The sequence below is a fragment of the Amia ocellicauda genome, chromosome 2, assembly GCF_036373705.1.
Source record: "Amia ocellicauda isolate fAmiCal2 chromosome 2, fAmiCal2.hap1, whole genome shotgun sequence".
Taxonomy (NCBI): Eukaryota; Metazoa; Chordata; class Actinopteri; order Amiiformes; family Amiidae; genus Amia; species Amia ocellicauda.
This window is the reverse complement of record NC_089851.1, coordinates 59,567,496-59,711,674: the sequence shown is the minus strand read 5'-3', so window position 1 is coordinate 59,711,674 and position 144,179 is coordinate 59,567,496. Positions and strand designations below refer to the sequence as shown.

General features: G+C 43.4%; 1 long non-coding RNA gene, 20 other non-coding genes and 1 pseudogene across 23 annotated transcripts; 16 read left to right on the top strand and 6 right to left on the bottom strand.

Moving 5' to 3' along the window:
• Positions 1 to 27,467: 27,467 nt before the first annotated feature.
• On the bottom strand, positions 27,468 to 38,274 carry LOC136713259 (ADP-ribosylation factor-like protein 13B pseudogene; annotated as a pseudogene).
• A 30,041-nt stretch (positions 38,275 to 68,315) lies between these two features.
• Positions 68,316 to 71,485, bottom strand: LOC136711576 (uncharacterized). Of its 3 annotated transcripts, XR_010804751.1 has the most exons (4): positions 70,919 to 71,485; positions 70,426 to 70,488; positions 69,087 to 69,181; positions 68,316 to 68,646 (listed from the first exon to the last, which is right to left on the bottom strand). It is a non-coding gene; the product is annotated as an uncharacterized LOC136711576 (long non-coding RNA). The 3 variants fall into 3 exon arrangements; XR_010804752.1 differs by lacking the exon at positions 70,426 to 70,488; XR_010804750.1 differs by lacking the exon at positions 70,919 to 71,485 and having other exon boundaries at positions 70,426 to 70,752.
• Positions 71,486 to 76,261: 4,776 nt separating this feature from the next.
• Positions 76,262 to 76,343, top strand: trnaa-agc (transfer RNA alanine (anticodon AGC)). Its single transcript has one exon. It is a non-coding gene; the product is annotated as a tRNA-Ala (tRNA).
• Positions 76,344 to 76,956: 613 nt separating this feature from the next.
• Positions 76,957 to 77,039, top strand: trnal-cag (transfer RNA leucine (anticodon CAG)). The gene has a single exon. It is a non-coding gene; the product is annotated as a tRNA-Leu (tRNA).
• A 54-nt stretch (positions 77,040 to 77,093) lies between these two features.
• Positions 77,094 to 77,167, top strand: trnat-agu (transfer RNA threonine (anticodon AGU)). Its single transcript has one exon. It is a non-coding gene; the product is annotated as a tRNA-Thr (tRNA).
• A 429-nt stretch (positions 77,168 to 77,596) lies between these two features.
• On the top strand, positions 77,597 to 77,670 carry trnat-ugu (transfer RNA threonine (anticodon UGU)). The gene has a single exon. It is a non-coding gene; the product is annotated as a tRNA-Thr (tRNA).
• Positions 77,671 to 77,834: 164 nt separating this feature from the next.
• trnan-guu (transfer RNA asparagine (anticodon GUU)) lies at positions 77,835 to 77,908 on the bottom strand. Its single transcript has one exon. It is a non-coding gene; the product is annotated as a tRNA-Asn (tRNA).
• Positions 77,909 to 96,880: 18,972 nt separating this feature from the next.
• Positions 96,881 to 96,954, top strand: trnat-agu (transfer RNA threonine (anticodon AGU)). The gene has a single exon. It is a non-coding gene; the product is annotated as a tRNA-Thr (tRNA).
• Positions 96,955 to 97,409: 455 nt separating this feature from the next.
• On the top strand, positions 97,410 to 97,483 carry trnat-ugu (transfer RNA threonine (anticodon UGU)). The gene has a single exon. It is a non-coding gene; the product is annotated as a tRNA-Thr (tRNA).
• A 4,690-nt stretch (positions 97,484 to 102,173) lies between these two features.
• Positions 102,174 to 102,247, top strand: trnat-cgu (transfer RNA threonine (anticodon CGU)). The gene has a single exon. It is a non-coding gene; the product is annotated as a tRNA-Thr (tRNA).
• Positions 102,248 to 103,444: 1,197 nt separating this feature from the next.
• Positions 103,445 to 103,518, top strand: trnat-cgu (transfer RNA threonine (anticodon CGU)). The gene has a single exon. It is a non-coding gene; the product is annotated as a tRNA-Thr (tRNA).
• A 2,683-nt stretch (positions 103,519 to 106,201) lies between these two features.
• trnat-cgu (transfer RNA threonine (anticodon CGU)) lies at positions 106,202 to 106,275 on the top strand. Its single transcript has one exon. It is a non-coding gene; the product is annotated as a tRNA-Thr (tRNA).
• Positions 106,276 to 117,863: 11,588 nt separating this feature from the next.
• On the top strand, positions 117,864 to 117,937 carry trnat-agu (transfer RNA threonine (anticodon AGU)). Its single transcript has one exon. It is a non-coding gene; the product is annotated as a tRNA-Thr (tRNA).
• A 424-nt stretch (positions 117,938 to 118,361) lies between these two features.
• Positions 118,362 to 118,435, top strand: trnat-ugu (transfer RNA threonine (anticodon UGU)). Its single transcript has one exon. It is a non-coding gene; the product is annotated as a tRNA-Thr (tRNA).
• A 164-nt stretch (positions 118,436 to 118,599) lies between these two features.
• On the bottom strand, positions 118,600 to 118,673 carry trnan-guu (transfer RNA asparagine (anticodon GUU)). Its single transcript has one exon. It is a non-coding gene; the product is annotated as a tRNA-Asn (tRNA).
• Positions 118,674 to 122,818: 4,145 nt separating this feature from the next.
• Positions 122,819 to 122,892, top strand: trnat-agu (transfer RNA threonine (anticodon AGU)). Its single transcript has one exon. It is a non-coding gene; the product is annotated as a tRNA-Thr (tRNA).
• Positions 122,893 to 123,321: 429 nt separating this feature from the next.
• Positions 123,322 to 123,395, top strand: trnat-ugu (transfer RNA threonine (anticodon UGU)). The gene has a single exon. It is a non-coding gene; the product is annotated as a tRNA-Thr (tRNA).
• A 164-nt stretch (positions 123,396 to 123,559) lies between these two features.
• Positions 123,560 to 123,633, bottom strand: trnan-guu (transfer RNA asparagine (anticodon GUU)). Its single transcript has one exon. It is a non-coding gene; the product is annotated as a tRNA-Asn (tRNA).
• Positions 123,634 to 127,928: 4,295 nt separating this feature from the next.
• On the top strand, positions 127,929 to 128,002 carry trnat-agu (transfer RNA threonine (anticodon AGU)). The gene has a single exon. It is a non-coding gene; the product is annotated as a tRNA-Thr (tRNA).
• Positions 128,003 to 128,401: 399 nt separating this feature from the next.
• trnat-ugu (transfer RNA threonine (anticodon UGU)) lies at positions 128,402 to 128,475 on the top strand. Its single transcript has one exon. It is a non-coding gene; the product is annotated as a tRNA-Thr (tRNA).
• A 164-nt stretch (positions 128,476 to 128,639) lies between these two features.
• Positions 128,640 to 128,713, bottom strand: trnan-guu (transfer RNA asparagine (anticodon GUU)). Its single transcript has one exon. It is a non-coding gene; the product is annotated as a tRNA-Asn (tRNA).
• Positions 128,714 to 135,163: 6,450 nt separating this feature from the next.
• On the top strand, positions 135,164 to 135,237 carry trnat-cgu (transfer RNA threonine (anticodon CGU)). Its single transcript has one exon. It is a non-coding gene; the product is annotated as a tRNA-Thr (tRNA).
• The last annotated feature ends 8,942 nt before the right edge of the window (positions 135,238 to 144,179 follow it).

Genomic DNA, 144,179 nt, shown 5'->3' with positions numbered 1-144,179 from the left:
TCTTCAAACACTTTGATTTCATCACGGACGGGTGTTAGGGTTGGCCGTCATGGACGTTTGGAAAAGAGATCCTGCAGAGCTGTATTTTAACGAGCAGAAAACAGAAAGCCCCACAGCTCTTCAAGCACTAAATTAAAAAAACTTTATTTAACTTTATATATCTTTAAGATTTAATTTTGAGCCTTACAATGCTCCATACATTATGCCCTGATGAAGGCTTCCTATCCAAATCATTGGTGGATTTCTTTTTCTCTTTGCCCAATAAAATGTTTTGCTTTAATTTAGTGTGATTGTGATTGTGTAGCAGGGCTTTTGTGCTGGTGAGGAGGGACAATTTGTTTTGAGAATATTTCACAGAGTCTGTTTTGACCTGTGACAGCTACTTTAAAGTCTCATAAGTGCTGCATTATTAATGTACAAAAAACATATGCAATAGAGTTCTGTAACCCCACCCCCCCCCACACACACACACACCTTTGTCTCAATGTATACATTTATTTTAAACTAATTCCAATACTTCAGTCATATAGATCAGGGGTTCCCAGCCCTGCTTCTGGGGGAGCTCTCAATTACTTAATTGAACCCTTAATTCAACTAATAATTTCCTTTTAAATAATTTAAACATTAGGGCTTTTCAGTTTACAATTGTATAAGGAACTTATTTTCCTAAGGAACCAGCTTTTTATCTGTTACACAATTTAGAAAGTCAATTAGTTCAATTAAGGGTTCAATTAACCAGCAGGGTTGGAGCTCCTGCAGGACCGGGGCTGGGAACCCCTGATATAGATGACACCTAATCAGGACAGTTGGCTGCGTTAGTAGGCCACTTAAAACCACTTCACATTTCATGCGTATGTGCTGGTTTAGTGGTTTAGTGCTTCCACACAGGAAGGAAGATTGACAAGCATCAAAAAAGTCTGTTTCTCAAATAAAATGGAACGATCACGTGGCAAAATGAATTAAATATGTAATAGTAATAATGAATTAAGGAATTAATAATAAACCTCATTCATTTTGGACCTTTAGTTTGTGTTATGCCCGATTTGTATTTTTGCTCTTTTGATTCACTCCCCCGGATAAGGGTGTCTGTTAAGAAGTAAATAATTACAATAATAATAATAATAATAAGAACGATGCATTTTATTCAATCTCATCTCTCTCATGTTTTATGAAGAATACTAGTATTGACCCTGCCTTGCCCTCAGGAAATAGATACAGAAACAGGGAGTCTGTGGTGAAATCAGTGCAGGTTGATTTATAGTGCCAAACAAATGAGAGAAAACCCAAAACAGAAGCCCAGCTCCTCTCTGAGCCGATCCACACTGTGAAAACAGGTCTCTGCCTTCATGATCAGCGGGACGTTTCTGCCGCACAACCGGACCTCTGCGCGGACGACCACACGTCTGTTTGAGCGCTGGATGAGCCAGTCGGTCATGGAGGAGATCAGCAGAGGTGTGAGGGCTGTGGGTCGGTTGAAGTCAGAAGGGAGACTTTCCACAAGCGGAAGGAGACAAACATCGCTAGTGATGAAATGTGATCCATTTATTCCAGTTTCATGAGATACTTCAAATATATGAGCTCTGCGTATATTGGATATAGGTGTCTGCTAATAAAATGTGAAAAAGGTCTGCAATAATAAACTGCGTGATTCACCATTTAAAAATAACACTTTTATAATTCAATCGTTTGATCACAATCAACACACATCGATATGACCAGTGATTCACGCCTGATGATGGCAGGATTTGAGATGTAATTCAACCTGAATCACAAACAAAAGGTATTAATAACAATTTAAAATAAAACAAAACAATAATAATGACATTACAAAGTGACAAGGGGAACTCATGCAATCCTTCAAACAACAGCTTTGGAATGACAAGGAAAACAGCCGTCAAACAAGGCAGACAGGGGAACCAATCACCTGTCCGTGTCTAGAGCTCGGAGGTGGGACTACAATGCTGCCCCGAGGGTTTAGTTGAGGGCAATAATTAAAGAAGAACCCCCTGCCCACTCTCATGTGCACGGCGTGGATGTGGCATTTTTTGTAGACCCACACCAGATCAAACATAAAACAATCTATAAGCTTTCAAACCCAATCGCAGCACTTCTGGAACCAACATATGTACCACACAGTGGGGTATCTTTGTCCAAATCTGCCCCAGAGGGATTACACAGCAGATTGACTCTCATGCTACTGGGATCTCCCCCCAGTTGCACTGCAAGGCCCATTACAGGACGATAAGAGAAGCAGAGTTTACGGACCTCAATGCAGAACCATATTTGAAGTCCTTAGCACCTGTAGCTCAGGGGTCGGGAACCTCGTTACCTAGAAGAGTCAAACAAACCAAACACAGTATAACTATTAACTGCAGCAAGATCTTTCAAATCAAAACTTAGCTGGAAGGGGCTTCCACTCTTGTTCTGCTGACTTACAGCCCAGTGGTTCTGACCCTGAGCTGATATTTCTATTAGAAGAGCGATTTAATGCACAACCGTTTATGTGGAAGTGCTTTCTGTTAAAAACACAGGGATGACCAGGTCACTGAGAGGTCACACAGAATCACTACAACGCTGCAGTAAGAGACAGAGACGCTGGGTGTGAAGGAGACACAACCAAATGAAGATAAACTGAAGAGCTCCACTTGTTTCAAAGACTGCGTTGATCAGTCGAGACCCAGGTTTAAGTCTTGTAAGATGAGTGAGAAACTCATTACATTTTGTAAACACGTTTCTCCAAATCCCACAATGCGTAGTTGCCACCCAAGGCCGACGCCGACTCCCAGAGTCTGGAGGAAATTATCCGACTCCTCTGCCTTCCCAGTGACTCAGCCACCCAGACCAGCTGGGCTCACAGAGAGTAGAGTGGTAATGTGATCATACGCACACACACTGCAAAGTGCTACAGATTACACAGCAAGTACCGTTGGGCTGAATTACTGGACAAGCCGCCCTGGTTTGTCACCTCCAGCGCTCTGTGGAACCGGGTGGAGCTCAAGACCAGTAACGTGGAAACAACACAATCTCTCCTGCAAGCTTTTAACTCTCAGTCAGATCAAACACGACTCGACCAGGAGGCTGTTTCTGACCAGAGCACTGCGTAAACACAGACGCTGCCTCTGACTTCTGGGCAGGACTCATTGTTTCATTGCATTAAAGCCCATCAAATACTCCCAGAACGGGGCATTTTACAAAAGCAGTGGTCCTAACATAGGGAGCTAACATACTGTCTTCCTAATTAAGGAGGGAATTAAACTTCCTTGAATTAACGGTGAAATTTAAACACTGGGTGGATAAATGTGCCTTTGGCTGAATCGTGCTTTCCGGCGTCTCGTTTACTTCCAGGACAGTCAGTCTGTGTGTTTGTGTTGCTGTGAAGTTCAGATGCTCTGGCCTCTCAGGCCTCCGACACTGTCCCCCCACTCTCTCCATGCACTTCATAGTTATGCAGCTGATCCCACACCTGTTCTACAGATATTGTACAAATCTAAAAACCGCTGTCAATGTTCAATATTTGCATTAAAACGTTTTTTCGCTGCTCTTTTTCTCTGTACTGCTCAACACGACCTGTCTGCACTATCAGTGTTTACCTTTACTTCTGAATATCAGCCAGATGTGCAACATAATCATCATCATTATTTAATTGGGCCCCCCCTTCACCCTCTCGTTATTACTGTCAGGGCACAAGGGGTTAACAGCTGTGCAGAAAGTCGTTCACTTACAGGTGGAGGAGTCAGCGAAGAAAACACGCAGATTCACCTATCTAACAACATCATCCACACACTCTCTCACCAGGAATATAAAAATCTAGTCACTCTGACGTTAAGTGATCAGTGCTGTAATTCCACAGCAGTCCGCAGATCACCATGTCTTTGCGGTGAACAGTTCGTCCTCGAGCCCAGCAGAAACCACCAGCAGCACGGGCTCCGGCAGGTCCACACAGCCGCTGTTACCGGACATGGGACAGGGACGGAGATGGGCTACGGGCACGAGGCACACACCATGCGACTGCCTGCTCTCACCTTCCCCAGCGGAGTCCTCAGGGAGAGAGGGGGCAACACGCTCTCCGTAGGGGCCCGAGCCAAAGACAGAGCCCCGGCCCCATCTACAGCCCCAGCCAGAGTCATAGCCACAGACACACTCAGCCCTACCTGAGGCCGGGCGGCTGCAACAGAGACACTGGGAAGCTGTCCTCAATTATTCATGGGAAACTGATCACTGGGCATCCCTTTCGACTCACACAGCAGGGATCCTCATTAGAGCCGCTTCCAATTCAGCAGGAGACACAGGGAAGGAAGGGAGCCATTTTTTTGCAGAATGAGGATGAGGTGGAGGTTTGTTTGCCCATGGGCTCAAATCCCGGGTGGGGCAGTGCTGTTGTACCCTTGAGCAAGATACTTAACTTAGATTGCTCCAGTAAAATGCCCAGCTGTATAAATGGGTACAAATGTAAGTTGCCCTGGATAAGAGTGTCAGCTAAATGATAATAATAATAATAATTTATGTAGTTTAATATCTCAATATACTCTGAAATTGCAGCACAGAATGATAAGTTGGGAATCTTTGTAGGATCCTGATCAAAAACGTCACTATCGAATTTGCCCTTGGCCCCTGCGTGCGTCACTCAGAACAGGTCCCTTCCCACTTCCTGTTCTATTGAGCGTGACGTCTGTCGCAGGTTCATCCTTGCAACCCTTGGGCAGTGCTTCCTTTTTCAGAAAACCGGGGTTGCATTTGCAACCGTTTGTTATCTTTAACGTCAGAAGCACTGCCCAAGGGGGAGGGGTTACTGTCAAACAAAACCGTTGCAAGGGAGGAGGCAGTGAGCTGATAAGGGAGCCTGCCCCGAGGTGAACCGCTAGGGGACCTTGACAACACAACTCCAGACAGTAATCCCAGGGGCCGCGCAAGGCCACACCTAGGCCGCCCAAAAGCAAGGACGGCAGTCACGCTCTTACCGGGAACTGTATGCAATCAGCAGAGCTCAACTCTTACACCCTCTGCTTAGAATAGCAAGGACGGCTGCTCTACTAGTGCAGCTAGGAGCAAGTGTGGTATGCTGAATAATTCTCCTTACATTGGATAATTCTCAATATAATTATAACAGTTTCTTATTCCTTGATAGATTTTATTCCTTTATATTTTTCTCCCCATGATATGTTGCATGATTATTAGCACTGTCACAGTTTTCGTATTTCTGTGTTTTCATGTGTGATTGGTTATACGTGCATGTGCACGTCGTTGTGTACATTTGTAGAGGGAGTTCTCGCCATACGCTTAATTCATGATAAAGCATCGGTGAAGAAGCATCACTTTAACGTGTATTCATTTAATATCATCCTTAACAGGTATAAAATGTACAAAATGCACACCATCATTGTTCTAATCGCTTTATAAGAAAGACTGTTTTCTATATTGATTGTTTTACGAGATGTGTATGAGTGTTATGTCTGTAACCTCTGTTTAATGTTAACGATCGGTGCTGAACACATGGTTAGCAGATGTGCCGCAATTAGCGTGCATGCTGGTGAATGAGATGACTGAATTACAGACGGTATATATGTAGTGTCATTGTATGTGTTTCATGTTTTCCTTCATTCATTAATTCTGTGTTGTGAGTTTATTTCGTGCTGATTCACTGATAGTGTGAGTATGTATATGGCGTAGGCTATGTAGTCTAGTGAACTTATTTACATACATGGCATGAATGAAATTGTGAAAGTGTTAACATTAACAGCATGTAATTCAAAGTTGTGTTGAGACTATGCACATGTGTTAATGTACATAATTTGTATTCATTTATGTTGAGATTAGCAACATCATCCCCTTATTAGTGATCCAGAGGAGCAGAAGTGTGAGACATTCAGGGCAAGTAGTGGGAAAGACTGAGTGAGCAGTGCCTGTGCTGGAGGTTCAGTTTGTTACCAGCGGCAGCAAGGTCAAGTCAGTAAGGTAAACGCCACTCTCAACGGTGTGTCTACATGGCAGCTAAAAATGGATGAGCTTAAACCGCTTCAGGATGAAATTGGTGAGAAATTATGCACACTATTACGCAAAAAGCTGGCAGAACTCAGTGTCTTTCTTCACCTAACACGAGAGGATGAGACACATGTGACTCATTTGTCTCTGTTGAGCCACCTTAGTAACCATCTTCTGAGAAATGAGCTAGATGAGTTAGAAGATGGCGGCATGGCTGAACTCTTAATGATTAATGATAAACTGAGTCAGCTCATGGGAATCACAATTAATACATCTGAACCAGGGACAGAAAGAGAGGAAAATAAACCTGGAGATGTTAACACAGTCCAGAGAACGATGTCAGAGAGTAAAAGAAATGCAGCTGAACTGTTTTCTGCCATGCACATTAGTCCAGCCGCACCACAGCATGCAGGAAATGGACAGACATATGTAGACCATGGCCCAGTTTATTCTCCACCCATATTAAAGAGACCAGTTACCTCAGCATGCTAGAAAGAATTTCTGGTCTAATAGGAGACTGAGGACAAAAGGATCGGCTCTCATTCTCCAGTCTGGCATGGCAGATAGAAAGTGGACTCCATAAGGGCTATCTAAAACAGGAATTAATAGATTCTGTCATCAGAGCTATCACACCAGTGCTTCAGCTGCGGAGCTATCTTGAGGGAAAGGCAGGGCTGACACTCCCAATGCTGAGATGGATACTTTGCTCTCATTATCAGGAGAAAAATGCTACTGAACTATATAAGCAGCTCACCACAGAAGCTCAGTGCCCTAGAGAAACTCCACAAAGCTTCCTACGAGCCCTTAATCTTAGACAGAAAATTCAGGAGGATGACTCAGGGTTAAAATATGATCATGCTCTGGTCCACAAAATGTTCTTGCACACAGTTTTGACCGGATTGCAAAACGACCACATCCAAAGTGACCTTTAACCATACCTGTCAGATCCCACCGTGTTGCTGGAAAAATTCGTGGCTTGTTCCAATGAATCTGAAACACAGAACAAACGAAAATATGATAAGAGTGGTAGTGTTCATGCTGTGCAGCTAAACAAGCCTGCCCCTGAACAACAATTCCAGGCCAAACAGTCTCGATTTAAAATTTAAAAAGTTCGATTTAATGTCACAACTGAAAAGCCTGAGTGATGATATCATGCAGATTAAAAAGACAATCCAACAACCCTTATCTGTTCCTCAGCAGTGTTTCGCAGTCTATAACAAAGAACCAGCAGCAGCAGTGTCCCCACAGCATCAGATCTCATCTCTGGGTTCCCGACAGACATCAAGATGGACCCAAGCCCAAGAGCATCAGACCTGGAAACCAGATACAGCTACATATCAACAGCAGGCAGGTCCGTACATGTCTCCACACCAGTTCTCACAAAGCCAACAACAGGTGAAGGACCAGAAAATACCTCTTCCACCAGCAAACCTAGTTCAGTTGTCAACTGTTCCACAAGAACATTCTACTCACCATGGACGGCCGTTTGTATATCCTTCCCCTCAGCAGCATCCCATGTCCATCAATTATGCAACTCAGCCTTCAAGTTTTGCAGCACCACAGTATTATCCCCAGCAGTATATGGTGCCACCACAACAGCACCTTTATCAGTTTCGCCAACCCCGTCCTTGGCGAGCCAGACAATGTTTCCATTGCCAGCAGCGTAAAGCAGAGGAACCTTGCACCCATTGTTACCACTGTGGTAGCAGTGAACACTTCTCAGCTGGCTGTAGGAGTAAAGGCCCCAGGCCTCAGCCAGGAGCTGCGTTAAACCGGAGCGGGTTGCCCCCAAGGGACAGGGCGTGAGCCGACCAGTAGAGAAGGCCTAAAAACATGATAGCATGAGCAATCAGAAACAGCTTGAGTTCCAGTCACTTAATAGTATTTTAACTGCCACTTGTCAAGTTAACCAGCATTCTGCCATCACGTCTTTAGTGGGTAAACAATGCAAAAGACAGAAGCATTATGGGACACAGGCTCCCAAGTATGCAGTATTGATGAGCAGTGGAAAGCCAAATACGCACCTGAGGTGACACTGAGAAACATTTCAGAGGCAACAGAAGCACCAGACAGTGTGCGTCTGTTGGCAGCCAATGGAACAAACATGCCATACACAGGATGGTTGGAGATGACCTTCAAGCTGGCATCCCCTGTAACCAATGAGAAAGAGTTAATCATTCCTGTGCTCATTAACAGAAACAATTTCTGCCTATCTTGAGAAACGATTAAGTCATAAACAAATTCTCAGCAGACATCTGTAGGCTATTTCAGCACTGTGTAATCTTTCATTACTGACAGGAGTTTCTAACAAATCGACCTTGTTGACCCTTTACTTGTCCTGCTAAATCTAATCTGCTCAGTCTGTATACAAAACTATTTCTAATGCTAGTATTAATATAAAACATTATATAATTATCACAAAACACTTTCTTCAACATCCTATACAGAGTCTTCAAGTCCCTAAACCGTTATACCAGGAAATTAAGGACTATTTACATGACCTGATTGCTCAAGGATGGGTGGCCAAGTCTCATTCCCCTTACTTTTCCCCAATTGTCTGCGTCTGTAAAAAGGATGGCAGTCTCAGGCTGTGCATAGGGGCCTGAACAGCAAAACAATCCCCGATCGCCAGCCAATACCCAGGGTGCAGGATATTCTCAATGGCCTGGGGGGCAATGTGTGGCTCTCTCTGCTGGACCAGAGAAAGGCATACCACCAAGGCTTCATGTCCCCAGACTGCATTCACAACACCGTGGGGCCTCTACGAATGGATTCGTATCCCTTTCAGCCTTATGAATGCTTGTGCCGCGTTCCATCGGTTTATGGAGGAATGCCTAGAAGGATTGAGGGATAAAATTTGCATACCCTATTTAAATGACATCCTGGTCTTCACGGAGTCCTTAAACGAACAGGTGGAAGCAGTAAGGCGAGTGCTGCAAAGATTGCAATCCCATGGAGTCAAGTTAAAACCAAGAAAATGTGAGCTCTTTAAGAGGGAGGTGCGCTATCTGGGCAGAATTGTCTCAGCTGAAGGCAGTCGTGTTGATCCCGTGGACACAGCCGCTGTAACGGCGCTTAAGGAACAGACACCAAGCACGGTGGGAGAGCTACACAAGATTCTGGGCCTGCTCAGCTATTATCGGCAATATATCAAAGACTTCTCCCGTATTACCAGTCCCCTCTACGATCTGCTAAAATGTAACACTGGCGGTGATGAGCCACAGAGAAAAGAAAACCACAAAGTAAGAAACAACAAACGGAATCAAGTGGTGCCATCAAGTAAATCAATTTAGTGGACAGAACACCATCAGCAGATACTTGAGAAGTTGATTAACTGCTTGGTTCAGCCTCCAATCTTAGGATTTCCAGACTTCTCCCAACCGTTCATCCTCCATACAGATGCATCCAACCAAGGGTTGGGAGCCATTCTATACCAGAATCAGAATGGCAAGCTGAGAGTAATTACCTATGGTTCACGAACTTTGACAAAGGCAGAGAAAAATTACCACCTGCACAGTGGGAAGTTGGAATTTTTAGCTTTGAAATGGGCTGTAACTGAAAAATTCAGAGACTATCTCTATTACGCACCAACCTTTACAGTGTTCAGCGACAATAACCCATTGACCTATGTTCTGACCTCTGCAAAGTTGAACACCACCTGGTGTACATGGGTGTCAGAGCTCGCAGACTTCCACTTTACCATCCGCTACTGTCCAGGTAAAGAAAACATAGATGCAGACTCACTCTCCAGGATGCCAGCGGATCTGGAAATGACAATGAGAGAATGTACTGAGGAGTTCTCATCTGACTGTGTGGGAGCTGTAGTGCAAGCATTGGAGATCCAGAATAATCCAGATGTGTCCCTGGCTGTAGCCTGTCCGAGTGTATCAGCATGTGTGGAGGAAAATGAGGGACTCCTCAAACCCCTGTCAAAAGAAGAAATTAGACAACCACAAAAGAATGACAAGGACATTAGAGTAATCGTTGAGCACTTACAAACAGGATCTAGGCCCCCTCAGCAGTGGCGCTCTGTCAACTCTCTATCCAAAGTTCTTCTGAGAGAATGAGATCAGCTGAAACTGGATGAACATGGCATTCTGTTACACCACACATCTCAAAGGACACAGCTGCTATTACCAACTCAATTCAAAAGAACTGTTCTAAGGGAACTGCATAATGAGATGGGTCATGAGGGCCTCGACCGCACCACGAGCCTCCTTAGGGATCGGTTCTTCTGGCCCTACATGCAGAAAGACATTGAAAACTATGCCCTGAGAACATGCTCCTGCATCAAACAAAAAAAAACATGCCGTGACACAAGAGCGCCCTTTAAAAGCATCAAAACGACCCACCCATTCAAATTAGTGTACATTGACTTTCTTCATCTGGACAAATGCAAGGGGGACTACGAGTACATTTTGGTAATCGTTGACCACTTCACCCGGTTTGCACAGGCCTATGCCACAACCTCAAAATCAGCAAAAACAGTGGCTGACCGGTTATTCAATGATTTCGCCCTCAAGTTTGGGTTTCCATCCAGAATTCACCACGACCAAGGGGGAGAATTCGAAAATCATCTGCTTACCCAACTTGAAAAGTACAGTGGCGTCAAGGACCACCCCCTACCACCCCCAAGGGAATGGGCAGGTGGAAAGATTTAACCGGACATTACTGCAGATGCTGAAAACCCTGACTGAAAGACAAAAATCTGATTGGAAGAATGCACTCAACAAATTAATATTTGCATACAACTGTACTAGATGTGACGTGACTGGCTTTTCACCTTTCCATCTGCTGTTCAGCCGCTCACCAAAGCTGCCCATCGATGCTCTCTTTGGGCAAAACTCAGAAAACAACTCTCAGAGTTATAGTGAGTACATGGAACGATGGACGAAAGGGATGCAAGAAGCTTGTGAGATAGCGAGAGAACAGGCAACCAAGTCTGCTGAATGGAACAAAAGGAATTACGACCAAAAAGTGATGTGCACTGACCTATTCCTGGGAAGCAGGGTCCTCGTGAAAAATCTGACTCCAAGAGGTGGGCCCGGGAAACTGCAGAATTACTGGGAGGATGAAGTTCACGTTGTCACACGCCAGGTGGCAGATGATGGACCAATCTACGAAGTAAAACCTGAGCAGAGTAAAGAGTTTTACATCGCAATCTTCTCCATCCATGTGACCATTTACCTCTTAACACCACATCAACTCAAAGTACCAAACCAAAGCAAGAACATCAACCAAGAAACAGCAGAACTCGGCCCAACAGGGGGAGAGAATGTGAGCCAGAGTGTGATAGTGCAAGCGAAGAGGATGAGCACTACTTTCAAGTGGAGCCTTATCAGAGAAGATCACTAGAAAGCAGTGATCTCCTAGGAAAAAGGGATATGTTACCACCACAGTTAGTACCTTGTGGGCCTCGATCTAGCTCGACAGTGTCGGAACCAAGGCCACAGTCACCTTCAGCCGAGTCAGAGATGGATCTTCTAGAACCTGCCCATACAACGGCCATAAGACAAGAACTTCATGAAAATGAACCAACTACTGACCCAATGGAACGATACTTGCCTGTTAATGAAACAACTGAAGCGCTTGGGTCCAGGAACAGGACCTCAGAGGAGGAAAACGGGTACCAGTTCATCAGGAGGAAGCGACGGCCACCAAATAAGTTTACATATGACAATCTTGGGACCCCATCATGGTACAATGTGCAGATGGTGGGTGATAACCACTACCCACACTTTGCATCTAAAGTTGTACAAGGAAAATGTTGATGACAGTGCTGTAATATCAGATGTTGTAGACAACAACTGCTGGGTAAAGTTCAAAGACTTGAAATACTGTAAAGTGAGTATTACTGTTACTGACTAAGCAATTTGATGTTGGGACGACATCTTATTTTGAGGGGGAGAGTGTGGTATGCTGAATAATTCTCCTTACACTGGATAATTCTCATTATAATTATAAGTTTCTTATTGCTTGATAGATTTTATTCCTTTATATTTTTCTCTCCGTGATATGTTGCATGATTATTAGCACTGTCACAGTTTTATTATGTATTTCTGTGTTTTAATGTGTTTCTGCTTAAGCCGGCTTGGCTTCTTCCCATAGTGCATTCTGGTGCCATGTGTTCTCCAGGTAAGCGACGCACACGCACCTGGCCATCCACATGATGTAAAAAAAAACGTGATTCATCAGACTAGGCCACCTTCTTCCATTGCTCCGTGGTCCAGTTCTGATGCTCACGTGCCCATTGTAGGTGCTTTTTGGCAGTGAACAGGGGTCAGCATGGGCACCCTGACTGGTCTGCGGCTATGTGGCTATGTTTGAGCTACAGTAGCTCGTCTCTTGGATTGGACCACACGAGCCAGCCTTCACTCCCCATGTGCATCAATGAGCCATGGCCGCCCATGACCCTGTCGCCGGTTCACCGTTTTTCCTTCCTTGGACCACTTTTGTTAGGTACTGACCATTGCAGACTGGGATCACCCCACAAGGGCTGCATTTTTGGAGATGCTCTGACCCAGTTGTCTAGCCATCACAATTTGGCCCTTGTCAAAGTCGCTCAGATCATTACACTTGCCCATTTTTCCTACTTCTAACACATCAACTTTGAGGACAAAATGTTCACTTGCTGCGTAATATATCCCACCCACTGACAGGTGCCATGATAACAAGATTATCAGTTTTATTAATTCACCTGTCAGTGGTCATAGTGTTATGGCTGATCGGTGTATACTGCAGTGATGTTAGAAGCTTGCACTGCTGGTCTGAAGAAAGATGGTGAGCTGAGGTGGAATGCAATCATTTTCTGGTGTCTCGTTGCTAGGGTCTTTAATATGTTCTTAACATTTTGAGAATTTCAAGAACAACTTTTTTGAAAAATGTATGTTTTCCTTCAAAGCGCATTGTCCTAGTAGTAGTGAGGGTAGTGTTCAATATAGTGGTGCTTTGGACGTAATCTAAAGTCAGGAAAGACTTATTTCAGCAGTTGTTTGTGATCAGAGATTTTGCATTCCAAGTACTGGATAGTTTCATCCGTGAACCTAGGCGATGATGCAAGTTCAACTATCTCTTTTAGATCCATTAGAATTTCCCAAGATTTATCAACTTCTGGAACTTCTCCTCCAATAATTAACGGAAGTAGTCTTAGCAAGGAACAATTCTCATGACCATTTCCTCCTATTGTTCCTTTGGATGCAAACATCTTGGAAATCAGTTGTGGGTGGTTATCTTTGTCTGAATGTTTGTATGGGAATGAAGCAATTCCCTTGTTACAAGACTGTAATGAAAACTATTTACTGGAAATCATGTATTTTAAGCAAAGTGCAACTTCAATAGGCAGCTTCTAACATTGGTTGTCACATGGTTTCTGGGCACATGACACTCACATTTAAGCTGTAGGCCTAACAATTACAAAGGTTTAATGTTACAGTACTGTTTAATTTGTAATTTTATTCACATAAAGGGATAGAGTTACTTTTGAAAAAGTGAAAGTTACATTCAATTGCAAAACATTTGTAACCTTGTGTCGTTGGACACCCAATGATCCTCAGTCTGCTGGGGGTTGCTTATTGTATGTCGTACTGGTTCTTATTACTGCACTTTGTACTTTGTGAAATGTTTGTGTAAACTGTAGGTCACTCTGGATGATGGTGTCTGCTGATACATTAATAAATATTAGAGAAAATCGGGGGCGGGCGAGATTGTTTGCCCACATGTTGACTGTCGACTCCACTGTAAGCACTTCTAATTAGTTTGCCATCACATATAAACTGGCTATTCCTTTCCCCCGATTCTAGAACTCCACCGGTTATGGAAATAGCTAAAGGGGCGTTGGCAGTGACGCACACGCAGAACATCTGGAATGACATCATGTTCATTGGAAATCAGCAGTTTCTCGGGACTTTGTCAGGGAACCAATCAGGAAGAGTGCATGCATTGACTTGATCTTTTCAAATGACCAAGATAGAGTCAGAGGGACACTAGTTAGAGAACCAATGGCAAACTGTGATCACAATATGGTTAGCTTTGAGGCATTCTTTCAAAAATCAAGGACCAAGTCTAAAACAATGGTCTACAATTTTAGAAAAGCAAATCTTGAAGGCATGAGGCAGCACTTAGAACAGTTAGACTGGAGCACACTGGATACAGATTCAGTTGAAAATTGATGGGTATATTTTAAGATTATACTACTTGAGGCTCAGGAGAAATTTGTACCAAAACATAGCAAATTGAGGACCAACAAACATTGCCCAAAATGGTTTAATAGAAGAATGCAAAAAATATCAAGAGAATGAAAATGTTGTATAGCGCATACAAAAGGGATGGAGACAAAACAAAATACATAGAATATGTTGAGCTGCAAAGAGACCTTAAGAAAGAGATCAGGAAAGCAAAGAGGGAAATAGAAAGAAACATAGCTCTTTTAGGAGCTAAAACTAATGCAAAGAGCTTTTTTCAATATTACAACAGCAAGAGGACAATAAAGGAGGAAGTGAAACAGATAAAGGGCACAAATGGAAGTATCATGGAAAACGAACAAGATGTGTCAAAAGTTCTAAATGAGTATTTCACAGAGGTTTTCACAAAAGAAAAAATTGATAACATGCCACAGGTTAACAATCAGTCCAGTGAAACCTGGATAAATGAGGAGGAGGTACTAAAGGGACTAGCAGAATTAAAAACAAACAAATCACCTGGGCCAGATGGGATAATTCCAATGGTACTTAAAGAAATTAGGGAAATAATTTATAGGCCGCTAACTCAAATATTCCAAATGACACTTAGAACAGGGGATGTGCCAACTGACTGGAAGACAGCAAATCTCATACCAATCCACAAGAAAGGGGACAAAACTGAGCCAAGAAATTACAGACCAATCAGTCTCACCTGCATCACCTGTAAAATGTTGGAAAAAAATATTAGACAGAAAAAAGAGGAGCATCTTGATGAAAACCATATTATTGGAGATAGTCAACATGGGTTTAGACGAGGCAGATCATGTCTTACTAATTTATTAGAATTATTTGAACATGCAACTGCAGCTGTAGATCATGTGAAAGCATATGATATGATATACTTAGATTTTCAGGAAGCTTTAATAAGGTTCCACACCAAAGACTGATCCTCAAATTGGAAGCTGTAGGCATTCAGGGTAATGTAAGTAGATGGATTATGAACTGGTTGATGTATAGGAAACAGAGGGTGTCGATTAGAGGAGTTGCTTCTAACTGGAGTTAGGTTGTTAGTGGAGTTCCACAGGGATCAGTACTAGGGCCTTTGCTTTTTTAATCTATATTAATGATCTGGACTCTGGGATAGTTAGCAAACTTGTCAAATTTGCAGATGATGCTAAAATAGGTGGCTCAGCAGATATAATCTCGGCAGCACAGGCTATTCAAAGGGATTTAGATAATATTCAGTTGTGGGCTGACACCTGGCAGATGAAATTCAATGTGGACAAATACACTATGGGAGGAATAGAACTAGATGAAGTATCGCATGAGAAAGACCTAGGAGTCTATGTGGACTCCTCACTTTCTCCATCCAAACAATGTGGGGAAGCAATAAAAAAGGCAGAGTGTTAGGGTATATTGTCAAAAGTGTAGAATAGAGAACAAGGGCAGTAATGTTCAGACTGTGCAATGCACTAGTTAGAGCTCATCTGGATACTGTGGACAGTTCTGGGGTCCACACTTCAAGAAAGATATCGCTGCTCTAGAGGCAGTTCAGAGGAGAGCAACCAGACTTATTCCAGGTCTGAAGGGAATGTCCTACTGAGAGACTGAGGAACTGAACCTTTTCACCCTGGAACAGATGAGACTATATGGGGACTTGATTCAAGTCTTCAAAATCATGAAAGGCATCGACCACATCAAACCAGAGGAGCTTTTCCAGATTAGCAGGGACACACGGACCCGGGGACACAAATGGAAATTGGGCTTCAAGGCATTAAAGATGGAAAACAGGAGACATTTCTTCACACAGAGAGTTGTCACAATCTGGAACAAACTCCCCAGCGATGTGGTAGAAGCTGAAAATTTGGGAACATTTAAAAATAGACTGGATAGTTTCCTTGGATCACTCAGGTATTAATGGACACTAAACCAGCACGATGGGTCGAATGGCCTCCTCTCGTTTGTTAACTTTCTTATGTTCTAACTGACATCAATATAGTTGCTTAGCAACCAAATGAGTAATCTTCTATATTATATTAATTAGAAAAACTTTAGACGAGGTTTCCTGACTGGCCATCTCTGGAGCAATTTATTATAGTTGAATAAACTATAAGCTTTATTATTTTTCTAATTAAATTGGGCCCTGAGTGTTCCTTGACTATCTGTTGAGGGAGTCGATTTCTCCCTTTCAACTGTGCCGTAATCCAACAGTGATGTTCTTTCGAAAAGACGTCAATTGGAACAACGTGCATGGAGGACCAACTGTCTATATTTATTATTATACCAGTTCATCAAAAAATAATTAAGCCAGTTGCTTTGTTTAGAAAGTCATCTGAATAGAAAAAAATCTATGTTTCGCTGCTGCTCACACCTTCGTCAGGACTTCTTTATAGCTGGAAGTTGGAAGTTGGAAGGGTAAAATAAACCGCAAATGTCCACACAGAACACATTGGCATTGATTGTAACTATTATCTTGCTGGTGTGTAAACGATAGAAGAGTATCTTAACTTAATTCAACTTAAATTACATTTCTGTCATAATTTCAAAATTCAAAAAGATTCTAGAAACTGCCAATTCAAAAACAAATAAATCATAATAATAATAATGAATTCCCCCTTCAGCATATTTAAAGTGATTTTTCTGAAAGAAAGAACATCATCCTATTTCAAGCCCACCTCTTTCTGGTTACCTGCCACTCCTGAAATTCCTGAAAATTGAAATCTAAATAGCACTGCACAATATACACACTGGAGTCAAACTGACACCCCTCCTACTAAAACAACTGTGTCCCTCTGCTGCTGTGCACAGGGTGGAGTCTTGTTTCAAATGGGAAGCCTTTTGTAAAAGTGCTGACACACGGACTCAAAAAAAACACTGCAACTTAATTCAAGACCAATTTAAGAGACTGATCATTGTATATCTCTTAATAAGGAGTACAATTTTTGTATACTTAATATGTTACTCACTTTTTATGTGGTGCTGTTTTTAAATTGTGCAGCACCCTGAGACGTATATGGGGCACTACAATACACTGAAATTGATTGATTGATTGATTGTAGAGTAGACCTAGAAGTAGAAGTGTATGGTTCTACTCCTTGCCACAATAATGAAACTACCATTAAAGCTTTCCCTGCAAAAAATATTTACAAAAAATGTAAAAAGCTAATACAGTTTTCACATTTTGTTCTGTATGTATGTACTTCTACTTTATGAATCTATCCCATGGATAATAATCATTGGGTAATCCATTTTCTGGGAACCACACAGATGTATGTTTTTATTCTTCCTTTGCTCATTTTTTACATTTTGAATATTACATGCACTGCTTGTGTCAGCATTCATCACATCACATTTGTTTTAACTGGCTCCCTTAAGGCAAAGAGTTGAAGTTTTAACTAAGCCCAGATAGAATAATATTATTTATATTTATTAATATGCGAAGGGAAGTAAGCATGATGTGTCTTTCATCTACTGCAGTAAGTTTTCTTGGCTGACTACTGCATCTACAGTCCTCAACGTTGCCCAATTCTTTTTGCTTCTTCATCTGAAAACCCCCATCTGCCTTGAAGTTTCTGCCGGGAGAGACCTTGCAGATGCAGTATAACTACCTTGTGTCTTGCTGCTGTGCTCAGCCTTGCCATGGTGTATGACTTATCTTCAGCAACCTCACCTTGTTAGCTGAGTTTGGCTGTTCCGCACCCAGTTTTATTCCTCCTACACAGCTGTTACTGTTTCAGTTAATGATTGTGTTTCAATCTACATATTGAATTGATGATCATTAGCACCTCCATCCATTTTCAAAACCGCTTATCCTGGTAAGGGTCACAGGGACACCAGAGCCAATCCCGGCAGGCATAGGGCACAAGGCAGGAATACACCCAGGACGGGATACCAGGCCATCGCTGGGCAACACACATACCTACTGGGGAATTTAGAGTGGCCAATTAACCTAACCTGCTTATCTTTGGACAGTGGGAGGAAACCCACACAGACACAGGGAGAACATGCAAACTCCACACAGACAGGCACCCTGAGCCAAGACTCAAACCCAGGACCCCTAGAGCTGTGAGGGAGCAGCGCTAACCACCACACCACCATGCTGCCCATCATTAACACCTGTTTGGTATAATTGTTTAATCATACACCTGACTATATACCTACAAAATCCCTGACTTTTGTGAAAGTGTATTTAAAAGAATTTATGTTGTTTTGAAGGCAAAGTGTAGTCACACCAAGTATGGATTTGATTTAGATTTTTCTCCTGTTCACTCACTTCGCATTTAGTTAATTGATAAAAATAATCTACAGACATGCTCAAATTTGTTGGTACCCCTTGAGCCAGTATTAATGTTTTATATTAATGTTTGAAAAACCAATATATCAACAGAGCCAGTTGCTATGATGACCACAGGACCGGACCTCTCCCAGTATATCCAAGAGAGACTCCGCTCATGTGGAGAGCTTCCATGTCAGGGCCTTTCAGGCCAGGCATGTTAAATAAATACTTTATCCTCTGTACATCAAGAGTGGGTTCTTCACCCCTCCACAATCAAACAAAGAATGCACAATTTCCTCTGAAATAACTTGAAACTGACAAAAGTAATTGGCATCCACCAGTGTTTATTCCATATTTAATAGAAATCAGACTGCTTTTGATTTAGTTTTTCAACATAATATTGTAAATAAAACAAATGAAAATGGCATGGACAAAAATGATGGGACCCTCAACCTAATATTTTGTTGCACAACCTTTAGAGGCAAATCACTGCAATCAAACATTTTCTGTAGCTCTCAATGAGACTTCTGCACCTGTTAACAGGTAGTTTGGCCCAATCTTCCTGAGCAAACTGCTCCAGCTCTCAGGTTTGATGGGTGCCATTTGCACTATCCTTCTGTTCAATCTGGGGTCGATGTTCCTCTTGCGGCCGTGCCCTGGGAGGTTGGCTCAGTTCCATGGACCTTGAACTTCTGAATAATATTTGCAACTGTTGTCACAGGAATATGAAGCTGCTTGGAGATGGTCTTGTAGCCTGTACCTTTACCATGCTTGTCTGTTATTTTCTTTCTGATCTCCTCAGACAACTCTCTCCTTTGCTTTCTCTAGTCCATATTCAGTGTGGTGCACACAATGATACCAAACGGCACAGTGACTACTTTCCTCCATTTAACTAGACTGAATGACTGATTACAAGATTGGAGACATGTGTGATACTAATTAAAAAAATGAATTAGTTTGGAATATCACTATAATCCAATTATTTATGATCTTTTCTAAGGGGTACCAACAAATGTGTCCAGGCCATTTTAGAATATCTTTGTAGAATGAGCAATAATTTATCTCTTTTCACAGCTTCTTTGCTTTATTCTATGACATACCAAAGACATGCAAGCATACATAATGCAATAGCTTTTAATTTCATCACTTTTCAGGAGGAATTATTAGCATTATTTCAATGAGCTGTAAGGGTACCAACAAATTTGAGCACGTCTGTATTAACATGTCTTTTTTTGAAAGCATTCTTACTTTACAGCATTTTTTCAGAGCTGCCTAAAACTTTTGCACAGTACTGCATGTGTGCAATATATATGACAAATAGTTGCAAATTATGTGGGGGGGGCTGTAATGACATTCTGTAGCCGATGCATTGGGTCACATTCTAGCTTATATCTAGGTGTAACTTGAATGTGTTTATCATAAATCTTTGTATGTTGATTGAGATGTTATCATAGGAAGTATACAATTGTGTATATACATAACATACTGAATTATAAAACACAAAAAAGGTTTCAGTTTCATAGTGTTAAGTGTGTACCCACCTCTCCTCTCTTTGCTCTTGGTCTTCCTTAGTAGACCCTAGTTCGAGGATATGAAAAGTTGCTGTTACTAAGACGCTTTGGAGGTGGAATGTGTTTGTACTACCTTCTGTGTAAGCTGTATTTAGTTTTTTTAACCTAAGAAGTGGAGCTTACCTTTACTACTTTATATCTGTGTACAGTTGACTGTTGGACTTTTGTCAGCTTGGCCATTTACATGTGTTTTGTTTATTGTATTTATCTTGCATTCTTCGAATTTTCTGTTTGTTTCATGAGCAATTTTTATTGCTGAGAAAGTTTTCATTTGAGAGGATTATTATTTTTTATTACAGTAATTAAAGTAATTGTTGCATTGTTTAGAGCTGTCACATTATAGTATAGTAATACAGGGATGTAACTGATCTGGATAATAACAGCATAAAAACTGTTTTCTAATAATTGAGAGGTATTTTCTAATATCACAGAATGTAATGCTTTGCTGAATTAATAATAAGATTGATTTAACTGGATTGAAAGTTTATGAATTGAACTATAGTTCAAAGGAGCAGTGAAATGCATGGGTCTTACATATAACATATCCTAGAGCTGTCAATGTTGACCCAGAGCATACAATTATGTATTTATACTCCAACAACAACATCAGCATTTGCCTTTATAAAATACAAGTCTAATCCTACCTAGAGATGCACAGAGAAGAAGTCATATTGATCTTTTTGCTTTGTGTTTGCTCAAGAGTGTTGATCATCCATGACCACTGCCCTTCGCTGGGTCTCAGTTATTTGCAGATTGAAGTTTAATGTGTGATTCATCTCATCTCCATTTTCCTTGGGTTTTTATACTGCATTTATTTCCATTACATACAGTGAGGGAAAAAAGTATTTGATGCCCTGCTGATTTTGTACGTTTGCCCACTGACAAAGAAATGATCAGTCTATAATTTTAATGGTAGGTGTATTTTAACAGTGAGAGACAGAATAACAACAAAAAAATCCAGAAAAACGCATTTCAAATAAGTTATAAATTGACTTGCATGTTAATGAGGGAAATAAGTATTTGATCCCCAATCAATCAGCAAGAATTCTGGCTCCCAGGTGTCTTTTATACAGGTAACGAGCTGAGATTAGGAGCACACTCTTAAAGGGAGTGCTCCTAATCTCAGCTCGTTACCTGTATAAAAGACACCTGTCCACAGAAGCAATCAATCAATCAGATTCCAAACTCTCCACCATGGCCAAGACCAAAGAGCTGTCCAAGGATGTCAGGGACAAGATTGTAGACCTACACAAGGCTGGAATGGGCTACAAGACCATCGCCAAGCAGCTTGGTGAGAAGGTGACAACAGTTGGTGCGATTATTCGCAAATGGAAGAAACACAAAATAACTGTCAGTCTCCCTCGGTCTGGGGCTCCATGCAAGATCTCACCTCGTGGAGTTTCAATGATCATGAGAACGGTGAGGAATCAGCCCAGAAGTACACGGGAGGATCTTGTTAATGATCTCAAGGCAGCTGGGACCATAGTCCCCAAGAAAACAATTGGTAACACATTACGCCGTGAAGGACTGAAATCCTGCAGTGCTCGCAAGGTCCCCCTGCTCAAGAAAGCACATGTACAGGCCTGTCTGAAGTTTGCCAATGAACATCTGAATGTTGTGGTCAGATGAGACCAAAATCGAGCTCTTTGGCATCAACTCAACTCGCCGTGTTTGGAGGAGGAGGAATGACCCCAAGAACACCATCCCCACCGTCAAACATGGAGGTGGAAACATTATGCTTTGGGGGTGTTTTTCTGCTAAGGGGACAGGACAACTGCACCGCATCAAAGGGACGATGGACGGGGCCATGTACCGTCAAATCGTGGGTGAGAAGCTCCTTCCCTCAGCCAGGGCATTGAAAATGGGTCGTGGATGGGTATTCCAGCATGACAATGACCCAAAATACACAGCCAAGGCAACAAAGGAGTGGCTCAAGAAGAAGCACATTAAGGTCCTGGAGTGGCCTAGCCAGTCTCCAGACCTTAATCCCATAGAAAATCTGTGGAGGGAGCTGAAGGTTCGAGTTGCCAAACGTCAGCCTCGAAACCTTAATGACTTGGAGAGGATCTGCAAAGAGGAGTGGGACAAAATCCCTCCTGAGATGTGTGCAAATCTGGTGGCCAACTACAAGAAACATTTGACCTCTGTGATTGCCAACAAGGGTTTTGCCACCAAGTACAAGTACAAGTCGAAGGGGTCAAATACTTATTTCCCTCATTAACATGCAAATCAATTTATAACTTTTTTGAAATGCGTTTTTCTGGATTTTTTTTTGTTATTCTGTCTCTCACTGTTAAAATACACCTACCATTAAAATTATAGACTGATCATTTCTTTGTCAGTGGGCAAACGTACAAAATCAGCAGGGGATCAAATACTTTTTTCCCCCACTGTAGCCTGTTCAATCTCTGCTGTATGCGTCCCTGATCAATATGTATCTCTTGTTATTTTTAACTTGGTTACTAATGGCATTGGAAGCAAGTTATTACAGTCCAGTGTCACGACGCCCATTAGTATGCACTACATTACTCTCTTTCTTATCATTAAGGTTTTGCGAGATACTTTTCAGGGGCACGTTTGACTTGGGAGAAATGTCACTTAAAATAGCCTTAAAATAAACTACCAGAGAGGTTCACATGGAGAACAACGAAATACACACAATGCAACATATGTTTTCTCCTGAAAAATGTAATGGGGGATTTTTTTGTTTTGTTTTTCATGGTCCATTATTTACTGTTACCACCAAAGGGAAAGCCTGTGGAAGGGGGGTGCAGGGCTGCTGAAATTCACAGCTCTATGCCTTGGTATTACACAACAGGGTTTTTCAGATTTCCGTGACTTATTCAAGAGGAAATGTCTCTGGTAAAGGAGTCACTTCTGCATGTTTGTTCCCACTGCATTGCTTGGAGGGCCTTGAAACAGACCTAAATATTGCAACTGGAAATGCTGATGTGGGCTGGCTAGCTGCAGCTGATCTCAGTGTTGGCAGTGTGCTAAAACACATCTCTCCCTAATCAGAGAACACAGGGGCAGGGAAAGCACAAACGACACACAACTACCAACACCAACTATCCTGAAAGAAGGGTTCCTTCTGAAATGCACAATTGTCCCTCTTACATGACCACCAAGGACACAGCAGAAGTGACACTAGGCATTTTACAAGTCATTATTAATTCAAACTTACTACAATGCTTGACTGTTGTTCTCTAGACAGATTCTTGTACGTATTCCTGAACATTGCAACACAAAACACACCTTTGTGCAAGGGCAAAATGAGGTATAATAAGGGAGACTTATGGGTAATTTAATAAAACCATTCTGCGTGATTCATGCCCATCAAATATGATCAACATGGAAAATGGATTAGGAACACACTGGCCTATATGTGTGAGTATTCATGAAAGTGTACATGTAATACTCAACTTACAAATTGAGTGTCTTGTACACAAGAAGAAATTATTGTCCTGATTTTCTTCCACCCTGAAGGATCAACTGATATAATTTACTGTATGTTTTCCCTCAAATTCACATAGAATATACCAGAATTCCAACACAAACTTTAATACAGGATACTATAACATTCAATAATATGTATTGTTACAGTTATTTAAGGAACATGACAGCGTTTGTGACCTATTTCCTGCCAATTCCATTCTACTAAGTGTTTTCCAAATACAGTACAAACATTTCTGTGGACCACCCAGGTCCCCACACCTGGAGACAAAATGTATTTGTTTATTTCTAAATAGCTGTAATACAAAATACAAATCATACCAGAACATAAAAACAGTTTTGTTATTTTAAATGCAGGTATATGCTATAAGGGCATTTCGATATTATCCCATAATTTAACATTTAACCCTAAAACTGCCACTGTAACTCATTCTTTCCCATTAGCCATCCCAATGGGATGAGTGGTGCTGCCCTGCAACAGGTGATATCTAACAGCCAGTAAAAAATTAAATATTGTTTTTTAATATAATCAGGGTACATTGCCTAACTAATTGCCTAAGTGGAATATTAATTCATATTAATATTAAAACAAAAGGTATTAGCAATGTCATAATTTTGGGATCAACCATACCTGACATCAGAGCTGTAAAAGCTTTAAAGTAAAATTCAATAACTACAGAATTTTTTATTCATTTCAATGATACAGCCTCATCAGATCCATGAGTCCCTTTCAGGGTCTGTTGAGCATATTTGCATTTTACATTAGACACATCACTTATGTGTTTTATTAGGGTCTAATTCATAATTATCTACATATCAGTTTTGACTGAGGGGCCAGATTGATATCTTCAAGTCTTGTACTGAGAGCCAAGTAATTTGTATGTACATGAACTTCTGTGTGTAGAGCCACACATGACTGTAGGTCTTAGAAAGGAATCTGTCCAACTGAGGGGAAAGACTGAAAGGAAACAAACACGTTGTAAATGTTCAGAACAGTTCTTTTTTAGTTCTTGTTCTGTCTGTATCTCGGTATTTGTTATTGTGTATCATTTATTTGTTTGTCTTAGGCAGTGTTCTAGCTGCATTTATATTTAGAAACACCGGTTGGTCTTTTCTGATGGGTTTGGGGGAATTCAGGCTGACACTCGGCCACCCGGGCAGCCGGTTCAATGAGCAGTGGCGCTCTGGAGGCCACATGGTGTCCCGACTGACCAGCTGGAAGGAGGAGAACGACTGAGACCCAGCTTCCTATTGCACATCCAGAGAAGCCTGGGATAACACAGGGCTCTTTCATACTATTGTCCTGGGTTCACCCTGTGTGATTACCTCACTACAACTTGCCTACCATATAGGTGTTTTTAATTGCCCTGAATGAAAAACATATTGGGTATTTATGTGGGAGAGGACTTGTCCTGTCAGCATCAATATGGGAACTTAACTTCAAAGCATTACTTTTCCAGAAATGTGAACAAACAGATACACAACAATTATTAATCAAACACAATTTGGAGTAGGATGGCAAAGATTAGCCATGCTGGTAGTAGCCTCAGCCATGCCAGATCCTATTGGGTAGTAACAATACTGTTTCCTGTCCGTTATAATGAGGCATTCTGATACTCTCCAACTAGGTTTTTGTAGGAAACAGCTGGCTTTTGGTCTTTACACAATACTGGATAAGGGCATCGGCCAAGAAATAAATAAGACAAAATAAATAATAATACTAGGCCTGAGCAATATCTGCCCCAACACACATTACAATGATGAAATAAAAGTATTACATTGAAAACAGTAGGAGATAAATAAGGCCTTTAACACATTTTCAGCTCCAAACGTGTTATGTCTTTGTTTCAGAATAAGATTACTTAATAATATAAGTGACAGACAAGAAGGTAGGACTTTATAATAAGTGGCTGTGTGTGTTAAATTACCATTGAATAAATAAATAGATATAATGCGCATCCTAAGAAAAAGGAAATTATCATGTGGAAATTGCTGGTTGAACAGGATTTTGCATTGACAATGGGGACATCAGCATCAGTGCCAGAGCAGCCTGCGCTATTTTTCTCTCCGCTCTTCATGGGAAGACCAGTAATCGTGATATGATGGGGATTTGTTTAATGCCCATGAGGATTTGAATGGCCATGAAAACCTTAATCTCTTCATCAGAAACAGGGTGGAAAGGTTTTCAATTTAAAACAATATATACAGCTAACAGAATTAAGATTAAAAAAAGAAAGTGGTGCAGCTCCCCAATAAAATTGTACGCTTGGTTACCTGCAATATATATGACCAAATGGATAAATGTGTACTACTTATTATTATTTAAAATGTCTAAGACATGCTTTCATTAACTCCATCTTCTCGTCATGCTGCCTTTGCAACACTGCCAGCAGCCATTCAAATTTCTCATCCTCCTTCCTTTGCCTTTCCTCTTCCCTCTGTCTGCTCTCTTCACTATACAGCTGGAGCAGCACGACCACATCTGCAAGCTCCCACGACTCAGCTGTAACCTCTGTGCCGGAGGTCGCTGTCGTTCCACTGCCACGAGATTGTGCAGTAGACTGAGCCCGAGATGCTTGAGCAGAGATTCGGCAATCTGCTGATGGGGAGGCGGAGGAGGGGCTGCCTGGGGCCACTGATATAATGGTGCTCTATCCGGGGATTGTATGTCCAGATTGGCTACCTACTTTTCACAGAACAAAAACAAAACACACAATGTACAGAAGTTAGATGTATTGGTCGGTGGTAGAAAGACTAGACTGTATGCAGCAATTAACCCGGGCATGTCAAAAACAATCTAAATAAAATCTACTCTGCTCTACATTCCCCTCTGTTTGGACATAGTAACGTAGGTATCTCTTAACAGTGATATAAAAATTGTGAAATCGATACAATGCATTCTGTGTTTAAATCTGGATCTGACAACACTTGAAGGGATTGTTCCAAGCCTAAAACACTTCAGTACTGACAACACACTATGCTTATTTACACTGTGTAATATATATATATATATATTATACACACACACATTAACTTGCATATATGATACACATACACATATGCACGATTTGTTGCATATTATATGTATATTGGCATACAAAAGGGAAGCGATGGATGTGCACTTTAGTTATACTCTTTGTAAATCTGAATATTATTAAATCCAATAACACTAAATCCATATTACACTTAAAACTATGTTTAATTATGTTTTTTCAGGACTTGATTGCAGTTTTATTTTCCAGGGGGTCATGTAGGGCAGCCTGGCAATCATAATTGGACTAGTGTTCGGATGGGCTCCTGATGGATAACTAAATGAAGCACTGTGGGAAGTGTTATTTAATTGATGCTGATATATATATCGGAGCGCCTGGCGGGTGAAAGGGCGGGCGGCGGAGCTAGAGAGACATGCAAGGTTTTGTTGGCGGGAAGTGGCAGCGAGAGCAGGAAGTGAGGGGGAAGATGGAGAGCGAAACGGAAACGTCGTGGGGAAACGCGCATGAACTGGCGCTATACTTTACACACGGATTCAGAAGCGCTGTGAACAGGATCCGTGTGGCTCCCAAAACAACAGCAGGAGCGTTTTTGTTCCCGGCGATAAAGCACCCAAATAGACATCGCCTGCGTGAGTAAGACGCCGGCTGTGTGAAAACCGGGTTTGTTTCTCAAGTTTGTGCAGAACCGGAGCTCCAGACTTTCTTTATGTTGATGTGTAATAATAGCATGCTATGACGTTCCTGAATGTACAGCCACAGGGTCTGGTTTAGGTGCGTGTTGCTGTAGTCTACTCTCAGTCGCTGTGAAGTTACTGTACACAGCGCTGTCGGCCTCCCGGGGGCTGCTCTCCTCCGCCTCGCCCGTCATCATTGGGCATGTCCTGCGCCAGCCCCAGCACCAGGGGAACCGCCTCGGCTTCCTCTCCCTCTCCTCCTCTCTCCTCCGCTTGTCCTCCTTCTCACGGCTCCCCTCCTCTGCCCCCGTCGTCTGCCGGCCCGGGAGCCAGGTGAACTGCCGTCACCTGCACTGTTTCCTCTCCTTGGCCTCCGTCCTTTGCTTGGCCTCGTTGCCAGTGATGACATCAGCGATGGGCTGGAAAGGATTGGACATGATGCCGTCCTCGTCCTCCGCCTGCTCCTCCGGCGCGGCCCTCCCCTCTCGCTCGGCCTCCTCCCTCTCTCTCCGCTCCCGCTCCTCTCGGACCCGGCGCACTCGCTCCGCTCTGTCGCGCTTGTCCTGCTCCTCCAGGGCCCTCTGCTCGGCCGTGTCCTTCCGTTCAAGGCCGCGTATTCGCAGTGGATGATGCGGAGCAGCCAGCCCAGCCCCCTCTTGACGGGGTGCTCCCGATTCATGCTGTTGTCCATCACAGCGCAGCACGTCTCGATTGTACAGTGACACTTGTCCACTAGCTTCTCCAGGGAGAGAGACTGGACGAGTTCTCCCTCGTACAAGGCCCCGTCGCGGTCCTGCTTGTTGCCCAGGACAAGCACGGGCTTCCCGGCGATGCGCGGGTGTCTCAGGACCTCGGCCAGGGTGTCCCTGCTCTCACTCATGCGTTCCACATCGCTGGAGTCCACCAGGAACACCACGCCGTGCGACTCGGTGTAGTAATTTTGCCAGATGCCCCGGATCGACTTGCCCCCACCCAAGTCAAAAATGGTCACCTCGGAGTCCCCCTGCTTCAGGTCGATTTTGGAGAAGCCCACGGTGGGGGCCACGTCTTCTGGATTTTCTCCCAAAATTCCTTTCAGAGTCACTGTTTGCCCAGCTTTGTCCAGACCCAGCATCACTAAGGTCACTTTCCTTGCCGGCTGGCACAACCGTTTCACCCATTTGCCACAGTTCACCATCATACTGAATGAAAATGTCACTGACTACTCTTCACTGACTGCTAGCTACTCCATTCGCTCCTCTACACGCTGAGATGGGTGATACAAATGAAAACAACTGGAAGGATGATGCAAATCCTGAGCTCGGTGTATCCACTGGCGCTGTTGCACTTGCAAGTGTGTCCTGACCCTGTAGCATGTGGGGATGTGACGCGTCTGCCGCTTATGATGTCATAACTGGGACCGGAGGCAGCACTCAAGCTGTTAATCATCCACTGATTAAAGCTGCTGCTAATGTTTTAATTGAAGGAAAAGGCAGGGCATCAGGCCTTAGATGGTCATAATTGAATCACGTGTCCAGAAGCTCAGTTCTAGAGCAGGGATGGCGAACCTTTGTTAGGCTGGAGTGCCCATAGTCTGGTTTGTTCAATTCACTAAGTGCCAAGGGTGCCAATGATTAATTCAGGATTAAACAGCAATTTCTTTAAACAATATTTATATTTATTTTTTGTGGTAATTAAGCAAACATGCCAACAAAACAAATCACAATCTACAATACAGAATAATCCAAAACACTATGGACAGATGGAACCCCTGCATCCACCCTCCTGCCACCTGCATGCACTGCTAACCTCCCCCCACTTTGAACCCCCCATGTCCCTCTGTGGTTTGCAGGCCTAATGTAGCCCAAAGTACATCCACTTCCACCCCCCAAAAAATAAATTAAGAATAAAGTAGTATATGTATGACAACTGTTTATTTTGTATCAGTGTTACTTCTTTAATAGATTGTTGATATGAATTTATTGCATGATATTGCTATTTTATTTTTTAAATGTAGCATTTGTGGCTTGTAATTGTGGTAAAGGGGTCTTGTTGCACAGGCAGTTATTTGACACCTGGACTTGCGGCCCATTGCTTAATTTAGGTTACCCACCACTGCCATGATCAAATCAATGATAAGTGTTTTTTTTCTTTCATATATGACTTCATTGTGTATTGGATTAATTCTTGAACAAAACATGTTTACAATAAAGCTTTGCCTGATTTGCAAACATACCATCTAACATGAGACCAATTGGCTGTAAAACATCAGGTAGCAGAATTTCACACAAATTACCCTTGGATTTGCAACCCATTTCCAACATTGTCTGTAGAATTGTAGATAATGGTATAATTCTTCCTTGGATTACTAGTCTCCTGTATTTTGAAAAAAGATGGGAATATTTTCTCCCCTTTTATTTTTTCATATGAGTCAACCAACCCCTCCTGTTACTCAATCCATATGAAACATCATCACAGTCACAGCTGTACCAGTGGTTAGAACTGCTATGTCCAGGCCTGGAGCTTGATGGGACTGTGCTCTTATTGATGGCGAATGTAGATGTCACTCACTCACTGAGGTAAACAATTCCAGGACTGAGCAAACCAGAGACTCTCATACAGTATTATCATTGCTATTATTATTTATTTCTTTGCAGACATCCTTAATTCAGTTTCAGTGAAAACCAAGTGGAGAAAGATTCATTTCCATATTTGTGTGTGTGTCGCAAACCCATCCAATAAAAAATAAGATTATGATACAGTAATAATGAAAATAACAAGAAAATGTACTAAAAACGTATAGATGTATATTGTGGCAACACCAAGCCATTGACAATTTAAAATTAATTTAGATTTGAATAACTTAAAATTGCATGGAGGCACCAGTACACCAACCTTTAAATAACTTAGGCTACATTTAAATAACTTATACATCATACGAATAACATGCTGAATCACTCAAGGCAGAAGAGTAACATTATTTAGTAAGAAGCTATAGTTAATATAACAGTACTGATATCTAAGTTTGCTAACCTTAGCTAACTAAAACTAGATTTCTCTTACTGTTTAATAAGACTGATTAATTAATCTGGTACATTTTTATACAATGTACATTATTAACTTTGACCCATCCGCTAATAGAAAACTACTGCTGTACTCAGTTGTGGCTTCATTTTCAATTAGATGCCACTTTCTTCTAATCACAAATGTAACCACTATGATGTACAGGTTTGTAGTTTGTTATTAGCGGGTGGGTCAGAGTTTTGATTTTAATTCGGCCCTTAGTCTTCTGATCTGCCAGTTAACCAGATACCTTTCAGGATAACTTGACAGAAGTCTGGCTTTTTCTGTATCTCAAAGCAAGCTTAAAGTCCAGCTGGGTAAATTAGCAACACATAGCACCTATCCAAGTAAGAGCTCCATCCCTGCGCCAACCATTACACTGCATTAACCCCTTTAAGACCCAAGAACTCGATATTTTCATTTTTATTGAATAATAATAATACATTCCTATTCAGCCATGTTATACTTTGGATTGTTAGTCTTTAAATTGCTTTTTCAAACTCTTTGCCGAGTGAAATGCAAATCTCAGTTGATCCTCAGAACAGTTAAACTAATTACAGCTTGGTTGAAACAAACCTTTTATATTCATATACACTTGTTAGCAGAAATCACAGTTTTTAAATATACATATATATGCAGGGCATGTATATAAATATATATATAAACCTCAGTGCTCACTTTAAAATTAAAAAGTATTATAATGCTTGAAAAATGACATTTAAAAAATCGCTCAATTAATTTCAATGCAGCTTCTTTTTACTGTCATATCGAAACACAAGTGGTTGTAGCAGCTGGATAATTATTCACCAAACAAACTTCTTATAATTCTCTCTTGTCTTTGCCCCAGAAGTAATGTGTTTTTTTTTTTCTATTTCGGGAAGAATACAAGTAAATTAAAGAAATGTATAAGGATTGTTTAATGAACAAGATGTGGATTTTTTCTATTTACTTCAGTATCATACACTTTGGATCAATGTAGTGGTGATTAGTGTCTGGCTGTTTGTATCTATTTATTTATTTGAGGGGCAGTATAAAATCTCGATATAAATGTATATAGGAATGCACAGAATGTGTAAGCGAGTTATATTGATTGCACTCTTTTTCTTTACTTTTTAAAAAGGTTTGATTCACCTGAGCAGTTATTGGTTTAACTAGAAATGAAAATGGCAATGAACAACAATTGCGCATGTGGAGGCCTTTATTGAAAAAGTGTGCAGAAAAGATGCCTTTATAGAGAACATGATAAGTTATAGATAAAATCTAGCCTGAGGGTTATTTAATGTATTCAAACACTCACATTCTACTCTTTTAACAGTAATGTTTTTATTGTACTTACTCCAGATATCACTTTGCTATGCAACACAACATGCAGGTTAAAAGCATCTTCTGTAAAACAAAACAAACAGCATCTAACATGACACAAATTCAACAAGAATGTATTATTATCAATATTATCCAATAATAAAGAGTAGGCTTAAATAAAGTAGCTGGGTCTATAATACGTTGTGACAGGGATGCTCTTTGTAGGACTGGTGCTGTTACTGTTGGCATGCACTTTTATTATCATCACTGTAATAGGATTCACAGTGATGTCGGTGTGGTCTTTGTTTCGCAGTAATGTCATGTGACCAGGTTGACACGGGTTGAGGATGCTAGTGTGAAATGGACTCTAGATGCTAAACACTGATTGTGCGTATTTGCAGTTCTTGAATGAGCAGAACAGGCTTAGATTTTGCCCGTTATCACAGACAACTAAAGGAGAATAAATTAGGGCTGCCAAACAAGACTTGACAAGAATCCTAATTTACTTGGAGTGAGACATAGATTAATTCCCTAAGTTGAGAGATTTCCTATGGAGAAGTGTTAATTACTGTTGCTTCTTCTATCAGAGGTTCAACAGCTCTAGGAGTGGCTATTGTGGCAGTTCTCCAGCTTTCTTCAGACACACTCCAGCAGTCTGGAGGAGTACCTTACATAAAGCTTGATGTTTTCTCTTCTTGGGCCATTTCATTAGCAGTTCTTCAGATAGAGGGACTGCTACTTTCTTCTGCAGAGTAGCACAGCAAGGAAGCACTTCTTTGGGTACTATAATTGTCCTTTTTCATGAAATTCCCAGTTCACTTCTAGCTGGCTGTGGTGTCGTTGAAGATGAAGAAGGCTATTAAAGCCCTAAAGTTCTCGACTGAAATAAATGTTTGCATGAGAAAGACTTTAAATGGAATCCATGCTCTCATGAAAAACGCAGCCCTACTGAAGTATAGGCATCTCCTGTTAACATTCAGCTTGACAGGAATGTGCAGATCCTTTTCTAACTATGGCAGACTTGGGATAATTGTGAATCTGAATACTTACTTTTCTACCATTCTAATATAAAACCTGCCACCAGCACCTTAGATGAAAATATAATATACATTAACAAAATATCAAAGAACCGACTCCTAATTGGCTGATGTCTGGTCCTGGAAGGCTGCAGTCCAGCAGGTTTTATAGGTTTCCTTCAATCACCCATAATTTAATAATAAGGAAAGTGGTCAAATTTGTCCAATTAAGCCAATGATCAGTTGAACTAGGCAGTTAGGAGTTGACGTACAATGAATACCTTAAGCCAATACAGCCCTAGAGGACCAGGATCCAGCACCCTGGCTTATGCGGCTAAAATCCACACAAGGAAAGCAGGGTGAATCATATAGCCTGTAACATGTAGTCCTGAGGTCTGAGACCAATTCAATGCTCCCAGTGGGTTTTAACAATTGGTCGGTGTGCCTTTAAAGATGGCATGATAATATGGCATGATAAACTACCGCTAATCTGCCCCAAGTTCATTTTACTCTTATTGGGAGTGAAGTAATATATTACTAGTGGAGTAGTGGTCAGGGCTCCCTCCTGGGTGGAAAGTTGTGGGATCATTCCTAGGTTCGGGACACTGCCATTGTTCCCTTCAGCAAGGTACCTCACCTAGATTGTTCCAGTAAAAAAAGAACATGTTTAAATGGGAAATTGTATGTAAAACATAATGTGATATATTGTCACATTTTTTAAATTGCCCTGCCTAAGAAATAAATTGTAATTTAATAGCTCTTGCTCTATTTTTAAAGCTGTATATTTGGTGACTGTAATTCACCTTGGGAAATGGTGTCAACTAATAAATAATAACAATAATATTCACCAGGCAACTTTGAGACCGGACAGGATTGCAAAGTTCCCCTTAACCGGAAACAAACGTACAAACCGGTACTCATGATTCCTGTCACTGATCAGACAAAGTGTACATCCTTTTTTAGATTCTGGGCATTTCTTTCTAATGAATAGAAGTAGCTGCAGAAGCTTATTTTTTGGGTTGCTTTTATGTACATTTTTCTGTGTCTGAGAATCTGAAATGATTTTGTTGGCTATGTTGAGCAGATTGTATCTGTATCTGCTAGAAAGAACAATGTTGTGTTTGCTGTTTGAAAGACTGACCTTCTATTTAAATATTTAAAATAACTTTTGTGCTACATGCAATACTTACCTTTTATTTTGTCCTCTCTATATAAAACATTGTTTTTTAGAAATTCAGACTTCACCTGAATCTCCTGAATTTTTGAATCAGGATTATATTATAGTTATTGAGGTATGTTTTTGGAGGACCTCATATGTGAAGTGTTATAAATTGTGCATGGTCAGTCAACAAGGTAAGCAGCTGCACAAAGCAATTCTAATAAAATGGTTTCAGCCTCACAGCCACAATAATGTTACAGTCTGCCCTGTTTGATTATAGCAGTTTTAAATGGAGAATCATTGAAGTCCAGGATTAACTTAAACTATTTATATAGACATTTGTGTAAGAATACCTACTGGGAAGGGAGTGGGAAATGAGCATGCGTGGATATAGTTTATTTATTCATATTTCTAGTTACCTTTGCAGCAATGTTATCCTTCTGCAGTAATCAGTCATCCATTAATCTAGTCCCTGCCACACTTTAAAGAATCTGAACTGTAGAGGGGAGACGAGGATAGCTATTAGATGTCAAATACACAGGAAGATGATAAGGAACTAGTAGTCGCACTGCAATTATGCACCCTCTTCTTAGTGTCCTTGCCCTCCTCTGAAAGAAGGAGCGTTTTAATCTAGCTGACATTCTGCCCATCTTAACTTCCCTGCCCTTGAAGAAACAGTACAGGAAATGGCATTGTTATGGTTCAAGTACAATAGTCCTTTAATCTTCACTGGTAGGAATCAATAAATAACTAAAAGGAACATGTCTGACCAGTAAAGCAGTTTTTACTTTGTGTTTGTTATAATATTTATTAAGCAGTACATACAAGCTAACCTAAAAGACAGGACCAAAGCTTACCAAAGCTGTTTTTTAGGATTTTAATTGCATTTTCCATCTGACCGTAACAGTTAAGTTCTACAAACAAGAGAAACCAAAACTAATCATATTTGCATTCCGATTTAAAATAAAATACCATTGAAAAGACATATGAAGATAAAGTAACTAAATAATAATGACTGCTAAAACTTTACAATGCTTTCGCAATAAATTGTTAAATAAAGAATACAAAGGTTGCAAGTCAAGTTTCCAAATGTGAAAACCTGATGCATTAATTCCAAAGAAAATAATTGACAACTGCACCAATCAGCCAGTTGAGCCTTCCAGATCTCATGGGACATCTTAGAAAAACAGCAAAGATCCCCTTGTGGCTGTAAAATGTCATTTTTGCTCCATAGTTAAGAAACTGGGGGGAATAAAATGTAGAAAATAAATAAATAAATGAGACAGGCTAATGAGTCTCCAGGGAAGCTTCCGTTGTGCATGGTAAATCAGAAAATACTTATCTAATGAGTTTGAGAGGGGATATTATTATTGTGCAATGCAATCCCACCTCACATAAGAATGAGCTACTAAGAGATTATGCAATTCGAGAACTCGGTCTTGCGTTGTTCCAAACCAAAAATGCAAAGAAGTCCCAAGAGCAAAATTATTATTGCAAGATTGTTTGGCCCATTTAATGCATTAATCACTGTCATGCACAATCAATTAAACCCTGCCACACTGTTGAGCCCGACAAGTCCATGTGCTTAAGATACACTTCAGTTTGCAAGGCTGTCCCCTCTCAGGAACTGTTAACAAGAGGCCTCATAATGGGGTGTTAAAACTGCTTGAAATGCTATTTGCAGCTTAAAGCAGGCATGTGGTGCTCATCCTGTCAGAGTAAAGACTAGCACAGGGTCTGTGTACGACAATGAAGGGAATCCCAAAGATGAATGGGCCACAGTCAGTAAGTTAAGAATCCAAAAGAATTATCCAAAAGGCCAGGCTCCTGGTTCGAGGTTGACTGCTCTTTCAAGTCTAAGGTAATACAAGCTCAGTAACAGGTTTCTGTAGCCTACATAATGAGCACTGTTCCACTACCTAAAGTGTTGTCTTTTACCTTCTGCTTGACTTGAATTGTCAGCATCTCTTGCTCAATTTATCTTTTTCTCTCTCGGCACTAGACTGAGAAGAGCCATCAGAATATATCCATGAATGAGGGAACATCTTACAAGATGCCAGAATTCTTCTTCTTTAAATGAGATCAACGGGGATAGGTCTGAAATCTTAAGGAGACAGAAAAAGGCAAGGTCCTTGCTGGCCCACCTGGAAATGGAGCGGGAGCAGGCTGAGGGTAAAAGGTAAATGCACACATGCTGGGTAAAATTGTTGTAGTAGTAGTGGTAGTAGTAGTAGTAGTATAGTAATTATTGAGCACTACAGGCAGTAGTCTGTATAGATAATACTTCAGAAGCTGGATCAAATCACAGCCCAATTGTCTGGGTAGCACAAGTCTGTCCTGTCTCATCACTGGACACACATTCCACTGTGAGCTGTCCACTACCAATCCCTGGAAAGGGATGGGATTCCAGTAAAAGGTATTTTGTGTCAAGAACACATTACAATCTTGAAGTCCAGCATTGCTGATCTCATTTACCCGATGAATAGCTGTTCTGCTGGCGTTTACTAATGGCACTGTAAAATTCTGATTTGATTTTCATCTCAAATACTGTTTATTCGAAAGAGCTGAAAATGGAATGCATTTCATGTATCTTTATAAATGTACTTTGATCTTCAAGGTGTTGTAATGCATGTTCCTTTTTCTGCCTCTGCCGCATGTTTACACAGCTGACACTTTCTCTGCATCTATTAATTGAGGATTGTATTCCATTAGGTAAAACTATTAGTTTTCTTGCAATTTCCCTCACAGAATTCATATCTGAATACCGTGATCTAAGCAGAGTTTGTGCTAGCCTTTTTTTTTTTATGGGCAACATGGCCAATAACATTCCTGAATTCCGGTCATATAGAACAATTATCGGACATATGTTTTAAATAGCCATATAATAGCTTACATTTAAACAGCAATAAAACACAAACACTATGATCCAACAAATGTATTTTATTTAGTCAGCAGAATGAACTCTTCACAAGCATATAGGCTACAACAATAAAATAAAACCAATAGCCTTGCTATTGTTAATAAAATAAAGACAATAGCCTACATTAAATGTACGTCTCTTTGCATTCCAAGCCCGTCAAATTAAATAACTTGAAAATAAGCTAAATGAAGACAAAATTAGGTCTAAAAAATAATAGGCTGGTCGGTCCGAATTCTGCGTTTGTCAAGTTCCCGTTTATTTGCGGCGCGACTTCATTGAATAGAAGTGCTCCGCTGCTTGTGCAAAGTTGAAGCCATGCAACCCCTTGTCACAACTTGCAATTCTCATCAACCTTGTCACCTTGTCACGCTCTGCAGGCACACTGGACGCAGGAATTGTGCAGGCAATCTTTCCCAGCATTGCCAGGACAGGATACATTTCCCTGAATTCCCCGATGACCGTTTCACAGGCCGTGTGGTATTTCAACCTGCTGTACCCACGCAGTGCTGTCCTCATCGGCACTGCATCTCGCTCAGTCACATGACCAAACTCTCAGTGATGTCTTACTGTGACAGCGAGCGTAGGCTTGCTGTTGTCTTGGCGCCATGTCTTATAGGTCACACAATATTAGGCTATTTAATATGCTATTAATCTATCTATCTATCGACTATCGTCTGTTGCTGTCTGTCTACCGTGGTGTCTGTCGGGAGTGTGCATGTGTGGCGGGAGTGTGGAGGAGTGCGCAGAGCTTGAGTGAGTGAGTGAGTGAGTGAGTGAGTGGGGTTTTTCCCCGTTTTTTCTTCTCTCCTTCTTGCCTTTTCTTTCTTTGTGTTGGTTTGGGTGGTACAAAAGTGTATTACTGTTTGGGTTTGTGCAGGGAAGCAGACTTTTGTCAGCGATCGCCATGGCTACACCCGAGTTGGGGAGACTGGGGTTTAGTAACCTGACTCGCCGTCACGGCATTAAACTTATTGTGGATGCGATCGTCCCAGTAGAAAGATGCGTCATTGAATTGGGGAAAGTGGTGGGGTGTGGGAATATTAAATCCGCATCTCGGATGAATAAATCTGTTGTTTTTCTTGCTAATGAAGCGTTAGTGCGGAGAGTGGTTCTGGAGGGTTTAGTTGTCGATGCAGTCCTGGTGTCTGTCTTGCCGCTTGCAGTCCCGGCTCGGAAAGTTACTATTTCCAATGTGCCGCCATATATTTCCAATGTCGTTTTGATCACGGAGCTGAGCCGACACGGGCAGATTATGTCGGATATCACTATGATACCGCTGGGTGTAAAAGTCCCGAGCTGAAACATGGTGTATCTTTTCGTAGGCCGCTGTATATGTTGTTTCCTGATACCTACGGGGAGTTGAATGTTGCCTTTCGTTTTCGATTGGATGTCTGTGACCATGTTGTGTTCGCTACGTCTGATCTCATGAAGTGTTTTGTCTGCGGCCGTGAAGGTCATATTGCGAAGAACTGCAGGAGATCGAGGGAAGAAGGGGGTGGCAGTGCTGCGGTGGAGGAGGGCACGTAGAGTCTGGGTCAGGGACCGGGGACGGGCAGCGGGCCGGACCGGCGGGTGTGCAGGACGGGCAGCGGGCCGGACCGGCGGGTGTGCAGGACGGGGAGCGGGCTGGACCGTCGGGTGTCGGTGCGAAGGTTGGGATTTGTGGTGTTGGGGTGCTTTGTGGGAACGGGGTGCCGGTACAGGTAGTACATGCTGTACTGGGGTGTGTGGGACATGAGAGTGGGGAGACTGTGGCTCTGGCTGTGGTTGCTACTGTGATGCCTGAGAGTGAGATTGCTCTGCAGGAGGCAGGTTTTTCCCACGACGCTGCTCGTGAGGGGTCTATGGCAGATCCGGCGCTTGAGATTCGGCCAGCAGAGGTGGCAATGGAGGGGGAGGTGACGGCTGAGAAAGGGGAGTTTAAACTTCCTAAACGGAAACGTGAGAAGAAGGGTAGACCCATTGACAGTGATGCGAAACGCAGTTTTGTCGCAGAAAAGCAGGACGTGGAGCGCGGTGTCTGCACTGCGAGCAGGTGGGAGTTGCTGGCTGAGGCCGGGACTGCGGAGGGCAGCGGGGCCGGCGAGAGCGATGAGGAGGGGAGTGACTCTGATCTGTCTGTCTGCCAGTCCGCTGCTCAAAGGGGGCTACAGCACACAGAGTATAAGGGAGTTTTTGGAGTCGGTTAAGGGGAGACGTGGGATCAGCATTGTTGATCACTTTCCCGATTTTAAACTTTTTAAGTTCAGCGGCGTTGGTGCTGCGGGAGTCTAAAGGGCTGGGAATGGAAAAAAAAGTGTGATCGCCTGAAAAACCGGATGGCTAAAGTCCGTATGTCCCTTAAAACAGGCACCAATGTATGAGCTCATTCGTTTGTTTTCCCCTGGCGCTGTGTTGTGGTTTGTCATAGTCTGTGTTTCCACTTTGTTTTCATTTCCTCCCTCAGTGCGTGCGCCGATATTTTGCACACTGAATATAAATGGGGGGCGAGATGTCGTGAAGAGAGCTACAGTGTTTGATTATTTGGTGCAGAAACTTGTCTCTAGCATTTCTGCAAGAGACGGCACACTGATGCTTTGAATCAATCGGACTGGTCTACAGAGTGGGAGGGGGAGGCCGGAGTTGCGATTTTATTTGCTCTGGACTTTAAGCCTGAGAGAGTTACAGTGACTGAAATTGTGCCGGGGCGCGTCTTAATGGTTAAAGTGGTGATTGGTAATACGACTTTTAATTTAATTAACATTTATGCACCTAATGACGGCAACGAGAGGATTGCTCTTTTTAAACGTCTTCCTGGTGTTTTAGATCAGTGTGAGCCCGCTGACTCTTTTATTGGGTGGTGATTTTAACTGCACTGAAAACTGTAGGCTTGATAATACTGTGGAGCCCAACCCCGGGTCGGTTAGAGAGCTGAAATCAGTGTTGACAGCTTATGATGTGGTGGACGTTTGGCGAATGACACATACAACTGACAGGCAGTATATGTGGGCTAAATGCATTGTAGGAAGGGTCTCCTTGGTCAGGCTGGATAGATTGTATATTTTTAGACACCAACTAAATAGCTTCATTTAACCGAAAATCTCTCCTACTGGGTTTTCTGATCATAGTTTAGTGGCAGTAGAAGTGGTTTTTCCTTCTGCACGGGCTCAGTCCTCTCATTGGCATCTAAACATTCAGTTGTTACATGATACTAAGCTTTTGAAATGCTTTGCCTTTTTTTGGGAAAGGTGGCAGAGGCAAAAACATACCTTTCCTTCCCTGAGGGAGTGGTGGGACATGGGCAAAATTCAGATAAAACTGCTCTGTCAGCAGTACACTGAAAATATTACACGGAGGATAAGCACAGCGATGAGAGAACTGGAGGCTGATATTTCCGAGCTCCACAGAGCCTTGGAGTCTGATTTCAGCACTAGGCTGTTTGAAGACCTGACTTTGAAGAAGCAAGGGTTAGCGGATCTGTTGGGCACGCAGGTACAGGGGGCGCTGGTTCACTCCCGGTTTCTGAGTTTGTCGCAGATGGATGCACCTACGCAGTATTTCTTTGCCTTGGAGAAGAAGACGGCACAGCGTAAGATGATGCACTGTTTACAGACTGCAACTGGCCAGCTGCTGCAGGAGCCTGGGGAGATTCGTGGGCTGGCGGTCCAGTTCTAGAAAGAGCTGTTCACAGCTGAGGCTGTGGACAAGTCGGTGGAGGCTCGCCGTTTTCTCATGGACCTGCCTGTAGTTCCTGAGGTGGAGAGGCAGAAGCTTGAGGGGGAGCTGACACTGCTGGAACTTTCCGAGGCCCTCAGTGGACTGCACACTGGGAAATCACCAGGCATTGACGGCCTACCAGTGGAGTTTTATCGCACTGTATGGCCACAGATAGGAGGAGATCTGTGTGCCGTCTTTTCTGAGTGTGTGCAGGACTGTGAACTGCCTCTGAGCTGTCGGCGTGCGGTGCTGACTTTACTCCCCAAGAAAGGGGAGATCTCTGACATCAAAAACTGGCGCCCAATCAGTCTCCTATGCTCAGACTAAGATTCTGTCCAAAGCCTTGGCCAATCGCTTGCGTACAATGCTGGTTTCTGTGGTGCAGCCGGATCAGATGTACTGTGTGCCCAATAGGTCCATTTTTTATAGCATTTTTTTAGTATGGGATATATTGGCCGCTTCCAGTCTCTTCGGTTTTAATGCTGGTCTTATATCCTTAGATCAGGAGAAGGCCTTTGATAGAGTTGATCATTCCTACCTTTTTAGTGTTTTTAGGGCTTTAGGCTTTGGTCCCAGGTTTGTGGGGAAAATTGAAGTCCTCTATCGTAATGTTTTCAGTGTGTGGTGTGCTTAGCTCTCACTTTCCGATCCAGAGGGGAATCCGTCAAGGCTGTCCCCTGTCTGGAATGCTGTACTCAATGTCTGTAGAGCCCCTCATTCACAGACTCCGCTCTTACTGACTGGCCTCTCTATTCCTGATGTGCCCATGAATCCTGTGAGAGTGGTGGCCTATGCTGATGACATCTCGGTGCTTATCACTAATGATGCTGATGTCAGGGTGCTAGGTGATTGCCAGGAGTGTTTTGAGAGAGTGACCTCTGCCAAAATTAACTGGCTTAAGTGCAATGCCTTTCTGATGGGGGACTGGGGAGGTGGAAGCCCCCCAGCTTTACCGGCAGGGCTGCAGTGAAACAGGCGGGCTTTCAGTTTTTTAGGGGTGTGGCTGGGGGAGGGCGGAGGGGCTACAGAAAATTGGGATGGGGTGCTGGAACGTGTACAGGGCAGGCTGCAGAGCTGGCGCTGGCTGGTGACTAAATTGTCCTTAAGGGTAGAGTGCTGGTAATTAATAATTTGGTCACATCTTCGGCACAGACTTCGGTGTGTGGATCCCCCAGGTTTACTTCTGAAGGCCATTCAGAAGATTTTGCTGCAGTTTTTTTGGGATGGCATGCACTGGATCAAGCAGAGTGTGCTGTTTTTGCCTGTGCAGGAAGGGGGGCAAGGGTTGATGGATGTCTGTAGTAAGGTGGTGGCTTTCAGACTCCAGTCTCTCCAGAGGCTACTTTTTTGCTCTGAGCCTCACCCTTGGAGGGATCTGGCATTTGCGTTTTTGCACAGAGTAGGGGGTTTGCACTGCGATAGGCAACTGTTTTTATTGGAGACTGAAAAGCTTAATCTCTCGGTTTTACCTGTGTTTTACCAGCGACTTGTTACTGCATTACAGATGTTTCAGGTACGCTCTGATTTTGGGTCTTTGGGGTTGAGGGGTCTTTTGGAACAGCCCCTGGTTTGTAATCGGTCCCTGAAGTGTTCACTTTTAAAGTCCGAGAGTTTTACTTCTCTGTTGGTGGCTAAGGGGTGTTTTAAAGTCGCTCACTTTATTGATATGGACCAGCGCAGGTGGAAGACCCCTGATGTCCTAGCTGCTGTGTTAGGGGTGTGGTCTCAACGAGTTATTGGTGTGTTTTTAGAACAGTTGCACTCAGCTTTTTCCAGAGAGGCTTTGTTGCTGCTGAGGGATTTTTTCTCGGGGCAGTGGACCTGCAGCCTGAGCCCCCAGTGGTGTCTTTTCTGATCACACCAGCAGTGGTGCAGTGTCTGGATACACCATGGAAGCTGCTGCAGTTTAAGGAAAACTATGACATCCAATTTCAGGGATTAGACAAAAAAGCACTTTATTTTTTATGCATCAAAATTCGGCACTACCCTGACCTTCGGAACCTGCCTGACACTCACTGGCGTGCACAGTTAGGTGTAGTGCCTTCTATCACTCCTGCTTGGTGTGGTCTCTATAGACCACCGATGCAGAAGAGAGTGGGGGACCTGCAGTGGAGAGTTCTGCACAGCATTGTTGTTACTAACGCTTTTTTATGTGTCATTTTGCCAGGCGTGTCTGACCTGTGTGTATACTGCCAGCATAGGGAAACAGTGTTCAACTGCTTTTTACATTGCTCTTGGCTGCGGCCTCTGTTTGTCGTCCTGAAGGGGTAGTTTGCTGGGCTGGGTGTCCTGTTCTCTGACAGTGTTTATTTTCAGGGTACAGCATTGCAAGAACAGGACTCGCACAGTACAACTGGCGAACTTCCTTTTGGGCCAGGCCAAGCTGGCCATCCTCAAAAGTAGGAAGAATAGGGAGAGAGGGGTTCTCACTGGGGATGCAGGGCTGCTGTTTAGAGTGCAGGTGACATCCAGGGTGAGACTGGAGTTCACCTATTATAATCTGGTCCACCGACTGGACATGTTCCTGTTGGTGTGGGGGGTGGGGGGAGTGTTGTGTGAGGTTGTGAACGGTGTCCTGCAGATGACTTTGTAAGTTGGAGGAATGTGGGGGGAGTGGGGGATGGGAGGGTTTGTTTTCTTTTTTGCTAGGTTTTGTGAATGGTGATTCGGGAGTATACTGTTATTTATTTATTTATTTATTTCCTGGATTCCTGGCATGTTGTTTTTCATTTTTATGCAACAACCAAATGAGTGCCAAATTTGACATGGAATGAACTGCTTGTTAGTTTTGTTTCTTTTGTTGAATTGTCTATAGCATAGGGGGGAGTATGTTATTTACTGTTATTGGGTTTCAATGTTTTTCATAATTTCTTGTGTGTTTCCTTTAGAACCTTTTTGTTTCTATCTATTTGTAACTATCCTTGTTTGTCGGTACCAATCTGTTGTTTTCTGTCTGTCAGTTTCTTGTCCGTTTGTGTTAGTTTTTGTATCTTTCTATCTGTCTTTTGTGGGTTGGGGAGCTTGCAGGTTTTGTGGTTTGGTGGACAGGAGTATACTGTGTATTTGTATCCTGTATTTTATGGAATAAAGTTCACTTTAAAACCCATCTATCCATCCATCCATCCATCCATCCCTCCCTCCCTCCGGACATATTGGCCGTTGATATTTTCATCTGCCGGACAACTACATGTGATGCCGAAAAGTCGGCATTTGCCGTGTTATCTAGAGCCATAAATTAATGGTTTAAGTAATATTTCTACTTAAAAGGATTTAAATTCGATTTTCAGGAGCCTCAATATTTTGACCATCTTATATACTGACAAATACATATGAGATGTACTCAATATTCTACCATAGACAGAGAAAATACACTGTTAATGCATAGCACTACAACAGCTAAGCCCCCGGGTTTGAGTGGTAACAGACTGTAAAGTATGTTCTCTGTTTCTCTTGTTTTTTCTCTCGAAGCAGTGTGGGACTTTGTATTTCTTTGTAGCCTAGGGGAAATACAATATTCTACATTAACATTATGCTTCTATGGATATTCACCCAGTATTTAGGTGGAATATTTGGATGCAAGGACCTGCCTTCTTGGTGGCATTCAGCATTCCTTAGATTCTATTGCATTTAAAATCATTCAGCAATGATGTTCTAGTGCTTGTTTCTCAATTTAATCATCTCTAGAATCAGGCTTTCATGATGCATGCATTGATGTCCCTATATGTGCTTTACAAGGTCATAGATTTGTTGTAATCTACAGTTTTCGTCCTTGAAATTGATGTATAACTATTATGTATTTTTTTTCTTGACCTGCTTAATAATTGATACAAATGAGAACATTATTTTATTTGACCATGTAAGGGGTTTTCTCTGTATACTTCTTGCGTGCTTGATCTTCAAACCCCACTTATCTTTCAAATCGAGGATTCTGCCCAATGGGGAAGGGGCCTATGTCATTACCATGGTACCACTGTGAATGTACACGACCATTCAAAAGTTTGGGGTCACTTAGAAATGTCATTGTTTTCCATGAAAACTTTGCTTTCATCAAATAATCCTCCATTTGCAGCAATTACAGCCTTGCAGACCTTTGTCATTCTACTTGTCAATTTGTTGAGGTAATCTGAAGAGATTTCACCCCATGCTTCCTGAAGCACCTCCCACAAGTTGGATTGACGTACCATACGGTCAAGCTGCTCCCACAACCGCTCAGTAGGGTTGCGATCCAGTGACTGTGCTGGCCACTCCATTATAGACAGAATACCAGCTGACTGCTTCTTCCCTAAATAGTTCTTGCATAGTTTGGAGCTGTACTTTTGGGTCATTGTCCTGTTGCAGGAGGAAACTGGAACAGGGTATGGCATTGCGTTGCAAAATAGAGTGATGGCCTTCCTTCTTCAAGATACCTTTACCCTAGGGATGCACCAATTAATCGGCCAGCAATCGGTATTGACAGGTTACAGGCCAAAAATGTAATAATCGGTATCGGCAGACTACTTCAAAATGGCGATTACTTGTACCACCAATGCTTGTACCCCATTCATACAAATCCGAGGTAAAATAGACTACCTCTGATGCAGGAAAGAAATGTATCGGCTTTGAAGACGGGTCTCCCTTTGCGTACCTTTCATTTCTAAAAAATACACCATATGTCAAATTGGTGGCCTTTTATCCTATGTCTGAATGGGGTATAAGTCTTTTCTTATTCAAATATATGGAAGAATAACTTGTATAATTAAAATGAGCTGAAATTAGAAGCCTTATCAGAAACAACATTTTTATTTAATTTATGACAGGGTAGAAAGTTACAGAAATGTCATAACATCGGTATCGGCATCGGCCGATTATGTTATATGAACATCGGCTATCGTTATCGGCCAATAATTTTCTTATCGGTGCATCCCTACTTCACCCTGTGAAAATCTCCCACTTTACCACCACCAAAGCACCCCCAGAGCATCACATTGCCTCCACCATGCTTGACAGATGGCATCAAGCACTCCTCCAGCATCTTTTCATTTGCTCTGCATCTCACGAGTGTTCTTCTTTGTGATCCGAACACCTCAAACTTAGATTCATCTGTCCATAACACTTTTTTCCAATCTGCCTCTGTCCAGTGTCTGTGTTCTTAAATTTTTATTTTTATTCTCCAGTCTAAGACCAGCACCCCAGAGTCACCTCTTCACTGTTGACGGTGAGACTGGTGTTTTGCGGGTACTATTTAATGAAGCTGCCAGTTGGGGAACTGTGAGGCGTCCATTTAGCAAACTAGACACTCTAATGTATTTGTCCTATTGCTCAGTTGTGCACCAGGGCCTCCCACTCCTCTTTCTATTCTGGTTAGAGCCAGTTTGCACTGTTCTGTGAAGGGAGTAGTACACAGCATTGTACGAAGTTGTACTTCAGTATCTTGGCAATTTCTCTGATGGAATAGCCTTCATTTCTCAGAACAAGAATAGACTGACGAGTTTCAGAAGAAAGTTCTCTGTTTCTGGCCATTTTGAGCCTGTAATTGAACCCACAATTGCTTATGCTCCAGATACTCAACTAGTCTAAAGAAGGCCAGTTTAATTGCTTATTTAATCAGCACAACAGTTTTCAGCCGTGCTAACAATTGCAAAAGGGTTTTCTAATGATCAGTTAGCCTTTTAAAATGATAAACTTGATTAGCAAACACAACGTGCCATTGGAACACAGGACTGATTAGGGGATAAAATAAACCTTTTTTTGGCCACTAACCACGGTGTCTGGTAGAAGGAAAAAACTTACCAGCCACTTGGTATTTTTACCAGCCAAAGGCAAACATCACCAGAAATACATGAGGGTGCGTAAATGTGTGGTGAACATGTTAAAACGTGGCATTTATTCGGGTAATTAATCAATCACCATAACAAAAGCTAATTGCACACCTGTATAGACTAGACAGGTGTGTATGAGGGAAAAGGATCTGGATAGAAAAAACATGCTCCCACACAGTTTCTACTTGCAAGTGTTATAAGATCTTTGATCAAAACATTGCAGTCTATTGAATTATAACACTTCCTAGTAGAGACAGTGTGCGGGAGCATCTTCTTCAAATTAATCAATCACATATGCAATAACATGGCAGCTGATGGGGATCTGTATAAACACTAACACATGAGAAGGGGTGTTATAAGGTGACGCATTGCTCTTCATACTCGTCTTCCTCTTCACTGCTACTCCCTTCTCTGGGTTTCTGCACATCATTAAAAGTATTTAATTGGATTGGCTAGATATTCATAGAGCCATGGTCTGTGGTTGGGTAAAAAAATATCTCTAGGGATGATGACAGACAGTAACGTCCTTTCCATTGGCTATAGGCTACTATACTGTCACTCAGGCCAGCCCTCCCCTGCTTGCTTTATCTACTGTGGAAGGAAAGTTAGAAATTATTTCTCTAATACCTGTTAATCTCTCTTGTATACTTAAGAAAGATATGGTCAAGCTAGAAGGTCAGGCCAGAAGGTAGCTTGATTTCTGTTTGTTATTTATGATGAGAATCTTGCAGACAATGTCGAACAGTATGATTTAAGTTCCTGCTCCCTAATCCATGTGTTGATCTATGAACTCTGTCCTATAATGATATATGTTCTGCTTAGCTAACTTTTAAGATAACATAGTAATGACTTTCTGATTATAACCAGCTCTTTGATTTTTGTGTATAAAAGCTCTGACTGTTAAAATGAAGGCAGAGCAACTTTGGGATCTTCTTGATTCACTGTTCCTCTCCACGCTGCGTGTATTAAAGGCATTGCAACTAACGTTCCAACCTGATTTGAAGATGATTGTTCTTCCACATTATCTGGCGACGAGGATCGGGATCGCTAACCCTGACGGAGAGGACCGGAGTTGCCAGACCAGTGACCAGCAAAGCCGCACCAGCAGAATAATAAGGTAAGGGAGCCTTTTAAAATCCCTACTGCGGTGCTTTGTTTTCACTTGTCTGCTCGCCTGGCCCCCTGACGATCAGGTAACGCGATCTATATTTTAATTAAACAATGTTGCTTGCCTTACATCAAGTACTTGAGGCAGGAAATGTTTTCTTGCTTGTAAAGAAACAAAGGTTTCTTAGGGTTACCATAGACTTGACTGTGTCTTCTTGTTTATGAAGAAACAGGACTGTTTTTTCCTGCTTGGGTTCCCGCAGACTGGGGGTGCCCCAGAAAATTGACCCCCACCGCAGATTCATAGGCATAAATATGTGGTGAGGTCTCCGTCTTGATGCATCATCCGCACCTCCCGAGTGAAGTGAAGTGAAGACCTCTGCTACTGAAGAACTACAATGGCCGGAAACGGCATCACAGACTTCGGCTTGAACGAATTTTTCGGTAAGTCTTCAGATTCCATTCATTGTTACGGGATGTGTTATACACATGTTTTGTAATTAAGGCTATAACCTCTGTTTTAAGAACTGTAACTTTATTTTACAGACAGTCAACAATCTTTAATACCCAACGCGGAGGCCATAATTTGGAACGCCTCTGTGATTAACGAAGGTAAGCTTTAATTGTTTATATAGGAACTATGTTGTGTGTGTGTGTGTGTGTGTACGTTGCTGTGTTTGTGCTTTAAGTTAGCTGTTATATAATGTTTGTTAATGTTTTGAATTAATTACACAGAGGTTGCCGAAAGGATCAATGTTATCGAGATACTGAGAGAAGCTACCGTACCTATACGAGAGATCTACAGACTACGTAAGAACTAAATTATCTTTCATCACATTATCGGTACGGTAGGGTTAGACCTCGAGATGTTGTCCTGTTAGAACTGAGGGGTGATGATTTGTTTAGCAACCTGTCTGTAATGCCTTGTTACAGAGTAACGCATCCATCTTAGCCGATGAAAGTTTGACCCTGGTTCTAAATGTGGTGCGTGACCGTGAGGGAGGGGCTTGTAGAAGACAGTTGTCAAAATGTTTGAAGAATGACATAATCCGGATTAAGATCAGACAGTTAGTGGTGAGCTCCGATGGGGACAACAAAATCTGTTGCCTTTTCAGACATCTTCAAGTTTGAGGAGAAATTGTCTTTAAAAATTGTGGTGTGTGTGATAAATGACGTGTTTGTGAAATTTCAGATGCATTCTGACCCCCACGAACAGACGCTGTTTCTCTTCCTTAATGATAGTCATTACATTGGAATAAAGAGTTTGACGGCTTTTTTGGGTTGTTCGTACGTTTGCCCCTTCTGTTATGCGGCATTCAACGATAAGCTTAAACACCGATGCGCCGGTTACTGCAATGTTTGTTTCAGCCCCCAGTGTCGTAAGGGGTTGTCCCCCACCATCCGCTGTAAAGATTGTTTATGGATCTGTCTCTCAGCGTTCTGTTTTTCTGAGCATAAGGTGCCGAGGGTTAACAGCGAGGGTGTTGAACTGAGCGCCTGTGATCAAACAAAATATTGCCCCAAATGTCGTTTCCAATACCGGTTTCATAAGGGCAAGACCCACAAATGTTCGAAACAGCGGTGTCGGCTGTGTAAGGCCGACCTGACCCTAGAAGCCGAACACCAATGTTTTATTCAGTCTGTTAAAAAGGAGCCACTGCATAAACTGTATGTCTTTTTTGATTTTGAATGTTGCCAGGAAAAAGGGATCCATGTGGCTAATTATATACACTGTATAGACATGATGGATCGCGAGTGGTCGGCCAGCGGTGAGGATTGTGTCAGTGCTTTCTTTATAAAATACCGTAGTCTGAAATACCTCAATTACACGTTTATTGCACACAATGCTAAGGGTTATGATTCTTACCTTTTGATGAAGTATCTGGTGGAGAACGTGGTGACCCCTAAAATTATTGCTCAGGGGAGCAAGATAATGTGTTTCACCGATGAAACTTTCAACCAAAGGTACATAGATTCGCTGAATTTCCTACCCATGAAATTGAGTGCTTTGCCTAAAGCTCTGGGTTTCGCGTCTCAGAAGAAAGGTTGGTTCTGTCACAGTGGTTGGAATACCTGACTACCCGGGATGACATCATGATCAGTCACGCTTTAAACCGCGGGGAAGTCAAAATGGGTCCCTACCACTACCCCAGGTGGCTGGGGTGCGTACCGCTTACGAGTTTGCCGGTTGTATTTTCCACGGGTGTCCGCAATGTTTTGATCCAAACACCTTTAATCCTGTAACTCAAAAACTCTGTGGTGATGTGCACTATAATTTTCAGCAACGAATTGAAACATTAAAAAAACACCTATGGTTTGAACGTGGTGGTGATTTGGGAACACTAGTGGACCACCCTGAAGCAGCAGGATGAGGGGGTGTGGGTCTTCATGGAAACCTTTGACTTTCCAGAACGTCTCCAACCCCGGGAGGCATTATTTGGGGGTTGGACCAACGCCATCTGTTTACATTATGAGGTAAAGTCAGGGGAGAGAGTAGATTACTATGACTTCACTAGCTTGTACCCATTTGTCAACAAAACCAAAAAGTATCCCTTGGGACATCCAAACATTATTTATCGCGACTTTCTCGACATCAGTCATTACTTTGGCTTGATCAAATTCACCGTATACCCGCCCCGAGGTCTATTCTTGCCCGTGTTGCCTTACAGGTGCTCGGGAAAATTGATGTTACCTCTGTGTAGAACATGTGTGGAAACAATCGTCTAAATACAACCTTGATTAAAAACCCCGAACAGTTTATAGAATTCATGTTTTCCAAAGAACACGATGTATCCCACTTTCTAATTCATAAATGACCGAGTGGCCCAGGTGCAATGGCGGACCCCAAAAGATTTCCCCACCCGCCAGGGTAACGTTAATGTGTTTATTGCAATTTTTTCCACGGCTTACGCCCAGCTTGAACTGTACAACTTAATGGACCAACTACAGGAGCGCACGCTCTATCACGATACTGACTCTGTGATCTTTGTCACCAGGCCGGGGGATTGGGTCCCGCCCCTCGGGGACTACTTTGGGGAGTTAACGAGCGAGCTAGATCCTCAGGACCACATAGTGGAGTTTGTTTCAGGGTTCCAAAGACTTACGCATACAGAACAGCTGCTGGTAAGACATGTATGAAAGTTAAGGGGATCACTCTGAACCATTGTAACAACAAAATCATTATGATGACCCTGGTCCACAGTTTTGTAACTGAAAAAGACGCGCCTTCTCGTGAGATTATTACTTCCAGAAACTGAATCTATCTGAATTAAAAGGGTTACATGTTGGAAAATAGATCACTAAACAAACGGTTCAGGGTGGTGTACAATAAAAGAGTGTTGATGCCCGACTATAACACTCTACCTTATGAATATTAGCGGTGGTTTTGATAACAGACTTCAACATCCTTTTTCATGTATTATAGCCGGTCCCTCCAACTCGGGTCAGAGCTATCTTATAAAGAATTTCATAGAAAATGTGGAAGCGACCGTGTCCCAAAATCTCGACAACATAGTGTGGTGCTACTCTTGCTGGCAGCCGCTCTACGATGCTTTGGCGGCGAAAATAAAAAATCTGAAATTTGTACAGGGAGTCCCCGACTCGCTGTGTGATGATGAGTTGTCAAAAAGTCTAACTAATCTAGTGGTCCTTGATGACCTGATGGAACTGGCCAGTGACAATAGCGAGGTGGAAAATGCCTTCACAAAGTAAACTCATCATCGGAATTTAAGCATTATTTATTTAGTTCAAAATGTATTTTTGCAAGGTAAAAAAAGTCGCACTATTAATTTAAACACTAATTATATAATTATTTTTTTAAATCCCAGAGATAAACTACAGGTTACCGTCTTGGCTCGTCAAATGTACCCCAAACAGACAAAGTTCTTTTTGGAGGCTTTTGAGGACGCTACCAAAAAACCCTACGGGTACTTGCTCGCCGATTTTAAAGCACAAACCCCGGAAGACTTTCGTCTCGGAACAGGTTTGTGCCCTCCAGATTGGCCAGCCGTGTATGTGCTAAAGAAAAGGAAATAAATAAGCATGTCTGTTCGGATTAAAAGAAATCTACCACTTTTGCAGATGTTATTTGAGGGGAACCCGTGCCAGAGGAAAGCTGTGCTGGCCGCGGCCCCTTCGGATTTGATAGAGTCCCTGTGCGAAATAGCTTTAAACATCTTGCGTGGAAACATCCCCCTAACCCCTTCTCAACATTCTAAACTCAAAAAACAAAAAGCTGTTATCAAGATCATCGCTAATAAGAAGTATTCTATTAAAAGAAAAAGAAAGAAGATTAATCAAACCGGGGGTTTTATTGAACCACTCTTGAGCATAGCTGTGCCTTTCCTTGCCAGTCTTCTGGCTTCGAGCTCGGTTTAGTAATGGAACATGCTCGGAAAATGTTTTTGGTCCCTCAGGATCAGCTTGAAAAACTGAAAAAAAATGTTGCCGGTCCAGAAACCCTCCAACAAACTGTCGAAAATAACTTGGACTCTGAAATGAAAGCTATATTAGCCAGGGTTGATTTAAATCAGCATTCCAAACCCCAATTGTATAGTGCCACAATACAACAATATACAGTATCTGGTTCGGCAGGGGGAAAAAGATTACAACACTTTAACTTTAAACATGGCCTCTCGAGAAAACGGGATTGCGGATGAGGGGACTGTGGCTGATAAGGGTTTTGATGCTCAGCCCTCTGTGATAGCGGATACCGAGCCTGTTGAGGGTTTTTCCTCCTCGCCAGAGGTCGATGTTGTAACTGATGTTTTGAGAAACATGCCTTCCAGAAGCAAAACAAATGCTGAATATATCCTGCACAAAATGGTTCAGAAACCACGTGTAACGGCTTGGAATGATCAGGGTGAATTTGTTTTTAAAGGACAATTGATCAAAGGATCACATATGTTTGATCTGTTGAAGAGTGTCACTAGCACTAATAAGATCCCTGCTAGCTGCAGACCTGTAGGCTGGAATTCTTTCCTACATGCGATGGCCTGTCTGAACATCCCACAATCAACAGTGCCTAACCAGGAGACACGCCAAAAAATACACATGTGTAAAGAGGGGGGAGGCTGAATGGGAAGCTAAAACCTCAACTGCTCATTACTTACCCAGTGTTAAGCGAAGGATCTCAGGATCTAGTACACGTTGGTTTGCTTATTAATAGCCTGTTATTATTGTTTGTAAAACAGTGAATGAAGACCGACAACCGATTGTAATTATTTATTTTATGTTTTATTTTTCGAATGTTGTACAGATGTGTTCTTTATAACATGCCCCGTGTCTTCTATAATAAGTGTGTTAAATAAATGATTTGCTTCAAAGACTGATTCCTGTTTTTCTCCTTAACATACGTGACATCTTTTAAAATCCTCACAAGAGCAGCCAGTCTGTATACAAGGGTTGTTAGCACCATACGTTACAGGTATATAAGGGTCCGTATACATTGTCCTGACATACTGTCACTTTTTCATCATTCTGTTCTAAATCATCGCTGTACAGAGTCATAATGTCTGGATATGTTCGACCTTTAGCTCTATGATATAAGAAAAATGCACAATGTTGGCACAAGTGGTGGTCTGTAGAATCTGTACTTGACGCCCGTTTTAAAGGGTTTCTTGACAGTTGTTGAGCAAAAAGTTATGGATACTCCGGGGGAAAGGTCTGAAATCTGGGGGGTGACCGTAGGAATCAAAAAAATTCACCACGTTGATCCTCCCTTAGATAAATAGTGAACCAGTGTTCTCCAGGCATATTTTTAGGGTGAGTATTGATTATATACATCGCTGGTAAATTCTTGATCTTAAATTTAGGCAGCTGGTCACAGGCATAGACCCCTTGAAACCGTTTGCGGGTACATGAGGTAGCCGTCATGATGGTGTTGAGCTCTATGGTATTCATTTTAATAATAATCATACAGAATGTTTCTTCTCTGATTCACCTCAATAATGTTGTGAAACACAGCGTACACGATCATATTTACAGTGAGGGGTAGAGGCTATTTAAAACGCATCTCCAGACGCATGTTACCCGTTTTCACCAGTGAAAAATGTTGTCCACACTGTTCGTCGGGGGTCAGGTTGAATCTGTACAGCGTGTAGCCGCTGCAGTATTCCTGGCGATTGATCATCAGCGGTTGATCCTTGAGATGACGACCCGTAGCCAATACTAGACTGTAATATTCCCGAACAGCATTGCTGTTTTCAAAGTCCGGTTGAAAAGGCTTGGACGGCACCTGCACTCCGTCAACGTACAATGCTATAAATTCTGCGTTTAATGTTTAAAGTTAAAGGGGTTCTTGTTGTATACCCTGGTAAAGGCATCATTATCCACTAGACCTATAATAACCTGTTTTGGGAGCTGCCCTAGAAAAATATTTTCTTGGTTCATCACACGTGTCCCCGTGGGGATACTGTGGACTTTCATATAGACTCTTTCTTTCGGGTACTTGGCGTTTGCCGTCATTAATGCCTGGGCGTGTCCTAGTTTAACCGCTGGGGATACGGACACTTTTCACAAACAATGAGGTCGATAATATATTCAGTTTATATTTTTCAGTATCGGGAGTCATCAGACAGAAAGCATTTTTGCTCGGGATCATTTTAATTTTAATGTCTACCCTGTTGAGCATGAGTTTTTATTGAAAAAATATGTCCACATGAATATGCCCTATTAGCTCAAAGGTCCGGCCTTCGTCTGAAAAGGCTGCTCTTTTTTGCAAGCCCTCATTGAGTCCATCTGTATCCCTGTCGTCCATAGCTTCTGGGGTGTCTTTGAAGAACAGGCCAGGACTGAACTGCTTGCTTAGAGTCTCCTCACTATAATTAAGGATACACTCCATCATGGCTCTATAGGGGTAGGTATTGCTGCTTTGACTAATGAGTCGATCACCCAGGGTCACGTCCACTTGCGAAAACATGGTGGCCATAGGGTAATTGATGACACCAACGTTGGCTGCCTTCACTGTTGCATCCCCATCCTCCTCATCCACTCTGCAGTTGATTAAAATGACAGTGTTGTTCAAATCAATATAATCTTCCCCATTTCCCGCTATGAAAAACTCCAGAGGGGCCGTTTCTGAAATTGCGAAAAGAGGTAGTATCTCTACATAGATGCTTTTATCTATACTCGTTTGGGTGTACGGGACTGTAAACAGGTCCAGTTCTGATTTAATGCATTCTTCCGATAGGCTATGGAAAAAAGACATGTTTAAAAGATGTAACCTGAAGATCTATTGGGCTTTCTTTGAGACTTTCTTTTTGCAGGTTTTCTCTTCTGTTGCTTCCTTCTCCGAGGGATTCTGTGGTGTGTTGGAGAATGAGCGAGTCTTCGTTTTTTTGTTAGCTGGGGGTCTTCGCTGCCCTGGTGGGTGTCTGCTGCTTCTTCTTTTACCCCCGCCCCTCGACATCACCATGAGTCCCGAACCCTCCTGATGCTCATGGCTAGCTGAGCGGTTCATAACATTGGCGAACACATCACTAACAATGTTTTTAGCCGCTGATTTCAAGTCGGGTCTGGCTATAGCAAAGCCTCTCTTGAGCAGGGGTACGGCCATTCTAAAAAGACCACGAAAGAGTCCACCTAGCCCGGCCCCATACATAGTGGAGGATCCTACAAACCCGGGCAAGCCATTCCCGGCTTGCATTTTGTAATAATCAACATAGGCCAGAGGATCGACATAACCCCTCGAAAATGTAGTTTAACTATAATTTTACCGAAACGGAATGGTACGTTGATATTCTGATCTGATTTTACTTCGATCATGATGTTGTCAAAGTGTGTCTTTGAGACTGGTATGTAGTGCGACTTGTCATAAGTAATTGTGATCATGTCATTGCTTTTACCTTTAATAAGTACATTTCTCAAAAGAGGCACATAACTATCACCAACCCTCTGGTGGGCAATGATGTCCGTATAGATGTAAAGAGTGTAAAAACCACCTCTGATATCGGCCGGGAAGGGGGCCACCACGTCTGAGAATGAGTTCTCCGTGTCAGTATAGAAGCCTATTATACGTCCCAGGGCCCCGCTGGTTTGAATACTAAGGCCAGGTTTTGACACAATGTACACTCGGTTTTTAATAGGATTGTAATATAACTTGAGGCAGGGTTCCCGTCTGAGAACTGCTTATTCATCTCATCTAATATTTTATCCACGCTGTCGTAATAGCCCCCTTCGATCGTGAATGACCATTGACTCTTTTTAACATGATCAAAAACTGAGAAGTTGGCATCTTTATCTTGTAAAATAGACCAAGTGTAAGGATACTGTATTTCCGCCAAACCCACTTCCCACGAACCCCTTAGATCTATAGATTTTCCAAATTGCACTGTGTAACTGGATATTTCATTTTTAGGATATATATCGAGAGAGGAGTTACTGGGTAGAGTCACGTAGAAGCCACCTAATTCCATCTTGAGAAACTAAAGTAATGCCCCCCACCACACCCGCGGACATCTTGTTATAAGCCTTGAATAACACAAACCTGTTGCTCCGGGACTCAACTATTGAACTTTTCAGGCCAACCTCTCCATTGCACTAACACATATTTTTTCCGGTTTTGGTTTTTTTCCGCTATAATCTTTTCAACTCTGAATACTCTATCTTTACCCACAATAATTTTTTGTAACTTGGCAGCTTAAAACGTCCCTTCTATTTCCTCCCCGTCATAGTCTTTTAACCGGTACACGGGGGGGTCTCTAGCCAACTGTTCGGTAACTGTAAAATATTCATCAGTAAATGTTTGTTTATAACCTTTGGCAAAAGGGTTGCGCAGCTTTGAAACTCTCACCACATCCCCGACATTGAACTTATAAGTAGTTTTTTCTGTCTTAAAAAAGGGACCGTATACATTTGTATATACCTTAAAAGAATTACTCTTGTTAACATCTATAGGCTTCATTTTAATACTGGTGTGATATCCTCGGTTGTAAACTTCGATAAAATCCTGAACTTTATCAACATACTTGAACGTGTTGACAGCTGTAAAATATCTCCACATTATTGTCTTTATGGTGCGGTTAAACCTCTCCACAACCGATGCCTTAAGCTCATTACCGGTGGTGAAATGATGTATATTGTGTCTCTTCAACAGATTCTGAAATTCTCTTTTGAGAAACTCTTTTCCTTTATCAGTCTGCAGTTTTTTAGGACACCGACCCTGGGACAATATATCCTCAAAGGCCCTTGTCACCACACTACCTGTTTTATTGTGCAGAATTCGGATCCATGCGTATTTCGATAACACATCGATGCACATCAACATAAATTTGTGACCATTGTTATCTTTTGATAAATTTGACATATCGACTAGATCCATCTGCCATTGTGAGTCTATGTCAGTCACATAGACGCGATTTCTTTTAAAGTTAATTCTGAGCGGTTTATGTAGGGTATAGGCGTCTTGTGCCCTTAGCCATTCTGAAACAACCTCATCCTTAGCCTTAACCCCGGCTTCAGTTAGTCCTCTTTGAAAACCTTTCTTACCAGCCAAACCACCGGCCTTGGCCGGGTTGTAGTACAGATCCTTCATCTGGGGAGCTTGCAGAGTCATTCTGTCAGATCACACGACACAATGAGCAAAGTTTTTTATACATGTTTTTTTTATTCCATTTCAGGCGAACAAACACCTCTTTTTAGACAATTGAGAAAAGTATAACATACACAACAATTTTTTCTACGGTCCAAACAAAAAGAAATCAGATGATTGGTTACTTGTTCTATATCGACAACGACATGTTTTTTTATCACACACATCGATTACATACACAAATAAAACAACAATATGGGCTATTTTAAAAGTAAACAAAGGTTTGTTAAACATGATCAGTAAAAATTCATACAGATGATGATGAAAAGGACTAACATCCTTCTGGGCGCCCTCGACCATCTCACTCCAGTTTTCGTATCCCCCAGTCTCTGTTACGGCGGCCATGAAATTTTCCAGGTTTGAAAGTTGGTCATTATCTACGGTTAAATCTGTAGAGAAAAGGCTCGCATTGGCTACTTTTTTGTCAAGCACATGGTGTAATAGAGCTCTCAGGCTATCCACCGAGCGTTGATGGCAGATCCAGTTGCAGAAGCAGTCCAGAACATTTCCCATCTTCCAGGTCCCTCAGTTCTTTATGGAAGAAATACTCTTTTAGCTTCCTGGCGGTTTTTCACTCGGCTCATCCAGGTCATTGAACAGCTCAGTTTCTCATTTATATACTTCTCATTTTTCAACTCCAGCAAAATCTCATCTATGATTTTCTGGACTTGCCCGGAAGAGGCCCGCAGGTGGGAGTAAGATATCGCCTTGATTAGCGCCAGCTTCAGCCATGGTTTGTTCAGTCTTCTGTAAATCACATCGAAATAGTATCGGAAATAATAGGCATCTGGGTCAAACAGACAGCTGTGCCTCAACTGGCTGGGGTGATTCACTTCACAACCCTGACAGACTGATTTCAGGGTTTGGTCGATGAGAACCGGCAGAATATGTACCAGGGTGCTTTTTACAATTCTGCTTACATCGACCCGCACACCGGGCATAAAGCCATCGTCTTCATCATGCCCCTGAGGCGGTTCGCTGCTCATTGGGTCGCTTGGTTGGCTGTGGGTTGTTTCTACAGCCGCTGGAATGCCCCCTTCCTGAGACGAGTCCGCGATAGACAGTGCAGCAAACGCAGAACCGTTCAGGACCTCCTGAGCCTGTACATCCCAGAGACTAGCTTCGATGTCTATCGCAAAGCGTCCTGTTTTGTCTTGCGGAATCGGGTGTTGAGGTCCCGGAGGTTGGCCGCAGTCAGAGGTTTCAGGCATGTATACAAAATCGGGTGAATAGAACCAAGGTAGATCCCGGGATTGGAGAGGGGTGTAGAGCCTGTCGACATCCATAGCTTTCGGGTAAGACATTGTCTTTAAACATTGATCGGGGGGTGATGTATACCGTCTCTTCACTACGTCACGATAACCCGCCCTCTTAGAAGAGAGTGGCCCCTGCGGCTCCGTACCCACCACCAAAACCCTGAGCATTCATTTTAATCTCAGACTTCACGTTATGCGTTTCGTGAGAGAGAGAGAGAGAGAGAGAGAGAGAGAGAGGGAGAGCGAGAGAGAGCTAAAATACATTTTAAAAACTTTCCCCCTAAGCACTTTACTTAGAAGGCTAGAGTAATTTAAGGCGTTCTAAAGATTAAGAATGTAAGAAAATAATGTGGTATATCGTAACATTTGTAAGCCAGGATAAGGGACTGTTAAGAAATTGAACAATATCTTAAGTTTAAATCTTATGAACTTTTAAGACAGTTAGAAGGCCTTTACTAGAAGGTGTTTAACTAAAAAAAGAATGAATTCACTACAAGATAAAGAGAGAGAGATAGATAGATAGATAACTATTACTGAAACAATGGAGCTATTCTAACTTAATAGGGGGGGGGGGTCACAAACCCCCAAGACCTGAAACATTCACACTCTGAACATTCACACTCTCCGGCAAGAACAAAGGCCAGCAGAACTAAGCAGTGTGGGTGGAGGGAGGGGGGCTAGGGGCGAGAGAAGGACAGTTGGTTAAGGGAGGTCATCGGGGTCATCAGGGTCATCGTGGGTGGTTAGGGCGCTATGGGTGTACACTTCCGTCCGGATATGACGTAGGTATAATAAACAAGTGACGTAACATGCCATAAAATATCTGGAAATGCCTATGGCGCCCCCCATTCTACTGATGTGGAATGATTAATGTACATTAAGAAATGAGAAACCAAAGCTAGCTATCTTAAAACATTTGTTAGAGAAAAGAAAGAAAAGACAAAAGCCATAATTCAATCTAACCTAAGCCGAATGCCCCGAAGAGAATTAAAAACAACAAAACATATTTTTTTCAGTATAAATGACAGTCCTCAAGATACTGAAGGAAAATTACTAGATAAGTAATAAATAAGGGTAGTTTGAGACACTGCAGGTCAATATAACATGCCAACCAAAACCATGGTATCTGAATTTACTTTGGATATAAATTAATATATATCTCTTTGTATGATTGTACGTTTACAGTTTGCGCAAGGTAAATGTCCGTATGTCATGTCATTTTCATTTACTGTATAGTCCAGAATATGACTGAGAGTCATAAGTCACAAATAGTTACAGAATGATAGCTAAAAAACACCAGTTAAATATGTTGTAATAACAGACCTACAAGAAAAGTAAGCATTTAACTGTACACAGAATGCTATTGCAAACAGAAATAATAATACAAAATTAATTTATTTAAATAGGTCTTATGAATACAGAAGTTTAAACTAACATGTTAGAAATGGAATTAGAGCCAAATTTAGAAAAGGGAATCCGAGGCAACCGCAAACATTCGGTGAAGGTTTCTTAGATATTGATAAATAGATAACCAGATACTCCAGGAAATTAAAGACGTGGTAATTTGGTAGCTATGAGTTCCACAATGAAGAGTTTTTAAATCCCTAGAAATAGATCCCAAATACAATGTGTAGGTAAGAAATTAACTATTGATCAGTTCAATCTGGTTCGGGAACAGTTCTTCTGAACCTGTACCGGTGTAGACTGGACTTCAATAGGAGAAAGCTGACACAATAAAGACATGAGCCGCGCAGGCGGACAGTCTTAGTGCCCACGCAGGTTCTTAGTTGGGGAAATAATTGACTGGACACATTTTTTGAAAATGTGTTTTCCTGAAGTACCTGGACATCATTATTGAGATCAATGAAAAAGCTTATTTTCCAAAGATTAAAAGATGTAACATAACTAATTTAATGAAACATAGTCATGGCAAGTTATAAAACTGTTTGTCCTTTCACAAACAGAAATACCCTATCAATTAGGAAGAGGGGGGCAGGGGGCAAGTGCCGTGACACTGCTCCCCCTGTTCGCCTGAGCAGACAAGCAGCCTGAGATGACTGTGAGAGAGAGAGAGAGAGAGAGAGAGAGAAGGCAGAGACTGTAAGTACGTGTAAGGGTTCATAACTTACTACAAACAGAGGAAGAGTGTAATGACTGGTAATTTACACTGCTTGTATTAATAATGATAATAATATTGATGTTGATACAGACGAATACGTCACATACTAGATGACAACCGCATAAAACGAATAATAATGAAAATAGGAATAATAGGAGTTGTTCCTAATTAAACTATGTACATAATTTTAAATTATGGTTTATTGGGAAAAAGGTATTGAGAAACAAAGAGTAATAACTGCCATCATTTACACAACTACTATTAACTATGGTGTTGAAGGAACTGCTGTAATAATTATTGTAATGGTCTCAGGTATTTAAGTTAGATAAAAGGACAAAAATAAGCACATTGTTTTGACAACTCCACACAAAAGAGTATCTACACTAGGAAGTAAAGCTGATTCAGTAAACACAGGAGATATGATGCTGCTGACGACAGCTGAGTGCTGTACGTAAATAATTTGATAAATGAGATCAATTGGAATCAAGATTATTATTATTTTGAATTGTCCCTTTACTAGAAACCTTACAGATTGTGCGAATGTCAACTAATGTGATAGAGATGCCTTTTATAAGGAGGATCTCTGATGTTGTGTGACCCACACATTGTGTCTTCAGATGACTGATTTATTCCACATGGCAGATTATGAATCGTGTCCTGAAGGAACCGATGTTTGACCCATAGTGGCAGAGGTGCATATGGAGAAGACGCTGGTTTTCTCATTGAGACACAGTAGGCCGAGGGCCCGGCTTTAAAGACAGCCTTACGGCATCTTGAACAGACCGATGTTGAGGTCCACAACGCTGAAGTGATGGTTGACTGAAATAAGTTCAAATACTGAAATTAAAGGTTTTCCAGATTATAGGAATCTACAATATATTGTGAAACAGCTCAGATGATGTCCGCAGTAGCATATATTCTTGTATTGATATTTTAATTATAATGTACTATTAGTGGAGATGTCACATTATTCAAATGAATAGAATGAAAGCCATGAAGTCAGAATCAGTCCATTGCCTCTCTTAAGATTTGTACAATGTACAATGTTTATAAATCAAAACGCAACAAATATATGTACAATACAGTTTTCAAACTGAATTTGTAAAAAATAATGTTTTGCTGACTTTTGTATTCTCTTAGTAGGAACAAAATGTATGTGTTACGTAGGTAGTAACTAGGGTTTGACTTTTATGACCTGGGGCTGGATGAAATATAATTTGAGATGCACTGTAAAAGCTCCAGGAAATTGCAACTGGCCACTGCACCTTCCATAAGAGAGCTCAAACGTTTACTAATTCATTGGTTGCCTCACAGGCACTCTTTCCCTGGTTTGCCCATCTGGCGCATGGTGTTGGCCACACAGGCAAAGGGGGGATGTGTGCATCAGTCTTTTAAATTGGTTTGCCCCAGGTTTTATAGTAACAGCTTAGCAATATTGTAGAACTTGCCACATTTATCAAGCTCATAATCCTGCAATATGCAAATAGATTGTGTTCAAAAGCTTAAATGTTGTGGATATGAATATATACTTGTAATAATGTATAGGTGTTCTAAATGGGTTGAAGCCTATCCCATAGGAAGGCTGAAGTAGTAACAGTAGCAAAAATACTGTTAAGGGATGTTATATGTAGATTTCGCATTCCAGGGAAATTTCCAGCGATAGGAACACTCACTTCACTGGGACGATAGTGCAGGAACTATGCAAAGCCCTGCGAGGTAAACAACATTTTCACTGCCCCATCAGGCTCAGTCAGCTGGAGCAGTGGAGAAACAAAATGGAATGTTAAAGAATAAGCTGGTTAAAATATGCAAACAAACAGGACTCAAATGTCCAGATGCCCTTCCTATAGTCCTAATGACAATGAGATCGTCAGCAAATTGAAAAAAACAGGGCCTTTCTCCGTGTGAGATTATTATGGGATGACTTATGAGACTCTCCATCACTCCTCCATTGTCTGTAAGGGAAATGGACATTCACTTGATGGATGATGCTATGTTGTCTTTTTGTATGGGACTAACACGTGCATTCGAAGCTGTCCATTCACAGGTGAAAGCCGCCCAGACTGAACCATCCCAGCAGGATTGCAAGGTGCAAGGTGCAAGGTGACTATGTGTATATTAAAGCACAAAAGAGAAAGTCCTCCCAACAGCCCAGGTGGACAGGGCCCTACCAGGTGCTCCTGACCACCCACACAGCTGTGAAGTGCCAAGGAAAGACGACATGGATCCACTCCTCCCACTGCAAACTTGCCAATCGAGGTGATCAGCACAACCCTGGTGGAGAACAGAGGGATAATGCCTTCGCCTGGATCCTCTTCCTCATCGCCTGCGGGACCATCATCTGCGCCATAGCAGCCTTGGAAAAGGGCGCCTTCACCTCCAAGTTGACAGGATCATCACTGACTGAGGAAACCCGTCCAGAAGAAGCTGACATCAGCATCACCCTCCAGCTAACGGCACATGGCCAGAGCAGTGGCCCAAAAGGAGCGGCAGGACGCATGAGTCCACAAATACCAGGTGATGTGCTAGTAACCTCTCCCCTTTTGCATATCGACACCACAAACAATAACATATACACTGATAAAATACAACTGAGGATTTGACAGCGACGAGACAGCTACCTGACCAGAGGAAACGCCTACCTCCAACTGTCTTATCAGTTTACAAAAGACTTGAATCTGTCAAGGTGCTGGGTGTGTTCACATGTGCCCCATAACACTGAGGGAGGCATTCCCATGATCCCAGTTCCCTTGACTGTGGAAGATAACTGTGCTATATGGAAACATTATAGAATAGATATGAGTATTTACAATACTGTTAATGCATCTGCCTTTACTAAGTTTACTGAACACATTCATGATCTTACGGATCACATTTGTAAAGATGTAACTAAAATCCACCAGACCTCGGAGTGGTCTCTTGGGAGCTGGATAAGTGGCTCCCTCGGAAGTATTGGTGCTATCATAGCCCAAAGTCTGCTTTTTATCCTTGGCATACTCATTCTTCTCTATATTTGTTTTGGACTGATCAAGTGTTGCTGTGCTTGCACTGCTAGAGAAATGCAGAAAAGCCATACTCCTGTTGAAATAAAGGAGTCTGCTAAAATAATGTATGTGGAAATGCTGCAAGAACACAGTGATATAATGGATCTTATGAATATAACCTTATTACACTGAATGATGTCCACTATTCCCCCTGAGGTTAAGGTTTACAACTCCAGGGTCTCATCATAGGACAAAATGGGGGGAGTGTGGAAGGAAAGTTAGAAATTCTTTCTCTAATACCTGTTTATCTCTCTTGTATACTTAAGAAAGATAAGGTCAAGCTAGAAGGTCAGGCCAGAAGGTAGCTTGATTTCTGTTTGTTATTTACAGTGAGAATCTTGGAGACAATGTCAAACAGTATGATTTAAGTGCCTGCTCCCTAATCCATGTGTTGACCTATGAACTCTGTCCTATAATGATATATATTCTGCTTAGCTAACTTTTTAACCAGCTCTTTGATGTTTGTGTATAAAAGCTCTGACTGTTAAAATGAAGGCAGAGCGACTTTGGGATCTTCTTGATTCACTGTTCCTCTCCACGCTGCGTGTATTAAAGGCATTGCAACTAACGTTCCAACCTGATTGAAGATGATTGTTCTTCCACACTACTGTGACATACAGTAACTCAATCTCTGTTTTGCAAATCACAATTGTGGATACTCCTCTCCAGATCTGTGAGCTATAAAGCACACATCATGCACATCCTGAGGACCCTGCCTCCTGGCATATTTGCGCCCACCTTGTGACCCACACCCTCCTGGACCATCTCACAACAGACCTTGTGGTCGAGCTCCCGTGCTTCGGCTCATTGGTGGCCATGGTGGTGGCGTAAAGTGAACTCTGGCTGTCCCAGGCCAACAGGGTGCCCAACATGGACATTTTACTGTTGTGCCAGTTTAACCCAGATTCACTTTTGGGCCAACCGTCAACTCTCTGCGGGCCAGAGAGCCCTTGGGCGTGCGTACCTCCTCTAAATACTGGTCACAAATTGACATCAATTCTTAGAGCATACCACAGGAACTATACTTCATTTTTTCTTTTACTTCCAATGAATTTGGAAGATATTCTATTCAACATATGTTGTTGATCAGATAAAAGATGACCACTAAGAGCCCCAAATTAATATGAATCCAGAATAGCTTATTGTTCATAAATCAACTGAATAGCCCATATAACATATAAGTATTAATGAGTGTCTCTTCAGTCTTGCTGGCATAAGATTGAGGAATTGAGATCTTCTCTTCCCTGAAAGTATGTTTAACTCTTCAGATGTTTGTTTTCTGTAGAAACGGAAATATAACACATACATATGTACTTACACAGATCTGTATTTATGCATCTGTACGTGTGTGTCTGTTATGTGCTTCAAATCCTATCTATACAGATACTGCTCTTCTTAAATCGAAGGTTGCGATCCTGCCCTATAGAATGGGAAGAAATACATTTTCCTGGACTGGAGGTGTTTACGTAATAGTTTAAGGTGGATTTCAGTTCTTGAATATCCATTCAATATATATTGTCTTTGTTTATTGCTGGGAGGAATACTGAAGGATTGAAGTGATGCGTGTCATTATCAGTCTGTCGAGGTGCCTTATAGTTATGTGCATATGTTTAAGAGCTACAAACAAAATCAATACTATAGGCTACATACCAGCACAAGTCTGAAAAGTAATTTTGCTTTGTTTTTCTCACTATAGAAAAGCTATAACTTGAGTGCCTGTTGGGGAGGGACATCTGTCTATCTGCCCCTGGTGACAACTAAATGATATTCTAGCGTTCTCCATCAGGATTTATCTCCAGACACTCTGCCGTTGGTTAAGCCAGGTCTTCAGCGAGCGAGTGAGTGAGTGATTGGTCAGAGGGAAACAGACAGACAGGCCTCAGACAACTTAATCCAGTGATATTTTATTGGAGATTACCAAATGACATTAGTGGGCTATTGCTCAAACATTTTGGAACCTAACTGATTTACAAAAGAATCACTTGGAACATTTCCCATGCTAACCTGTATGTAATATGAAAACGCACAACCTCATGATAGTTTATTAATCAATAAAGTCTTTTAAAACTTGGATTAAGGATTCGGGTGACTGAATTTCCCTCAAGATTCAGATCAAGACTCCACAGAGGATTGTGGTACCAAAGTGGCTATTTTACAGGACATTTTAAGACCAAAGAGCTGAAAACACTCTGTATCTTGTACCTATCAGACATGCACAACTACAACGCAGCCACAAGTCTGGGTTCCCCAGAGAACCCACCATTAGTCAAACATTACAAGCAAAACACATCCAGTTGAATCTATGTGTGATAGGACCATAAGTTTGTGATAATTAGATTTCATATCCTTACCATATTCCACACATACATAACAGGACAAACTGTCAGGAGAGTCAGCCTGGTAGTTTTTAAATCTTTAACTGTGTAACACCTAGAATCACTGTCAAAATATTACCTGTTTAGAACTTATTAATTCAGGCTTAAAAATACTGGTACTCACTATCCACCATGCAATCTAATTACAGGGGAACACTAATTTTGCAAGTGCGAAACAGTATGGTGTACTTATTTAACTCCGCACTTGTGTCTGCATGCGAGTGGAAACATTCCCAACATACGAAGCGAGGACTGCCACGCGAGGATCACAAACTACCGTTATCCTACGAGGAATGGATGTTTCTGATTTGGGTTGAATGACATGCATGCACTCTGAGGAAGAATGAAGGGTATTTGAATGACCTGTCTGGTTATAGGTCTTTGATTATACATCCCATTTAGGAAAATGGTAGCTGGCATCTTAATAAGAAAAAAAGTGTGTATATACACTCACCTAAAGGATTATTAGGAACACCATACTAATACTGTGTTTGACCCCCTTTCGCCTTCAGAACTGCCTTAATTCTATGTGGCATTGATTCAACAAGGTGCTGAAAGCATTCTTTAGAAATGTTGGCCCATATTGATAGGATAGCATCTTGCAGTTGATGCAGATTTGTGGGATGCACATCCAGGGCACGAAGCTCCTGTTCCACCACATCCCAAAGATGCTCTATTGGGTTGAGATCTGGTGACTGTGGGGGCCAGTTTAGTACAGTGAACACATTGTCATGTTCAAGAAACCAATTTGAAATGATTCGACCTTTGTGACATGGTGCATTATCCTGCTGGAAGTAGCCATCAGAGGATGGGTACATGGTGGTCATAAAGGGATGGACATGGTCAGAAACAATGCTCAGGTAGGCCGTGGCATTTAAACGATGCCCAATTGGCACTAAGGGGCCTAAAGTGTGCCAAGAAAACATCCCCCACACCATTACACCACCACCACCAGCCTGCACAGTGGTAACAAGGCATGATGGATCCATGTTCTCATTCTGTTTACGCCAAATTCTGACTCTACCATCTGAATGTCTCAACAGAAATCGAGACTCATCAGACCAGGCAACATTTTTCCAGTCTTCAACTGTCCAATTTTGGTGAGCTTGTGCAAATTGTAGCCTCTTTCTCCTATTTGTAGTGGAGATGAGTGGTACCCGGTGGGATCTTCTGCTGTTGTAGCCCATCCGCCTCAAGGTTGTACGTGTTGTGGCTTCACAGATGCTTTGCTGCATACCTCGGTTGTAACGAGTGGTTATTTCAGTCAAAGTTGCTCTTCTATCAGCTTGAATCAGTCGGCCCATTCTCCTCTGACCTCTAGCATCAACAAGGCACTTTCGCCCACAGGACTGCCGCATACTGGATGTTTTTCCCTTTTCACACCATTCTTTGTAAACCCTAGAAATGGTTGTGCGTGAAAATCCCAGTAACTGAGCAGATTGTGAAATACTCAGACCAGCCTGTCTGGCACCAACAACCATGCCACGCTCAAAATTGCTTAAATCACCTTTCTTTCCCATTCAGACATTCAGTTTGGAGTTCAGGAGATTGTCTTGACCAGGACCACACCCCTAAATGCATTGAAGCAACTGCCATGTGATTGGTTGGTTAGATAATTGCATTAATGAGAAATTGAACAGGTGTTCCTAATAATCCTTTACGTGAGTGTATATATATTAAGCAGTAAGAGTAAATATTACAGGCCATTCCTTGTGTTTAGAAAGTGGTAGATCTCTCTGGGAAAGGGGAGAGTGAACAGTCATTCTCCTTTAGGAAGGGTTATTGATCTGTCTTAAAAGTATAAATATACCATATGTGCATTTCCATACTGTTACTGATCTTTGGAGTTAAAAAAAAAAAAACTAAGAACACTACGGAAGCTCTGCAAGTCGATCGCTCTTTTACAGCAATGCCACCTAGTGTCGGGAAAACAAAGCTGCCTTCATATCCCCAGTAAATATGACATCTGTGCTATTCATACTGCTGCACTACATAACTCTCAGCTTGTGAGGATGCAACTTGTAAAACAGTAATTGTTTTATGTCAAGAGTTACTGGCAATGATAGATACTGCAGGCAGTCCTATGAACAGCTGGCATATTTACACTGTGAATGGTCCCAGTCTCTTAAAGTAACAGCTATTTAGTTATTGCCTGTAACTATTGAAATGATAGACAGATCTAATAGTCATTAAGTTGAACACAGTGCCAAGACATTTGTTAAACAATCTGCATATAGTACTGGACTGAAATGTAACAGGGAGTTTAGGAATTATTCTGGTTAGCTTACACAATAGCAGTCTAATAGAAAATGCTCTGCAAGTAAGTCTTGATAAGATGTTAATAGACTGGACTTTGTTTGGGACAAGAGCACTTGACTTACCTAGAATCTATAAAGAAAAAATAATAAAAAAAAACTATTGGCATACAACTTGCAGGATAAATTTTCATGTCATGCATTCAAGTTGTAACTGAAGTCAAAGGTAGGTAGACAAACATTTTTGAGAAATGCATCATTTCTAACTTGTGTCATGCCCACTGAAGAACACTTCCTGAAAGCACCAGGAGTGGAAAGTTAATACAATAATAATAATAATAATAATAATAATAATATTATTATTATTATTATTATTAATAATAAATGCCATGAATGAGTGTTATTTATTTTAAATCCATTTAAAAAGTGGTCTTCTTTCTTTGGAATCTCATATGCAGAAACATAACAGGGACAGAAATTCGACAGTTAAAAAAAAAATCTGATGTGAAATGTGTTCTAGTTTTAATGAATGTTTTATTCGGTGAGAGGCTGTAGAGGACAGTCAGGGATGAGGCAGGTGGAGCGAGCCCGTGTGTGCTCTGTGGATGCGAAGAGCCGACCCACTGCCGGCACTGCTGTCCTCCACTGTTCTAACATCAACTCGGTGCCGTTTCAGTGGTGTGCGCTGGTGTGATGACCCGCCCGTCACACGTCTGTCATCTCATCCTCCAGGTCGTCGCCCTCCGTCTCGCCCTCCCCTTTGCCTTCCTCCTCCTCTTCCTCAGAGGTCACATCCAGCCTGGGAGAGACACTTGGGACAGGAGCAGGCAATCAGGTAGTTCTCCCTGACAACAAAAGAGAACAGTGGGTTAGAGAGAAATCCTTAACACTTCACTGTGTTAGACTTTACTGTGCTTCCAAAAACAAAGTCCAACTGTGCCTCGACACTAATGCCTTTCAGTGAAGTAGCAGCAGACACTGTAAATGGGGCTTCAGTCTCGGTCTCTGGGCTCTCTATGTACCTGAGAATCTTGTGGCGGCTGTGCCTACTCCAGTCTCTTTGACAGCAATCTAGGTAGCTGATGGAGATTTCCTGAAAACCCCCAATTATTACACTTTGAACTTATTTTTCTATACTAGGAGAAATTATAGAACAGCACATCAATCTAGCTGTGCCTGCAGGTCCTTACAAAAGCATTGACACACACAGACATATACTTGTTTATATACAGACTATGAACTGCCCCACATACACGCGCACACACAATTATTCTGATGGCTTTACCTCCCCAGGGGCGATATCAGAGAGGGCAGTCATGTGCAACAGGTAGTTGTTGTCAGGGAATGAGGCCTCGGCATTGGGCAGGCAGCTGTGGTTGGCTAGACAAGAGAATTCACAAAAAAACATGAGGTGGGAGCAAAAGCCAAAAGGCTGAGCAGCCTTTGAGATGACTCCATGGGGGAAGAAACGAGCAGACCTCTGTTCAAGCCATTGGCTGTCGATGCAGTGTGTAGATTCTTAGCTGAAATGTGCACAACAAGGCAGGGTAAACAAAGACTATATATTTGAGGGACAACCTAAACAGGCTACAGACTTACAAGCAATGTTGTTGGCACTTGGAAAAAACTTTGGTGAGGTTCTTGGATTCACATGTTCTTCAAATCATGCAGGGTTCTTGTATAAATCTCTTGTATAGACTTTCTTACACCTATCGTACAGACTAGAAGTAATACATTGGTCAGGTCAAACCATAATGTAGTTGTGACCGGTCTGAAATGTATAGTATAGTTTTATAAACAAAAGGCCTTGGCTAAACATGACACTCCCAGAAGAACCATTTTGGACAGCACACAGCTCCAACCACCATCCTATTCTGTCTACTTTGAACAAGGCTAGGAGACAAAATTCTGTGCCTTGAAGAAGAGGTGTTGATAAGCTTTGGTAACAACCCAGTTATATAAGAGCATGTTCAAAGCAGGGACAGAGAACTTGAACTTCAAAGCAATCAGAGTTTCAGGTTTCCTACTGCCAGTTAAAATGAAGCTCCACAGAGAGGGCGAACAACCACTATGGGCCACAGGCTCCAGTGATTTAAGAACAAGCTAAAAAATAAGCAAGCAAAGTGTATTTTGAGATCTTAGAGATTTTTAAACCATATTGTGAGGATAGTATGTAATTGTAGCTTTAAAAACATGGCTATTCCTCTGTCATAGTTAGCTGAGGAACAGGGGAGTATTCTAGCTTTGTTCTGAAGAAGCCGAAGCATAAGTTTGCTAATAAGGCATAGCAAGGAAATAAATGTATATAAAGAAATGCAGTTGACAATGTGAGATGTTATAAATGCCTCCTTATCAAGAGAGTGTTGGAGTATGTCAGTTCCTGTCAAATGATAAAATGCTCTCATTAAAGAATTACGATTAAAGTAACAACAACAAGAAAAGATATTTACAAAGCTGACAAGGCTGGATTCTGCAAGTTTTGAGTTGCAAGACCATTAACAGCAACAGTGAATGCGATTATTAGACACTTTCAATTCCCAGACATGCTTGCCAAGAACTGGGCTCTTCTATGTCTGGAATGCAACCCCCAGCGATATTAAATGGCATTTCCAGGACACACTCACCTTGCTCAGACACTCGTCGTAAAGTGCTGTAGTGAACTGGTTCCACAACAATGTCAGTTGCCCCTAAAACCCGACACAGAGAAATATAGGTGACACCCGACCTACATTAACCACAGCCATTGTCTTAAGCTCCTGAGACTCAACATCTTAGCCTTAAACTGATCCCAGAGGAAGCAAGCATGAAGGCAGGCACAGGACAGAAATTGAATAGAATCTTGCATGTAATATCATTTTACAAATGAAAACAGGTCAGACAGGTCTGTCATGGTCTGACTTTGACCTGCAAGCAAAATGCATGACCTGATTTTGCTCTGTGGCCATTACTCCCGAAACAACATTACAGAGATGGTTAAGGTTAGAATTAGGGTTAGGTCCAGGTTATATTATTCCAGGGACCACAGCTACACAGTACATTCAGTTTGTGCCTGTGCTGAAACCACACAAGGAACACAGGCTCACTTTGTAACCCTGCAAGTCATTGAAGGATGCCTACCACTTTTGTGCAGATGTTTGTTCTTGTTTTTGTCTGGGAAAATTTTGATTGCAGGGTGATATCTGGTCAACCCAAAGCCAAACTTAATATCAGCAAGCCTGTGACGTCCTCTAGGACCAAAGGAAAGGATCCAAGTGCAGGCTTTTAGAGTTGAAGCAGATAATCCAATAAGGGCAAAACGAGAGAGCATAAACTGGGACAGTCCAGGTCAAACGATCAAGCGAACAGGCTAGTAGGGAGATCCGACAGGGGTAAACGAGAGAAGGAAGCAAAATGTCAAAAAAATACACAGGAAGGCACTCAAGAAACAAGGCTTAGAAATGATCCAGGAGAGAATGCAAGACTTCACGATTAATCTAGGAAACAGAGGGGTTTAAGTACTGTGAAGGAGAGAGGGATTGAACAAGGTGAATGAAGGATTGACCAATGATAGGAGAGGAGGACAGAACAGGTGCACCTGGTAGGGAAGAATGTGGAAAGACTGGTTTGACTGGATAAAGGAAAGGAGAAGCACTAAACTAGTATTCGGGAGAGGGAGACCTCTGGTGGTGAACTAAGGTAGAAACAGGGGAGACCGTGACAAAGCCGACATAAAAAAGCAGCAATTCACAACCAGCCGTCCACACCTTCTGCACATCACCGTTAGACTCCTCAGGCAGTGCTGTTTTATTCAGAGTACTTGAAGATGAGTGGCAGTTTGTGAAAAGTAGTGTTTCCTGTGGGTTATGTTCCCATTGGAAAGGCAAAGGAATTGATACTAGAAACAGGATTATTACAAAAGAAGTCGCTCTTTGAAGTTCTTATTACGCTACGAGCATCCAGATCAGAAGATGCCTTTCAATTCCATTAGTCCAGGATACAGGCATCTATAACTACACTGAGTACCTTCTGCATCCTGGAGGAAATTTGGTGTGGTGCGACTTCTTAAGAATCTCTGAAGCCCTGAACACAGACCCTGACCTGAAACTTCTCTCCCAGGAGCTTGTGAGCGATTTCGTCCTCTTCATTAGCCGTCCTGCTGCAGAACTGAGAGAAGAGGCTCTGCCAGTGCTCTGCCTTTGTCCCAAGCCTGAGGAACAAAAGGAAACACTTTAGTACAGATCAGCTTGAATCATGGCTCTCCCCGATTCTTAGACAGTGTCTTCTTTTTGAGGGTTTTGATGCCTTGGTAATCTCATTTTCACAAGTGGATTGCAGGCAGTCTTTAAATTCTCCTTCTAGTCCAGCCTGGTTTGAATGGGAAAGGCAAAACACAGAAGTGTGCAGTACTGCCCTGATGATTGCAGAATGATTGTGTACTGAACAATCTAAATTTTTGTTTCGTTATACAAAATAAAATAAATAAATCTCACAAGATAACATTTAACAGAAACCACTACTTAACTTGATGTAGCGTAAGGTACACTTATAAATTTCAATTAAAGAAGTGAATGTATAGTATCACCTTATCACGGATCCTGGAATCTTGTAGAACTCAATTTCTGTAACAATTGGACGCAGACACCAATTCCAAAGATATAAATTGTCAAATTTATTAAAAACAAAGACTAAATGTAGCACTACACTAATTATACAAAAAGGGAAAAACTAATAAAAATTCAACTCTAGATCAACAAATCAAAGACAAATCACTTCCTTGACCAAATCAAAGACCATGGAATGGCATATGATAACACACAAATCGTTAAACAAAAAAGGTTATAAATACATTGACTACAATACCGGTTAGTAAGACGAAGGTGAGTCTCATTAGTATTGTTAGTCAAACATCAAATAACTATGCAGGTTAGTATTTAAGTCAAATAACTTCTCGTTATATATATATATATCAGTCTCATTTATATTTGGGTGCCGAGAAAGATTCTATCATTTCTTGTTACCACAATTCTCCCTAATTGATTACTGTTCAATGATTAAGGATAGGCAGGTCCACCTATAATCTAGTGTCTATTAACTTGTGTCAATTTCAGACTAAACAATTAAACAGGAATGAGAATATATTTCTCGGCGTTGACAGATTCTTATTTCTAAAATTGTCAAACAAAACAGTTTAATACAGCACTCATTTATATTTAAGAAAATACTAGTTTATGACTCACAGAATAACATATCTAATGGATTTCTCAAATGTCATGAATAATAAACTCCAAACTGTTAAACTTATCTGAACTTCGTCGCAGAGAGGCCTCTCTGCCTTCGGGCTCAGATAACAGCACACGGCACGAGGTCCGTGTGGTTTGGAACAAAGGCAGTCCGGTTCGGCTTTGTCCAAGAACTTCCACTCAGTCGATGCACCTGGAAGTTGGGGTTTCGCGATAGTAGAGTCTTTTCCAAACTGATTTTCCACTGGTTTGAAGGCTCCAAGAATGTGCACAGGATCTTCTTTGCAAGGAGGGTTTCCACCATAGTTACTTGAAGACAAAGTCTTTGTGGAAAGCAAGGCCCTGTTTGTTTCCAAGGGTCAAGTTTCTTAAGACTCAATAGCTATTTAAATGACTGAACACTTTCGTATTGCAGTCGACTTAGTCAATTGTCCAGCTGTATTCACTCCACTGATCAGATGGGTACAGGCGGGCAGGCGCAGTTTCTAAAGTTCTTTAACTGAATAAAGATCTTTACAGATTTCTTCGTACAGCTCAATCTCCTTCTCCCAGTTTAACTCTTCTGTTCCCGGCAAAGACTTGGTTGGTTTCTGGTACAGGTTGAGCTGTGGCAGCGAGTTACTGGTTCAGGTGAGAGAGAGAGATGCCGTGCGCTACCCTTTACACTCACCTAAAGGATTATTAGGAACACCATACTAATACTGTGTTTGACCCCCTTTTGCCTTCAGAACTGCCTTAATTCTATGTGGCATTGATTCAACAAGGTGCTGAAAGCATTCTTCAGAAATGTTGGCCCATATTGATAGGATAGCATCTTGCAGTTGATGGAGATTTGTGGGATGCACATCCAGGGCACGAAGCTCCCGTTCCACCACATCCCAAAGATGCTCTATTGGGTTGAGATCTGGTGACTGTGGGGGCCAGTTTAGTACAGTGAACTCATTGTCAGGTTCAAGAAACCAATTTGAAATGTTTCGACCTTTGTGACATGGTGCATTATCCTGCTGGAAGTAGCCATCAGAGGATGGGTACATGGTGGTCATAAAGGCATGGACATGGTCAGAAACAATGCTCAGGTAGGCCGTGGCATTTAAACGATGCCCAATTGGCACGAAGGGGCATAAAGTGTGCCAAGAAAACATCCCCCACACCATTACACCACCACCACCAGCCTGCACAGTGGTAACAAGGCATGATGGATCCATGTTCTCATTCTGTTTACGCCAAATTCTGACTCTACCATCTGAATGTCTCAACAGAAATCGAGACTCATCAGACCAGGCAAAATTTTTCCAGTCTTCAACTGTCCAATTTTGGTGAGCTTGTGCAAATTGTAGCCTCTTTTTCCTATTTGTAGTGGAGATGAGTGGTACCCGGTGGGGTCTTTTGCTGTTGTAGCCCATCCGCCTCAAGGTTGTATGTGTTGTGGCTTCACAAATGCTTTGCTGCATACCTCGGTTGTAATGAGTGGTTATTTCAGTCAAAGTTGCTCTTCTATCAGCTTGAATCAGTCGGCCCATTCTCCTCTGACCTCTAGCATCAACAAGGCATTTTCGCCCACAGGACTGCCGCATACTGGATGTTTTTCCCTTTTCACACCATTCTTTGTAAACCCTAGAAATAATTGTGCGTGAAAATCCCAGTAACTGAGCAGATTGTGAAATACTCAGACCGGCCCATCTGGCACCAACAACCATGCCACGCTCAAAATGGCTTAAATCACCTTTCTTTCCCATTCAGACATTCAGTTTGGAGTTCAGGAGATTGTCTTGACCAGGACCACACCCCTAAATGCATTGAAGCAACTGCCATGTGATTGGTTGGTTAGATAATTGCATTAATGAGAAATTGAACAGGTGTTCCTAATAATCCTTTAGGTGAGTGTATACGCCTGTCAGATCAATAGATGATTGGTTCTTGAGTTTGTGAGATTGGATTTCGGTTTCAGCCCCCAGTGTTCTATTGGATGGAGGGCTTGATTTATGACTGATGTCAATCTATGTCATCTTTTGGAAATGCTGGTTGGCCTGTGTTCCTAGCTCTGTGTCGGGATTTTGGCTCTCGTCCACTTCAAAGCTTTTTTATTTCCTCCATGCCATATTCCCCAGACATTTCACAGCAGGGATTCCAAGCTATTTGGCCCATTCTCGGTGCCATCCTCCCAAGACTGCCACTTTGATGTAAACCAGTTCACACGCTGATGAGCTTAGGAAATCTGATAACTTTGGGGGAGAGGTCTTCTTCAGCTCAGAGCTAAAATGCTCTTATCAAAATATACCCCCCCACTTAATGCTACATTGATAACAGATTTTCTGTGAAATAGTTCCCAAAGGACAAAAAATATATAAACATCAGCAGTTGGTTCAAGTGTACAATTTAACACGGGATAACACATTCTTGAAAGTTAAAGGCTTTGAAATAAGAACACAGTGGAACACACATCTGAAGAATTTAAAGAATTGCAGTCATTTATGTGAAATAATTAAGTAATTAATTCAAAACACTGTAGACAAAGCTAGAATTCTCTACCTTATGTAATTCAGAATCCATCCTCAACTTAAGGCTTAAGATTGTTCCCCTGCATGTTGATTTAATGTAATACAGTCAATAAATAAATGCATTTTAATGTCTTTAATTAAGGGAAGTCAAACATAAAACTGTAGGGGAAAATGTTAGAATTGAAAACACTACCTGCTTAACTGTCGCAACCATCCTTGCCATTAACGTAATGCTGGAGGTCTCTGGTGGGTAATGCATGTTTCTGGGAAATGGGGAGACAGACTTGGGTGGAGAGCACACTGTGCAGTGTTGCTGAAAATCACTTGCAAATGAAATGCATCACAATCTATTGAAATGCTAGAAGAAGATGTGAAAAGGGGAAATGTTCCTTAGCATGTCAGGAAATTGCTGAAATACTTTAATTTCTGGATGGCTGCTTTCTAGCCAAACAAACACCTGATGTGTCATCGCTGTTGGAGGCTGTGTGTTAAAAGCCTCACTATGCAAACTAAATCCAACAGCGGTGCAAATACACAATAGCTTCTCCTGCAGGTCTGAAGGTCATGTGCAGAAATAACACAATCCCAGAGAAATGTCATTGTCTGTTTAAATGAATACAAGTTGCCTTTGCACATGTTTTGTATTCACACACTTCCTCTGGTATTGACATCATGCAATTAACAACATACAACAAAAAAAGGGTCTCAAAGACCAACCGCGCCACCGGGGTGCCTGACGCGTGGTAGTCGTGGCCGAGTTGTTAAGGTGATGGACTAGCAATCCTTTGGGGTCTCCCTGCGCAGGTTCGAATCCTGCCGGCTATGATGCTGAAGAGCAGCGCCGACCCCTCTCTGCCTTGCAGGCCCCCCTTCTTGAGCTGTGCTTCTGTCACAGACCCTTTTGCAATCTCTCTCTATCTATCTATCTGTCTGTCTGTCTGTCTGTCTGTGACTTAAAAAAATATAGATCAACATATAGAGATCTGTATATAAGGACAGAAAGATGTCCATACGAACACGCAGAGGCGCGTCGGAACCCTGGTATAATTCCTTGCTCTTGCTGGGGTGACATCAGTTCACACACCTCTTTCTTTCATTCTGTTCCCAAGTCCTTTGTGCAGCCTTCCCACCCTAGGCGGGGGCAGCAAAACCACACAAGGAACCTCCCCGTCGGGGAATCGAACCCCAGTCTCCGCGTGACAGGCGGGGATACTCACCACTATACTAACGAGGAGCCGGGCTTGCCGCATCCCACCTTCTCCGCCCCCACATCTTTCGCCACGCCCCTTTCCGATTCTGAATGTCTCAGGGCAAGGCGAGGGCAGCATCGCTGCCTCCCCTGCCTGCTTTATTCCACCTTGTTAGTGTCCTTCGGTCAGCTCAGGCTCCGGAAAGCAGTCCTGGACTGCGACCTGCTGCGCTAGGGCCCCGCCAGGCAGTCAGGATGGCCGAGCGGTCTAAGGCGCTGCGTTCAGGTCGCAGTCTCCCCTGGAGGCGTGGGTTCGAATCCCACTTCTGACAACAGCGAGTGCTCCTTTTTGCCCTGTTTGAAACGGGTCAAGGATATGCAGATTTGGCGCCGTGGCTCAGTTGGTTAAAGCGCCTGTCTAGTAAACAGGAGGTCCTGGGTTCAAATCCCAGCGGTGCCTTAGGCGGTCTTTGTGTGCTCCTTGCGAAGCTTGTGCTTCCGCTTTGTCGACCATCAGTTTTAGCAAGATAGGCTTATCGTAAAGCCATCAGAGGACGTAATGAACCGGAAAGCCAACTGGACAGACGCCGGTTTGTAAAGAAGAACCAGAACCCAAAGGACACGCGCTACGGCCAACGTCCAATTCCCATTGCCGCCCCTGGACAGTCGCAACAGGGAGCTTGTTGCTCCCGTCAACCTTACGTTTTCACCTCTGTGTGCTTCCTTTGTTGCAGCCTGCATCCAGATTTTGTTTTGTTTTGTTTTGTTTTGTTTTGTTTTGTTTTGTTTTGTTTTGTTTTGTTTTGTTTTGTTTTGTTTTGTTTTGTTTTGTTTTGTTTTGTTTTGTGCCTTACGCCTGAGTGTAGGCACTGGGGAATGGGAGAGTCCTGGCACCGTGGCTTAGTTGGTCAAAGCGCCTGTCTTGTAAACAGGAAACCCTGGGTTTGACTCCCAGCAGTGCCATGGTTTATGTTGGCCTAGGCAATGGAAAGGAAGTTTCTAAACGCTCAATACATTTTTGCAAGATGGCCGCCCGCAGCAAGCAGCTTAAGGTTACTGTAGCCGCAGTCTGGCAAGCTGACCGCCAGAAGTAGAAACAATAACAAGGGGCGGGGGGAAAAATGGGCCGTCCCTGGGTGGATTCGAACCACCATCCTTTCAGTTAACAGCCAAACGCACTGACCGATTGCGCCACAGAGACAGACAGAGGTGTTGTGGTTGCTGCAGTCATGCAGTTCCTTCACAGTTGCCAGAAATCATTTCCAGCACACGATTTTCTTTGTCGTTGAATGCAACATACGTGACCATTGGGGGAGCGATAGCAAGCAAGAGAGTTAGATATCGAGAATCATAGATAGATAGATAGATAGATGGATGGATGGATGGATGGATGGACTGCAAGGCAAGCATCTGATTGACAGTGGTCCGTGATCTGCTGTTATGCTACTATGCTACTGACCATTGGGGGAGCGATAGCAAGCAAGAGATTTAGATATCAAGAGTCATAGATAGATATATAGATGGATGGACGGCAAGGCAAGCATCTGATTGACTTTGGTCCATGATCTGCTGTTATGCTACTATGCTACTGAACATTGGGGGAGCGATAGCAAGCAAGAGAGTTAGATATCGAGAGTCATAGATAGATAGATAGATAGATAGACGGCAAGGCAAGCATCTGAATGACAGTGGTCCGTGATCTGCTGTTATGCTACTATGCTACTGAACATTGGGGGAGCGATAGCAAGTAAGAGAGTTAGATATTGAGAGTCATAGATAGATAGATAGATAGATGGATGGATGGACGACAAGGCAAGCATCTGATTGACAGTGGTCCCTGATCTTTTGTTATGCTACTATGCTCCTGACCATTGGGGGAGCGATAGGAAGCAAGAGAGTTAGATATCGAGAGTCATAGATAGATAGATAGATAGATGGATGGATGGATGGCAAGGCAAGCATCTGATTGACAGTGGTCCGTGATCTGCTGTTATGCTACTATGCTACTGACCATTGGGGGAGCGATAGCAAGCAAGAGAGTTAGATATCGAGAGTCATAGATAGATAGATAGATAGATATATAGATGGATGGACGGCAAGGCAAGCATCTGAATGACAGTGGTCCGTGATCTGCTGTTATGCTACTATGCTACTGACCATTGGGGGAGCGATAGCAAGTAAGAGAGTTAGATATCGAGAGTCATAGATAGATAGATTGATAGATGGATGGATGGACGGCAAGGCAAGCATCTGATTGACTTTGGTCCATGATCTGCTGTTTTGCTACTATGCTACTGACCATTGGGGGAGCGATAGCAAGCAAGAGAGTTAGATATCGAGAGTCATAGATAGATATATAGATAGATGGATGGATGGATGGCAAGGCAAGCATCTGATTGACAGTGGTCCGTGATCTGCTGTTATGCTACTATGCTACTGACCATTGGGGGAGCGATAGCAAGCAAGAGAGTTAGATATCGAGAGTCATAGATAGATAGATAGATAGATGGATGGATGGATGGACGGCAAGGCAAGCATCTGATTGACAGTGGTCCGTGATCTGCTGTTATGCTACTATGCTACTGACCATTGGGGGAGCGATAGCAAGCAAGAGAGTTAGATATCGAGAGAAATAGATAGATAGATAGATGGATGGATGGATGGACGGCAAGGCAAGCATCTGATTGACAGTGGTCCGTGATCTGCAGTTATGCTACTATGCTACTGGCATTGGGGGAGCGATAGCAAGCAAGAGAGTTAGATATCGAGAGTCATAGATAGATAGATAGATAGATGGATGAATGGACGGCAAGGCAAGCATCTGATTGACAGTGGTCCGTGATCTGCTGTTATGCTACTATGCTACTGACCATTGGGGGAGCGATAGCAAGCAAGAGAGTTAGATATCGAGAGTCATTGATAAACAGATAGATAGATGGATGGATGGATGGACGGCAAGGCAAGCATCTGATTGACAGTGGTCCGTGATCTGCTGTTATGCTACTATGCTACTGACCATTGGGGGAGTGATAGCAAGCAAGAGAGTTAGATATCGAGAGTCATTGATAGATAGATAGATAGATGGATGGATGGATGGACGGCAAGGCAAGCATCTGATTAACAGTGGTCCGTGATCTGCTGTTATGCTACTATGCTACTGGCATTGGGGGAGCGATAGCAAGCAAGAGAGTTAGATATCGAGAGTCATAGATAGATAGATAGATAGATAGATGGATGGATGGACGGCAAGGCAAGCATCTGATTGACAGTGGTCCGTGATCTGCTGTTATGCTACTATGCTACTGACCATTGGGGGAGCGATAGCAAGCAAGAGAGTTAGATATCAAGAGTCATTGATAGATAGATAGATAGATGGATGCATGGATGGACGGCAAGGCAAGCATGTGATTGACAGTGGTCCGTGATCTGCTGTTATGCTACAATGCTACTGACCATTGGGGGAGCGATAGCAAGCAAGAGAGTTAGATATCGAGAGTCATAGATAGATAGATAGATAGATGGATGGATGGACGGCAAGGCAAGCATCTGATTGACAGTGGTCCGTGATCTGCTGTTATGCTACAATGCGACTGACCATTGGGGGAGCGATAGCAAGCAAGAGAGTTAGATATCAAGAGTCATAGATAGATAGATAGATAGATGGATGGACGGCAAGGCAAGCATCTGATTGACAGTGGTCCGTGATCTGCTGTTATGCTACTATGCTACTGACCATTGGGGGAGCGATAGCAAGCAAGAGAGTTAGATATCGATAGTCATTGATAGATAGATAGATAGATGGATGGATGGACGGCAAGGCAAGCATCTGATTGACAGTGGTCCATGATCTGCTGTTATGCTACTATGCTACTGACCATTGGGGAACGATAGCAAGCAAGAGAGTGAGATATCAAGAGTCATAGATAGATAGATAGATAGATGGATGGATGGATGGCAAGGCAAGCATCTGATTGACAGTGGTCCGTGATCTGCTGTTATGCTTCTATGCTACTGACCTTTGGGGGAGCGATAGCAAGCGAGTTAGATATCGAGAGACATAGATAGATAGATAGATAGATAGATAGATAGATAGATGGATGGATGGATGGGCGGCAAGGCAAGCATCTTATTGACATTGGTCCGTGATCTGATGTTATGCTACTATGCTACTGACCATTGGGGGAGCGATAGCAAGCAAGAGAGTTAGATATTGAGAGTCATAGATCGATAGCTAGCTATATAGCTAGATAGATAGCTATATAGATAGATAGATAGATGGATGGATGGACGACAAGGCAAGCATCTGATTGACAGTGGTCCCTGATCTTTTGTTATGCTAAAATACTACTGACCATTGGGGGAGCGATAGGAAGCAAGAGAGTTAGATATCGAGAGTCATAGATAGATAGATAGATAGATGGATGGATGGATGGCAAGGCAAGCATCTGATTGACAGTGGTCCGTGATCTGCAGTTATGCTACTATGCTATTGAACATTGGGGGAGCGATAGCAAGCAAGAGAGTTAGATATTGAGAGTCATAGATAGATAGATAGATAGATGGATGGATGGATGGACTGCAAGGCAAGCATCTGATTGACAGTGGTCCGTGATCTGCTGTTATGCTACTATGCTACTGACCATTGGGGGAGCGATAGCAAGCAAGAGAGTTAGATATCGAGAGTCATAGATAGATAGATAGATAGATATATAGATGGATGGACGGCAAGGCAAGCATCTGAATGACAGTGGTCCGTGATCTGCTGTTATGCTACTATGCTACTGACCATTGGGGGAGCGATAGCAAGTAAGAGAGTTAGATATCGAGAGTCATAGATAGATAGATTGATAGATGGATGGATGGACGGCAAGGCAAGCATCTGATTGACTTTGGTCCATGATCTGCTGTTTTGCTACTATGCTACTGACCATTGGGGGAGCGATAGCAAGCAAGAGAGTTAGATATCGAGAGTCATAGATAGATAGATAGATAGATGGATGGATGGATGGCAAGGCAAGCATCTGATTGACAGTGGTCCGTGATCTGCAGTTATGCTACTATGCTATTGAACATTGGGGGAGCGATAGCAAGCAAGAGAGTTAGATATTGAGAGTCATAGATAGATAGATAGATAGATGGATGGATGGATGGACTGCAAGGCAAGCATCTGATTGACAGTGGTCCGTGATCTGCTGTTATGCTACTATACTACTGACCATTGGGGGAGCGATAGCAAGCAAGAGAGTTAGATATCGAGAGTCATAGATAGATAGATAGATAGATATATAGATGGATGGACGGCAAGGCAAGCATCTGATTGACAGTGGTCCGTGATCTGCTGTTATGCTACTATGCTACTGACCATTGGGGGAGCGATAGAAAGCAAGAGAGTTAGATATCGAGAGTCATAGATAGATAGATAGATAGATGGATGGATGGACGGCAAGGCAAGCATCTGATTGACAGTGGTCCGTGATCTGCTGTTATGCTACAATGCGACTGACCATTGGGGGAGCGATAGCAAGCAAGACAGTTAGATATCAAGAGTCATAGATATATAGATAGATAGATGGATGGACGGCAAGGCAAGCATCTGATTGACAGTGGTCCGTGATCTGCTGTTATGCTACTATGCTACTGACCATTGAGGGAGCGATAGCAAGCAAGAGAGTTAGATATAGATAGTCATTGATAGATAGATAGATAGATGGATGGATGGACGGCAAGGCAAGCATCTGATTGACAGTGGTCCGTGATCTGCTGTTATGCTACTATGCTACTGACCATTGGGGGAGCGATAGCAAGCAAGAGAGTGAGATATCAAGAGTCATAGATAGATAGATAGATAGATGGATGGATGGACGGCAAGGCAAGCATCTGATTGACAGTGGTCCGTGATCTGCTGTTATGCTTCTATGCTACTGACCTTTGGGGGAGCGATAGCAAGCGAGTTAGATATCGAGAGTCATAGATAGATAGATAGATAGATAGATAGATAGATAGATGGATGGATGGATGGACGGCAAGGCAAGCATCTGATTGACATTGGTCCGTGATCTGATGTTATGCTACTATGCTACTGACCATTGGGGGAACGATAGCAAGCAAGAGAGTTAGATATTGAGAGTCATAGATCGATAGCTAGCTATATAGCTAGATAGATAGCTATATAGATAGATAGATAGATGGATGGATGGACGACAAGGCAAGCATCTGTTTGACAGTGGTCCCTGATCTTTTGTTATGCTACTATGCTACTGACCATTGGGGGAGCGATAGGAAGCAAGAGAGTTAGATATCGAGAGTCATAGATAGATAGATAGATAGATGGATGGATGGATGGCAAGGCAAGCATCTGATTGACAGTGGTCCGTGATCTGCAGTTATGCTACTATGCTATTGAACATTGGGGGAGCGATAGCAAGCAAGAGAGTTAGATATTGAGAGTCATAGATAGATAGATAGATAGATGGATGGATGGATGGACTGCAAGGCAAGCATCTGATTGACAGTGGTCCGTGATCTGCTGTTATGCTACTATGCTACTGACCATTGGGGGAGCGATAGCAAGCAAGAGAGTTAGATATCGAGAGTCATAGATAGATAGATAGATAGATATATAGATGGATGGACGGCAAGGCAAGCATCTGAATGACAGTGGTCCGTGATCTGCTGTTATGCTACTATGCTACTGACCATTGGGGGAGCGATAGCAAGTAAGAGAGTTAGATATCGAGAGTCATAGATAGATAGATTGATAGATGGATGGATGGACGGCAAGGCAAGCATCTGATTGACTTTGGTCCATGATCTGCTGTTTTGCTACTATGCTACTGACCATTGGGGGAGCGATAGCAAGCAAGAGAGTTAGATATCGAGAGTCATAGATAGATAGATAGATAGATGGATGGATGGATGGCAAGGCAAGCATCTGATTGACAGTGGTCCGTGATCTGCAGTTATGCTACTATGCTATTGAACATTGGGGGAGCGATAGCAAGCAAGAGAGTTAGATATTGAGAGTCATAGATAGATAGATAGATAGATGGATGGATGGATGGACTGCAAGGCAAGCATCTGATTGACAGTGGTCCGTGATCTGCTGTTATGCTACTATACTACTGACCATTGGGGGAGCGATAGCAAGCAAGAGAGTTAGATATCGAGAGTCATAGATAGATAGATAGATAGATATATAGATGGATGGACGGCAAGGCAAGCATCTGATTGACAGTGGTCCGTGATCTGCTGTTATGCTACTATGCTACTGACCATTGGGGGAGCGATAGAAAGCAAGAGAGTTAGATATCGAGAGTCATAGATAGATAGATAGATAGATGGATGGATGGACGGCAAGGCAAGCATCTGATTGACAGTGGTCCGTGATCTGCTGTTATGCTACAATGCGACTGACCATTGGGGGAGCGATAGCAAGCAAGACAGTTAGATATCAAGAGTCATAGATATATAGATAGATAGATGGATGGACGGCAAGGCAAGCATCTGATTGACAGTGGTCCGTGATCTGCTGTTATGCTACTATGCTACTGACCATTGAGGGAGCGATAGCAAGCAAGAGAGTTAGATATAGATAGTCATTGATAGATAGATAGATAGATGGATGGATGGACGGCAAGGCAAGCATCTGATTGACAGTGGTCCGTGATCTGCTGTTATGCTACTATGCTACTGACCATTGGGGGAGCGATAGCAAGCAAGAGAGTGAGATATCAAGAGTCATAGATAGATAGATAGATAGATGGATGGATGGACGGCAAGGCAAGCATCTGATTGACAGTGGTCCGTGATCTGCTGTTATGCTTCTATGCTACTGACCTTTGGGGGAGCGATAGCAAGCGAGTTAGATATCGAGAGTCATAGATAGATAGATAGATAGATAGATAGATAGATAGATGGATGGATGGATGGACGGCAAGGCAAGCATCTGATTGACATTGGTCCGTGATCTGATGTTATGCTACTATGCTACTGACCATTGGGGGAACGATAGCAAGCAAGAGAGTTAGATATTGAGAGTCATAGATCGATAGCTAGCTATATAGCTAGATAGATAGCTATATAGATAGATAGATAGATGGATGGATGGACGACAAGGCAAGCATCTGTTTGACAGTGGTCCCTGATCTTTTGTTATGCTACTATGCTACTGACCATTGGGGGAGCGATAGGAAGCAAGAGAGTTAGATATCGAGAGTCATAGATAGATAGATAGATAGATGGATGGATGGATGGCAAGGCAAGCATCTGATTGACAGTGGTCCGTGATCTGCAGTTATGCTACTATGCTATTGAACATTGGGGGAGCGATAGCAAGCAAGAGAGTTAGATATTGAGAGTCATAGATAGATAGATAGATAGATGGATGGATGGATGGACTGCAAGGCAAGCATCTGATTGACAGTGGTCCGTGATCTGCTGTTATGCTACTATGCTACTGACCATTGGGGGAGCGATAGCAAGCAAGAGAGTTAGATATCGAGAGTCATAGATAGATAGATAGATAGATATATAGATGGATGGACGGCAAGGCAAGCATCTGAATGACAGTGGTCCGTGATCTGCTGTTATGCTACTATGCTACTGACCATTGGGGGAGCGATAGCAAGTAAGAGAGTTAGATATCGAGAGTCATAGATAGAGAGATTGATAGATGGATGGATGGACGGCAAGGCAAGCATCTGATTGACTTTGGTCCATGATCTGCTGTTTTGCTACTATGCTACTGACCATTGGGGGAGCGATAGCAAGCAAGAGAGTTAAATATCGAGAGTCATAGATAGATAGATAGATAGATGGATGGATGGATGGCAAGGCAAGCATCTGATTGACAGTGGTCCGTGATCTGCTGTTATGCTACTATGCTACTGAACATTGGGGGAGCGATAGCAAGCAAGAGAGTTAGATATTGAGAGTCATAGATAGATAGATAGATAGATAGATGGATGGATGGACGACAAGGCAAGCATCTGATTGACAGTGTTCCCAGATCTTTTGTTATGCTACTATGCTACTGACCATTGGGGGAGCGATAGCAAGCAAGAGAGTTAGATATCGAGAGTCATAGATAGATAGATAGATAGATGGATGGATGGATGGACGGCAAGGCAAGAATCTGATTTACAGTGGTCCGTGATCAGCTGTTATGCTACTATGCTACTGACCATTGGGGGAGCGATAGCAAGCAAGAGAGTTAGATATCGAGAGTCATAGATAGATAGATAGATAGATATATAGATGGATGGACGGCAAGGCAAGCATCTGATTGACAGTGGTCCCTGATCTTTTGTTATGCTACTATGCTACTGACCATTGGGGGAGCGATAGGAAGCAAGAGAGTTAGATATCGAGAGTCATAGATAGATAGATAGATAGATGGATGGATGGACGACAAGGCAAGCATCTGATTGACAGTGGTCCCTGATCTTTTGTTATGCTACTATGCTACTGACCATTGGGGGAGTGATAGCAAGCAAGAGAGTTAGATATTGAGAGTCATAGATAGATAGATAGATAGATGGATGGATGGATGGACTGCAAGGCAAGCATCTGATTGACAGTGGTCCGTGATCTGCTGTTATGCTACTATGCTACTGACCATTGGGGGAGCGATAGCAAGCAAGAGAGTTAAATATCGAGAGTCATAGATAGATAGATAGATAGATGGATGGATGGATGGCAAGGCAAGCATCTGATTGACAGTGGTCCGTGATCTGCTGTTATGCTACTATGCTACTGAACATTGGGGGAGCGATAGCAAGCAAGAGAGTTAGATATTGAGAGTCATAGATAGATAGATAGATAGATAGATGGATGGATGGACGACAAGGCAAGCATCTGATTGACAGTGTTCCCAGATCTTTTGTTATGCTACTATGCTACTGACCATTGGGGGAGCGATAGCAAGCAAGAGAGTTAGATATCGAGAGTCATAGATAGATAGATAGATAGATATATAGATGGATGGACGGCAAGGCAAGCATCTGATTGACAGTGGTCCCTGATCTTTTGTTATGCTACTATGCTACTGACCATTGGGGGAGCGATAGGAAGCAAGAGAGTTAGATATCGAGAGTCATAGATAGATAGATAGATAGATGGATGGATGGACGACAAGGCAAGCATCTGATTGACAGTGGTCCCTGATCTTTTGTTATGCTACTATGCTACTGACCATTGGGGGAGTGATAGCAAGCAAGAGAGTTAGATATTGAGAGTCATAGATAGATAGATAGATAGATGGATGGATGGATGGACTGCAAGGCAAGCATCTGATTGACAGTGGTCCGTGATCTGCTGTTATGCTACTATGCTACTGACCATTGGGGGAGCGATAGCAAGCAACAGAGTTAGATATTGAGAGTCATAGATAGATAGATAGATAGATGGATGGATGGATGGACTGCAAGGCAAGCATCTGATTGACAGTGGTCCGTGATCTGCTGTTATGCTACTATGCTACTGACCATTGGGGGAGCGATAGCAAGCAAGAGAGTTAGATATCGAGAGTCATAGATAGATAGATAGATAGATATATAGATGGATGGACGGCAAGGCAAGCATCTGAATGACAGTGGTCCGTGATCTGCTGTTATGCTACTATGCTACTGACCATTGGGGGAGCGATAGCAAGTAAGAGAGTTAGATATCGAGAGTCATAGATAGAGAGATTGATAGATGGATGGATGGACGGCAAGGCAAGCATCTGATTGACTTTGGTCCATGATCTGCTGTTTTGCTACTATGCTACTGACCATTGGGGGAGCGATAGCAAGCAAGAGAGTTAAATATCGAGAGTCATAGATAGATAGATAGATAGATGGATGGATGGATGGCAAGGCAAGCATCTGATTGACAGTGGTCCGTGATCTGCTGTTATGCTACTATGCTACTGAACATTGGGGGAGCGATAGCAAGCAAGAGAGTTAGATATTGAGAGTCATAGATAGATAGATAGATAGATAGATGGATGGATGGACGACAAGGCAAGCATCTGATTGACAGTGTTCCCAGATCTTTTGTTATGCTACTATGCTACTGACCATTGGGGGAGCGATAGCAAGCAAGAGAGTTAGATATCGAGAGTCATAGATAGATAGATAGATAGATGGATGGATGGATGGACGGCAAGGCAAGAATCTGATTTACAGTGGTCCGTGATCAGCTGTTATGCTACTATGCTACTGACCATTGGGGGAGCGATAGCAAGCAAGAGAGTTAGATATCGAGAGTCATAGATAGATAGATAGATAGATATATAGATGGATGGACGGCAAGGCAAGCATCTGATTGACAGTGGTCCCTGATCTTTTGTTATGCTACTATGCTACTGACCATTGGGGGAGCGATAGGAAGCAAGAGAGTTAGATATCGAGAGTCATAGATAGATAGATAGATAGATGGATGGATGGACGACAAGGCAAGCATCTGATTGACAGTGGTCCCTGATCTTTTGTTATGCTACTATGCTACTGACCATTGGGGGAGTGATAGCAAGCAAGAGAGTTAGATATTGAGAGTCATAGATAGATAGATAGATAGATGGATGGATGGATGGACTGCAAGGCAAGCATCTGATTGACAGTGGTCCGTGATCTGCTGTTATGCTACTATGCTACTGACCATTGGGGGAGCGATAGCAAGCAAGAGAGTTAAATATCGAGAGTCATAGATAGATAGATAGATAGATGGATGGATGGATGGCAAGGCAAGCATCTGATTGACAGTGGTCCGTGATCTGCTGTTATGCTACTATGCTACTGAACATTGGGGGAGCGATAGCAAGCAAGAGAGTTAGATATTGAGAGTCATAGATAGATAGATAGATAGATAGATGGATGGATGGACGACAAGGCAAGCATCTGATTGACAGTGTTCCCAGATCTTTTGTTATGCTACTATGCTACTGACCATTGGGGGAGCGATAGCAAGCAAGAGAGTTAGATATCGAGAGTCATAGATAGATAGATAGATAGATATATAGATGGATGGACGGCAAGGCAAGCATCTGATTGACAGTGGTCCCTGATCTTTTGTTATGCTACTATGCTACTGACCATTGGGGGAGCGATAGGAAGCAAGAGAGTTAGATATCGAGAGTCATAGATAGATAGATAGATAGATGGATGGATGGACGACAAGGCAAGCATCTGATTGACAGTGGTCCCTGATCTTTTGTTATGCTACTATGCTACTGACCATTGGGGGAGTGATAGCAAGCAAGAGAGTTAGATATTGAGAGTCATAGATAGATAGATAGATAGATGGATGGATGGATGGACTGCAAGGCAAGCATCTGATTGACAGTGGTCCGTGATCTGCTGTTATGCTACTATGCTACTGACCATTGGGGGAGCGATAGCAAGCAACAGAGTTAGATATTGAGAGTCATAGATAGATAGATAGATAGATGGATGGATGGATGGACTGCAAGGCAAGCATCTGATTGACAGTGGTCCGTGATCTGCTGTTATGCTACTATGCTACTGACCATTGGGGGAGCGATAGCAAGCAAGAGAGTTAGATATCGAGAGTCATAGATAGATAGATAGATAGATATATAGATGGATGGACGGCAAGGCAAGCATCTGAATGACAGTGGTCCGTGATCTGCTGTTATGCTACTATGCTACTGACCATTGGGGGAGCGATAGCAAGTAAGAGAGTTAGATATCGAGAGTCATAGATAGAGAGATTGATAGATGGATGGATGGACGGCAAGGCAAGCATCTGATTGACTTTGGTCCATGATCTGCTGTTTTGCTACTATGCTACTGACCATTGGGGGAGCGATAGCAAGCAAGAGAGTTAGATATCGAGAGTCATAGATAGATAGATAGATAGATGGATGGATGGATAGATAGATAGATAGATAGATGGATGGATGGATGGATGGACGACAAGGCAAGCATCTGATTGACAGTGGTCCCTGATCTTTTGTTATGCTACTATGCTACTGACCATTGGGGGAGCGATAGGAAGCAAGAGAGTTAGATATCGAGAGTCATAGATAGATAGATAGATAGATGGATGGATGGATGGCAAGGCAAGCATCTGATTGACAGTGGTCCGTGATCTGCAGTTATGCTACTATGCTATTGAACATTGGGGGAGCGATAGCAAGCAAGAGAGTTAGATATTGAGAGTCATAGATAGATAGATAGATAGATGGATGGATGGATGGACTGCAAGGCAAGCATCTGATTGACAGTGGTCCGTGATCTGCTGTTATGCTACTATGCTACTGACCATTGGGGGAGCGATAGCAAGCAAGAGAGTTAGATATCGAGAGTCATAGATAGATAGATAGATAGATATATAGATGGATTGACGGCAAGGCAAGCATCTGAATGACAGTGGTCCGTGATCTGCTGTTATGCTACTATGCTACTGACCATTGGGGGAGCGATAGCAAGTAAGAGAGTTAGATATCGAGAGTCATAGATAGAGAGATTGATAGATGGATGGATGGACGGCAAGGCAAGCATCTGATTGACTTTGGTCCATGATCTGCTGTTTTGCTACTATGCTACTGACCATTGGGGGAGCGATAGCAAGCAAGAGAGTTAGATATCGAGAGTCATAGATAGATAGATAGATAGATGGATGGATGGATGGCAAGGCAAGCATCTGATTGACAGTGGTCCGTGATCTGCTGTTATGCTACTATGCTACTGAACATTGGGGGAGCGATAGCAAGCAAGAGAGTTAGATATTGAGAGTCATAGATAGATAGATAGATAGATGGATGGATGGACGACAAGGCAAGCATCTGATTGACAGTGGTCCCAGATCTTTTGTTATGCTACTATGCTACTGACCATTGGGGGAGCGATAGCAAGCAAGAGAGTTAGATATCGAGAGTCATACATAGATAGATAGATAGATATATAGATGGATGGACGGCAAGGCAAGCATCTGATTGACAGTGGTCCCTGATCTTTTGTTATGCTACTATGCTACTGACCATTGGGGGAGCGATAGTTAGCAAGAGAGTTAGATATCGAGAGTCATAGATAGATAGATAGATGGATGGATGGATGGACGACAAGGCAAGCATCTGATTGACAGTGGTCCCTGATCTTTTGTTATGCTACTATGCTACTGACCATTGGGGGAGTGATAGCAAGCAAGAGAGTTAGATATTGAGAGTCATAGATAGATAGATAGATAGATGGATGGATGGATGGACGACAAGGCAAGCATCTGATTGACAGTGGTCCCTGATCTTTTGTTATGCTACTATGCTACTGACCATTGGGGGAGCGATAGGAAGCAAGAGAGTTAGATATCGAGAGTCATAGATAGATAGATAGATAGATGGATGGATGGATGGCAAGGCAAGCATCAGATTGACAGTGGTCCGTGATCTGCAGTTATGCTACTATGCTATTGAACATTGGGGGAGCGATAGCAAGCAAGAGAGTTAGATATTGAGAGTCATAGATAGATAGATAGATAGATGGATGGATGGATGGACTGCAAGGCAAGCATCTGATTGACAGTGGTCCGTGATCTGCTGTTATGCTACTATGCTACTGACCATTGGGGGAGCGATAGCAAGCAAGAGAGTTAGATATCGAGAGTCATAGATAGATAGATAGATAGATATATAGATGGATGGACGGCAAGGCAAGCATCTGAATGACAGTGGTCCGTGATCTGCTGTTATGCTACTATGCTACTGACCATTGGGGGAGCGATAGCAAGTAAGAGAGTTAGATATCGAGAGTCATAGATAGAGAGATTGATAGATGGATGGATGGACGGCAAGGCAAGCATCTGATTGACTTTGGTCCATGATCTGCTGTTTTGCTACTATGCTACTGACCATTGGGGTAGCGATAGCAAGCAAGAGAGTTAGATATCGAGAGTCATAGATAGAGAGATTGATAGATGGATGGATGGACGGCAAGGCAAGCATCTGATTGACAGTGGTCCGTGATCTGCTGTTATGCTACTATGCTACTGACCATTGGGGGAGCGATAGCAAGCAAGAGAGTTAGATATCGAGAGTCATAGATAGATAGATAGATAGATGGATGGATGGATGGCAAGGCAAGCATCTGATTGACAGTGGTCCGTGATCTGCTGTTATGCTACTATGCTACTGAACATTGGGGGAGCGATAGCAAGCAAGAGAGTTAGATATTGAGAGTCATAGATAGATAGATAGATAGATGGATGGATGGACGACAAGGCAAGCATCTGATTGACAGTGGTCCCAGATCTTTTGTTATGCTACTATGCTACTGACCATTGGGGGAGCGATAGCAAGCAAGAGAGTTAGATATCGAGAGTCATAGATAGATAGATAGATAGATATATAGATGGATGGACGGCAAGGCAAGCATCTGATTGACAGTGGTCCCTGATCTTTTGTTATGCTACTATGCTACTGACCATTGGGGGAGCGATAGTTAGCAAGAGAGTTAGATATCGAGAGTCATAGATAGATAGATAGATGGATGGATGGATGGACGACAAGGCAAGCATCTGATTGACAGTGGTCCCTGATCTTTTGTTACGCTACTATGCTACTGACCATTGGGGGAGCGATAGCAAGCAATAGAGTTAGATATTGAGAGTCATAGATAGATAGATAGATAGATGGATGGATGGATGGACTGCAAGGCAAGCATCTGATTGACAGTGGTCCGTGATCTGCTGTTATGCTACTATGCTACTGACCATTGGGGGAGCGATAGCAAGCAAGAGAGTTAGATATCGAGAGTCATAGATAGATAGATAGATAGATATATAGATGGATGGACGGCAAGGCAAGCATCTGATTGACAGTGGTCCGTGATCTGCTGTTATGCTACTATGCTACTGACCATTGGGGGAGCGATAGCAAGCAAGAGAGTTAGATATCGAGAGTCATTGATAGATAGATAGATAGATGGATGGATGGACGGCAAGGCAAGCATCTGATTGACAGTGGTCCGTGATCTGCTGTTATGCTACAATGCGACTGACCATTGGGGGAGCGATAGCAAGCAAGACAGTTAGATATCAAGAGTCATAGATAGATAGATAGATAGATGGATGGACGGCAAGGCAAGCATCTGATTGACAGTGGTCCGTGATCTGCTGTTATGCTACTATGCTACTGACCATTGGGGGAGCGATAGCAAGCAAGAGAGTTAGATATCGATAGTCATTGATAGATAGATAGATAGATGGATGGATGGACGGCAAGGCAAGCATCTGATTGACAGTGGTCCGTGATCTGCTGTTATGCTACTATGCTACTGACCATTGGGGGAGCGATAGCAAGCAAGAGAGTGAGATATCAAGAGTCATAGATTGATAGATAGATAGATGGATGGATGGACAGCAAGGCAAGCATCTGATTGACAGTGGTCCGTGATCTGCTGTTATGCTTCTATGCTACTGACCTTTGGGGGAGCGATAGCAAGCGAGTTAGATATCGAGAGTCATAGATAGATAGATAGATAGATAGATAGATAGATAGATAGATAGATGGATGGATGGATGGACGGCAAGGCAAGCATCTGATTGACAGTGGTCCCTGATCTTTTGTTATGCTACTATGCTACTGACCATTGGGGGAGCGATAGCAAGCAAGAGAGTTAGATATCGAGAGTCATAGATAGATAGATAGATAGATGGATGGATGGATGGCAAGGCAAGCATCTGATTGACAGTGGTCCATGATCTGCTGTTTTGCTACTATGCTACTGACCATTGGGGGAGCGATAGCAAGCAAGAGAGTTAGATATCGAGAGTCATAGATAGATAGATAGATAGATGGATGGATGGATGGCAAGGCAAGCATCTGATTGACAGTGGTCCGTGATCTGCTGTTATGCTACTATGCTACTGAACATTGGGGGAGCGATAGCAAGCAAGAGAGTTAGATATTGAGAGTCATAGATAGATAGATAGATAGATGGATGGATGGACGACAAGGCAAGCATCTGATTGACAGTGGTCCCAGATCTTTTGTTATGCTACTATGCTACTGACCATTGGGGGAGCGATAGCAAGCAAGAGAGTTAGATATCGAGAGTCATAGATAGATAGATAGATAGATATATAGATGGATGGACGGCAAGGCAAGCATCTGATTGACAGTGGTCCCTGATCTTTTGTTATGCTACTATGCTACTGACCATTGGGGGAGCGATAGTTAGCAAGAGAGTTAGATATCGAGAGTCATAGATAGATAGATAGATGGATGGATGGATGGACGACAAGGCAAGCATCTGATTGACAGTGGTCCCTGATCTTTTGTTACGCTACTATGCTACTGACCATTGGGGGAGCGATAGCAAGCAATAGAGTTAGATATTGAGAGTCATAGATAGATAGATAGATAGATGGATGGATGGATGGACTGCAAGGCAAGCATCTGATTGACAGTGGTCCGTGATCTGCTGTTATGCTACTATGCTACTGACCATTGGGGGAGCGATAGCAAGCAAGAGAGTTAGATATCGAGAGTCATAGATAGATAGATAGATAGATAGATATATAGATGGATGGACGGCAAGGCAAGCATCTGATTGACAGTGGTCCGTGATCTGCTGTTATGCTACTATGCTACTGACCATTGGGGGAGCGATAGCAAGCAAGAGAGTTAGATATCGAGAGACATAGATACATAGATAGATAGATGGATGGATGGACGGCAAGGCAAGCATCTGATTGACAGTGGTCCGTGATCTGCTGTTATGCTACTATGCTACTGACCATTGGGGGAGCGATAGCAAGCAAGAGAGTTAGATATCGATAGTCATTGATAGATAGATAGATAGATGGATGGATGGACGGCAAGGCAAGCATCTGATTGACAGTGGTCCGTGATCTGCTGTTATGCTACTATGCTACTGACCATTGGGGGAGCGATAGCAAGCAAGAGAGTGAGATATCAAGAGTCATAGATTGATAGATAGATAGATGGATGGATGGACAGCACGGCAAGCATCTGATTGACAGTGGTCCGTGATCTGCTGTTATGCTTCTATGCTACTGACCTTTGGGGGAGCGATAGCAAGCGAGTTAGATATCGAGAGTCATAGATAGATAGATAGATAGATAGATAGATAGATGGATGGATGGATGGACGGCAAGGCAAGCATCTGATTGACATTGGTCCGTGATCTGATGTTATGCTACTATGCTACTGACCATTGGGGGAACGATAGCAAGCAAGAGAGTTAGATATTGAGAGTCATAGATCGATAGCTAGCTATATAGCTAGATAGATAGCTATATAGATAGATAGATAGATGGATGGATGGACGACAAGGCAAGCATCTGATTGACAGTGGTCCCTGATCTTTTGTTATGCTACTATGCTACTGACCATTGGGGGAGCGATAGGAAGCAAGAGAGTTAGATATCGAGAGTCATAGATAGATAGATAGATAGATGGATGGATGGATGGCAAGGCAAGCATCTGATTGACAGTGGTCCATGATCTGCTGTTATGCTACTATGCTACTGACCATTGGGGGAGCGATAGCAAGCAAGAGAGTTAGATATCGAGAGTCATAGATAGATAGATAGATAGATGGATGGATGGACGGCAAGGCAAGCATCTGATTGACAGTGGTCCGTGATCTGCTGTTATGCTACTATGCTACTGACCATTGGGGGAGCGATAGCAAGCAAGAGAGTTAGATATCAAGAGTCATAGATAGATAGATAGATAGATGGATGGACGGCAAGGCAAGCATCTGATTGACAGTGGTCCGTGATCTGCTGTTATGCTACTATGCTACTGACCATTGGGGGAGCGATAGCAAGCAAGAGAGTTAGATATCGATAGTCATTGATAGATAGATAGATAGATAGATAGATAGATTGATAGATAGATAGATTGATAGATAGATAGATAGATGGATGGATGGATGGACGGCAAGGCAAGCATCTGATTGACTTTGGTCCGTGATCTGATGTTATGCTACTATGCTACTGACCATTGGGGGAGCGATAGCAAGCAAGAGAGTTAGATATTGAGAGTCATAGATCGATAGCTAGCTATATAGCTAGATAGATAGCTATATAGATATATAGATAGATGGATGGATGGACGGCAAGGCAAGCATCTGATTGACAGTGGTCCGTGATCTGCTGTTATGCTACTATGCTACTGACCATTGGGGGAGCGATAGCAAGCAAGATAGTAAGATATCGAGAGTCATAGACAGATAGATAGATAGATGGATGGATAGATGGACGGCAAGGCAAGCATCTGATGGACAGTGGTCCGTGATCTGATGTTATGCTACAATGCTACTGACCATTGGGGGAGCGATAGCAAGCAAGAGAGTTAGATATCGAGAGTCATAGATAGATAGATAGATAGATGGATGGATGGACGGCAAGGCAAGCATCTGATTGACAGTGGTCCGTGATCTGCTGTTATGCTACTATGCTACTGACCATTGGGGGAGCGATAGCAAGCAAGAGAGTTAGATATCGAGAGTCATAGATAGATAGATAGATAGATGGATGGATGGATGGACGGCAATGCAAGCATCTGATTGACAGTGGTCCGTGATCTGCTGTTTTGCTACTATGCTACTGAACATTGGGGAAGCGATTGCAAGCAAGAGAGTTAGATATCGAGAGTCATAGACAGATAGATATATAGATAGATGGATGGATGGACGGCAAGGCAAGCATCTGATTGACAGTGGTCCGTGATCTGCTGTTATGCTACTATGCTACTGACCATTGGGGGAGCGATAGCAAGCTAGAGAGTTAGATATCGAGAGTCATAGATAGATAGATAGATAGATAGATAGATGGATGGATGGACGGCAAGGCAAGCATCTGATTGACAGTGGTCCGTGATCTGCTGTTATGCTACAATGCTACTGACCATTGGGGGAGCGATAGCAAGCAAGAGAGTTAGATATCAAGAGTCATAGATAGATAGATAGATGGATGGATGGATGGACGGCAAGGCAAGCACCTGATTGACAGTGGTCCGTGATCTGCTGTTATGCTACTATGCTACTGACCATTGGGAGAGCGATAGCAAGCAAGAGAGTTAGATATCGAGAGTCATAGATAGATAGATAGATGGATGGATGGATGGACGGCAAGGCAAGCACCTGATTGACAGTGGTCCGTGATCTGCTGTTATGCTACTATCAGCAGCAGCAGCGGCAGATTTGGCGCCGTGGCTCAGTTGGTTAAAGCGCCTCTCTAGTAAACAGGAGGTCCTGGGTTCAATTCCCAGCGGTGCCTTAGGCGGGCTTTCTGTGCTCCTTGCGAAGCTTGTGCTTCCGCTTTGTCGACCATCAATTTTAGCAAGATAGGCTTATCGTAAAGCCATCAGAGGACGTAATGAACCGGAAAGCCAACTGGACAGACGCCGGTTTGTAAAGAAGAACCAGAACCCAAAGGACTCGCGCTACGCGCACCTAACGGCCAACGTCCAATTCCCATTGCCGCCCCTGGACAGTCGCAACAGGGAGCTTGTTGCTCCCGTCAACCTTACGTTTTCACCTCTGTGTGCTTCCTTTGTTGCAGCCTGCATCCAGATTTTGTTTTGTTTTGTTTTGTTTTGTTTTGTTTTGTTTTGTTTTGTTTTGTTTTGTTTTGTTTTGTTTTGTTTTGTTTTGTTTTGTTTTGTTTTGTTTTGTTTTGTTTTGTTTTGTGCCTTACGCCTGAGTGTAGGCACTGGGGAATGGGAGAGTCCTGGCACCGTGGCTTAGTTGGTCAAAGCGCCTGTCTTGTAAACAGGAAACCCTGGGTTCGAGTCCCAGCAGTGCCTTGGTTTATGTTGGCCTAGGCAATGGAAAGGAAGTTTCTAAACGCTCAATACATTTTTGCAAGATGGCCGTCCGCAGCAAGCAGCTTAAGGTTACTGTAGCCGCAGTCTGGCAAGCTGACCGCCAGAAGTAGAAACAATAACAAGGGGCGGGGGGAAAACTGGGACGTCCCTGGGTGGATTTGAAGCAACATCCTTTCGGTTAACAGCCAAACGCGCTGACCAATTGCGCCACAGAGATGTTGTGGTTGCTGCAGTCGTGCAGTTCCTTCACAGTTGCCAGAAATCATTTCCAGCACACGATTTTCTTTGTCGTTGAATGCAACATACGTAACCATTGGGGGAGCGATAGCAAGCAAGAGAGTTTGATATCGAGAGTCATAGACAGATAGCTAGCTAGATAGATAGATAGATAGATAGATGGATGGATGGATGGACGGCAAGGCAAGCATCTGATTGACATTGGTCCGTGATCTGATGTTATGCTACTATGCTACTGACCATTGGGGGAGCGATAGCAAGCAAGAGAGTTAGATATCGAGAGTCATAGATAGATAGATAGATAGATGGATGGATGGACGGCAAGGCAAGCATCTGATTGACAGTGGTCCGTGATCTGCTGTTATGCTACTATGCTACTGACCATTGGGGGAGCGATAGCAAGCAAGAGAGTTAGATATCGAGAGTCATAGATAGAAAGATAGATAGATAGATGGATGGATGGACGGCAAGGCAAGCACCTGATTGACAGTGGTCCGTGATCTGCTGTTATGCTACTATGCTACTGACCATTGGGGGAGCGATAGCAAGCAAGAGAGTAATATATCGAGAGTCATAGATAGAGAGATAGCTAGCTAGATAGATAGATAGATGGATGGATGGACGTCAAGGCAAGCACCTGATTGACAGTGGTCCGTGATCTGCTGTTATGCTACTATGCTACTGACCATTGGGGGAGCGATAGCAAGCAAGAGAGTTAGATATCGAGAGTCATAGATAGATAGATAGATAGATAGATAGATGGATGGATGGACGGCAAGGCAAGCACCTGATTGACAGTAGTCCGTGATCTGCTGTTATGCTACTATGCTACTGACCATTGGGGGAGCGATAGGAAGCAAGAGAGTTAGATATCGAGAGTCATAGATAGATAGATAGATAGATGGATGGATGGATGGACGGCAAGGAAAGCATCTGATTGACAGTGGTCCGTGATCTGCTGTTATGCTACAATGCTACTGACCATTGGGGGAGCGATAGCAAGCAAGAGAGTTAGATATCGAGAGTCAAAGATAGATCGATTGATAGATGGATGGATGGACGGCAAGGCAAGCATCTGATTGACAGTGGTCCGTGATCTGCTGTTATGCTACTATGCTACTGACCATTGGGGGAGCGATAGCAAGCAAGAGAGTCAGATATCTAGAGTCAAAGATAGATAGATAGATAGATGGATGGATGGACGGCAAGGCAAGCACCTGATTGACAGTGGTCCGTGATCTGCTGTTATGCTACTATGTACTGACCATTGGGGGAGCGATAGCAAGCAAGAGAGTTAGATATCGAGAGTCATAGATAGATAGATAGATGGATAGATGGATGGATGGATGGACGGCAAGGCAAGCACCTGATTGACAGTGGTCCGTGATCTGCTGTTATGCTACAATGCTACTGACCTTTGGCGGAGCGATAGCAAGCAAGAGAGTTAGATATCGAGAGTCATAGATAGATAGATAGATAGATGGATGGATGGACGGCAAGGCAAGCATCTGATTGACAGTGGTCCGTGATCTGCTGTTATGCTACTATGCTACAGACCATTGGGGGAGCGATAGCAAGCAAGAGAGTTAGATATCGAGAGTCATAGATAGATAGATAGATAGATGGATGGATGGATGGACGGCAAGGCAAGCATCTGATTGACAGTGGTCCGTGATCTGCTGTTATGCTACTATGCTACTGACCATTGGGGGAGCGATAGCAAGCAAGAGAGTTAGATATCGAGAGTCATAGATAGATAGATAGATAGATGGATGGATGGATGGACGGCAAGGCAAGCATCTGATTGACAGTGGTCCGTGATCTGCTGTTATGCTACTATGCTACTGACCATTGGGGGAGCGATAGCAAGCAAGAGAGTTAGATATTGAGAGTCATAGATAGATAGATAGATAGATAGATGGATGGATGGATAGACGGCAAGGCAAGCATCTGATTGACAGTGGTCCGTGATCTGCTGTTATGCTACTATGCTACTTACCTAACGTCCAATTCCCATTGCCGCCCCTGGACAGTCGCAACAGGGAGCTTGTTGCTCCCGTCAACCTTACGTTTTCACCTCTGTGTGTTTCCTTTGTTGCAGCCTGCATCCAGATTTTGTTTTGTTTTGTTTTGTTTTGTTTTGTTTTGTTTTGTTTTGTTTTGTTTTGTTTTGTTTTGTTTTGTTTTGTTTTGTTTCTTACGCCTGAGTGGAGGCACTGGGGAATGGGAGAGTCCTGGCACCGTGGCTTAGTTGGTCAAAGCGCCTGTCTCTTAAACAGGAAACCCTGGGTTCGACTCCTAGCTTTTGTTTATGTTGGCCTAGGCAATGGAAAGGAAGTTTCTAAACGCTCAATACATTTTTCCAAGATGGCCGTCCGCAGCAAGCAGCTTAAGGTTACTGTAGTCGCAGTCTGGCAAGGTGACCGCCAGAAGTAGAAACAATAACAAGGGGCGGGGGGAAAAGTAGGCAGTCCCTGGGTGGATTCAAACCACCATCCTTTCGGTTAACAGCCGAACACGCTGACCGATTGCGCCACAGACACAGACGTTGTGCTTGCTGCAGTCGTGCAGTTCCTTCACAGTTGCCAGAAATCATTTCCAGCACACGATTTTCTTTGTCGTTGAATGCAACATACGTGACCATTGGGGGAGCGATAGCAAGCAAGAGAGTTAGATATCGAGAGTCATAGATAGATAGATAGATGGATGGATGGATGGACGGCAAGGCAAGCATCTGATTGACAGTGGTCCGTGATCTGCTGTTATGCTACTATGCTACTGACCATTGGGGGAGCGATAGCAAGCAAGAGAGTTAGATATCGAGAGTCATAGATAGATAGATAGATAGATGGATGGATGGATGGACGGCAAGGCAAGCATCTGATTGACAGTGGTCCGTGATCTGCTGTTATGCTACTATGCTACTGACCATTGGGGGAGCGATAGCAAGCAAGAGAGTTAGATATTGAGAGTCATAGATAGATAGATAGATAGATAGATAGATAGATGGATGGATGGATGGACGGCAAGGCAAGCATCTGATTGACAGTGGTCCGTGATCTGCTGTTATGCTACTATGCTACTTACCTAACGTCCAATTCCCATTGCCGCCCCTGGACAGTCGCAACAGGGAGCTTGTTGCTCCCGTCAACCTTACGTTTTCACCTCTGTGTGCTTCCTTTGTTGCAGCCTGCATCCAGATTTTGTTTTGTTTTGTTTTTTGTTTTGTTTTGTTTTGTTTCTTACGCCTGAGTGTAGGCACTGGGGAATGGGAGAGTCCTGGCACCGTGGCTTAGTTGGTCAAAGCGCCTGTCTCGTAAACAGGAAACCCTGGATTCGACTCCTAGCAGTGCCTTGGTTTATGTTGGCCTAGGCAATGGAAAGGAAGTTTCTAAACGCTCAATACATTTTTCCAAGATGGCCGTCCGCAGCAAGCAGCTTAAGGTTACTGTAGTCGCAGTCTGGCAAGGTGACCGCCAGAAGTAGAAACAATAACAAGGGGCGGGGGGAAAAGTAGGCAGTCCCTGGGTGGATTCAAACCACCATCCTTTCGGTTAACAGCCGAAAACGCTGACCGATTGCGCCACAGACACAGACGGAGGTGTTGTGCTTGCTGCAGTCGTGCAGTTCCTTCACAGTTGCCAGAAATCATTTCCAGCACACGATTTTCTTTGTCGTTGAATGCAACATACGTGACCATTGGGGGAGCGATAGCAAGCAAGAGAGTTAGATATTGAGAGTCATAGATTGATAGCTAGCTAAATAGCTAGATAGATAGCTAGATAGATAGATAGATAGATGGATGGATGGACGGCAAGGAAGCATCTGATTGACTGTGGTCCATGATCTGCTGATATGCTACTATTCTACTGACCATTGGGGGAGCGATAGCAAGCAAGAGAGTTAGATATTGAGAGTCATAGATAGATAGATAGATAGATAGATAGATGGATGGATGGATGGACGGCAAGGCAAGCATCTGATTGACAGTGGTCCGTGATCTGCTGTTATGCTACTATGCTACTGACCATTGGGGGAGCGATAGCAAGCAAGAGAGTTAGATATCGAGAGTCATAGATAGATAGATAGATAGATGGATGGATGGATGGCAAGGCAAGCATCTGATTGACAGTGGTCCATGATCTGTTGTTTTGCTACTATGCTACTTACCTAACGTCCAATTCCCATTGCCGCCCCTGGACAGTCGCAACAGGGAGCTTGTTGCTCCCGTCAACCTTACGTTTTCACCTCTGTGTGCTTCCTTTGTTGCAGCCTGCATCCAGATTTTGTTTTGTTTTGTTTTGTTTTGTTTTGTTTTGTTTTGTTTTGTTTTGTTTTGTTTTGTTTTGTTTTGTTTTGTTTTGTTTTGTTTTGTTTTGTTTTGTTTTGTTTCTTACGCCTGAGTGTAGGCACTGGGGAATGGAAGAGTCCTGGCACCGTGGCTTAGTTGGTCAAAGCGCTTGTCTCGTAAACAGGAAACCCTGGGTTCGACTCCTAGCAGTGCCTTGGTTTATGTTGGCCTAGGCAATGGAAAGGAAGTTTCTAAACGCTCAATACATTTTTCCAAGATGGCCGTCCGCAGCAAGCAGCTTAAGGTTACTGTAGCCGCAGTCTGGCAAGGTGACCGCCAGAAGTAGAAACAATAACAAGGGGTGGGGGGAAAAGTGCGCCGTCCCTGGGTGGATTCAAACCACCATCCTTTCGGTTAACAGCCGAACACGCTGACCGATTGCGCCACAGACACAGACGGAGGTGTTGTGCTTGCTGCAGTCGTGCAGTTCCTTCACAGTTGCCAGAACTCATTTCCAGCACACGATTTTCTTTGTCGTTGAATGCAACATACGTGACCATTGGGGGAGCGATAGCAAGCAAGAGAGTTAGATATTGAGAGTCATAGATTGATAGCTAGCTAAATAGCTAGATAGATAACTAGATAGATAGATAGATAGATGGATGGATGGACGGCAAGGCAAGCATCTGATTGACTGTGGTCCATGATCTGCTGATATGCTACTATTCTACTGACCATTGGGGTAGCGATAGCAAGCAAGAGAGTTAGATATCAAGAGTCATAGATAGATAGATAGATAGATGGATGGATGGACGGACGGCAAGGCAAGCATCTGATTGACAGTGGTCCGTGATCTGCTGTTATGCTACTATGCTACTGACCATTGGGGGAGCGATAGCAAGCAAGAGAGTTAGATATCGAGAGTCATAGATAGATAGATAGATAGATGGATGGATGGACGGCAAGGCAAGCATCTGATTGACAGTGGTCCGTGATCTGCTGTTATGCTACTATGCTACTGACCATTGGGGGAGCGATAGCAAGCAAGAGAGTTAGATATCGAGAGTCAAAGATAGATAGATAGATAGATGGATGGATGGACGGTAAGGCAAGCATCTGATTGACAGTGGTCCGTGATCTGCTGTTATGCTACTATGCTACTTACCTAACGTCCAATTCCCATTGCTGCCCCTGGACAGTCGCAACAGGGAGCTTGTTGCTCCCGTCAACCTTACGTTTTCACCTCTGTGTGCTTCCTTTGTTGCAGCCTGCATCCAGATTTTGTTTTGTTTTGTTTTGTTTTGTTTTGTTTTGTTTTGTTTTGTTTTGTTTTGTTTTGTTTTGTTTTGTTTTGTTTTGTTTTGTTTTGTTTCTTAAGCCTGAGTGTAGGCACTGGGGAATGGGAGAGTCCTGGCACCGTGGCTTAGTTGGTCAAAGCGCCTGTCTCGTAAACAGGAAACCCTGGGTTCGACCCCTAGCAGTGCCTTGGTTTATGTTGGCCTAGGCAATGGAAAGGAAGTTTCTAAACGCTCAATACATTTTTCCAAGATGGCCTTCCGCAGCAAGCAGCTTAAGGTTACTGTAGCCGCAGTCTGGCAAGGTGACCGCCAGAAGTAGAAACAATAACAAGGGGCGGGGGGAAAAGTGGGCCTTCCCTGGGTGGATTCAAACCACCATCCTTTCGGTTAAAGCCGAACACGCTGACCGATTGCGCCACAGACACAGACGTTGTGCTTGCTGCAGTCGTGCAGTTCCTTCACAGTTGCCAGAAATCATTTCCAGCACACGATTTTCTTTGTCGTTGAATGCAACATACGTGACCATTGGGGGAGCGATAGCAAGCAAGAGAGTTAGATATTGAGAGTCATAGATTGATAGCTAGCTAAATAGCTAGATAGATAGCTAGATAGATAGATGGATGGATGGACGGCAAGGCAAGCATCTGATTGACAGTGGTCCATGATCTGCTGATATGCTACTATTCTACTGACCATTGTGGTAGCGATAGCAAGCAATAGAGTTAGATATTGAGAGTCATAGATAGATAGATAGATAGATGGATGGATGGATGGACGGCAAGGCAAGCATCTGATTGACAGTGGTCCGTGATCTGCTGTTATGCTACTATGCTACTGACCATTGGGGGAGCGATAGCAAGCAAGAGAGTTAGATATCGAGAGTCATAGATAGATAGATAGATGGATGGATGGACGGCAAGGCAAGCATCTGATTGACAGTGGTCCGTGATCTGCTGTTATGCTACTATGCTACTGACCATTGGGGGAGCGATAGCAAGCAAGAGAGTTAGATATCGAGAGTCAAAGATAGATAGATAGATAGATGGATGGATGGACGGAAAGGCAAGCATCTGATTGACAGTGGTCCGTGATCTGCTGTTATGCTACTATGCTACTTACCTAACGTCCAATTCCCATTGCCGCCCCTGGACAGTCGCAACAGGGAGCTTGTTGCTCCCGTCAACCTTACGTTTTCACCTCTGTGTGCTTCCTTTGTTGCAGCCTGCATCCAGATTTTGTTTTGTTTTGTTTTGTTTCTTACGCCTGAGTGTAGGCACTGGGGAATGGGAGAGTCCTGGCACCGTGGCTTAGTTGGTCAAAGCGCCTGTCTCGTAAACAGGAAACCCTGGATTCGACTCCTAGCAGTGCCTTGGTTTATGTTGGCCTAGGCAATGGAAAGGAAGTTTCTAAACGCTCAATACATTTTTCCAAGATGGCCGTCCGCAGCAAGCAGCTTAAGGTTACTGTAGCCGCAGTCTGGCAAGGTGACCGCCAGAAGTAGAAAAAATAACAAGGGGCGGGGGGAAAAGTGGGCCGTCCCTGGGTGGATTCAAACCACCATCCTTTCGGTTAACAGCCGAACACGCTGACCGATTGCGCCACAGACACAGACGTTGTGCTTGCTGCAGTCGTGCAGTTCCTTCACAGTTGCCAGAAATCATTTCCAGCACACGATTTTCTTTGTCGTTGAATGCAACATACGTGACCATTGGGGGAGCGATAGCAAGCAAGAGAGTTAGATATTGAGAGTCATAGATTGATAGCTAGCTAAATAGCTAGATAGATAGCTAGATAGATAGATAGATAGATGGATGGATGGACGGCAAGGCAAGCATCTGATTGACAGTGGTCCATGATCTGCTGATATGCTACTATTCTACTGACCATTGTGGTAGCGATAGCAAGCAAGAGAGTTAGATATTGAGAGTCATAGATAGATAGATAGATAGATGGATGGATGGATGGACGGCAAGGCAAGCATCTGATTGACAGTGGTCCGTGATCTGCTGTTATGCTACTATGCTACTGACCATTGGGGGAGCGATAGCAAGCAAGAAAGTTAGATATCGAGAATCAAAGATAGATAGATAGATAGATGGATGGATGGACGGAAAGGCAAGCATCTGATTGACAGTGGTCCATGATCTGCTGATATGCTACTATTCTACTGACCATTGTGGTAGCGATAGCAAGCAAGAGAGTTAGATATTGAGAGTCATAGATAGATAGATAGATAGATAGATGGATGGATGGATGGACGGCAAGGCAAGCATCTGATTGACAGTGGTCCGTGATCTGCTGTTATGCTACTATGCTACTGACCATTGGGGGAGCGATAGCAAGCAAGAGAGTTAGATATCGAGAGTCATAGATAGATAGATAGATAGATAGATGGATGGATGGATGGACGGCAAGGCAAGCATCTGATTGACAGTGGTCCGTGATCTGCTGTTATGCTACTATGCTACTGACCATTGGGGGAGCGATAGCAAGCAAGAGAGTTAGATATCGAGAGTCATAGATAGATAGATAGATAGATGGATGGATGGATGGCAAGGCAAGCATCTGATTGACAGTGGTCCATGATCTGTTGTTTTGCTACTATGCTACTTACCTAACATCCAATTCTCATTGCCGCCCCTGGACAGTCGCAACAGGGAGCTTGTTGCTCCCGTCAACCTTACGTTTTCACCTCTGTGTGCTTCCTTTGTTGCAGCCTGCATCCAGATTTTGTTTTGTTTTGTTTTGTTTTGTTTTGTTTTGTTTTGTTTTGTTTTGTTTTGTTTTGTTTTGTTTTGTTTTGTTTTGTTTTGTTTTGTTTTGTTTTGTTTCTTACGCCTGAGTGTAGGCACTGGGGAATGGAAGAGTCCTGGCACCGTGGCTTAGTTGGTCAAAGCGCTTGTCTCGTAAACAGGAAACCCTGGGTTCGACTCCTAGCAGTGCCTTGGTTTATGTTGGCCTAGGCAATGGAAAGGAAGTTTCTAAACGCTCAATACATTTTTCCAAGATGGCCGTCCGCAGCAAGCAGCTTAAGGTTACTGTAGCCGCAGTCTGGCAAGGTGACCGCCAGAAGTAGAAACAATAACAAGGGGTGGGGGGAAAAGTGCGCCGTCCCTGGGTGGATTCAAACCACCATCCTTTCGGTTAACAGCCGAACACGCTGACCGATTGCGCCACAGACATAGACGGAGGTGTTGTGCTTGCTGCAGTCGTGCAGTTCCTTCACAGTTGCCAGAAATCATTTCCAGCACACGATTTTCTTTGTCGTTGAATGCAACATACGTGACCATTGGGGGAGCGATAGCAAGCAAGAGAGTTAGATATTGAGAGTCATAGATTGATAGCTAGCTAAATAGCTAGATAGATAGATAGATAGATAGATGGATGGATGGACGGCAAGGCAAGCATCTGATTGACAGTGGTCCGTGATCTGCTGTTATGCTACTATGCTACTGACCATTGGGGGAGCGATAGCAAGCAAGAGAGTTAGATATTGAGAGTCATAGATAGATAGATAGATAGATGGATGGATGGACGGCAAGGCAAGCATCTGATTGACAGTGGTCCGTGATCTGCTGTTATGCTACTATGCTACTGACCATTGGGGGAGCGATAGCAAGCAAGAGAGTTAGATATCGAGAGTCATAGATAGATAGATAGATAGATGGATGGATGGACGGCAAGGCAAGCATCTGATTGACAGTGGTCCGTGATCTGCTGTTATGCTACTATGCTACTGACCATTGGGGGAGCGATAGCAAGCAAGAGAGTTAGATATCGAGAGTCAAAGATAGATAGATAGATAGATGGATGGATGGACGGAAAGGCAAGCATCTGATTGACAGTGGTCCGTGATCTGCTGTTATGCTACTATGCTACTTACCTAACGTCCAATTCCCATTGCCGCCCCTGGACAGTCGCAACAGGGAGCTTGTTGCTCCCGTCAACCTTACGTTTTCACCTCTGTGTGCTTCCTTTGTTGCAGCCTGCATCCAGATTTTGTTTTGTTTTGTTTTGTTTTGTTTTGTTTTGTTTTGTTTTGTTTTGTTTTGTTTCTTAAGCCTGAGTGTAGGCACTGGGGAATGGGAGAGTCCTGGCACCGTGGCTTAGTTGGTCAAAGCGCCTGTCTCGTAAACAGGAAACCCTGGGTTCGACCACTAGAAGTGCCTTGATTTATGTTGGCCTAGGCAATGGAAAGAAAGTTTCTAAACGCTCAATACATTTTTCCAAGATGGCCGTCCGCAGCAAGCAGCTTAAGGTTACTGTAGCCGCAGTCTGGCAAGGTGACCGCCAGAAGTAGAAACAATAACAAGGGGCGGGGGGAAACGTGGGCCATCCCTGGGTGGATTCAAACCACCATCCTTTCAGTTAAAGCCGAACACGCTGACCGATTGCGCCACAGACACAGACGTTGTGCTTGCTGCAGTCGTGCAGTTCCTTCACAGTTGCCAGAAATCATTTCCAGCACACGATTTTCTTTGTCGTTGAATGCAACATACGTGACCATTGGGGGAGCGATAGCAAGCAAGAGAGTTAGATATTGAGAGTCATAGATTGATAGCTAGCTAAATAGCTAGATAGATAGCTAGATAGATAGATGGATGGATGGACGGCAAGGCAAGCATCTGATTGACAGTGGTCCATGATCTGCTGATATGCTACTATTCTACTGACCATTGTGGTAGCGATAGCAAGCAAGAGAGTTAGATATTGAGAGTCATAGATAGATAGATAGATAGATGGATGGATGGACGGCAAGGCAAGCATCTGATTGACAGTGGTCCGTGATCTGCTGTTATGCTACTATGCTACTGACCATTGGGGGAGCGATAGCAAGCAAGAGAGTTAGATATCGAGAGTCATAGATAGATAGATAGATAGATGGATGGATGGACGGCAAGGCAAGCATCTGATTGACAGTGGTCCGTGATCTGCTGTTATGCTACTATGCTACTGACCATTGGGGGAGCGATAGCAAGCAAGAGAGTTAGATATCGAGAGTCAAAGATAGATAGATAGATAGATGGATGGATGGACGGAAAGGCAAGCATCTGATTGACAGTGGTCCGTGATCTGCTGTTATGCTACTATGCTACTTACCTAACGTCCAATTCCCATTGCCGCCCCTGGACAGTCGCAACAGGGAGCTTGTTGCTCCCGTCAACCTTACGTTTTCACCTCTGTGTGCTTCCTTTGTTGCAGCCTGCATCCAGATTTTGTTTTGTTTTGTTTTGTTTCTTACGCCTGAGTGTAGGCACTGGGGAATGGGAGAGTCCTGGCACCGTGGCTTAGTTGGTCAAAGCGCCTGTCTCGTAAACAGGAAACCCTGGATTCGACTCCTAGCAGTGCCTTGGTTTATGTTGGCCTAGGCAATGGAAAGGAAGTTTCTAAACGCTCAATACATTTTTCCAAGATGGCCGTCCGCAGCAAGCAGCTTAAGGTTACTGTAGCCGCAGTCTGGCAAGGTGACCGCCAGAAGTAGAAAAAATAACAAGGGGCGGGGGGAAAAGTGGGCCGTCCCTGGGTGGATTCAAACCACCATCCTTTCGGTTAACAGCCGAACACGCTGACCGATTGCGCCACAGACACAGACGGAGGTGTTGTGCTTGCTGCAGTCGTGCAGTTCCTTCACAGTTGCCAGAAATCATTTCCAGCACACGATTTTCTTTGTCGTTGAATGCAACATACGTGACCATTGGGGGAGCGATAGCAAGCAAGAGAGTTAGATATTGAGAGTCATAGATTGATAGCTAGCTAAATAGCTAGATAGATAGCTAGATAGATAGATAGATAGATGGATGGATGGACGGCAAGGCAAGCATCTGATTGACAGTGGTCCGTGATCTGCTGTTATGCTACTATGCTACTGACCATTGGGGGAGCGATAGCAAAGCAAGAAAGTTAGATATCGAGAGTCAAAGATAGATAGATAGATAGATGGATGGATGGACGGAAAGGCAAGCATCTGATTGACAGTGGTCCATGATCTGCTGATATGCTACTATTCTACTGACCATTGTGGTAGCGATAGCAAGCAAGAGAGTTAGATATTGAGAGTCATAGATAGATAGATAGATAGATGGATGGATGGATGGACGGCAAGGCAAGCATCTGATTGACAGTGGTCCGTGATCTGCTGTTATGCTACTATGCTACTGACCATTGGGGGAGCGATAGCAAGCAAGAGAGTTAGATATCGAGAGTCATAGATAGATAGATAGATAGATAGATGGATGGATGGATGGACGGCAAGGCAAGCATCTGATTGACAGTGGTCCGTGATCTGCTGTTATGCTTCTATGCTACTGACCATTGGGGGAGCGATAGCAAGCAAGAGAGTTCGATATCGAGAGTCATAGATAGATAGATAGATAGATGGATGGATGGATGGACGGCAAGGCAAGCATCTGATTGACAGTGGTCCGTGATCAGCTGTTATGCTACTATGCTACTGACCATAGGGGGAGCGATAGCAAGCAAGAGAGTTAGATATCGAGAGTCATAGATAGATAGATAGATAGATGGATGGATGGACGGCAAGGCAAGCATCTGATTGACAGTGGTCCGTGATCTGCTGTTATGCTACTATGCTACTGACCATTGGGGTAGCGATAGCAAGCAAGAGAGTTAGATATCAAGAGTCATAGATAGATAGATAGATAGATGGATGGATGGATGGATGGACGGCAAGGGAAGCATCTGATTGACAGTGGTCCGTGATCTGCTGTTATGCTACTATGCTACTGACCATTGGGGGAGCGATAGCAAGCAAGAGAGTTAGATATCGAGAGTCATAGATAGATAGATAGATAGATGGATGGATGGATGGACGGCAAGGCAAGCATCTGATTGACAGTGGTCCGTGATCTGCTGTTATGCTACCATGCTACTGACCATTGGGGGAGCGATAGCAAGCAAGAGAGTTAGATATCGAGAGTCATAGATAGATAGATAGATAGATGGATGGATGGACGGAAAGGCAAGCATCTGATTGACAGTGGTCCGTGATCTGCTGTTATGCTACTATACTACTGACCATTGGGGAAGCAATAGCATGCAAAAAAGTTAGATATCAAGAGTCATAGATAGATAGATAGATAGATAGATAGATGGATGGATGGATGGACGGCAAGGCAAGCATATGATTGACAGTGGTCCGTGATCTGCTGTTATGCTACTATGCTACTGACCATTGGGGGAGCGATAGCAAGCAAGAGAGTTAGATATCGAGAAACATAGATAGATAGATGGACGGCAAGGCAAGCATCTGATTGACAGTGGTCCGTGATCTGCTGTTATGCTACTATGCTACTGACCATTGGGGGAGCGATAGCAAGCAAGAGAGTTAGATATCGAGAGACATAGATACATAGAAAGATAGATGGATGGATGGATGGACGGCAAGGCAAGATCTGATTGACAGTGGTCTGTGATCTGCTGTTATGCAACTATGCTACTGACCATTGGGGGAGCGATAGCAAGCAAGAGAGTTAGATATCGAGAGTCATAGATAGATGGATGGATGGATGGACGGCAAGGCAAGCATCTGATTGACAGTGGTCAGTGATCTGCTGTTATGCTACTATGCTACTGACCATTGGGGGAGCGATAGCAAGCAAGAGAGTTAGATATTGAGAGTCATAGATAGATAGATAGATAGATGGATGGATGGATGGACGGCAAGGCAAGCATCTGATTGACAGTGGTCCGTGATCTGCTGTTATGCTACTATACTACTGACCATTGGGGAAGCAATAGCATGCAAAAAAGTTAGATATCAAGAGTCATAGATAGATAGATAGATAGATAGATGGATGGATGGATGGACGGCAAGGCAAGCATATGATTGACAGTGGTCCGTGATCTGCTGTTATGCTACTATGCTACTGACCATTGGGGGAGCGATAGCAAGCAAGAGAGTTAGATATCGAGAAACATAGATAGATAGATGGACGGCAAGGCAAGCATCTGATTGACAGTGGTCCGTGATCTGCTGTTATGCTACTATGCTACTGACCATTGGGGGAGCGATAGCAAGCAAGAGAGTTAGATATCGAGAGACATAGATACATAGAAAGATAGATGGATGGATGGATGGACGGCAAGGCAAGATCTGATTGACAGTGGTCTGTGATCTGCTGTTATGCAACTATGCTACTGACCATTGGGGGAGCGATAGCAAGCAAGAGAGTTAGATATCGAGAGTCATAGATAGATGGATGGATGGATGGACGGCAAGGCAAGCATCTGATTGACAGTGGTCAGTGATCTGCTGTTATGCTACTATGCTACTGACCATTGGGGGAGCGATAGCAAGCAAGAGAGTTAGATATTGAGAGTCATAGATAGATAGATAGATAGATGGATGGATGGATGGACGGCAAGGCAAGCATCTGATTGACAGTGGTCTGTGATCTGCTGTTATGCTACTATGCTACTGACCATTGGGGGAGCGATAGCAAGCAAGAGAGTTAGATATCGAGAGTCATAGATAGATAGATAGATAGATGGATGGATGGACGGCAAGGCAAGCATCTGATTGACAGTGGTCCATGATCTGCTGATATGCTACTATTCTACTGACCATTGTGGTAGCGATAGCAAGCAAGAGAGTTAGATATTGAGAGTCATAGATAGATAGATAGATGGATGGATGGATGGATGGACGGCAAGGCAAGCATCTGATTGACAGTGGTCCGTGATCTGCTGTTATGCTACTATGCTACTGACCATTGGGGGAGCGATAGCAAGCAAGAGAGTTAGATATCGAGAGTCATAGATAGATAGATAGATAGATGGATGGATGGACGGAAAGGCAAGCATCTGATTGACAGTGGTCCCTGATCTGCTGATATGCTACTATTCTACTGACCATTGTGGTAGCGATAGCATGCAAGAGAGTTAGATATTGAGAGTCATAGATAGATAGATAGATAGATGGATGGATGGATGGACGGCAAGGCAAGCATCTGATTGACAGTGGTCCGTGATCTGCTGTTATGCTACTATGCTACTGACCATTGGGGGAGCGATAGCAAGCAAGAGAGTTAGATATCGAGAGTCATAGATAGATAGATAGATAGATAGATGGATGGATGGATGGACGGCAAGGCAAGCATCTGATTGACAGTGGTCCGTGATCTGCTGTTATGCTTCTATGCTACTGACCATTGGGGGAGCGATAGCAAGCAAGAGAGTTCGATATCGAGAGTCATAGATAGATAGATAGATAGATGGATGGATGGATGGACGGCAAGGCAAGCATCTGATTGACAGTGGTCCGTGATCAGCTGTTATGCTACTATGCTACTGACCATTGGGGGAGCGATAGCAAGCAAGAGAGTTAGATATCGAGAGTCATAGATAGATAGATAGATAGATGGATGGATGGACGGCAAGGCAAGCATCTGATTGACAGTGGTCCGTGATCTGCTGTTATGCTACTATGCTACTGACCATTGGGGTAGCGATAGCAAGCAAGAGAGTTAGATATCAAGAGTCATAGATAGATAGATAGATAGATGGATGGATGGATGGATGGACGGCAAGGCAAGCATCTGATTGACAGTGGTCCGTGATCTGCTGTTATGCTACTATGCTACTGACCATTGGGGGAGCGATAGCAAGCAAGAGAGTTAGATATCGAGAGTCATAGATAGATAGATAGATAGATGGATGGATGGATGGACGGCAAGGCAAGCATCTGATTGACAGTGGTCCGTGATCTGCTGTTATGCTACCATGCTACTGACCATTGGGGGAGCGATAGCAAGCAAGAGAGTTAGATATCGAGAGTCATAGATAGATAGATAGATAGATGGATGGATGGACGGAAAGGCAAGCATCTGATTGACAGTGGTCCGTGATCTGCTGTTATGCTACTATACTACTGACCATTGGGGAAGCAATAGCATGCAAAAAAGTTAGATATCAAGAGTCATAGATAGATAGATAGATAGATAGATGGATGGATGGATGGACGGCAAGGCAAGCATATGATTGACAGTGGTCCGTGATCTGCTGTTATGCTACTATGCTACTGACCATTGGGGGAGCGATAGCAAGCAAGAGAGTTAGATATCGAGAAACATAGATAGATAGATGGACGGCAAGGCAAGCATCTGATTGACAGTGGTCCGTGATCTGCTGTTATGCTACTATGCTACTGACCATTGGGGGAGCGATAGCAAGCAAGAGAGTTAGATATCGAGAGACATAGATACATAGAAAGATAGATGGATGGATGGATGGACGGCAAGGCAAGATCTGATTGACAGTGGTCTGTGATCTGCTGTTATGCAACTATGCTACTGACCATTGGGGGAGCGATAGCAAGCAAGAGAGTTAGATATCGAGAGTCATAGATAGATGGATGGATGGATGGACGGCAAGGCAAGCATCTGATTGACAGTGGTCAGTGATCTGCTGTTATGCTACTATGCTACTGACCATTGGGGGAGCGATAGCAAGCAAGAGAGTTAGATATTGAGAGTCATAGATAGATAGATAGATAGATGGATGGATGGATGGACGGCAAGGCAAGCATCTGATTGACAGTGGTCCGTGATCAGCTGTTATGCTACTATGCTACTGACCATTGGGGGAGCGATAGCAAGCAAGAGAGTTAGATATCGAGAGTCATAGATAGATAGATAGATAGATGGATGGATGGACGGCAAGGCAAGCATCTGATTGAAAGTGGTCCGTGATCTGCTGTTATGCTACTATGCTACTGACCATTGGGGGAGCGATAGCAAGCAAGAGAGTTAGATATCAAGAGTCATAGATAGATAGATAGATAGATGGATGGATGGATGGATGGACGGCAAGGCAAGCATCTGATTGACAGTGGTCCGTGATCTGCTGTTATGCTACTATGCTACTGACCATTGGGGGAGCGATAGCAAGCAAGAGAGTTAGATATCGAGAGTCATAGATAGATAGATAGATAGATGGATGGATGGATGGACGGCAAGGCAAGCATCTGATTGACAGTGGTCCGTGATCTGCTGTTATGCTACCATGCTACTGACCATTGGGGGAGCGATAGCAAGCAAGAGAGTTAGATATCGAGAGTCATAGATAGATAGATAGATAGATGGATGGATGGACGGAAAGGCAAGCATCTGATTGACAGTGGTCCGTGATCTGCTGTTATGCTACTATACTACTGACCATTGGGGAAGCAATAGCATGCAAAAAAGTTAGATATCAAGAGTCATAGATAGATAGATGGACGGCAAGGCAAGCATCTGATTGACAGTGGTCCGTGATCTGCTGTTATGCTACTATGCTACTGACCATTGGGGGAGCGATAGCAAGCAAGAGAGTTAGATATCGAGAGACATAGATACATAGAAAGATAGATGGATGGATGGATGGACGGCAAGGCAAACATCTGATTGACAGTGGTCTGTGATCTGCTGTTATGCAACTATGCTACTGACCATTGGGGGAGCGATAGCAAGCAAGAGAGTTAGATATCGAGAGTCATAGATAGATGGATGGATGGATGGATGGACGGCAAGGCAAGCATCTGATTGACAGTGGTCCGTGATCTGCTTTTATGCTACTATGCTACTGACCATTGGGGGAGCGTTAGCAAGCAAGAGAGTTAGATATCGAGAGTCATAGATAGATAGATAGATAGATGGATGGACGGCAAGGCAAGCATCTGATTGACAGTGGTCCGTGATCTGCTGTTATGCTACTATGCTACTGACCATTGGGGGAGCGTTAGCAAGCAAGAGAGTTAGATATCGAGAGACATAGATACATAGAAAGATAGATGGATGGATGGATGGACGGCAAGGCAAGCATCTGATTGACAGTGGTCTGTGATCTGCTGTTATGCAACTATGCTACTGACCATTGGGGGAGCGATAGCAAGCAAGAGAGTTAGATATCGAGAGACATAGATACATAGAAAGATAGATGGATGGATGGATGGACGGCAAGGCAAGCATCTGATTGACAGTGGTCTGTGATCTGCTGTTATGCAACTATGCTACTGACCATTGGGGGAGCGATAGCAAGCAAGAGAGTTAGATATCGAGAGTCATAGATAGATGAATGGATGGATGGACGGCAAGGCAAGCATCTGATTGACAGTGGTTCTTGATCTGCTGTTATGCTACTATGCTACTGACCATTGGGGGAGCGATAGCAAGCAAGAGAGTTAGATATCGAGAGTCATAGATAGATAGATAGATGGATGGATGGATGGACGGCAAGGCAAGCATCTGATTGACAGTGGTCCGTGATCTGCTGTTATGCTACAATGCTACTGACCATTGGGGGAGCGATAGCAAGCAAGAGAGTTAGATATCGAGAGTCATAGATAGATAGATAGATAGATGGATGGATGGACGGCAAGGCAAGCATCTGATTGACAGTGGTCCGTGATCTGCAGTTATGCTACTATGCTACTGACCATTGGGGGAGCGATAGCAAGTAAGAGATTTAGATATCGAGAGTCATTGATAGATTGATAGATAGATGGATGGATGGATGGACGGCAAGGCAAGCATCTGATTGACAGTGGTCCGTGATCTGCTGTTATGCTACTATGCTACTGACCATTGGGGGAGCGATAGCAAGCAAGAGAGTTAGATATCGAGAGTCATAGATAGATAGATAGATAGATAGATGGATGGATGGATGGACGGCAAGGCAAGCATCTGATTGACAGTGGTCCGTGATCTGCTGTTATGCTACTATGCTACTGACCATTGGGGTAGCGATAGCAAGCAAGAGAGTTAGATATCGAGAGTCATAGATAGATAGATAGATAGATAGATGGATGGATGGATGGACGGCAAGGCAAGCATCTGATTGACAGTGGTCCGTGATCTGCTGTTATGCTACTATGCTACTGACCATTGGGGGAGCGATAGCAAGCAAGAGAGTTAGATATCGAGAGTCATAGATAGTTAGATAGATAGATGGATGGATGGATGGACGGCAAGGCAAGCATCTGATTGACAGTGGTCCGTGATCTGCTGTTATGCTACTATGCTACTGACCATTGGGGGGGCGATAGCAAGCAAGAGAGTTAGATATCAAGAGTCATAGATAGATAGATAGATAGATGGATGGATGGACGGCAAGGCAAGCATCTGATTGACAGTGGTCCGTGATCTGCTGTTATGCTACTATGCTACTGACCATTGGGGGAGCGATAGCAAGCAAGAGAGTTAGATATCGAGAGTCATTGATAGATAGATAGATAGATGGATGGATGGATGGACGGCAAGGCAAGCATCTGAGTGACAGTGGTCCGTGATCTGCTGTTATGCTACTATGCTACTGACCATTGGGGGAGCGATAGCAAGCAAGAGAGTTAGATATCAAGAGTCATAGATAGATAGATAGATAGATGGATGGATGGACGGCAAGGCAAGCATCTGATTGACAGTGGTCCATGATCTGCTGTTATGCTACTATGCTACTGACCATTGGGGGAGCGATAGCAAGTAAGAGAGTTAGATATCGAGAGTCATTGATAGATAGATAGATAGATGGATGGATGGATGGATGGACGGCAAGGCAAGCATCTGATTGACAGTGGTCCGTGATCTGCTGTTATGCTACAATGCTACTGACCATTGGGGGAGCGATAGCAAGCAAGTGAGTTAGATATCAAGAGTCATAGATAGATAGATAGATAGATGGATGGATGGACGGCAAGGCAAGCATCTGATTGACAGTGGTCCGTGATCTGCTGTTATGCTACTATGCTACAGACCATTGGGGGGGCGATAGCAAGCAAGAGAGTTAGATATCAAGAGTCATAGATAGATAGATAGATAGATGGATGGATGGACGGCATGGCAAGCATCTGATTGACAGTGGTCCGTGATCTGCTGTTATGCTACTATGCTACTGACCATTGGGGGAGCGATAGCAAGCAAGAGAGTTAGATATCGAGAGTCATTGATAGATAGATAGATAGATGGATGGATGGATGGACGGCAAGGCAAGCATCTGAGTGACAGTGGTCCGTGATCTGCTGTTATGCTACTATGCTACTGACCATTGGGGGAGCGATAGCAAGCAAGAGAGTTAGATATCAAGAGTCATAGATAGATAGATAGATAGATGGAGGATGGACGGCAAGGCAAGCATCTGATTGACAGTGGTCCGTGATCTGCTGTTATGCTACTATGCTACTGACCATTGGGGGAGCGATAGCAAGTAAGAGAGTTAGATATCGAGAGTCATTGATGGATAGATAGATAGATGGATGGATGGATGGATGGACGGCAAGGCAAGCATCTGATTGACAGTGGTCCGTGATCTGCTGTTATGCTACAATGCTACTGACCATTGGGGGATCGATAGCAAGCAAGAGAGTTAGATATCAAGAGTCATAGATAGATAGATAGATAGATGGATGGATGGACGGCAAGGCAAGCATCTGATTGACAGTGGTCCGTGATCTGCTGTTATGCTACTATGCTACTGACCATTGGGGGAGCGATAGCAAGCAAGAGAGTTAGATATCGAGAGTCATTGATAGATAGATAGATTTGGCGCCGTGGCTTAGTTGGTTAAAGCGCCTGTCTAGTAAACAGGAGGTCCTGGGTTCAAATCCCAGCGGTGCCTTAGGCGGGCTTTCTGTGCTCCTTGCGAAGCTTGTGCTTCCGCTTTGTCGACCATCAGTTTTAGCAAGATAGGCTTATCGTAAAGCCATCAGAGGACGTAATGAACCGGAAAGCCAACTGGACAGACGCCGGTTTGTAAAGAAGAACCAGAACCCAAAGGACACGCGCTACGGCCAACGTCCAATTCCCATTGCCGCCCCTGGACAGTCGCAACAGGGAGCTTGTTGCTCCCGTCAACCTTACGTTTTCACCTCTGTGTGCTTCCTTTGTTGCAGTCTGCATCCAGATTTTGTTTTGTTTTGTTTTGTTTTGTTTTGTTTTGTTTTGTTTTGTTTTGTTTTGTTTTGTTTTGTTTTGTTTTGTTTTGTTTTGTTTTGTTTTTTGCCTTACGCCTGAGTGTAGGCACTGGGGAATGGGAGAGTCCTGGCACCGTGGCTTAGTTGGTCAAAGCGCCTGTCTTGTAAACAGGAAACCCTGGGTTCGACTCCCAGCAGTGCCTTGGTTTATGTTGGCCTAGGCAATGGAAAGGAAGTTTCTAAATGCTCAATACATTTTTGCAAGATGGCCATCCACAGCAAGCAGCTTAAGGTTACTGTAGCCACAGTCTGGCAAGCTGTCCGCCAGAAGTAGAAACAATAACAAGGGGCGGGGGGAAAAGTGGGCCGTCCCTGGGTGGATTCAAACCACCATCCTTTTGGTTAACAGCCAAACGCGCTGACCGATTGCGCCACAGAGACAGACAGAGGTGTTGTGGTTGCTGCAGTCGTGCAGTTCCTTCACAGTTGCCAAAAATCATTTCCAGCACACGATTTTCTTTGTCGTTGAATGCAACATACGTGACCATTGGGGGAGCGATAGCAAGCAAGAGAGTTAGATATCGAGAGTCATAGATAGATAGATAGATAGATGGATGGATGGACGGCAAGGCAAGCATCTGATTGACAGTGGTCCGTGATCTGCTGTTATGCTACTATGCTACTGACCATTGGGTGAGCGAAAGCAAGTAAGAGAGTTAGATATCAAGAGTCATAGATAGATAGATAGATAGATGGATGGATGGACGGATGGACGGCAAGGCAAGCATCTGATTGACAGTGGTCCGTGATCTGCTGTTATGCTACTTTGCTTCTGACCATTGGGGGAGCGATAGCAAGCAAGAGAGTTAGATGTCAAGAGTCATGGATAGATAGATAGATAGACAGATGGATGGATGGACGGCAAGGCAAGCACCTGATTGACAGTGGTCCGTGATCTGCTGTTATGCTACTATGCTACTGACCATTGGGTGAGCGAAAGCAAGTAAGAGAGTTAGATATCAAGACTCATAGATAGATAGATAGATAGATGGATGGATGGACGGCAAGGCAAGCATCTGAGTGACAGTGGTCCGTGATCTGCTGTTATGCTACTATGCTACTGACCATTGGGGGAGCGATAGCAAGCAAGAGAGTTAGATATCAAGAGTCATAGATAGATAGATAGATAGATGGATGGATGGACGGCAAGGCAAGCATCTGATTGACAGTGGTCCGTGATCTGCTGTTATGCTACTATGCTACTGACCATTGGGGGAGCGATAGCAAGCAAGAGAGTTAGATATCGAGAGTCATTGATAGATAGATAGATAGATGGATGGATGGATGGACGGCAAGGCAAGCATCTGATTGACAGTGGTCCGTGATCTGCTGTTATGCTACTATGCTACTGACCATTGGGGGAGCGATAGCAAGCAAGAGAGTTAGATATCGAGAGTCATTGATAGATAGATAGATAGATGGATGGATGGATGGACGGCAAGGCAAGCATCTGATTGACAGTGGTCCGTGATCTGCTGTTATGCTACTATGCTACTGACCATTGGGGGAGCGATAGCAAGCAAGAGAGTTAGATATTGAGAGTCATAGATAGATAGCTAGCTAGATAGATAGATAGATGGATGGATGGACGGCAAGGCAAGCATCTGATTGACAGTGGTCCGTGATCTCCTGTTATGCTACTATGCTACTGACCATTGGGAGAGCGATAGCAAGCAAGAGAGTTAGATATCGAGAGTCATTGATAGATAGATAGATAGATGGATGGATGGATGGACGGCAAGGCAAGCACCTGATTGACAGTGGTCCGTGATCTGCTGTTATGCTACTATGCTACTGACCATTGGGTGAGCGAAAGCAAGTAAGAGAGTTAGATATCAAGACTCATAGATAGATAGATAGATAGATGGATGGATGGACGGCAAGGCAAGCATCTGAGTGACAGTGGTCCGTGATCTGCTGTTATGCTACTATGCTACTGACCATTGGGGGAGCGATAGCAAGCAAGAGAGTTAGATATCAAGAGTCATAGATAGATAGATAGATAGATGGATGGATGGACGGCAAGGCAAGCATCTGATTGACAGTGGTCCGTGATCTGCTGTTATGCTACTATGCTACTGACCATTGGGGGAGCGATAGCAAGCAAGAGAGTTAGATATCGAGAGTCATTGATAGATAGATAGATAGATGGATGGATGGATGGACGGCAAGGCAAGCATCTGATTGACAGTGGTCCGTGATCTGCTGTTATGCTACTATGCTACTGACCATTGGGGGAGCGATAGCAAGCAAGAGAGTTAGATATCGAGAGTCATTGATAGATAGATAGATAGATGGATGGATGGATGGACGGCAAGGCAAGCATCTGATTGACAGTGGTCCGTGATCTGCTGTTATGCTACTATGCTACTGACCATTGGGTGTGCGAAAGCAAGTAAGAGAGTTAGATATCAAGACTCATAGATAGATAGATAGATAGATGGATGGATGGACGGCAAGGCAAGCATCTGAGTGACAGTGGTCCGTGATCTGCTGTTATGCTACTATGCTACTGACCATTGGGGGAGCGATAGCAAGCAAGAGAGTTAGATATCAAGAGTCATAGATAGATAGATAGATAGATGGATGGATGGACGGCAAGGCAAGCATCTGATTGACAGTGGTCCGTGATCTGCTGTTATGCTACTATGCTACTGACCATTGGGGGAGCGATAGCAAGCAAGAGAGTTAGATATCGAGAGTCATTGATAGATAGATAGATAGATGGATGGATGGATGGACGGCAAGGCAAGCATCTGATTGACAGTGGTCCGTGATCTGCTGTTATGCTACTATGCTACTGACCATTGGGGGAGCGATAGCAAGCAAGAGAGTTAGATATCAAGAGTCATTGATAGATAGATAGATAGATGGATGGATGGACGAAAAGGCAAGCATCTGATTGACAGTGGTCCGTGATCTGCTGTTATGCTACTATGCTACTGACCATTGGGGGAGCGATAGCAAGCAAGAGAGTTAGATATCAAGAGTCATTGATAGATAGATAGATAGATGGATGGATGGACGGCAAGGCAAGCATCTGATTGACAGTGGTCCATGATCTGCTGTTATGCTACTATGCTACTGACCATTGGGGGAGCGATAGCAAGCAAGAGAGTTAGATAACAAGAGTCATAGATAGATAGATGGATGGATGGATGGACGGCAAGGCAAGCATCTGATTGACAGTGGTCCGTGATCTGCTGTTATGCTACTATGCTACTGACCATTGGGGGAGCGATAGCAAGTAAGAGAGTTAGATATCGAGAGTCATAGATAGATAGATAGATAGATAGATGGATGGATGGACGGCAAGGCAAGCATCTGATTGACAGTGGTCCGTGATCTGCTGTTATGCTACAATGCTACTGACCATTGGGGGAGCGATAGCAAGCAAGAGAGTTAGATATCAAGAGTCATAGATAGATAGATAGATAGATGGATGGATGGACGGCAAGGCAAGCATCTGATTGACAGTGGTCCGTGATCTCCTGTTATGCTACTATGCTACTGACCATTGGGGGAGCGATAGCAAGCAAGAGAGTTAGATATCGAGAGTCATTGATAGATAGATAGATAGATGGATGGATGGATGGACGGCAAGGCAAGCATCTGATTGACAGTGGTCCGTGATCTGCTGTTATGCTACTTTGCTTCTGACCATTGGGGGAGCGATAGCAAGCAAGAGAGTTAGATGTCAAGAGTCATAGATAGATAGATAGACAGATGGATGGATGGACGGCATGGCAAGCACCTGATTGACAGTGGTCCGTGATCTGCTGTTATGCTACTATGCTACTGACCATTGGGTGAGCGAAAGCAAGTAAGAGAGTTAGATATCAAGACTCATAGATAGATAGATAGATAGATGGATGGATGGATGGACGGAAAGGCAAGCATCTGATTGACAGTGGTCCGTGATCTGCTGTTATGCTACTATGCTACTGACCATTGGGGGAGCGATAGCAAGCAAGAGAGTTAGATATCAAGAGTCATAGATAGATAGATAGATAGATGGATGGATGGACGGCAAGGCAAGCATCTGATTGACAGTGGTCCGTGATCTGCTGTTATGCTACTATGCTACTGACCATTGGGGGAGCGATAGCAAGCAAGAGAGTTAGATATCGAGAGTCATTGATCGATAGATAGATAGATGGATGGATGGATGGACGGCAAGGCAAGCATCTGATTGACAGTGGTCCGTGATCTGCTGTTATGCTACTTTGCTTCTGACCATTGGGGGAGCGATAGCAAGCAAGAGAGTTAGATGTCAAGAGTCATAGATAGATAGATAGACAGATGGATGGATGGACGGCAAGGCAAGCACCTGATTGACAGTGGTCCGTGATCTGCTGTTATGCTACTATGCTACTGACCATTGGGGGAGCGATAGCAAGCAAGAGAGTTAGATATTGAGAGTCATAGATAGATGGATGGATGGATGGACGGCAAGGCAAGAACCTGATTGACAGCGGTCCGTGATCTGCTGTTATTCTACTATCAGCAGCAGCACAGGCAGATTTGGCGCCGTGGCTTAGTTGGTTAAAGCGCCTGTCTAGTAAACAGGAGGTCCTGGGTTCAAATCCCAGCGGTGCCTTAGACGGGCTTTCTGTGCTCCTTGCGAAGCTTGTGCTTCTGCTTTGTCGACCATCAGTTTTAGCAAGATAGGCTTATCGTAAAGCCATCAGAGGACGTAATGAACCGGAAAGCCAACTGGACAGACGCCGGTTTGTAAAGAAGAACCAGAACCCAAAGGACACGCGCTACGGCCAACGTCCAATTCCCGTTGCCGCCCCTGGACAGTTGCAACAGGGAGCTTGTTGCTCCCGTCAACCTTACGTTTTCACCTCTGTGTGCTTCCTTTGTTGCAGTCTGCATCCAGATTTTGTTTTGTTTTGTTTTGTTTTGTTTTGTTTTGTTTTGTTTTGTTTTGTTTTGTTTTGTTTTGTTTTGTTTTGTTTTGTTTTGTTTTGTTTTGTTTTTTGCCTTACGCCTGAGTGTAGGCACTGGGGAATGGGAGAGTCCTGGCACCGTGGCTTAGTTGGTCAAAGCGCCTGTCTTGTAAACAGGAAACCCTGGGTTCGACTCCCAGCAGTGCCTTGGTTTATGTTGGCCTAGGCAATGGAAAGGAAGTTTCTAAACGATCAATACATTTTTGCAAGATGGCCGTCCACAGCAAGCAGCTTAAGGTTACTGTAGCCACAGTCTGGCAAGCTGTCCGCCAGAAGTAGAAACAATAACAAGGGGCGGGGGGATAAGTGGGCCGTCCCTGGGTGGATTCGAACCACCATCCTTTTGGTTAACAGCCAAACGCGCTGACCGATTGCGCCACAGAGACAGACAGAGGTGTTTTGGTTGCTGCAGTCGTGCAGTTCCTTCACAGTTGCCAAAAATCATTTCCAGCACACGATTTTCTTTGTCGTTGAATGCAACATACGTGACCATTGGGGGAGCGATAGCAAGCAAGAGAGTTAGATATCGAGAGTCATAGATAGATAGATAGATAGATGGATGGATGGACGGCAAGGCAAGCATCTGATTGACAGTGGTCCGTGATCTGCTGTTATGCTACTATGCTACTGACCATTGGGTGAGCGAAAGCAAGTAAGAGTGTTAGATATCAAGAGTCATAGATAGATAGATAGATAGATGGATGGATGGACGGCAAGGCAAGCATCTGATTGACAGTGGTCCGTGATCTGCTGTTATGCTACAATGCTACTGACCATTGGGGGAGCGATAGCAAGCAAGAGAGTTAGATATCAAGAGTCATTGATAGATAGATAGATAGATGGATGGATGGATGGACGGCAAGGCAAGCATCTGATTGACAGTGGTCCATGATCTGCTGTTATGCTACTATGCTACTGACCATTGGGGGAGCGATAGCAAGCAAGAGAGTTAGATATCAAGAGTCATAGATAGATAGATAGATAGATGGATGGATGGACGGCAAGGCAAGCATCTGATTGACAGTGGTCCGTGATCTGCTGTTATGCTACTATGCTACTGACCATTGGGGGAGCGATAGCAAGTAAGAGAGTTAGATATCGAGAGTCATTGATAGATAGATAGATAGACAGATGGATGGATGGACGGCAAGGCAAGCACCTGATTGACAGTGGTCCGTGATCTGCTGTTATGCTACTATGCTACTGACCATTGGGTGAGCGAAAGCAAGTAAGAGAGTTAGATATCAAGACTCATAGATAGATAGATAGATAGATGGATGGATGGACGGCAAGGCAAGCATCTGAGTGACAGTGGTCCGTGATCTGCTGTTATGCTACTATGCTACTGACCATTGGGGGAGCGATAGCAAGCAAGAGAGTTAGATATCAAGAGTCATAGATAGATAGATAGATAGATGGATGGATGGACGGCAAGGCAAGCATCTGATTGACAGTGGTCCGTGATCTGCTGTTATGCTACTATGCTACTGACCATTGGGGGAGCGATAGCAAGCAAGAGAGTTAGATATCGAGAGTCATTGATAGATAGATAGATAGATGGATGGATGGATGGACGGCAAGGCAAGCATCTGATTGACAGTGGTCCGTGATCTGCTGTTATGCTACTATGCTACTGACCATTGGGGGAGCGATAGCAAGCAAGAGAGTTAGATATCGAGAGTCATTGATAGATAGATAGATAGATGGATGGATGGATGGACGGCAAGGCAAGCATCTGATTTACAGTGGTCCGTGATCTGCTGTTATGCTACTATGCTACTGACCATTGGGGGAGCGATAGCAAGCAAGAGAGTTAGATATTGAGAGTCATAGATAGATAGCTAGCTAGATAGATAGATAGATGGATGGATGGACGGCAAGGCAAGCATCTGATTGACAGTGGTCCGTGATCTCCTGTTATGCTACTATGCTACTGACCATTGGGGGAGCGATAGCAAGCAAGAGAGTTAGATATCGAGAGTCATTGATAGATAGATAGATAGATAGATGGATGGATGGATGGACGGCAAGGCAAGCACCTGATTGACAGTGGTCCGTGATCTGCTGTTATGCTACTATGCTACTGACCATTGGGTGAGCGAAAGCAAGTAAGAGAGTTAGATATCAAGACTCATAGATAGATAGATAGATAGATGGATGGATGGACGGCAAGGCAAGCATCTGAGTGACAGTGGTCCGTGATCTGCTGTTATGCTACTATGCTACTGACCATTGGGGGAGCGATAGCAAGCAAGAGAGTTAGATATCAAGAGTCATAGATAGATAGATAGATAGATGGATGGATGGACGGCAAGGCAAGCATCTGATTGACAGTGGTCCGTGATCTGCTGTTATGCTACTATGCTACTGACCATTGGGGGAGCGATAGCAAGCAAGAGAGTTAGATATCGAGAGTCATTGATAGATAGATAGATAGATGGATGGATGGATGGACGGACGGCAAGGCAAGCATCTGATTGACAGTGGTCCGTGATCTGCTGTTATGCTACTATGCTACTGACCATTGGGGGAGCGATAGCAAGCAAGAGAGTTAGATATCGAGAGTCATTGATAGATAGATAGATAGATGGATGGATGGATGGACGGCAAGGCAAGCATCTGATTGACAGTGGTCCGTGATCTGCTGTTATGCTACTATGCTACTGACCATTGGGGGAGCGATAGCAAGCAAGAGAGTTAGATATTGAGAGTCATAGATAGATAGCTAGCTAGATAGATAGATAGATGGATGGATGGACGGCAAGGCAAGCATCTGATTGACAGTGGTCCGTGATCTCCTGTTATGCTACTATGCTACTGACCATTGGGGGAGCGATAGCAAGCAAGAGAGTTAGATATCGAGAGTCATTGATAGATAGATAGATAGATGGATGGATGGATGGACGGAAAGGCAAGCATCTGATTGACAGTGGTCCGTGATCTGCTGTTATGCTACTTTGCTTCTGACCATTGGGGGAGCGATAGCAAGCAAGAGAGTTGGATGTCAAGAGTCATAGATAGATAGATAGACAGATGGATGGATGGACGGCAAGGCAAGCACCTGATTGACAGTGGTCCGTGATCTGCTGTTATGCTACTATGCTACTGACCATTGGGTGTGCGAAAGCAAGTAAGAGAGTTAGATATCAAGACTCATAGATAGATAGATAGATAGATGGATGGATGGACGGCAAGGCAAGCATCTGAGTGACAGTGGTCCGTGATCTGCTGTTATGCTACTATGCTACTGACCATTGGGGGAGCGATAGCAAGCAAGAGAGTTAGATATCAAGAGTCATAGATAGATAGATAGATAGATGGATGGATGGACGGCAAGGCAAGCATCTGATTGACAGTGGTCCGTGATCTGCTGTTATGCTACTATGCTACTGACCATTGGGGGAGCGATAGCAAGCAAGAGAGTTAGATATCGAGAGTCATTGATAGATAGATTGATAGATGGATGGATGGATGGACGGCAAGGCAAGCATCTGATTGACAGTGGTCCGTGATCTGCTGTTATGCTACTATGCTACTGACCATTGGGGGAGCGATAGCAAGCAAGAGAGTTAGATATCAAGAGTCATTGATAGATAGATAGATAGATGGATGGATGGACGAAAAGGCAAGCATCTGATTGACAGTGGTCCGTGATCTGCTGTTATGCTACTATGCTACTGACCATTGGGGGAGCGATAGCAAGCAAGAGAGTTAGATATCAAGAGTCATTGATAGATAGATAGATAGATGGATGGATGGACGGCAAGGCAAGCATCTGATTGACAGTGGTCCATGATCTGCTGTTATGCTACTATGCTACTGACCATTGGGGGAGCGATAGCAAGCAAGAGAGTTAGATAACAAGAGTCATAGATAGATAGATGGATGGATGGATGGACGGCAAGGCAAGCATCTGATTGACAGTGGTCCGTGATCTGCTGTTATGCTACTATGCTACTGACCATTGGGGGAGCGATAGCAAGTAAGAGAGTTAGATATCGAGAGTCATAGATAGATAGATAGATAGATGGATGGATGGACGGCAAGGCAAGCATCTGATTGACAGTGGTCCGTGATCTGCTGTTATGCTACAATGCTACTGACCATTGGGGGAGCGATAGCAAGCAAGAGAGTTAGATATCGAGAGTCATTGATAGATAGATAGATAGATGGATGGATGGATGGACGGCAAGGCAAGCATCTGATTGACAGTGGTCCGTGATCTGCTGTTATGCTACTATGCTACTGACCATTGGGGGAGCGATAGCAAGCAAGAGAGTTAGATATCAAGAGTCATTGATAGATAGATAGATAGATGGATGGATGGACGAAAAGGCAAGCATCTGATTGACAGTGGTCCGTGATCTGCTGTTATGCTACTATGCTACTGACCATTGGGGGAGCGATAGCAAGCAAGAGAGTTAGATATCAAGAGTCATTGATAGATAGATAGATAGATGGATGGATGGACGGCAAGGCAAGCACCTGATTGACAGTGGTCCGTGATCTGCTGTTATGCTACTATGCTACTGACCATTGGGGGAGCGATAGCAAGCAAGAGAGTTAGATATTGAGAGTCATAGATAGATGGATGGATGGATGGACGGCAAGGCAAGAACCTGATTGACAGCGGTCCGTGATCTGCTGTTATTCTACTATCAGCAGCAGCACAGGCAGATTTGGCGCCGTGGCTTAGTTGGTTAAAGCGCCTGTCTAGTGAACAGGAGGTCCTGGGTTCAAATCCCAGCGGTGCCTTAGACGGGCTTTCTGTGCTCCTTGCGAAGCTTGTGCTTCTGCTTTGTCGACCATCAGTTTTAGCAAGATAGGCTTATCGTAAAGCCATCAGAGGACGTAATGAACCGGAAAGCCAACTGGACAGACGCCGGTTTGTAAAGAAGAACCAGAACCCAAAGGACACGCGCTACGGCCAACGTCCAATTCCCGTTGCCGCCCCTGGACAGTTGCAACAGGGAGCTTGTTGCTCCCGTCAACCTTACGTTTTCACCTCTGTGTGCTTCCTTTGTTGCAGTCTGCATCCAGATTTTGTTTTGTTTTGTTTTGTTTTGTTTTGTTTTGTTTTGTTTTGTTTTGTTTTGTTTTGTTTTGTTTTTTGCCTTACGCCTGAGTGTAGGCACTGGGGAATGGGAGAGTCCTGGCACCGTGGCTTAGTTGGTCAAAGCGCCTGTCTTGTAAACAGGAAACCCTGGGTTCGACTCCCAGCAGTGCCTTGGTTTATGTTGGCCTAGGCAATGGAAAGGAAGTTTCTAAACGCTCAATACATTTTTGCAAGATGGCCGTCCACAGCAAGCAGCTTAAGGTTACTGTAGCCATAGTCTGGCAAGCTGTCCGCCAGAAGTAGAAACAATAACAAGGGGCGGGGGGAAAAGTGGGCCGTCCCTGGGTGGATTCGAACCACCATCCTTTTGGTTAACAGCCAAACGCGCTGACCGATTGCGCCACAGAGACAGACAGAGGTGTTTTGGTTGCTGCAGTCGTGCAGTTCCTTCACAGTTGCCAAAAATCATTTCCAGCACACGATTTTCTTTGTCGTTGAATGCAACATACGTGACCATTGGGGGAGCGATAGCAAGCAAGAGAGTTAGATATCGAGAGTCATAGATAGATAGATAGATAGATGGATGGATGGACGGCAAGGCAAGCATCTGATTGACAGTGGTCCGTGATCTGCTGTTATGCTACTATGCTACTGACCATTGGGTGAGCGAAAGCAAGTAAGAGTGTTAGATATCAAGAGTCATAGATAGATAGATAGATAGATGGATGGATGGACGGCAAGGCAAGCATCTGATTGACAGTGGTCCGTGATCTGCTGTTATGCTACAATGCTACTGACCATTGGGGGAGCGATAGCAAGCAAGAGAGTTAGATATCAAGAGTCATTGATAGATAGATAGATAGATGGATGGATGGATGGACGGCAAGGCAAGCATCTGATTGACAGTGGTCCATGATCTGCTGTTATGCTACTATGCTACTGACCATTGGGGGAGCGATAGCAAGCAAGAGAGTTAGATATCAAGAGTCATAGATAGATAGATAGATAGATGGATGGATGGACGGCAAGGCAAGCATCTGATTGACAGTGGTCCGTGATCTGCTGTTATGCTACTATGCTACTGACCATTGGGGGAGCGATAGCAAGTAAGAGAGTTAGATATCGAGAGTCATTGATAGATAGATAGATAGATGGATGGATGGATGGACGGCAAGGCAAGCATCTGATTGACAGTGGTCCATGATCTGCTGTTATGCTACTATGCTACTGACCATTGGGGGAGCGATAGCAAGCAAGAGAGTTAGATAACAAGAGTCATAGATAGATAGATGGATGGATGGATGGACGGCAAGGCAAGCATCTGATTGACAGTGGTCCGTGATCTGCTGTTATGCTACTATGCTACTGACCATTGGGGGAGCGATAGCAAGCAAGAGAGTTAGATATCGAGAGTCATTGATAGATAGATAGATAGATGGATGGATGGATGGACGGAAAGGCAAGCATCTGATTGACAGTGGTCAATGATCTGCTGTTATGCTACTATGCTACTGACCATTGGGGGAGCGATAGCAAGCAAGAGAGTTAGATATCAAGAGTCATAGATAGATAGATAGATAGATGGATGGATGGACGGCAAGGCAAGCATCTGATTGACAGTGGTCCGTGATCTGCTGTTATGCTACTATGCTACTGACCATTGGGGGAGCGATAGCAAGCAAGAGAGTTAGATATCGAGAGTCATTGATAGATAGATAGATAGATGGATGGATGGATGGACGGCAAGGCAAGCATCTGATTGACAGTGGTCCGTGATCTGCTGTTATGCTACTTTGCTTCTGACCATTGGGGGAGCGATAGCAAGCAAGAGAGTTAGATGTCAAGAGTCATAGATAGATAGATAGACAGATGGATGGATGGACGGCAAGGCAAGCACCTGATTGACAGTGGTCCGTGATCTGCTGTTATGCTACTATGCTACTGACCATTGGGGGAGCGATAGCAAGTAAGAGAGTTAGATATCGAGAGTCATAGATAGATAGATAGATAGATGGATGGATGGACGGCAAGGCAAGCATCTGATTGACAGTGGTCCGTGATCTGCTGTTATGCTACAATGCTACTGACCATTGGGGGAGCGATAGCAAGCAAGAGAGTTAGATATCAAGAGTCATAGATAGATAGATAGATAGATGGATGGATGGACGGCAAGGCAAGCATCTGATTGACAGTGGTCCGTGATCTCCTGTTATGCTACTATGCTACTGACCATTGGGGGAGCGATAGCAAGCAAGAGAGTTAGATATCGAGAGTCATTGATAGATAGATAGATAGATGGATGGATGGATGGACGGCAAGGCAAGCATCTGATTGACAGTGGTCCGTGATCTGCTGTTATGCTACTATGCTACTGACCATTGGGGGAGCGATAGCAAGCAAGAGAGTTAGATATCGAGAGTCATTGATAGATAGATAGATAGATGGATGGATGGATGGACGGCAAGGCAAGCATCCGATTGACAGTGGTCCGTGATCTGCTGTTATGCTACTATGCTACTGACCATTGGGGGAGCGATAGCAAGCAAGAGAGTTAGATATCAAGAGTCATTGATAGATAGATAGATAGATGGATGGATGGATGGCAAGGCAAGCATCTGATTGACAGTGGTCCGTGATCTGCTGTTATGCTACTATGCTACTGACCATTGGGGGAGCGATAGCAAGCAAGAGAGTTAGATATCAAGAGTCATTGATAGATAGATAGATAGATGGATGGATGGACGGCAAGGCAAGCATCTGATTGACAGTGGTCCATGATCTGCTGTTATGCTACTATGCTACTGACCATTGGGGGAGCGATAGCAAGCAAGAGAGTTAGATAACAAGAGTCATAGATAGATAGATGGATGGATGGATGGACGGCAAGGCAAGCACCTGATTGACAGTGGTCCGTGATCTGCTGTTATGCTACTATGCTACTGACCATTGGGTGAGCGAAAGCAAGTAAGAGAGTTAGATATCAAGACTCATAGATAGATAGATAGACAGATGGATGGATGGACGGCAAGGCAAGCATCTGAGTGACAGTGGTCCGTGATCTGCTGTTATGCTACTATGCTACTGACCATTGGGGGAGCGATAGCAAGCAAGAGAGTTAGATATCAAGAGTCATTGATAGATAGATAGATAGATGGATGGATGGACGGCAAGGCAAGCATCTGATTGACAGTGGTCCGTGATCTGCTGTTATGCTACTATGCTACTGACCATTGGGGGAGCGATAGCAAGCAAGAGAGTTAGATATCAAGAGTCATAGATAGATAGATAGATAGATGGATGGATGGACGGCAAGGCAAGCATCTGATTGACAGTGGTCCGTGATCTGCTGTTATGCTACTATGCTACTGACCATTGGGGGAGCGATAGCAAGCAAGAGAGTTAGATATCGAGAGTCATTGATAGATAGATAGATAGATGGATGGATGGATGGACGGCAAGGCAAGCATCTGATTGACAGTGGTCCGTGATCTGCTGTTATGCTACTATGCTACTGACCATTGGGGGAGCGATAGCAAGCAAGAGAGTTAGATATCAAGAGTCATAGATAGATAGATAGATAGATGGATGGATGGACGGCAAGGCAAGCATCTGATTGACAGTGGTCCGTGATCTGCTGTTATGCTACTATGCTACTGACCATTGGGGGAGCGATAGCAAGCAAGAGAGTTAGATATCGAGAGTCATTGATAGATAGATAGATAGATGGATGGATGGATGGACGGCAAGGCAAGCATCTGATTGACAGTGGTCCGTGATCTGCTGTTATGCTACTTTGCTTCTGACCATTGGGGGAGCGATAGCAAGCAAGAGAGTTGGATGTCAAGAGTCATAGATAGATAGATAGACAGATGGATGGATGGACGGCAAGGCAAGCACCTGATTGACAGTGGTCCGTGATCTGCTGTTATGCTACTATGCTACTGACCATTGGGTGTGCGAAAGCAAGTAAGAGAGTTAGATATCAAGACTCATAGATAGATAGATAGATAGATGGATGGATGGACGGCAAGGCAAGCATCTGAGTGACAGTGGTCCGTGATCTGCTGTTATGCTACTATGCTACTGACCATTGGGGGAGCGATAGCAAGCAAGAGAGTTAGATATCAAGAGTCATAGATAGATAGATAGATAGATGGATGGATGGACGGCAAGGCAAGCATCTGATTGACAGTGGTCCGTGATCTGCTGTTATGCTACTATGCTACTGACCATTGGGGGAGCGATAGCAAGCAAGAGAGTTAGATATCGAGAGTCATTGATAGATAGATAGATAGATGGATGGATGGATGGACGGCAAGGCAAGCATCTGATTGACAGTGGTCCGTGATCTGCTGTTATGCTACTATGCTACTGACCATTGGGGGAGCGATAGCAAGCAAGAGAGTTAGATATCAAGAGTCATTGATAGATAGATAGATAGATGGATGGATGGACGAAAAGGCAAGCATCTGATTGACAGTGGTCCGTGATCTGCTGTTATGCTACTATGCTACTGACCATTGGGGGAGCGATAGCAAGCAAGAGAGTTAGATATCAAGAGTCATTGATAGATAGATAGATAGATGGATGGATGGACGGCAAGGCAAGCATCTGATTGACAGTGGTCCATGATCTGCTGTTATGCTACTATGCTACTGACCATTGGGGGAGCGATAGCAAGCAAGAGAGTTAGATAACAAGAGTCATAGATAGATAGATGGATGGATGGATGGACGGCAAGGCAAGCATCTGATTGACAGTGGTCCGTGATCTGCTGTTATGCTACTATGCTACTGACCATTGGGGGAGCGATAGCAAGTAAGAGAGTTAGATATCGAGAGTCATAGATAGATAGATAGATAGATGGATGGATGGACGGCAAGGCAAGCATCTGATTGACAGTGGTCCGTGATCTGCTGTTATGCTACAATGCTACTGACCATTGGGGGAGCGATAGCAAGCAAGAGAGTTAGATATCAAGAGTCATAGATAGATAGATAGATAGATGGATGGATGGACGGCAAGGCAAGCATCTGATTGACAGTGGTCCGTGATCTCCTGTTATGCTACTATGCTACTGACCATTGGGGGAGCGATAGCAAGCAAGAGAGTTAGATATCGAGAGTCATTGATAGATAGATAGATAGATGGATGGATGGATGGACGGCAAGGCAAGCATCTGATTGACAGTGGTCCGTGATCTGCTGTTATGCTACTTTGCTTCTGACCATTGGGGGAGCGATAGCAAGCAAGAGAGTTAGATGTCAAGAGTCATAGATAGATAGATAGACAGATGGATGGATGGACGGCAAGGCAAGCACCTGATTGACAGTGGTCCGTGATCTGCTGTTATGCTACTATGCTACTGACCATTGGGTGAGCGAAAGCAAGTAAGAGAGTTAGATATCAAGACTCATAGATAGATAGATAGATAGATGGATGGATGGATGGACGGAAAGGCAAGCATCTGATTGACAGTGGTCCGTGATCTGCTGTTATGCTACTTTGCTTCTGACCATTGGGGGAGCGATAGCAAGCAAGAGAGTTAGATATCGAGAGTCATTGATAGATAGATAGATAGATAGATAGATGGATGGATGGATGGACGGCAAGGCAAGCATCTGATTGACAGTGGTCCGTGATCTGATGTTCTGCTACTATGCTACTGACCATTGGGGGAGCGATAGCAAGCAAGAGAGTTAGATATCGAGAGTCATAGATAGATAGATAGATAGATGGATGGATGGACGGCAAGGCAAGCATCTGATTGACAGTGGTCCGTGATCTGCTGTTGTGCTACTATGCTACTGACCATTGGGGGAGCGATAGCAAGCAAGAGAGTTAGATATCGAGAGTCATAGATAGATAGATTGATAGATAGATAGATGGATGGATGGATGGACGGCAAGGCAAGCATATGATTGACAGTGGTCCGTGATCTGCTGTTATGCTACTATGCTATTGACCATTGGGGGAGCGATAGCAAGCAAGAGAGTTAGATATCGAGAGTCATAGATAGATAGATTGATAGATAGATAGATGGATGGATGGATGGACGGCAAGGCAAGCATCTGATTGATAGTGGTCCGTGATCTGCTGTTATGCTACTATGCTACTGACCATTGGGGGAGCGATAGCAAGCAAGAGAGTTAGATATCGAGAGTCATAGATAGATAGATAGATAGATAGATAGATAGATGGATGGATGGATGGACGGCAAGGCAAGGCAAGGCAAGCATCTGATTGACAGTGGTCCGTGATCTGCTGTTGTGCTACTATGCTACTGACCATTGGGAGAGCGATAGCAAGCAAGAGAGTTAGATATCGAGAGTCATAGATAGATAGATAGATTGATAGATAGATAGATGGATGGATGGATGGACGGCAAGGCAAGCATCTGATTGATAGTGGTCCGTGATCTGCTGTTATGCTACTATGCTACTGACCATTGGGGGAGCGATAGCAAGCAAGAGTTAGATATCGAGAGTCATAGATAGATAGATAGATAGATAGATAGATGGATGGATGGATGGACGGCAAGGCAAGCATCTGATTGACAGTGGTCCGTGATCTGCTGTTATGCTACTATGCTACTGACCTAACGTCCAATTCCCATTGCCGCCCCTAGACAGTCGCAACAGGGAGCTTGTTGCTCCCGTCAACCTTACGTTTTCACCTCTGTGTGCTTCCTTTGTTGCAGCCTGCATCCAGATTTTGTTTTGTTTTGTTTTGTTTTGTTTTGTTTTGTTTTGTTTTGTTTTGTTTTGTTTTGTTTTGTTTTGTTTTGTTTTGTTTTGTTTTGTTTTGTTTTGTTTTGTTTCTTACGCCTGAGTGTAGGCACTGGGGAATGGGAGAGTCCTGGCACCGTGGCTTAGTTGGTCAAAGCGCCTGTCTCGTAATCAGGAAACCCTGGGTTCGACTCCCAGCAGTGCCTTGGTTTATGTTGGCCTAGGCAATGGAAAGGAAGTTTCTAAACGATCAATACATTTTTCCAAGATGGCCGTCCGCAGCAAGCAGCTTAAGGTTACTGTAGCCGCAGTCTGGCAAGGTGACCGCCAGAAGTAGAAACAATAACAAGGGGCGGGGGGAAACGTGGGCCATCCCTGGGTGGATTCAAACCACCATCCTTTCGGTTAAAGCCGAACACGCTGACCGATTGCGCCACAGACACAGACGGAGGTATTGTGCTTGCTGCAGTCGTGCAGTTCCTTCACAGTTGCCAGAAATCATTTCCAGCACACGATTTTCCTTGTCGTTGAATGCAACATACGTGACCATTGGGGGAGCGATAGCAAGCAAGAGAGTTAGATATTGAGAGTCATAGATTGATAGCTAGCTAAATAGCTAGATAGATAGCTAGATAGATAGATAGATAGATGGATGGATGGACGGCAAGGCAAGCATCTGATTGACTGTGGTCTATGATCTGCTGATATGCTACTATTCTACTGACCATTGGGGGAGCGATAGCAAGCAAGAGAGTTAGATATCAAGAGTCATAGATAGATAGATAGATAGATGGATGGATGGACGGCAAGGCAAGCATCTGATTGACAGTGGTCCATAATCTGCTGTTATGCTACTATGCTACTGACCATTGGGGGAGCGATAGCAAGCAAGAGAGTTAGATATCGAGAGTCAAAGATAGATAGATAGATAGATGGATGGATGGACGGCAAGGCAAGCATCTGATTGACAGTGGTCCGTGATCTGCTGTTATGCTACTATACTACTGACCATTGGGGAAGCAATAGCATGGAAGAGAGTTAGATATCGAGAGTCATAGATAGATAGATAGATAGATAGATGGATGGATGGATGGACGGCAAGGCAAGCATATGATTGACAGTGGTCCGTGATCTGCTGTTATGCTACTATGCTACTGACCATTGGGGGAGCGATAGCAAGCAAGAGAGTTAGATATCGAGAGTCATAGATAGATAGATTGATAGATAGATAGATGGATGGATGGATGGACGGCAAGGCAAGCATCTGATTGATAGTGGTCCGTGATCTGCTGTTATGCTACTATGCTACTGACCATTGGGGGAGCGATAGCAAGCAAGAGAGTTAGATATCGAGAGTCATAGATAGATAGATAGATAGATAGATAGATGGATGGATGGATGGACGGCAAGGCAAGGCAAGCATCTGATTGACAGTGGTCCGTGATCTGCTGTTATGCTACTATGCTACTGACCATTGAAGGAGCGATAGCAAGCAAGAGAGTTAGATATCGAGAGTCATAGATAGATAGATGGACGGCAAGGCAAGCATCTGATTGACAGTGGTCCGTGATCTGCTGTTATGCTACTATGCTACTGACCATTGGGGGAGCGATAGCAAGCAAGAGAGTTAGATATCGAGAGACATAGATACATAGAAAGATAGATGGATGGATGGATGGACGGCAAGGCAAGCATCTGATTGACAGTGGTCTGTGATCTGCTGTTATGCTACTATGCTACTGACCATTGGGGGAGCGATAGCAAGCAAGAGAGTTAGATATCGAGAGTCATAGATAGATGGATGGATGGATGGACGGCAAGGCAAGCATCTGATTGACAGTGGTCCGTGATCTGCTGTTATGCTACTATGCTACTGACCATTGGGGGAGCGATAGCAAGCAAGAGAGTTAGATATCAAGAGTCATAGATAGATAGATAGATAGATGGATGGACGGCAAGGCAAGCATCTGATTGACAGTGGTCCGTGATCTGCTGTTATGCTACTATGCTACTGACCATTGGGGGAGCGATAGCAAGCAAGAGAGTTAGATATCAAGAGTCATAGATAGATAAATAGATAGATGGATGGATGGACGGCAAGGCAAGCATCTGATTGACAGTGGTCCGTGATCTGCTGTTATGCTACTATGCTACTGACCATTGGGGGAGCGTTAGCAAGCAAGAGAGTTAGATATCGAGAGACATAGATACATAGAAAGATAGATGGATGGATGGATGGACGGCAAGGCAAGCATCTGATTGACAGTGGTCTGTGATCTGCTGTTATGCAACTATGCTACTGACCATTGGGGGAGCGATAGCAAGCAAGAGAGTTAGATATCGAGAGTCATAGATAGATGGATGGATGGATGGACGGCAAGGCAAGCATCTGATTGACAGTGGTCCGTGATCTGCTGTTATGCTACAATGCTACTGACCATTGGGGGAGCGATAGCAAGCAAGAGAGTTAGATATCGAGAGTCATAGATAGATAGATAGATAGATGGATGGATGGACGGCAAGGCAAGCATCTGATTGACAGTGGTCCGTGATCTTCTGTTATGCTACTATGCTACTGACCATTGGGGGAGCGATAGCAAGCAAGAGAGTTAGATATCGAGAGTCATAGATAGATAGATAGATAGATGGATGGATGGACGGCAAGGCAAGCATCTGATTGACAGTGGTCTGTGATCTGCTGTTATGCAACTATGCTACTGACCATTGGGGGAGCGATAGCAAGCAAGAGAGTTAGATATCGAGAGTCATAGATAGATAGATAGATAGATGGATGGATGGACGGCAAGGCAAGCATCTGATTGATAATGGTCCGTGATCTGCTGTTATGCTACTATGCTACTGACCATTGGGGGACCGATAGCAAGCAAGAGAGTTAGATATCGAGAGTCATAGATAGATAGATAGATAGATGGATGGATGGATGGACGGCAAGGCAAGCATCTGATTGACACTGGTTCTTGATCTGCTGTTATGCTACTATGCTACTGACCATTGGGGGAGCGATAGCAAGCAAGAGAGGTAGATATCGAGAGTCATAGATAGATAGATAGATGGATGGATGGACGGCAAGGCAAGCATCTGATTGACAGTGGTCCGTGATCTGCTGTTATGCTACTATGCTACTGACCTAACGTCCAATTCCCATTGCCGCCCCTAGACAGTCGCAACAGGGAGCTTGTTGCTCCCGTCAACCTTACGTTTTCACCTCTGTGTGCTTCCTTTGTTGCAGCCTGCATCCAGATTTTGTTTTGTTTTGTTTTGTTTTGTTTTGTTTTGTTTTGTTTTGTTGTTTTGTTCCTTACGCCTGAGTGTAGGCACTGGGGAATGCGAGAGTCCTGGCACCGTGGCTTAATTGGTCAAAGCACCTGTCTCGTAAACAGGAAACCCTGGGTACGACTCCTAGCAGTGCCTTGGTTTATGTTGGCCTAGGCAATGGAAAGGAAGTTTCTAAACGCTCAATACATTTTTGCAAGATGGCCGTCCGCAGCAAGCAGCTTAAGGTTACTGTAGCCGCAGTCTGGCAAGCTGACCGCCAGAAGTAGAAACAATAACAAGGGGTGGGGGGAAAAGTGGGCCATCCCTGGGTGGATTCGAACCACCATTCTTTCAGTTAACAGGCGAACGCGCTGACCGATTGCGCCACAGAGACAGACGGAGGTTTTGTGGTTGCTGCAGTCGTGCAGTTCCTTCACAGTTGCCAGAAATCATTTCCAGCACACGATTTTCTTTGTCGTTGAATGCAACATAAGTGACCATTGGGGGAGCGATAGCAAGCAAGAGAGTTAGTTATCGAGAGTCATAGATAGATGGATGGATGGATGGACGGCAAGGCAAACATCTGATTGACAGTGGTCCGTGATCTGCTGTTATGCTACTATGCTACTGACCATTGGGGGAGCGATAGCAAGCAAGAGAGTTAGATATCGAGAGTCATAGATAGATAGATAGATAGATGGATGGATGGACGGCAAGGCAAGCATCTGATTGACAGTGGTCCGTGATCTGCTGTTATGCTACTATGCTACTGACCATTGGGGGAGCGATAGCAAGCAAGAGAGTTAGATATCAAGAGTCATAGATAGATAGATAGATAGATGGATGGACGGCAAGGCAAGCATCTGATTGACAGTGGTCCGTGATTTGCTACAATGCTACTGACCATTGGGGGAGCGATAGCAAGCAAGAGAGTTAGATATCGAGAGTCATAGATAGATAGATAGATAGATGGATGGATGGACGGCAAGGCAAGCATCTGATTGACAGTGGTCCGTGATCTTCTGTTATGCTACAATGCTACTGACCATTGGGGGAGCGATAGCAAGCAAGAGAGTTAGATATCGAGAGTCATAGATAGATGGATGGATGGATGGACGGCAAGGCAAACATCTGATTGACAGTGGTCCGTGATCTGCTGTTATGCTACTATGCTACTGACCATTGGGGGAGCGATAGCAAGCAAGAGAGTTAGATATCGAGAGTCATAGATAGATAGATAGATAGATAGATGGATGGATGGATGGACGGCAAGGCAAGCATATGATTGACAGTGGTCCGTGATCTGATGTTATGCTACTATGCTACTGACCATTGGGGGAGCGATAGCAAGCAAGAGAGTTAGATATCGAGAGTCATAGATAGATAGATAGATGGATGGATGGATGGACGGCAAGATAAGCATCTGATTGACAGTGGTCCGTGATCTGCTGTTATGCTACAATGCTACTGACCATTGGGGGAGCGATAGCAAGCAAGAGAGTTAGATATCGAGAGTCATAGATAGATGGATGGATGGATGGACGGCAAGGCAAACATCTGATTGACAGTGGTCTGTGATCTGCTGTTATGCTACTATGCTACTGACCATTGGGGGAGCGATAGCAAGCAAGAGAGTTAGATATCGAGAGTCATAGATAGATAGATAGATAGATGGATGGATGGATGGACGGCAAGGAAAGCACCTGATTGACAGTGGTCCGTGAAATAAACAATGTTAGAACAGTGTATGAATAACACTATAGACACTATAGAATGATAGAATAATGCTTGTGTGTATGTTTGTGTGTGTGCGTTTAAGCTTAATGACGTGGCATTCTCATATATGTAACGCCTGCTAACCTGATAATAAAATATTATATACACATGAATTATGTTTATATGTAGTTAATAAATCCATACATACAAACACCATTGTTTATCACGCGTTACATTTTTTATTCAGCACACACAAAAACCAAATAAACTAAAACAGTGAAACACCACTGATAATGTTCCTTGACATACAAACACAATAATAATAATAATAATAATAATAATAATAATAATAATAATAATAATAATACATTTTTTATTATCAGAATTACACAAGGATTTAACATTTTACAGATAACATCAATGTATGTATTTCTATAGCCTATATATAAACAAACAACAACCAAAATAATAATACAAAAAATAAAACCATGAGGACCCGCTTTACAGAGACAGCCATGGTAATTTCCCAAACAGCCGATGCTTTTTAGCTGGCTGGTCTCTTTGTGGTGTTTCGGGTGGGGTAGCCGCCCCCTCCATCAGAATATCAAAGTCTGGTTCAGGAGAGATAGGATTTCTCTGTATAGACTTAGAACTGTCTCTAGTAGGTGTTGTTTTCAGTTTCTCCAACACCTCCCTGTTTATTCTGTTAGACAGTACCGAACCGGGGATGTTAATCTCCGCCATCGCCATCATAAAACTGCCCCAGCCTTTGGGGGCTCTTCCTGTGGCCAGCGTGTGCGGCTGTGTGACAGCCCTAACCAGATCAATCACATGAGACCCACGAACAGGGCCCCCCTTGTACACAAATTCCCCATTCTCATTCCAGCTAGCTATAGAATTGTTGGACACCATTTCGGCATTTTTATTTTGCCTTTGTGGGATAGCGTCTAAAATATAATCGAAAACAGGCTCTGTGTGCGGTTTTTCGGCCGGGGTATCGGTGTCAGGCATCTGCAAAGTCAAAGTTGCTTTTTCAGATTCTGCCTGCCGCGTCAGGGCCAAGTACCTCTGCAGCGCTTTGTCATATTCACCCAATTGAGAGCTTTGCAGAATATCTTTCATTTCACCATCCAATTTATATGTGGCTATTTTTCTGATGTCGTGTTCAACTGGAAAGTCCTCTTTAATTTGGCCCATCTGTTTCTGAGGTACTAGATACATTTTCTCAGTGAATTGCATTTTCATCTGGTCAGTAAGCCGGTAATGACGGGAATGGCAATACTTAGCAAATTACCGATAAACCCCCCAGACTGATTCAATAGATTTCTCTTTCTCTTAACAGACACTGTCTTTTTACTAAGTGTTTTTATAATGTGGCCACTTTTCTTGAGTTTCTGAAATTGTTTTTGCGCTCAAGCGGATGTTTCCTTTCAGTGTATTTAGAGCGATTTCTGACACGGCCTGTACCAGGTCGCTTCCAGCGGCGCACAGAATGGCCTTGTTGCGGCTTGGCTTTAACCAGCAGCTGCAGGAGAGCCAGTTTTCTCTTCATACGCAGTGACATACTGACAGCCAGAGTCACAGACAGCAAATGTGCTCAACGCTGGAAAACCAGCGGCTTTTACTTTCTTTGTTTTTTAAACACATAAACCACCGGGATGTCAGGGGGGAAAAGACCCGTCCTTAAACGGTATTCATCAGGGGTCTTTGACATGACATCGACAAATAAGTATCCGAAATACTTCTTGGTGGCATCTTCAAAAGCTTCCAAAAAATATTGAGATTTGCCTGGATACATCTGTCGAGCTAACGTTGTACTCTGTAATTTATCTCTCGGTCTTTTGCAGTGTTCTCATCTCAAAGTGCCAGTCACGTTTGACACGTACTATCCCCGGTTGCCGCAGTGCAATGTCTTTTATTTCACCATTTGCACCAGCCTACTTATCCGCATAGTCAAGTATCAAATCTTTTAGGCTATCGAAATTAATTTTCTCACTATTAGCCACGTTTCATGTGATACCCTTTACCTTGATACAGGCTTTCCCTCCTGAGAGCTTATATCCATAGGATTTAGGTCCTGTTGCAACAAACTCTGTAATGTGCTGATCCGGAGGCAGCTCACTTGTCAATTGACCCAGATAATCTCCTAACTTGGGGTCCCACTGTCCTGGCCTGCTTACATAAATGATTGAATCAGTGTCATAATACAAACAACGACCTTGTAATGAATCCAGAAGAGAGTACAGTTCTAACCTAGCATAGGTGGTGGTGAAACTGGCAATACAAATATTTACATTTGAAAGCTGTGTGTAGTGCTCTTTTCCCCGTTTCCAGGTGACACAGGCACATAAAATCATCGTCATCGTCAATAAAATCACAAGACGAGACCTCGTGGTATGGGGCAAACACGTATTTAAATAATTCGTTGGGGTCTCTCACAATACTGGTGTTTTGTAAATCTGGTCGTTGTCCAAATTTTCCCAATAAAGAATTCAAAAACAGTTTTGAAATCTGTCTTTTGGCCGGATTCTTAGTAATGTTGTAATGGTCCAAGTGTACCCCCTCTCTGTCATGATACTCTCTGATGTAGTGTTCACGGTCTGTGTCATTTTTGCACCACTGAGGGTAGCCTGAAGCTTCTTGTTTGCCTTTTAAATGCGTTTTAATATATTCACTAAACAACGTGTTGGTCGAGTGCTTAAAGTGCCAGATCTCGTATAATTCTGCTATTCTGTAACCCTTATCTACAGCAGCCAGCAGCTCTGGCATGCACCAGACACCGGTAAGCGCTCTTTGCTCGTCGCTGTTTGTTCAGGGGGAGCCCTGCTGGGTGTCAGCGCACGTCCGACAGAGTGTAAAGAACAGTTTTTTACCAACTCTGGTCGGTAGCACAGGGAAAAACAACCTTCTAGGAGGGTAAACTTTGACTTTTGCGAGCCCAAAGTAATTTTGTAAATCTTCAAAGCCCTCGCATATTATATCCGGGTGACCAACGGGGAACAATTTTTTTTTATTTACAAACGGGTACAGACTGGTGAAATCATAGTAACGGAGTTCCTAGCCAGGTTTTGGTTGATAATACAGGGTCACTGCATTCATCCACCCACCGAATAGAGACTCCCTGGGGTCTAAAGGCGCTGGTAAATGTGATTCGGAAATAAATGCCCTAACATCCTGGTCTTCATTCAGCATTGTCTTCCATGTGTGTTCCCACATCACTTTAACATCAAACCCTTGTAATTTTAAGAATTCGGTTTTATACATTGTCTTTTGATATAGCCAGCCGAATGTTGTTTTTGTCACACTGTTAACGTCATTTTCGCTATAACAGGTATCGTAACCATGAAAAAAACATCCATGGTACTCAAAAGCAGTGTACACACCGTTTATTACTGCAAAACCATCTAGATAGTACGGGCCAAATTTATGCTCACCACCCAGCTTTAGTGCGTGTTGTATACTGATGTTGTCTGTGTGTTCAGTATACATGAGCCACTGAATAGCGGGGGTCGAGAACCGCTTTTTCTGGTTGTGATAATTGTCGTGCGGGACTAATGCTATGGACTGCGGTCTGAGAAACATGTACCGGTACATGGTCATACACACAGAGGCTAATGTGATGTACTGAAACGGGTCAAGACTGACTTTAATCAGGTCTGAATCAGGGTCAGACGGACACTTCAGACGTATCTGCTCTGTCATACTTAATATCTCGTTTCTAAATGTAGTACAAGCTTGTCTCAGTATGTCCACGTCCTGTCTACAATACCGCTTCAATTCATCAAGTTTGTGCTCATCGTACCATTCCTGAAACTGTGTTTTATCAGCACCCATCATGTAGTCTACCCCGTAAAATTGTGGTTTGCGACCGTGTTAAAGAAGTGTGGGAAATGGCCTTTCTCACCCTCAAACCCCATTGCTTTTGGCATATTGCTCAGTTTCAGAGGCAAGAAATGTAATGAATCAATGAACCTGATGTTCAGAGTGGTCACTGTCATGCACATAATTTTACCTCCTTGTGTGATGAAGTGTGTAGCAACCTTTTCACGTATGAGCTCTCTAATGACCAAGTAGTTATCATAGCCTTTACCATTGTGTGAAATAAAAGTGTAGTTTTTAAAACACGTGTCAATGAAACATTTCACAAAGTCAGATA